The sequence below is a fragment of the Callospermophilus lateralis genome, chromosome 15, assembly GCF_048772815.1.
Source record: "Callospermophilus lateralis isolate mCalLat2 chromosome 15, mCalLat2.hap1, whole genome shotgun sequence".
Classification (NCBI taxonomy): Eukaryota; Metazoa; Chordata; class Mammalia; order Rodentia; family Sciuridae; genus Callospermophilus; species Callospermophilus lateralis.
Window position 1 is genome coordinate 40,414,218 of NC_135319.1, and position 121,896 is coordinate 40,536,113.

General features: G+C 36.3%; 1 protein-coding gene and 2 non-coding genes across 4 annotated transcripts; 2 read left to right on the forward strand and 1 right to left on the reverse strand.

The window, feature by feature from the left end:
• The first annotated feature begins 37,784 nt into the window (after positions 1-37,784).
• On the forward strand, positions 37,785-37,866 carry Trnas-uga (transfer RNA serine (anticodon UGA)). The gene has a single exon. It is a non-coding gene; the product is annotated as a tRNA-Ser (tRNA).
• An 11,442-nt stretch (positions 37,867-49,308) lies between these two features.
• Trnav-uac (transfer RNA valine (anticodon UAC)) lies at positions 49,309-49,381 on the forward strand. The gene has a single exon. It is a non-coding gene; the product is annotated as a tRNA-Val (tRNA).
• A 16,477-nt stretch (positions 49,382-65,858) lies between these two features.
• Positions 65,859-121,048, reverse strand: Dnajc12 (DnaJ heat shock protein family (Hsp40) member C12). Of its 2 annotated transcripts, XM_076834691.1 has the most exons (7): positions 121,021-121,048; positions 116,924-116,940; positions 116,346-116,400; positions 105,927-106,005; positions 84,135-84,274; positions 73,099-73,303; positions 65,859-66,648 (listed from the first exon to the last, which is right to left on the reverse strand). In XM_076834691.1, exons 2-7 carry the CDS (start codon positions 116,935-116,937, stop codon positions 66,554-66,556), a joined length of 588 nt encoding a protein of 195 aa, XP_076690806.1. In that variant the 5' UTR covers positions 116,938-116,940; positions 121,021-121,048; the 3' UTR covers positions 65,859-66,553. The 2 variants fall into 2 exon arrangements, with proteins under 2 accessions (XP_076690806.1, XP_076690805.1); XM_076834690.1 differs by lacking the exons at positions 116,924-116,940; positions 121,021-121,048 and having other exon boundaries at positions 116,346-116,540.
• Between the last annotated feature and the right edge of the window lie 848 nt (positions 121,049-121,896).

Genomic DNA, 121,896 nt, shown 5'->3' on the forward strand with positions numbered 1-121,896 from the left:
AGGTGCCAAATAAGCCAGAACAAATTTTGCCCAAAGGAACTTAAAGTCCCTTTCCATCCCTGAAGTTAGTAATTTAATGGGTAACAGATTACTGACTGAGTCCCAGACCCAATAATGTAGTGAAAAACAGTAATTAAGCATGTGAAAATCAGGTGCAGTGGCTAATAGTCTTGTTCACTTTCAAAATTTCTGCAGTCTCAATTTTCTATCACTTTTCATTAAATTTGCAACTTGGCTAAACTCAGGATTTATACCCCACACTAACATGTCACTTAAAATCTAGAATCCAAACAAGAAACAGAAAATCATGCTTTTTGAATCTCTGGACTAACATTCCCATGAGCCCATGATCCAGAAATAATCACTATTTTTAAGTCTTCATTACAAAGCACATAGTTTCTTTTCAGGCAATACTAGGCTGCCAACTTTCCTTCTTAAATCTTAATCCTTTCTATTTCAAAGGAAAAATAAAAACATGCAAACGTAAGTTTATAGGGAAGAGAAAATAGAACTCCCATCCATCCATAGTTATAGTGTTCCTCTAAATGTAACTGAAAAGAAAAACTGCACAGTTTATGAAAGTATTTTTAAATACTTTTTTTAAGAAATTCATTCTTTAAGAATCCACAACTCTATACCTCATCTCCCATAAATTATACTGATATCTCTAACCTCTTCACTTTGATATTTTTGGACCAAGCACCATCTCAAATAATAGGATTTATTAATCATTAATTCCTTAGCTTTTTCCCTTCATTATGTTCTATTTTTACAACATGGTTCCCAAATTTCAACAATAAAAAAAATTAAAACTCACCTTCCCTACCTCCTACCCTATCCATGTCTTAACTGTTGTCATGTTTCCCTAAGTAGAAAAAACAAATACTGAATTTATGCTCTTGCATATACCCTCTAGCCTTTTTCTTTCCATTCTGCAGCCTATAGATTTTCTCCAAATGCTTCTGATTTCCCCAGTTTTACCATAATTAAAGTATTTTATTTTCCTTTTTCTGCTATTTCTTTGTTTCAGCTGCATCATGAAATTCATTTAAATCAGAACTGTATATGTTCTTCCAGCAGAAGTTATTTACAAATTCTATTATTCTGAATCCAAAGTAACATAAGTAGTCAAACAACAATACTATCTGTTGTTTTCAGACAGAGTTGAAGCACTTTTGACTCTAATATGAAGCTTTGTTGATATCTGAAAATTTATAAATTGCAATGTTGTAAATAGAAGAGATATGTCCTTCCAAACACTTATTATTGCCATCTATATGCCTGATAAAAATGTTTTGCACATCATAGATACTCAATAAATATTGCATTTGGTAGACAAGAAATTTTATAATACTTTAAAAGAAACAGCAAAAGTACATCTTAAAAATCACAACCTTTCCTTCAGATGTAATGGTCTCTAATCCAACAACTCCACATTTAAGAACAGAGATTAAGGAAGTTATATTAAATATAAATACATACATACACATATACATAGGTAAATAAATACACAAGTGTGTTTATCATGGCACCTAGATATTAAGCAATGATTAATAAAATTACATCTTTTCACTTGAAAGAATGTTAACAGAAGTTTAAAATAACATCTTGTAGAATAGATAATATTATATGGAAAATATTTGGGTATAAGGTTAAATGAAAAAGTGAGTTTCCAAATATTACCTCAATATTATTACAATTATTTTTAAAGCAATCCAGAAAGAAAAAAAAGCAGTAGAATACATATCAATGAACTTACACACAATAATTTTTTTCTCTATGCTTTCAAAATCCTACAATGAGCACTTAATATTTTTATTTTATAGTAATAAAAAATGTTTTACTATAAAAATTCCAATCTTTTATTAAAATAATAAGAAAGGCTCAGCTATATGTAAGAGGAAACAAATGGAATAAGTTTGCTATACTCTCTGTATTTTTATTTCTCCACTTAATTAAATCATCCTTTGCTACTACTGAGGTAATTTTTTATACTGGGAAATGAAATTTTAACAGTACATTTATCTATACCATTCAAATGTGACTGGTAATAATCCACATCTTCAAATCACAGCTATTCTCAATATGCTAAACTTTCAGTCCATCTAAAAATGCTAGGCACAAACCCAGAACTAAAGCTAATTTAAATCCTGTTTTCCCCATTTATATTTTTTAAACAAATCATTGAATCACATGTATCTCCAGAGATGTTGCAAAGTATTAGTGGTATATATCAGTGACTCAGAACCTATACAATTCATGAACTTCCTGATGCCTATTCTCAATTTCTTCTTGTTTCTATTTGAACTCATTTCTTCCACTTCTGTCCTCAATGCAACTGGCAGCAGCTGCTCAGTCCTTCAGACCCCGTTAGATAACAACCTTCTCTTTACATGATTACATCCCATGTTCATTCCACACAGTGATTTTTATTTGGTTATAAATGGTGGTCCAAGAGTTCTGAGAGCATTCCACAATCTCCTAATATCACTGACAATTATATAACAAAAATAAGACAAATATTATATTCAGAAAATAATGTTTTTGGCTACTATCTCACTTGAAACATCTTCTATTTGCTGTAAATAGCTTCTGTTTGAAAGTAAAATCTCTTCAAATATTTTCCATCTTTGCTTCCTTTTCCTCAGCCCCATGCCAAAGCACAAAGCATCCAGGCCATATCTTATCTTTTCCTACACAGCATCCAATTGACTTTTTATAGCCAGAAACTCTGAATGCAAAGCACGACCTTGGCTACTAGCTTCCCCTGGCACTAGTTTGAAAGTTATTTATAACTTTAAAATTAGCATGGAAGCCCACATTTCTCATCATAACTAGTCAAAACATTTCTATTTTATGTAACAATGTGGGTTCTTCTTTCATTCAGAAGGAACCCCCACATTTTAAACCTACAGTATATAACTAAGACACAGCAATTCACGGGAGAAATGAGAATGCACTGAAGTCCAGCTCTTCTCTTTACAAACTTGACTCTTACCTTTCTGTTGCTTCCTATCAAGTAAATGTGCTTAAAAATTCAGCTCTTGTAGGTAATTTTCCAAAAAGAGCTTTGGGGGGTAGGAAAAAAAAACAAAGCTTCTTGATAGTCACAGAGTTATACAGTACCAAATGGAGAGTCAGTGACAGTGGGGCAGTCACTTCAGCTGAGCACTGTTCACCCAGGATAAGAAAGAAAGGGGAGGTTACAAGCCAGGGTGGGTGGTATCTAATCCTGAACCACTAGTCACTGACCTCACTGACAACTTGTTACTGAAAATACTTCTTTGAAAAAGGCCAGACACATATTTTGCCTAAAGACCTACATAGCTGTTAGGAAGCTCTGAATAAGTTAGATTTAAATTTCTATAGTTCCTTTCCAAAATAAGGACCTCTTATTTCTAATTAAAGCAGAAGGCAAGAATTATTGAAAGTGAAAAATTATAAAGCAGTGATAACTGGAGTCCAGGAAATCCTCACTTCAAAAGGTCAATTATATAAAATTCAGTGTATTTTGAAACATAGAGATGATAGCATCAACACCATGTGTCTAAGATAGTATTTTTCCTCTGAAATCTTACTTATCTCATACTCTTGTACCACATATCATATTCTTTGCTTTCAGTATTTATGGGGAACCACATAATTATCAGTAAAGAATTTAAACTGAAGATTTACCCAAAACTCCATAAATGGAACAATTATTACATTAAACCACCAAAAAGGACTTCTCCCCCAAAATTTTCTTTTTTCTCTCAATGATCATCCTTCTTTGTATTTCCTCTTTCTTTCCCCTGACTCTGTTTTTATTTCATATTCAATACTCATCAAAACAATGTCCTAACATTCCCCTGGACAATATTGCATAGCCTTGCTTTATTCTTTTCACAGTGTCAGTTCCTTGACCCACACTTGTAATTGTATGGCATTTCCTTGGACAATACCACTTTTCTGTCATCTACCAAGTTCTAAAACAAGAGGTGGTAACTAAAATATGAGCTATTCATTTAAGCAGTCCTATTCTTAAAGGGCTGAATCTAAAATAAAAGAAAGCATTTATTTATTAGCTCTACAGACACTCTTGGAACAAATATCAGGGAGCCAAGAGGAAAGACGGTGTCTGGGAATTGTCAAAGAGAATCAACTATGAAAGGGTTTTAATTTCATGATTTCCAGAGAAACCTAGTATATTTTTATGTAGCTTCCCTTAAAATGTGCATAATTGACATTGATCTAAAGATTCTTAGTTGGTAACATACCGTCCTCCTCAGATTTTTTTTTTTTAAACAGCTTTTCTCCCCTTGGAGAATCTAGGAATAGCCTCTTTTCACAGAGAAACAAAGAGTAAGTTTTATGTCTCTCAATCCATCTTTTCTTGAATAAAGAAATCACTTGACACTTAAAAAAATAGCAGGTTTTGTTTTAAAGCTTTAATAATGAATGCTTTCCAAACCAGGACTGTTGAATTGAGCCCAAGATAAGATATCCAAATTCTATTATGAGCCTAGCCTGCCTAGCTGTAAAATTGCAATAAGTTACCTACCTATTCTATACCTATCCTTTCCATCCTCAAAATGGACATAAAAACCCCTATTCATTCTATCTACTTTTCAGTGAATATGGGAATTAAATGGATAAAATCTGGAGTGCTTCAATTACATTGAACTCCTCAGAGAGGTAATGCAGATAAAACATTACAGTACTTGGTGACATCAAAAAAATTAAATATTATAAACATCTGGAATATAATTTTAAAGAGTTTTGTGGAATGTTTTGCTGTAGTTGTTGAATTCTCATAAAAATGTCTGCATCTTCCAGACAGGCTTTAACTGAAGTATTTCCTACTCTAGCCACAAGGAGTCCTCTCCTAGCAATTCCAATCACGCAGGGACCCCATGGTCCTTTGTATTTATATTTGTTTGCTGACAGAAAACACAGATCACCTATGTCAAATTTCCATAGCTAACTATAGGGGAGCAAACAAAACCAGAGAGATCTGGCTTTCTCTGTGTGATTGCTGAAGCATGCTGAACACTAAATAGTTCCTGTAAACTACACAGTGCTGCCTTTTGCATACTGGCCCCCTTCCAGATTTTCACAGTAATTCCTTTTTGTCACCTTGCCCAGTCTTGTTCAGTATTTATTCTCCTTCCCTATTTACTTGTTTCCTTTCTTTATACTTTTCAAACTTGAAATTTTTGGCTCACATCTTCTTCCAAGTAAACAAAGGTTAGAAGTAGAAAAAACAGAAAAGAGAGAAAAGTAGGAGGATAAATCAGAGTTATTTGTAGCAATCCTCCTGAGGTAATCAAAAGTGTTTTTGGTTTTGGATGTCAGGGCTGGTCCCAGACAAAGTCATTCAACTGGATATACTGAGAAGCCCTTGATATGGAGGCCTGTATTAGAAGCCAGCCAGAAGAATAGAGGCAGGGAAAGGTCTTTAAGAAAAAGACAATTCTATCCTATCATTAGCCCCTCTTGCAAAATAAGCTCTCTGGAATGCAATCGATTCTTTAATCAGAATGGGATACAGTTTCTTCTTATCATTAAAATCCCTTAAAAATGAAAACAGCTTTTGCATGAATCATGAGTTCATTTTATGGTAAACATGATACCTCAAAATGTTGGCAATTTCAGGTTGGGGCTTTAAAAAGTATTTAACTTTCTGAACAGCTATAATACCTTTTAAAATGAGACTCAAAGCTAAGAATAATTCCTGTCTATGATAATTAAAACTATTTTATTAGCTGGGCCTGGTGGTGCACTCCTGTTATCCCAGCTACCCAGTAGGCTAAGGCAGGAGGATCAAAAGTTCAAAGCCAGACTCAGCAACTTAGCAAAACCCTATCTCAAAATAAAATAAAAAGTGATGGGTGGTGTGTGTCTTATTGGTAGAGGGCCTCTGGGTACAATCCCCAGTACCATAAAATATATTTTTTATTCAAAAAAAGTATGATATATAGTTCTGGTACCTTCTAAGGTGCTTTAGATGAATTGAAATGAATTTTCTCCTGCTTCAAAAGTTTTATGTGCTATAACAGAAAGATGTTTCTCTCTCACTCTTCCCAATCTAATATTAGCTGATAACCAACTCTCCTGCCTCATTAAGAAAAATAGAAGCCATATGAAAACTGTCACATCTTCACATCATCAAATGTACAAGATCACAAGTACCAAACTTACTATTACAATGCAAAAAATACCCTTGTTCCTACCAAAAGCTAATCTCTCTTCTTCTGCTCTGGATCCTTTCTTGTCCCACCTTCCTCAAGGACTCTGCTCTTTCATTGTCACCTTAAATACTGTATTATCACTGCTTCTCAAATGATCAGGGAAAAACTATGCCACAGAACCTCTAGCTAAAAAATATCAAAGAGGGGTTGGAGGACAGCTCAGTGGTAGAGTGCATGCTTAGCATGTGTGAGACCTGAAATTAAAAGTATTTTTAGAAAATTAAACAAACAAACAAAAACATTGCCTTCACCCTAAAAAAACCCTCTAGTTTTAACTCCCTTCCACCATCTCCATATTTTCACCTCTCATTCATTCCATTACACATTGCATGTGATTTATGTTTCCTTCATCCCCATAAGGTTCATTTTTAAGTGGACCAACAATCTCCATGTGGTCAAATCTATAGTCGCCTTAGGGGATTTCATCTAATTCATATGTTTATATGAAAACTGTTATAGGATGTGGAGTGGACTTTTCCTGTTGCCCATAACTGGCAATTAGGGCTTAAAATAGGAGTGTAGGGGTAGTGAAGCCATCAACCTACATTAACATGCTAAAGAATTTCCAATATTTGAAGACAGACACATCACCAAGGGCTTACTAAAAGGCAGTTAACATGCTCTGCTCTCCATATTGTCTCCCCTAACCCTAACACTGCAGGAAAAGTTAGTAAGCCTGAAAAGTTAAAGGACCAAGGACTACTTCCCTCCTTCAAAGATAACAGAGCAGAAGTGATGAAAAATTTCATCATCTCCTTCCCCGTTATAAGTCTTTCAAAGGGACTGGTCAGAGCAAGAGGAAAAAGAAAAGAGATTTAAATTGGAATAATAGGGGCTGGGGATGTGGCTCAAGCGGTAGCGCGCTCACCTGGCATGCATGTGGCCCGGGTTCTATCCTCAGCACCACATACAAACAAAGATGTTGTGTCCGCCGATAACTAAAAAATAAATAATAAAATTCCCCCCCCTCTCTCTTTCTCTCTCTTTAAAAAATAAATAAATAAATTGGAATAATATATTAAATATTATAATATTATAATAATATAATATGTTAAAACTAGAGTTAGTAAACCTTTAGAGAACTGAAAACAGCAGGAGTCTACACAATATATCATTAAGGAATGAGAAAGAAGATGTAACAGAGCAAAGTGAAATAAGCAATTACAGAAAACACAATAGTTCATTCTACTGTCATATATAACTAAAAAGAACAGATTAAAAAAAGTTATTAAAAAAAGAAAATAGTTCCTTCAATAAATTAGTTGTGTAACTGATTGATGCTTATTCCCAAGTTTATATTCCAAACCAGACTTCTCTCATGAGCCCCAAAATCATACACCCAACTATCACCTCCATTTGGATAGCTAATATGTACAGTTGTTATGTATTGCTAATAGGTATTTCTAACAATATGCCATTAAAAAGAGTTCTTGATTTTGCATCTCAAACCGATTTCCTTCTGTCACTCATATTCCAGTATAGTAACTGGTACCATCGCCCAATTAATAAAACCCAGGAATCATTCTTCATTCATTCTTTTCCCTCATTACCATCAAGAATCCTCACTGATTCTACTCCTAAAATACATCATTTTTTAAAAAAGTATCATAATATGTTCATTTGTCTGTATATCCCCTGCCCCAACTATTCCAACATCTTCAATCCATTCTGTATACAACTTCAAGGTGATCTTTCAGAACATAGCTTACATCATATAATTCACCCAATGGCTTTCCATTACTCATAGCAAAAAAAAAAAAAAAAAAAAAAATCCAAATTCTTAAAAATCTGCAAAACCCTGCAAGACCTGGATTCTATCAGTCTCTCCCATCCTAATTTTTATTACTCTCCCTGCTAATTCACTGACTCCAGTTATACTTTCTGTTCATAAAATACTCAATTGTACTTCCCTATGGCAATTGCACTTGCTATTCCTCTGCATGAAACGTTTGTTCCCAACTACTTTCTGGTTCTTTCTCATTCTCAATATAATCTTTCACCTTCTCAGAATGGTACTTCCTGATTACTTTACCTCTTTGCCCCTAGACCTTTATCACAACATTTTATTTTATTTATTTATGTATTTATTTATTTATTTATGTATTCTGTCTTCACCATTGGAATAAAAACTAGGATTACTGCCAGTGGCCATAACTTCATGGTATATGCATATTAAAGCATGGGAATTCAAAGGAGGGAGACAGAGCTCTAGGATAAGTGGGTAATCAAAGAAAATTTTCTGTAGTAAGTTATGTTTACCTTGATGCAGAAATTAAAGATGTCAGCATCATAACAGAATGGTGTTCTATTAATTTTAATTCTTAAATATCTTTTAAATTCATAGCTTACCTCCATCATTACAGCTACTACCCTTGTTGTCTTTATGTATTATATTTATCACCTAACTTCTCCTCCTCCCTCTATCTCATTTTGTATAAACCAAAATGTAGCATTTAGATGCCTGTCACAGGCATCTAAATCTTGGCTGGAGTGGTAACTCACTGGTAGAGCACTTGCCTAGCACCCATGAGGCACTGGGTTCAATCCTCAGCATCGCATAAAAAATAAATAAAGGCATTTTGTACAGATACAACTTTTAAAAATATATTTCTCCAGGCGCAGTGATGCACGCCTGTAATCCCAAAAGCTCGGGAGGCTGAGACAGGAGGATCGTGAATTCAAAGCCAGTCTCAGCAACAGTGAGGTGCTAAGCAACTCAATAAGACCCTATCTCTAAATAAAATACAAAATAGGGCTAGGAATGTGATGGTGCCCCTGAGTTCAATCCCTGATACCACCACCACCACCCCAAAAAAAAAGACTTTAAAAATCTTTAAATTTCAATTTAACTATTTTAGAACAAACTACTAAAGTTGACACACTACATTTATTGTTCTAGTGATAACAGAAGGGCTAATGAATGTTTTCCTCATTGATTTTTTTAATTTAATTTTCTCAGGGGGATGCCTCAACTTTGGCAGGTCATCATACAATAATTTTAATGTAGCCCTTCGAAATTAAAAGCCTAAAATAGCTTTCTCCCCAACTTCCTGATTGTTATTTTCTCCATCTCAGTGGAAACTGAGAAACTGCTCCCAAAGCCCAGTAAGGGTTGAAAAACAGAAATCAAGGCACATTCTCTGGCTAGCACAGCCTGTCTAAATCTACATGTGCATGTTTCCTGCCTTTTGTTCCACTGTTACTTCTGTCCTCTTATAAAAGCTGTTTGAATCGCTGATCCTCCAGAATATAGAGATTTGAGACAGAAAGGTCTCCTCTATCTTCCTCAAGGATGACTTTGAATAAGACTGTTTTCCTTCACCAACCTCTGTCTCCCAAACTTCAGACAAGTGGTACAACTTTGGTCACTGGTAACATTAAGGGACACAGTAGTAACAATCAGTCACGTCTGCTTTAGTTCATTGATTATTTTGTTATTTCTTTTTCAACATGGGAATAAACATTCTCAGCACACACCTTCCAAGTGATTTTTTTTTATTAATTAACACACTATCAATACTTTGAATATATTAATAAACCAGGGCATCTTGTATTGGTGGTTCTAAAAACAACTTGCTCATGAAGCTTTGAAAATCACAATCATTTTCAGAAATATAGAACACCTAGGGTGAAATTATTACTGTCACTGAATCTTCCTATTTCAAATTATTTAAACAGGGATATGTTATATTGCTTCTAAAGGATTAACGTACACAATGTTTGATATAGCTTTTAAAATATTAAAGAAATTGTCCTGTCTTATGATTCTAATTTCAAGTCTTGTCCCTTTGTTCTGAAAAAAAAAAAAAAAATGAGGATAGCGGACTCTCCAGTTCTGCAAATGTAAAGCAAGTCTCATCCAGTGTAATGATGAAAATATAGAGAAATTTCACGAGCTATGCCTTGAGTTTTACTGTTTATCACAGAGAACTGTTTATGTTCCCTGTAGAAGTTCAATGGTCCCCAAAACAAGCAGAACTCACACTTAATAAAACAAATATTTTCCAGTGGCTCTTTATATCATCCTGAAATGAATAATTACTAACTATAAAGAAGGGCCTGGACACTGACCTAATCAACTCCATTTTGTCCCTTTCTGCCTCTTTTAACTTTTTCTCCCCTCCAAGCTACTTCTTTCAAACCTAATTAATAAACATCTTTACGACAAAGGATTGAAACTACCTCTAAGCAAAGGGAGCCTCACAGACAGCCCCACAATGAAATTGTCCTACTAAGCAGAAGCAATTACCCCATGATGGAAAAAAGACTTCCCCCCAAAACAGGGGCAAACATATCACAATGGGAAATGAATCACCCCTCAAAATATGATGACCTTCCCAGAGCATCACAGAATCAGTCCTGAGATAAACAATCAACCAGACCATGGCCTGACCAGGATGACTTTTTTAGCTTTACAAAACTCCCAGTCACACAGACCCCCAACCCTTTTCTATTAAAAGATCCTTGCTAAAGTCAATTTAACAACCCATTCCCTCAATATCTGATCATCCCCAATATCTGATCAAATCCTCATCCTTCACCATACCCCAGGTGATGTGAGATCACCCAGGCCTGTTTTCAGCAAGATTTCTGTTAGATTTCTTTAGCAGAATTTCCCTTTCCCCTGCTGTTCCCTCATCATAGTTTTCCATCCACTGACTACCCTCCTCCTTGGCTAAAAATTCCCACTTGCCTATGCTTCATTAGCAGATGAGCCCAATCTTTCTCTATACAACTGTAAGACCCCATTGTAGTTGTTCCTATACCTATCACAATAGTCCAAAATAAAGTCTTTTTTAGCATGTCTTAACAAATATCACTGAAAAAAAAAATTGTAACAAAAATCCTTAACCAATTAAATACCAGTAGTACCCTAGAACTACTTAACAACCAAAACTGCCCCAGGGTAGAAAGGGAGGAAGGGGACTAGAGAACTAGAGCTATTGGATGCTACATGCTTACAAGAGTCCTAAGGCTAAAGTCAAGAGGCAGAGGAAGAAAGGGAGAAAGAAAGGGGGGAGAGAAAGTGAGGATGAGAAAAGGAGGAAAGGAAGACAAAAGTAAAAGGCAGAGGGCGAGAAAAAAGAGGATGGATTCTTTAAAAAGCCCTAACTGAACTGACATATCACAATCTGTAATGAACTACTGAAGTCCCAAACACAGTGTTAAGAGAATAATTCAGATGCTAAGGAAATGCACTGCTGACAGCAATGTGACTGCCTGACAAAGAGGAGGTAGTGGGAAATACTCACAGTATCAGACCACATCCTATGAATGAGGGAGTGAGATTTCTCCTGAAGAGAATGGATATCCCCACTGTTATTTATTCTAAAGAACTGATTCTAGGAAAGGGAGAGAACTGGAAAAGTCAGGTTTTTAGCCAAAAAGAGAAGAATTTCCTTTTCTCTCTGAAATCCTGTGGTTTAGAAGTCTAGATTCCATGTAAAAAAGACAAGGTAGCAAGTATTCCACAGTAGAAAGGCAAGATGGCACATCCATAACAGTAGGAGATGGCAATAAGTTAGAGGAACACTTTTCAAGGATGGCTAGAAAATGGTCTAGAACTTGGGCCAGAAAATAGTGAGCATAGCCATAGTTACTTCTGACAACATCTATCTGTGTTGTCTTTTCTTTATCCTCCTCTTCCCGTAAACTCCAGTTAAAATGCTATGCTATGGAAATTCAAGGAAAGGGCAATGTCCTGGCTGGGATAGAATAGTGGCCTGGAGATCAGGAGCAAAAGCAATAGTGCATCAGCAGGACATAACAGAAGAACATGATGGATCTCTTCCTGAGCACAACTGAGAGAACTGAGGGGATGATTCAGAAATAGCCAAGAAATATTTTAAGGAGCTAGTTTCTGGCACTTAGTCAAGACCAAAACATTGGAATCCATCTATTTAAAAGAATATATGCCTTATTTTATAAACCAGATGCTGAGTCTCAGACATTTGAATTATGCATAGTTAAATCTTCAATAAATGGTAGCTATTTTTAATGTGTTAAATATTTAGTAAATGGCATGTAGTTCATATTGTATCTTAGGCAGGATCCCCATCAATTTTAGCAGCAAGCAGGTGCAAGAAAGGGAGGCAATAATAAGGGGCTAAACAAGAATAAGGTTAGGAAAACTCACCAAATGATGGGATTGAACTCCCAAGGGACCTGTATAGAATCCCAGTCAAGTGGTTTAGGATTCAGGAGATATAGCAAAACTGTATTTAATTAGGACCATTACAGTGTCCAAGAATCAACAATCTTGTGAGTGGGGCACTGCAGCAGAAATTTCCTCTCAGCAATGTTACTCTTTTTAAGGCTGTGGAGGTACCTATTTCAGGCGGCTCATATGGAAACTGGCAAGAATTAGCCATGGAATTAAAAGTCTTAGCCAAGTGCACTGGGCAGAAGCACAGCCACCCACACTGAACCATGATAGCGAGTTGGAAGGAAGGCTGTGATTCAAAGGACAAGAGTGCACAGTCTTCAGAAGACACACCAGATCTGGGATTAAAATTCCAGATTCCATTTAAAAAGTTTGGGCACTGGGTCTATACATTGCAAAGATTAGTATCTATGCAGGTTAAAAGGTTGGGGGTGAAATTCTTTATATAACATAGATTTTGTTCTTCTCAAGTAATATACACAAATACTTATAATATCTTGAGTCATAAAATTTCTTTTCAGGGCTGGGGATGTGGCTCAAGCGGTAGCGCGCTCGCCTGGCATGCATGCAGCCCGGGTTCAATCCTCAGCACCACATACAAACAAAGACGCTGTGTCTGCTGAAAACTAAAAAATAAATATTAAAAAAATCTCTCTCTCTCTCTCTCTCTCTCTCTCTCTCTCTCTCTCTCTCTCTCTTTAAATTTTTTTTTCTTTTCATATATTTCCAAGAATAAATAATTATAGCTAAATACCTGGAGAAGCAAAACCTTTACTACAAGTGCCTGGATATGAATGAACCTTTTTTGGATGTGCCAATAATTTACATAAGAGTTTAATGTTTTATTATTAAAGGCAACTCATATTATCAAATATAGGAATATTAATACTTACCACAGATGAGCCAGGAATTTATATCTCATAAATTATGCAATAAGAAGTAAGTATCAGAAATTTTAAGGTACACATAAAAAGGACCTAATTAATCAAAAAAAAGGAAAATATCAATAATTTAAAAATAAGACCATGAAAAAAATAAATAAATAAGACCATGACCCAAGACCCTTTCAAATTCTTATTGCTGATTATGGATTTGAATATGTTAAAACTTACATTAACAATCTTGATGGTTTTCTCTTATTCATATAAAATAGATACTTTACCTTAAAAGCTACTACAAACATTAAGAATCAAATTTTTCAAAATTTGAGTATCAGGGTTTACTTGTAGCAAAATCTCACATGATCTCAGACTACTCACCAGTTTGAGAATTCTAGACAAAAAGACTGAAAAGGAAGACAGTGGTAGATTAAAGGGTTTACAAAAGGTTTCTGTTCTAGTACAATTGGGCAAGCTATAGTTTTTGTTTGCTTTTTTTCTAAAGGTGAGGAAAAGCATGAATTATGTGTCATATAATTTTTGCCATCCTCCTTGCTCTCCTTAAACTTTTACAGATACCTAAAAGAAAATCATATACACAAAAAGTTCACAGTTAGCAACCTCAAAAAGGGGAAATAACATAAGGACAATATCCCAAAGGAGACTACCAATGATGAAAAGCTTTAATTAGAGATGAAGCTCAGACTCCAATGATATTTTCTATTTTTATTGAAAGAAATCATACTAAAGACATACAATTAAGTAGCAGAAACACTAATATCTCTAGAAATAGTATCTAAAAGACACAAAAAAGCACTAATGCCTAAATCTCATCAAAAGTGTTTTATGCAATCTCTTATCCCTTATAAAATCCCTTTGAAAGACTTTAAATAAGTTCATGTTTTCATAAATTAAGTTTATATTTTCAAACTCCCAATATTAAATATTCACTGAATAAATCAACATATTTGTTCTCATGTTTTAAATGTTAATGAACTTGATTTAAATCTCTTCTCTGGGTCTCTTAGGACCAAAAAAAAAAAAAAATGTTGCTTCACAGAGTTTCATTTGGAAAGAAAGGAGAAGGGATAATAAAAACCACATTTTTCCCCAAAATTTTTCTAGTTCTCTGATTGGCAACTTCATCCCACAAAGCCCATGATACTAAATAATAGTTTTATTATGAATAATCATCTTTTTAGTTAAATTTTTTTTTCCTTTGGCACTGAGGATTGAACCCAGGGGCATTTTACTGCAAAGCTACATACCCAGACCTTTTATAGGCAGGGTTTAAAAAAGGCAGGGTCTTGCTGAGTGACCGAGGGTCTAGTTAAGTGGCCAAACCTGGCCTCCAACTTGCAATTCTTCTTCTTCAGCATCCCAAATCACTGGGATTACAGGCATGCACTACCACACCCAGCTTTAGTTCATCTTTTAAAACATAATAAACCAAATTTCATCTGTATTAGATGTTCTGGTGTCCTGCCCACACCTGCTTAGCTTCACTCTGACAATTCCTGATATCACACTTCACATCTTCACTATGTATCATTCATATCTGCCATGAAACTTCTCCAAAGCCACAGATAGCACAGGGAGCCCACTCAGCATATGCATATGCATAGATGTTTCAAGGAAGTAATGCCCACAATTAAACCACAACCAATGGGGATAGATAGCTTGCAATTCCAGTCGTCCCTTTGGTAGAGAATTCTAAGGAACAGTCTACACAATCCTCAGAAGGTTCTAGATAGCATCAAGTCCCAGCTGCACTCATGAGTGACCTTCATAATACAAGTTAATCCTATATTTTAGGGGGCTGGAGTGGTGGCTCAGTGGTAGAGTGCACGCCTAGCATGAGCGAGACACTGGGTTCAAACCTCAGCACCACATAAAAACAAACTAATGTTTCCACCTAAAATTAAAGATACATAAATAAATACATATTTTTTTTAAAATCCTACATTTTCCTTTCCTCCTTTTCTTATTCTGTCCAAGTTCCCCACTGAGGCTCCCCTGGTATTACCACCCAGATAAACTACCTAGACACAAGTTATTATCTCAGATACCGGCTTTCTGGGAGAATCCAAGCTAAGACTAAGCCAGGAAAGCAAATAATTAAAAAAAAAAAAAAAAAAAAAAAAGAACCTTAGATGGTGCTTTTGACCTGTATCTTCATAGGCCAGATGGAAATGAAGACCCTTTTAGTTATAACCACTTGTATGTAATATCTAAGGTAGATTGGAATAAGTTATAGGTGAAACAGCTAATTGTGACCATCAATTTCCAACTATGCATTGAATGATATCACACAGATAATATGAAATTAACCATTGTAAACATATTTACACCACAGCAATAGCTAAGAACCACAAATCAGAGTTTTCCCACCTCCAACATTCTATTAGAAGCCAAGATGGTTGAAAAGAGGTTATCACAGTGACTCTTATACAATATTTCAACAACACCCCAGTATTCACCTTCTCTCTTCCTATGATTCAATTTTTAGAGGTACCTGTAATATTTTCTATATTCTATGTCACAAATCAGCTGCTTCTACTATGATCAATCCTTGTCTAAATGCTTTTTTAGCAATTAGAAAAGTCCTTCAACAGTGAGGTTTGGGAAAGTTACTAAATATGTTTATATTGCAGTTTTCCAGGTAAAAATGCCACAAACAGAACCTTAATTCTTCTTATATAAGGAGGTAATATATATTAGCATATACTATTTTTTATAAAAATATATCTATTTGTACTCTTACTGCAATTTATTTTCAACTTTTTACTTTCTTTACAGCATATACACTGATCAGACAATAGGTTTAAAGCCCCTGCATGCGTTATTATTCGCCTAAGAAATATATTAATTTATTATATTACTTTTACATAGCAAGAGCTACCAGTCTAATATTTATCCCAGAGTTATCATTTGTCACACATCAAATTCCCCTGCCTAAATAAAAAAAATAGTATTAATTAACATTGTAACATAACCAATATAACTGAGGTTGAAGAGAAAGAGGTGGAAAAGAGAGAGGCGGGAGGGGAGAGATCACTGTAGTAATAGTTAGGATAATGTTAACTATTACAACAAGAACAACAAAATTTCAGTGCTTAACAAGGTAAGCCTTATTTCTTGCTTATGTAATAGTCTGAAGCAGGTGTTTCTGGTAAGCAGATACCTTTCCTCTGTATGGTAGTACCGAGGGATTTGTCCAGGGTCACACAGAGAATTAGGAGTATAGCTAAAATTCAAATCTAAACTGTCTCATTCCAGAGTGTGCTCCTAATAACTCTGCTTATGCATGTCTCTTTATGGACATGTGTAAAAATTTCTAGTGCTATCTTTATCAAGATCTCATATTGTGCTAGATATTAAACTATTGTGTCTACAAAAGTACTTCTTTGCTTTATGATGCTGAAGCTGTAACTCAGCAAACTACTCTCCTTTGCCAGCTAGTTAGTTTTCCCTCTTATTTTTTTCTAAGGACTCTAGAAGGCAGAAAAGTGGATGGAATTTCTCCTTCCCATTTCCTTGCTATTCATATCAGCTCAACCCAGCAATGGCTCATCCCATCCCCAGCAGCTGTTCCAATGGCCAGCTCCTTTACACTCCAGAAGTGATCTCACTACTTATCCCAGTTGAACTCTCTAGTCAGACATCTGAGTCTCAGTTCCACAGTGCCCCTCCTCCATGCTTGAAGGTTTTAAGGACCCCTTCCTTTGTTCCTCCCTTTGTTCTCCCAAAGGTAATAGCTGTTCCCTATATTCCCTCTGGTTTCCTGTTTTTCAGCCCTCCAACACCCATTTAGCCAATTCCCAATATTGAATTATTTTTACTGAACTTTCAATTATAGTATCTGATTTCTTGACTAGACTCTGACTGATAGACATATTTAGTTGACTCACATTAGATATTCTATAGTTGCCACACTGAATTAGGAAATACTGAACCATTGCTCCTAGGGGACATGCATTGCCTGTGAACCTCTGGTCACAACATTTCCATCAACCTATTAATACATAATCTTGTTTAATGTGTGTTTCTGTTTAAAGATACCTTATTTAATATATATTGTTAATTCATTTACTTTGAATTCATGGCAAATAGTACTCCTGTCTGAACTAAGCTTATCTAACACAATAAGATCTACCACATCACAGCCTCCTTGTACTTAAGAGCACGAGAGAGCACTTCAGTACTATGCAGGGGGGGGGGTCATTTTAAACAGTGAAAGCTCTATCAAAAAGCACAAAAATACAAAACAACAGGGCAGTAAACAGACTGTGAGGGTCAGGTTTACAGGATAAGAGCTGAAAAAAAGGAGACAGTCTTATTCAACATGTTTGTTCAGCAACTCAAAAATTTTTCTCCACTACATGTCAGTGAATGACTTTGAAACAACTGCATGTATTCATTTTGGGTTTACAAATTTTAGCAAATGGGTAAATTTGCAAATAAAGAACCTGTTAAAAATGAGGAATAACAGTATTCATGACTTATCTTCAAATTCTCTAAACCGTTTAATTAGTCTATGTAATAGTAAGGATTGTCACTTCTTAAAATCTAGAGTAAGTTCCAGCACAGCAAAAAAATAAAAAATCTAGTGTAAGTCATTCCCCTTGTCTCTTCTTTTTAAAGGCTGACTTAGCTATTCTTGGACCTTAAATTAAATTGTAATTAATTTATAAATTAAGAAAATTAGACACATTTTCATTAAATTTTCCCAACCCAGATGGGATATCCCTCCATTTATTCAGCTAATCTTGTCAGAGTATCAAAGTTTCTGCCATAGTATTATGCCTCAATACTTAAGGATTATTGTTATATTATGAATAGAATTTTTGTTGTATTTTCTAATTGGTTATGATGGTTGTAGAAAAATGCTATTAATTTATGTAAACTGTTCTTATATCTGGCCATCTTGCAAAACTTGCCTTCATTTTACATTTCTCAGATGATTCTGATGTCATCCACAACAATGCTCCTTTCACAGCCCTCTCCCAGGTCTCTTCCCTCAGTCCCCCCCGCCCCCCCTGTAGTGCTGAGGATCAGAACTCAGGCCTCCTGCATGCTTGTCAAGCACTCTATCACTGTGTTCCCTAGGTCTCCACCAGCCTGGATCACCCACTGAATTTGTTTCTTTTCTTCAAAAGAAACATTACCTTGTTTGAAACATTACCTTCTTTGGAAGTCCCTCCTGGCTTCATAAACTACTGCCACTCTTCCTTGCTCTCCAACTAAGTTATATCCCAAGTTACATATGCCACCCACATTTATTAAAGTACCTTCTACATACCTCTATTATGTACATACCTCAGTTAATGGTACACTGATGCATGCTTTTCTTCCCAATTTTTTAGAAAATCTATATTTATTATGAAGATAGTGAAAATACACACACTGCATCAAAATTATTTGTTTAGAGCTGGGGATATAGCTCAGTTGGTAGAGTGCTTGCCTTGCATGCACAAGGCCCTGGGTTCAATCACCAGCACCAAAAAAAAAAAAAGAAGAAGAAGAAGAAAAGAAAAAGAAAGGAAAAAAAAGAAATTGCTTGTTTATATATTTCTTCACAATAAAAACTCCAGAATACTTTTGTGCTCAGTAGCACATGCCTGTAATCTCCACAGCTTGGGAAGTTGAGGAAGAAGATCACAAGTTCAAAGCCAGCGTCAGCAACTTAGCAAGACCCCAAGCAACTCAATGAGACCCTGTCTCAAAATTTAAAAGGGCTGAGGAGTGGCTCAGTGATAAAGCACTGCTAAGTTAATTCTTGGTACCAAAAAAAAAAAAAAAAAAAAAATCTACCATACCTTACTCATTTTTATGCTTCTAGTAGTTGTTCAGTAAATTAATAAATTGAACTAGCTAATATGTGAATGCACTCCTCAGCAAATGGACAGAAAGAATCAGTATGAATATAATCACACATGCAAATAAGTAACTCATGTTAAATAGGTTTCTTGAATTCAATAAATACATGCATAAAATTTGCCAAAAAATATATGCAAAATAAAAACAAAGGCCAGGAATCTTTCCTTATTTTCCAATTAGTATTTTAAGTTATGATGTCTAAGAATTTTTCACAGATTACAAAAAAATATGAAAGGAACTTACAGTTAATGGTACACTGATGCATGCTTTTCTTCCCAAATTATTGGAAAATCTGTATTTATTATGAAGATAGTGAAAATACAAGTATTCTACCAAAGATAACTTTGAGAATCATAATTTGAGTTTAAAAAAAGAAAAATAGAAATATGGAATAATGCCTTCTTAAAGCATGTTTTCCACACATACACACACAAAAAAAGTTTTAACTTTAAAGGTTAAATATAACTGTAGGATAAATAGTTTTCCAATAAGAAATATAAAAAATTTAAGCATTATTAGTCTCAAAACTAGAAGGCTAAAACCAGAATCTCAACAACTGCAGCAAAGGTGAATCTAGACTTAAACAAATACTAACGGTTCCTCTATTTGTATTAGTTAATAGTTACTGACGATTTATTATGTATCAGACACTATGCTAGCACTTTAGATTTAATGTATTGCTCGCATGTATAAATTACAATTTAGACATAATGTAATGTTCACATCTCTAAATTAGATACTATTCCCTCCCCAATATTTTACTGAGGAGAACATGTAAGGTCAAAGAGGTTATTTGCCAAATACTAATTCCAAAGACAAATTAGCTTTGTAATTTCAAATCTAATAAATGGAAGGGTGCTTTATCTGACTACTCCAAAGGCCCTCAATTAACCACTAAACTCAAGTATAGAAGTGCCTCTGTGCCAAGATTAAAAACAAAGAAAAACTAATCAGTGTCAAAATATCTTCTTCAATTGCATATCCTGCCTTTATAGGCTTCTAGATAAGACCTGAGAAGGAATGTGAAAACATTTGATGGGAAGAAGTATACAGAAAGAACTAGACCAGAGAATGAAATACTTGAGCAATAAAAGACCCCAAAATTGAGGAGACAGGAAGTACAAAAAGGAGGTGTCAGAAAGAATAGGCACAAAATGAAAAACAAAAATAATAATAAATTATATTTATTATGGATATATTAATAAATATTTAAATAATCACATTTAAATTGTCACATTTATATTATATAAATTAACTTTTTAAATAAGTTAACATTTTAAGCACCCACTATTATTTACTTTTCAGCTTTACAAAATTTGTCCATGTTTCTTTGACAAAGTAAGAATATATTAGTAAGTACACAAGGATAACATAGTATGCAAGGAACTGATCCTTCCTTCCTAATCTTGCCTACTAAAAAGACAACCAACCCCAGTACAAAATGTGAATGAGGAATGAAATTATAAACTATTCATCAATCTTTAATTATTACATTTACAGAGTTATCTTTAAGTAATCTTTAATAACATAGACAATTCTATCCATAATGCTAAATTCACAAAAGTCCAAAATTTTAAATTATATAGATCAAATTTTCTAAAATTTATATGGATATGCATAGAAAAGAAACAGGAAGGAAATATAGAGAGAAGATAACTTTTAAAAACACAACAAAAGAAACCTTTCATTTTCATCTTTATGTTAGGATTTCTAAACCAGGCCTAATTTTCAAATGCAATTTCAACAAAAACACAAGAAGCCACCCGTGTCCAACACAGTGATTCTCAAAGGAGAAAGTGTGGTTCCTACACCAGAACCACCTGGAAGACTTGTGAAAATAGATTGCTGAACTCCAGTTCCATCCATTTTCCTGAAAATGACATGATTTCATTCTTCATCATGTTAAGCAAAAATAAACCAGAGATAGAAAGACAAATATTGTGTGTTTTCTTTAAAAGAAAAAAAAATGAAAGTAGAAAAGGAGGCTGAGGCTAGCAAGGGAGAGTATTAGGAAGGGTAGATACAATTAAAACACAATATATAAGATGCAGGGGGCATCTGTATATGTAATGCCAGCAAATTATAGGCAGAAGAATCCCAAATTCAAGGCCAGCATGGGAGAGACCCTGTCTCAAAACAAAAAAATCAAAAGGGCTGGGCATCTAGCTCAGTGGTAGAGTGTCCCTGGTTTCTATCTGCAATACTATAAATAAATGAATAAGCAAACAAACCATAATATATGCTGCATGGAAATGTCACAGCAAAAACTATTAATTTGTACAATTATAATTGATATTTATAATAATAATAATAATCTTTAAAAGAGGCTGACCCAGAATGAAAGTGCTTTGCAGACTGTTGGACTCCACACCTGAGTTTCCAATTCAGTAGAATCTGCATGTTTAACAAGCTGCCACATGATGCTAATGAACCACACTGAGAATCACTTATCTAAAAATTACATTTAGGGACTGGGGTTGTGGCTCAGCGGTAGAGCGCTTGCCTAGCATATGCGAGGCCCCGTGTTTGATTCTCAGTACCACATAAAAATAAATAAATAAAATAAAGGTATAAAAAAAAAGTTTTTAATTACATCAAATTATTGTGTATTTACATGTATTTGTGCATATACATTTATTTAACATATGTAATTTAATTTGTTTTTATTTATCACTTCATTTTTAAACTAATTTATTTTCTAAAATTATTAAAAATTATAGCTGTGGGTTAATTTGTAAAACTTCATAATTAACTGATTGTTATGTGGTATTTTACCCCACACTAAAGAAAAAAAAATTAAGTCATCTATATATTTGATTGCTAGAATGATAAAATAAGACAAAAAAAAAATCTGGCTTTACCAAAGCTGGTGACAATCACCTTTCTAGAGGGTATGTTGCCTCCTCTGAAGCTTCCTTATTAATTTCTAAATCTCACATACCAAAAAAAGAGCTGTTAATAAGAAAAGCAGGAATTTGAAGACAATCTAATTCTTTAAATTAGAGTTTTAATATTTTAAATATTTAAAATTTAATTTTAGGAGGAAAAGCACTCTAAGATGCTTAAAAGCAGTCTGGCCCCTTTCCATTCCCTTTTCTTATCACCCCCAAAAAGGTACCAGAAAATACTCCATTGTAACTCCAGCCACTTTAAAGCCCTAACCACAGGAGAATCTTCATCACAGAATGACAATGATGATCATCATTCAGCATGTGACAAATGGCAACACAATGTGATGATGAAAAAAGAAACATTTACAGATCTATTTACTTATTTGTTAAATGAACCATTTCCTCATGTGATTTTTCTACTATCCAGCCTGCACTTTCAAAGTTCTGCAGCAATATGTTTCTAAATATCTCAAAACAAAAACAATAAAGAAAATGTTAATATAATTTTTTGAATACTATGCCAATTCTAATTTAATTTCTACATTGCTAGATTCAAGGACAGGAAGGACATTAATATCCCTTTGTGACTTTCTGATAAGAAAACATATACTGTGTGCAATGTAATTTTGAAAAAAAATTGCATGGTCAGAATATAATAAATCAGATATTTCCAGATTGCTGATAATATTAAGAACAAATTTTGAAATCAAGGCAAAGTTTATTTTCTAAGAATCAGTATCAAGGTTTAGCAATTCTTTCCAGGTGATGAAAATGTAGGTAGTAGAACAATGTTGCTAACATACTGAATGGTGTCAAATTGTCTACTTTAAAATGGTTAATTTTATGGTTTGTGATTATATTAGTTTCACCTTAGATTTTTAAAAAATGACAAAGTAATTTTCACAGCTTGCAAGTCATTTTGAGAGTCTTGCTCCAAACTTGTACAAGAGGAAAAATATCTAAGAGGAAAATGTTGAATTTCCTTTGCATAAACCAAAGGTCAACTAATCTGGAATGCCAAACATTTCATCTGACTGATAGCTCCACCTAATTGAATCTTCACTTACTCTCCCTTCTCTCCTGGACAGGCGGTCCTAGGCTGACATCAAACATGTATTTTGTGATTCTAGGAGAAATTTTTAGAATTTCCAAGTTAAGCTACATATATTAGGGCCTAAAAATCAGAGAGGTAAGTAAGTGACTTTTAAATCCATCAGATTTAGATGGCTTGGATCTTTCAAAATCAATACAAATTTAAGCCTTCATTGGACTTTTCCAGGAGTGGGATGATCTTCCTTCCTTCCTTCCTTCCTTCCTTCCTTCCTTCCTTCCTCCCTTCCTCCCTTCCTCCCTTCCTCCCTTCCTCCCTCCCTTCCTCCCTTCCTCCCTTCCTCCCTTCCTCCCTTCCTCCCTTCCTCCCTTCCTTCCTTCCTTCCAAGAATGTTAAGACCTACTGAGCAGATGTGGTGGCACAGATCTATAATTGCAGCAACCTTAGAGGCTGAGACAGGATTGCAAGTTTGAGGCCAGCCTCAGCAGCTTAGTAAGGCCCTAAGCAATTCAGTGAGATCCTGTCTCAAAATACAAATAAATAAGTAAATAAGGGGCCCTGGGTTTAATCCCCAGTACAAAAAAAAAAAAAAAAAAAATGTTAAGACCTCTGGGTTCTGATTAAATCAACATTTTTTTAAACTCAACCACACTACACTATCAAATATATGCAGGAATAAAGATATTTTTAAATGCACAAATTTTAAAAACAAAATTTTCCCTTGTGTACACCCTTTTCGAGGAAGCTATGCTTCCCTAAACTAAAGAAGCAAATCATGAAAGAGGAGAAATAACTCAGGAAACAATAGAAGACATTACAGGAGAGAATTGAAGGGTGATCTCAGGATCACAAGTGAGCAGTAGACTTAATAAAAACTAGACCAGACTGGAATACAAGCATGTAAGAAATGGATGAATAGAAAGAAGAAAAGAAGGGACAGAAGGAAGAAGGGAAAGGGGAAATATAAAGGCAAGGAGAGAGAGAGGAAACCCTAATAGATTAATTGGTATGTTTAAGTATAATGAGAACCAGACACACTGGCACATACCTATAATCTCAGACACTCAGGAGGCTGAAGCAGGAGGATTGCAAGTTTGAGGCCAGCCTCAGCAAATTAGTGAAGTTCTGAGCAACTTGTGAAACCCTATCTCAAAATAAAAAAATAAAAAAGAGCTAGGGATGTGGCTCAGTGGTAACACACCCCTAGGTTCAATACCCAGTACAAAAAAATAATAATAATATATATGTACAAATGTGTGTGTGTGTATGTGTGTGTGTGTGTGTGTGTATTGAGACTTATGGTTCTTTTAGATCACTTGAAGTAGTGATAATCGCATAGAAAATTAAGCAGACAAAAAGATATAACCACTAATACTTGGGAAAACAAAAGTTCTGACAAAAAAGAAATTTAATTATAATATATGACTTACCTGTGAATAACAATCCTATAATAATAATGTAAACATTGAATATTAATTTAACTAAATATGATCATATAACTTAAAAGATATGAGAGAGGAACAGTGTATTACAAGATAACAGCTTATATTTTAGTAGTAGAACGTCAAGATAAAATCTGAAACAAAAAATTCAAGAGGGGCTGGAATTGTGGCTGAGAGGTAGAGCACTCGCCTGGCACATGCAAGGCACTGGGTTTGATCCTCAGCACCTCATAAAAATGAATAAATAAAATAAAGGTATTGTGTCCAACTACAACTAAAAATATATACATTAAAAAATTCAAGAAATATCAGTAAGAATATTGTTTAGAAAAATGGAATATCAGAATAAACAAGAATAAGAGTTAAAATTGGTTATTGTATCCAGAGAGAAAGACAGAAGAGTGATTAACATAGTATAGGCAATGCTATTGTTTCATAAAAAGCTCAGTGATAGTGTTTCCCTAGCATGTGTGAGGCCCTGGGTTTGAATCCCAGCAATACCAAAAAAATTTTTTTTTCAAAATCTTGTGATATTATTTTGTTTTTAAACAAGTGTTTTTTGTCCATTTGTTTTTGTTTTGGGTTTTTTCTTTTGGGGGGGGGGTGTTGTTTTTGTTTGGGGTTGGTTTTATTCCCTTTTTTTTTTGAAACAGGGTCTTGCTAAATTGCCTGGGCTGGCCTGGAACTGGCAATTCTCCTGCCTCCAACTCCCACCTCTACCCCACCCAACTACCTGGAATTTCAGGCCTGCTTCACTGCACCTGAACAAAACAAGTGTTTTTATCATTAAATAAAAGGCAAAGCTTGGCTGGGCATGTAAACTAGTGGTAGAGTATTTGCCTAGCAGGATGAAGTCCTGGGTTTAATACCCAGCACTGCCAAAAAATAAAAAATAAACCTTAACTGAAAAACAACTTTGGATTGTATTTTAAGAATCAAATAAGAGTACTATGGTATGTGAAATAATTTAAATTACAACATGTTTATCAGTATATAGATATTTCTTCATTTAAGTTAAAATCATTTTAAGGCATTTGAATGAGATATAGTCTTAGGAAAAAAGGTGTCATAAAAATCCTAATTTTCATGACTATTATTGACTTTATCTTCTGGATCAGTAAAAACTTCATGTTACTAGCTGAGAAGTACAAGCTGAGAAGCCACTTTTAGGTGTTTTAGGTACCACTGTTTTTTTATATAACTTTTTAATTAAAAATACATTGTTTTAGGACATAAAAGCATAACCCTTCTTTTCAGAGCTTATCAGTAATAGAATGGTCTTAAATTTTACTATGTATTTACTTGGATAATGAGCCAACAATACATAACAGGCAGTGGTTTTATAATCAAGATATTATTCTAATAGGGTATGAAATTAGATGATATGTCTTAACTTACTATATCTCACAACATATTAGTTTCTCATTATTTTTTCATTTGTCATGCAACTCCACAAGAACTGATGTAACAAATGTACAACTTATCAAGAAAACATTAAGAATTAGGTTAAAAATGGCAAATTGCTACCTTTACATTCTCTTCTTCTCAAGACTCTACTAACATTGTAGAGTTAAGTATGCAAGTCAAGCTCCCAAATGAGAGCAAACACAGCAAACCTGAAACATTATTTGTGGGGCAATGCACAGAAATGAGAACTGTTACAGGTATACAGTCCCTGCTGCCTCTTATACAGCTAAAAATGCAAATGTTTAGCTATGTAAAATAAGTGCATGGTCAAAAGAAAATCAAATAATGTAGGAGAGATTATAATGAGTTAACCTTATACTTATATTACACAGCTAAAGATTTAAATTTTAAATTTAAAAAAAATAATGAAGTTCAGTTTTGGAAAAGCTGAGATCAAAAAATTGAGATAAAGCACATGAATTTTCTTTGAAAAGTTGCTAGTATACTTCCTCTTCATATTATTTATTTTTCCTCGAAACAGTACCAAAGTTAAATCATGATCAAACTATTTGAATATATCAAAGGTATTTCAAACAACATACATCTAATCTAGAATTCTAGATTCTTCAACCTACTCTCTTTCTCTAATCACATTGGCCCCACTCAGGGGCCCCACTCAGGCCCTTAAACCAACATTTGGGAAAGAGGCTGGTCTTTGCTTGGTGAATGGCCCACAAGGAAGACTGCTGGTGGTCTGCAATCTCTTCTATTTCCTAAAGCAATTCATTTCTGTCCCCAAACTTGTCCTCACCACTCAGAAAAGTAAGAGCTGGGCTCATCTTCTTTAGAAAATAATTTAGCAACATTTTCATTACTGGAGCATGTTTCTTGGAAAGTGTCACACATCTTCCCTACAAACACTCCCTCTGTCATTCCAGGTGTCTTATCCCTTCTTGCGATGTTTACTTCTTTTCCTGCAGGATATTTTGGAAAACATGACCTTTTCCATTACTTTATATTGCCATTGATGTTTTAGTAACACTTAAAAGGGGACATTTTGGGAATCAGACCCTAAATTTGATTCTGGAAAGAAAGAAAGAAAGAGTGGGGGGGAAGGAGGGAGGGAGGGAAGAAAAAAGGGAGGGAGGGAGGGAGGGAGAAAGAAAAGAAAAGAAGAAATCACAGTCCCTATAAATTTATAGTTTTCCTTTCCACAAAAAGGTTGCAGTTAAGCCATTGAGAGGCAGACAAACTTTCAGAAAACTTATCCTCCACCAGAGAATTTGTTTTAACATTTCATAACAACCACATCAGAAATTTTTTTATTGTGTCTAGCCTGAGTTATTTTAGGAACATTTTAAGTTCCTTTCTATCTTCTATGTAATATCCACTCACAGACCCCAAACCTTATTTTACATAATATTTCTCTTTTCTTGCTTTATGACCTATCAAGAAAACTCCCTTAACTTTTGTTCAAATATTAGCTCTACATTTTAATTAATTCAAATTCATTGCCCTAATTTAAAAAAAAAAAAAAGAATTTTGTGAAGATGAAGCTCCTGTGGTCAAAATCAGTGTGCAGATGGAACTAAAAGATCAACAATTATACTAAATGTTCTGAATCTGAAATTAAGAGCTAAAAAAATTTAGCCAGGTGCAGTGGTGCGTACCCAGAATCCCAGAGACTTGGGAGACTGAGGCAGCAGGATTTCAAGTTTAAGACCAGCCTCAGTGACTTAGTGAGACCCTGTCTCAAAATAAAAAATAAAAAGGGCTGGGATGCTACCGTTGTGGCTCAGTGGTAAAGTACCCCCTGGGTAAAATTCCCAGTAGCTTCCTGCCCTGCCCTCCAAAAACAAGAGTTAAGGAATTTGTTATTGAAAATTCAAATCAAATAGGTAAAAATTTATTTTGAGTGTCTATCAGGGCAAGGCTCCAGTAACCATAAATACAAAGGTTCGATGATGTATACGACACTGAGAAAGTAAATAATCTAACAGAAGAAAATAATATGAAGGGTTTAATCTATTAAATAAAAAGGCACTTAACACAGCATTAATCAGTTGAAACAAAAGAAGATACTATTTCTTGTTTAGTTAAAGACAAATGACTGAAAAGAGAATAAGCTTAAGAAAGTCAAGACTGAAGAAACAGATATAGAATACTCCTGAAATGAATATAAACTAGAACATGTCTGAAGGACAACAGGTACAAAAATCCTCTTTTAAAAACATATTTTTTGACCAAATATTAAAAAGCTTGTCCCAAAGAAATAATCAGGGAAGTATTACTTATAAGAATTTAAAGTATTTATAAGAAGCAAGTAACATAATTTATACAAATTAAAAATTAGAAATAATCTAAATATCCTAAAGCACATAATTGGGTTTTTTTAACTTATAAGTGGATATTGAAATGATCACTCAGCTGAGTAACCATTCATATATCAACATGGAATATCTTTGAGGTAGAGCAAATGGGAGGAAAAGCAATTTTTTAAAAAAGTATATAGTGTTTCTCCAAGTGACATGTATCACTTTTTTTTTTTTTAGTTGTAGATGGACACAATGCCTTTATTTTGTGTATTTATTTATATGTAGGTGCTGAGGATTGAACCCAGTGCCTCACACCACTTAATCCAAAACCCCAGCCCCATGTATCACTGTCTTTAAAGAGATAATGTCCCCAGATATTCTGATATAATAGGTCTAGAGCAAAGTCTAGAAATGTAAGCTTTTTAAAAATACAGTTACCTGGATGATTTTTTTTTTATATTCCAGGGATTTAACTCAGCTACTTCCCAAGCCCTTTTTCATTTTTTATTTTGAGACAGAGTCTTACTAAGTTGCTTAGGTGCTCCCTAAGTTGCTGAGATAACAGGCATGTACCACAACAACCAGCTTACCTGGTTGATCTTGATGAAAGTGTTCCACAAAGCATCCTTTGAGAAATGGTGCATTACAATATCTTGAATCTGAGAAACAGGATATGCATAAAATAGAAAGATGAGGAAATATAAATATACAGTTTGGAATAGATGCCAAAGTAGGAAGAATGGAAAATAATAGGAAAATGATATATAAAACATCCATTCAATAAACTATTATACACCCACTAAAATAATAACCACAATGACAGAAGGAAACAGAGGATGTGAGCCAACTTTAAGTTACCTTAATCAATGACACAAAAACAAAAAACCCAGCTCAAAAATGGGCAAAAAGACTTGAGTAGACATTTCTCCAAAGAAGATATACTAGTGGCCAATAAGCAAAAAGCTCAATATCATTAGACACTAGGGATATGCAAATCAAAACCACAATGACACTGATAAAAAAAATTTAGTTTTTAAAAAACACAATGAGATACAACTTCACATCTACTAAGATGGATGTAATTTTTAAAACTGTTGCTAGGTTGTGAAGAAATTGAAACCCTTATACATTGATGGTACAGCTTCTGAGGAAAACAGTTTGGCTGATTCTCAAAAAGACATAGAATTATCAAATGATTCAGCAATTCTACTCCTAGGTATATTCCCAAGTAAACATCTGAAAATAGATGTTCAAAGACTTGTACATGAATGTTCATAGTAGCATTATTCATAATATTCAAAAGGTGGAAATAATCCAATGCTGAATGAATAAACAAAATATGGTATGCCCATATAATGAAATATTATTCAGCCATGAAAAGAACATTGTATGCCAATGTTCAGAGTAGCATAATTTACCATAGCCAAATGCTAGAAGCAACCCAAAACTCCATCATCAGACAAATGGATAAATAAAACATAATATAAATTTAACAATAGAGTATTATTCAGCCAAAAAAGAAAAAAAAATTCTGATAGATGCTACAATGCAGATAAACCTTGAAAAAAATAAACCAGAAAAAAATGATAAATACGGTATGATTCTACTTATATTAGGTATCTATAGAGACAGAAAGTAGAACAGAGGTTACCAGGGGACAGGAGCTGGAAGGAATGTGGAGTCGTTTATTGAGAACAATTTTTGTTTGGGATTAAGAAAACTCTCTGGAAATAGACAGTGGTAATGGTTGTATAACACTGTAAGTATACTTAACACCTGTATATTGTCCAGTTGAAAATAGTTAAAATGGTACATTTCATGTTATACATGTCTTTACTATAATATTTTAAAAGGCAAGCAAGATAAAATATTGTCAAAACCCTAAGATAGATAGATAGATAGATAGATAAGTGATGTATGCTTTAACATGGATGAACACTGAAAACATTATGCTAAGAGAAAAAGCCCAGAAACAAAAAGTCACATATGATTCCAAGGAAATGAAATGTATAGAATAGGCAAATGTATAGAGACAGAAAGTGAATTATATTGCCAGGCACTAGTTAAGAGTGCATGAGTGCTGATTACTTGATGGTACAGGGTTTCTTCTTTGAGTGATGAAAATGTTCTGGAATATAGTGATGATGACTGTACAATACCATAAATGTGCTAAAATCACTGAATTGTATACTTTAATAGTTACAATTGTAAATTTTATGTTATGTGAATTTTACTTCAAAAAAATGAAGGCAAAAAAATTACCATGCACACAACTAAAACTTTGTAAAAAAAAATGTAAGTGTAGGGAGAAACACTAAAATGAATTTTTTTTAAAAAGGCATGAGTTTTTTTCAAATTTTTAACATTATTTATATTGTTTTAATAAGAAAAAGAATCATCATGTATCAACCATCTATTATATACTAAGCATTGTATTAGGCATGTTCATGAATCACAAGTGCTTTCAAGACTGCTAGGTGAACAGGAAATATTTTTTTTATTTTAATATCTTTTTTTATTAATTTATTTTTTTTGTGGTGCTGAGGATCAAACCCAGTGCCTCACACATGTGAGGCAAACACTCTACCACTGAGCTACAGCCCCAGGCCCACTGATCTACAGCCCCAGCCCCAACAGGAAATATTTGAAAGAAATATGGAAGTGAGCAAAGGAATCTAATTATTATCAGGGTTGGGCAGGCAGGGTACTAAATGCCTTAGTTATCTACTGCTGTGTAACAAACTACCCCTAAACATGGCAGCTTTAATAATATTTAGGAGATATCTCTGTATATTGAATAGCATAAGTATAGATATTATACTTAAACTTAATGTAATGTTTTTTGTTTGTTTTGTTTTTTCAGATGGGAGTCTTACAATGTTGCCCAGGCTGGTCTTGAACTCCTAGACTCAAGCCATCTTCGTGCCTCAGCCTCTTGGATGGTTAATTTTATATGTCAACTTAACTGGGTTAAAATGCCAAAATGGCTGGTAAAAAATTACTTATGGATGTGAGAGTATTTCTGGAAGAGACAAACATTTATGAGTAAAGAAAAACACCAACACCAATGTAGGTAAGTGCCATCCAATCCACTGAGGATCTGAATAGTATAAACAGAGAAAGGTTGAATTTTCTCTCTTTTCTGGAGGTGAGACATCCATTTTTCTCTCCTCTCAGAATCATACTCCTGGTTCTCAGGATTTTGGACTTGAAGTGAATTTCACCACTGGTTTTCCTGGTTCTCCAACTTGCAGACAGCAGATAGCTGAATTTCTCAATCTCTGTAAACTAATAAGACAATTCCTTAATAAATCTCTTCTTAAATATGTATCCTATTGGTGCCATTTCATTTGGAGAACCCTAATACAATCAAAGAAAAACATTTGGTTTTCCTTTACAGCTTAGCCCCAAAAGAAAAATCAAAATTAGTAAAAGAGGGGGCTGGGGATGTGGCTCAAGCAGTAGCACGCTTGCCTGGCATACGCATGGTGCTGGGTTCGATCCTCAACGCCACATAAAAATAAAGATATTGTGTCCACCTAAAACTAAAAAATAAACATTTTTTTAAAAATTAGTAAAAGAGATAGTATTATAAAGAAAGAGGGCAATGTTATAATTTCTTAAAGTTATAAGAAGGGCAGTCTGTGGATCTAGTTGTTTCCCAATTATACATCGATCATAGTTGTCTTTTAATATAATTCTTAAAATTCTTACTTCAATTGCCTTTATATCTCAGAAAAGGATATTCAATCAATAAATAAATATATGAAAATCTGCTCATCAACTCTAGCAATCAGAGAAATGCAAATCAAAACTACTCTAAGATATCATCTCATTCCAGTCAGAATGGCAACTATTATGAAGACAAATAAAAATAAGTGTTGGCAAGGATGGGGGAAAAATGTACACTCATACATTGCTGATGGAACTGCAAATTGGTGCAGCCAATTTGGAAAGCAGTATGGAGATTCCCTGGAAAACCGGGTATGGAACCACCATTTCACCCAGCTATTCCTCTCCTCGGACTATACCCAAAGGACAGCACACTCAAGGGACAGAGCCACATCAATGTTTATATTGATATAATTGTGGAGCAGCAGAATGCACAATAGCTAAACTGTGGAGCCAATCTAGATGTCCTTCAGTGAATGAATGGATTAAAAAATGTAGCATATATATACACAATGGGAATTTTATTCAGCATTCAAAAAGAACAAAACCATGGCATTTGCAGGTAAATGGATGGCATTGGAGAAGATAATGCTAAGTGAAGTCAGCCAATCCCCCAAAAAACAAATACCAAATGTTTTCTCTGATTTAAGGAGGTTGACTCATAGTGGGATTGGGAGAAATAGATGAATTCTGGATAGGGAAGAGGGGTGGGAGGGAAAAGGAGGGGGCAGGGATTAGCAAGGATGGTGGAATGTGATGGATATCATTATACAAAGTACATGTATGAAGACTTGAATTGGGTGTCAACATACTTTATATACAAACAGATACAAAAATTGTGGTTTATATGTGCATTAAGAATTGTAATGCAAAAAAAAAAAAAAGAATAGTGTTACCTTTGATTAGGTAAAGGGAAGTGAAAGGAGGGGAAGGCAGGGTACGTGGGGTTAAGAAAGATAGTAAAATGAAACAGACATTATTACTTTATGTATATATGTGACTGTATGACCAATGTGATTCTACAATATGTATAATCAGAAAAATGAGAAATTATATCCCATCTATGTATGATATATAAGTAATTATATCCCATCTATGTATGATATATTCTACTGTCATGTATAATTAATTAAAACAAATAAATTTTTTTTTAAAAAATGCCTTTATAAAAACTCCACTACCATTGATTCCATACACAGAGCTAGTTCAGAGGGTTTATATTGAACCAATTCAATTCTCATAAATAATTGAGTATAAGATTTCATTCTTAATAAACTATTCTGCCCTTTGGGATTTAATTTTGCTTAAAAATAGATTAAGATGTGTGGATAGGTCCAGATTTCTACTATCCCAAAGTCAAAGAGAATTTCTTCTTCTGAGAACTTGAGATTGAACTTTTCACTGGCATTGCTTACTTTAAGAAGAGAGTCTAACCTTCTTAATTCTATTTCTTACTTCTTAATTTTTCATGGCATCAGCAGACGGATTAGGTATGAAAATTCTGTAAGTTCCACTAGTGGTGACAAAGTTGTACTTTAATTCCTCTTCAAATATTTATGTATATGCACCATAGTGACTAAAATGCAATCCACAATTAATTGCTTTAGCCTTCAAAAGTCATTTGTAATGAAGCAATTCTTTGATAATTATTTTCGTCACTTTTCATAATTCCTATAATTTACTAACCAAATTTTCATAAGGGTTTTATTATCAACAATTTAGTAAATTTCTTTGTCCAGCTTGTACTAAGTCCTCTCATGTTTGGTATCCAAAATGTACTCCTAGAGTTATTCTCCAACTAATGTAAAAAAGTAAATTCAAGAATCCTGAATATTTTAGAAGTGGCTAATATTTAGAAAACATTAGCAGTCTCTCAAATTCTGCATTTGTCAACTCTATTCCTTTCAAGTGAAACTGAAAAGCACATAAGGCAACTAAGTCAAATTGACTAGATTCTGATCAGCACTCAGTGATTACTATGTATGTGAGTATACGTATGGGGTTTCCAAGATAATATAATTGTAAAAACAAGAGACCAGGGATTTTGAGTCTAGAGGTATATGGTAGGCAAGATTCTAAGATGGTCTCCATGATTCCCACTCCCACTGTTATCACCTATACAGTCCCCCTTACTTGGACAAGACTTGTGAATATGATGGAATAGTCATTTCCATGATTTTATATAAATTTCCACTGTAATATATTTCTTCACGGTCACCAGGAGAAATTCTCTAAAGTGCCATGTTGTGGAGAGGACCTTGTGACAAGGAACAGTGGTCAGCCTTTAGGTGCTGGGAATGCGCCCCCCACACACACACACACACACTCTCTCTCTCTCTCTCTCTCTCTCTCTCTCTCTCTCTCTCTCTCTCTTTCTCTGTCTCAAACACACACTACCAGCCAGCAAGTCTGACAACTGCAGAAATTAATTCTGCCAACTACTAGTTGTTTAGAAGAGGACCCAGAGTCTCAGATGAGATTGAAACCTCAGTCACCACCTTCAGACCTGGTGAGTCCTTGAACAGAAGACTCAGTCAACCCATGAGTACATAAAAACTGTAACCTACGAAAACTATGAGATAATAAATCTGTGTTGTTTTAAGTCACTAAATTTATGGTAATTTCTTATATAGCAAGAGAAAACTAATACAAGTCAGAAGTCTATTCCTTGGACAGAAGAAGCTGGGATACCTTGAATAATAGCTGAAGTGAGTTTTCATTCAATTGGAAGGGATGGTTCTCTTTAAATATAATTGAGGTGTCATTATCAGTTGGGAGGACCAAGCTGAATAAAGATGACTAAAAACTATCCATCATAATATATTCTCTGACATCTGATATGTCAACATTCAACTCATAACTCTCCCCTACTATTGCATTTGTCTACTGTTATATAGACACAGAAGTGTCTTTATAACAGTGATTTGTGTGACACTGCACCAGAGACTAACAACTTGTGTAGGCAAAAAAGTCTAATGAGAACATTAGGCTAATATTATATGTTGTAACTCTGAATCTGCCACTAATTAGCTCTGCTTGGGTAAACAACCCATGGGTCACAGTTTTTTGTCTATACATGAAAGAATTAAACTAGTTTTCAATGCATCAAACTTTTAGGCTTTTATAAAGTGCCCCCCAAAAGTCCAGCAAAATAATTCAAAATAAAGTACTGATTTGCTATAAAGGAACTGATTCCAATTACATATCCCATACTTCCTAGTTTCTACATCTGAAAGTGGCATCAAAAAAGCTTTTCTGAGAAAGTCACACAATATTGGCCTTCCATACCCTAAAGTCTAAAAATCACCACATAAAAGAATAGAAGGGGAGCCAGAAAGGAGTAAGCCATGCGCATCACCAGGGGACCTCTACAAACTGAAATTTACATAACTGCAAACCAATGTTTTACACTGATATTGCCATGAATTATATTTATATTATAACCATTTTGGAACATTTTTTTTTTTGTGCTTCTAATTCCCTAATTCTCTGTTTGTTGTATTAAATGACAATGCTAAAGACCAACATCAAATTTAAAAGAATTCATTTGGAAATTCATTCAAGGGTGGAGGTCTATAATAATTTTGATCCCTTGGGCCATTTAATATAATCAATCAGGAGGGATAAAGCAATCTCTTTATTTAAAGCCTACATTAACTCAAACAAACTGAAAATTAAATATTAAGTATAAATATTTCACTTTTGAATTGTTGCAAAGAAATTTCATTCAAGATTGTTCTCATTAAATACACACTAACTTTATAATCCTTTTCTCTTCAATCTTGCTTTCCTCAAAAAAAAAAAAAATCCCTCAGTAAAAGTTCTAATGGAAAAATTTTGAAACATAATTATTTCCTTTTAAACAAATGAAAGATGTTTTGTAGATCAATGGATAAAGAAACTGGTATATATACACAATGGAATATTATATTTTAATGCATTAAACAAAAATAAAATTATGGCATATGCAGGTAAATGGATGGAGTTTGAGAATATCATGGTAAGCCAAATAAGCCAATCCCAAAAAACTAAAGGCCGTATGTTTTCTCTGATTACTGGATGCTGATCCATGATGGTTGAGGGTAAGGGGGCAGGGGACATATGGGAAGAATGGGATTGGGCGAAGGGGAGGGTGGGGAGGAGTCCTGGAAGTAGGAAAGATGATGGAATGAGATGCACATCATTATCCTAGGTTCCTGTATGATTGCAGGAATGGTGTGTTTCTACATTGAGTACAACCAGAGAATTGAAATGTTGCGCTCCATTTGTGTATGATGAACTGAAATGCATTCTGCTGTCATGTACAACTAAGTAGAACAAATGAAAAAAAAAATAATACATTTTTTAAAAATAAAATTCCCAAAACAACAAAAAAAATATGTTTTAAAAGGGGAAGGGGAGGTTAAGGAACAAAAAGAGCTTTCAGTAAATACTATTATCTTTTAACTGCATAGAAAGAAAGCAAAAAAATAAATAAATAAGAGGAAAATTATCAAGATACAACTAATAAAATGATGAGATTACGTTCTAGATTATTTCAGAGCACACAGAGAATCTAAGAACATAAAAAGACAAAAATATTTTTCTTCTTGAGCAGTATCTATTGGGAAAAAAAAAAATGCCAGTGAATCTCATGGACAGGATAAATCTTATGCCTGGGAATGTTGGGAATGACTTTGCTCTCTTGCAGTACCCATGGAGAAAATGGGACCACTTGTGTAGCTCTTGCCAAATTAATCCCTAAAAGAATAATCTCAAATTAGATAAAATTAGCCCTTACCATTCTCAAGTTTAGTGCTCCCCTTGCACAATAAATGGGGTTTAGGCACTTCACCTTATTTAGTGAAGAGAAATGGTATCAAAAAATCTCAAGAAAAATAGATGTGAACACATATTAAGGGAGAGCACTTAAATCGGGGATTCCCGAGATCAAGGATTTGCCTAAGGTACCTTGAGGAGGAGGACGCTGACCTTTCCGGTAACATTGAAGCAGTTTTAAACTAGTAAGAGCCGCGGGCAGGAGCTGCGCATGCGCCCTGGGATCGGCGGCACCTCCTCCCGCGGCTCCCGGCTGCCCGGGTCCCCAGGAAGCGGGCGAGGAGAGTGCAGAACTCCTCCTTTCTGAGAGCTTTAACTAGATAACACAAATAAAGCACCCAGGGCAGTAGCCAAACTTAACGAGGGAGGAAACGAATGGCATTTAAAGGTAATGAATGCAGATCTAATGCGCGGAACTTGGTTCTCAAACTATTCCAAGGATATCTGTCTCCTGAGAGAGCGGAGGCCACACTCTCCCAGTTGTGGAGATGAAACCTTTAGAGAGATGAAAATGGGAGATGGGCTGCTTGAGCAGAAATCGGGGAGGGGCCAGCTTACGAGGAGAATTTTGAGTCCTCACGCTTCCCTCCCCAGATTGCAGGAACTAGAGTTCAGAAGGCGACCCTGCCTCCCGAGGAGAGAGCCGCCAAAAAGGCGCATTCCTCACAGAAAGGCAGACATTTTCGATAGCGCGGGCCCGCTACACGGAAGGCGAGTGATGTTTGTTTCACAGGAATCTCAGAGAGTCAACGAGGAAGCGGGAGGGCAAAAACCTAATCAGCGACCAGAAACCAGGTTAGGTTGAGATTTTCGGAACGCAGCTAAGGGAAGGGTTTTAAAGACCTGCGTATACCTCTACTGAAGGGTATTTCCATTATTTCTTCACATCTACACGGTCAAGGAGGCAACCCGAACCTTTTGCCCCAGTCGCCTCAGAGAGAAGTTTAGGGCGGTTGCAGGCTCCGCCCATTCCCGGGTCTGGCGCGAGCGCAGTGGTTGTTATACTAAAGTGTCTCCGCCTTTCTCTTGTCCCTGTGGCAGCGATGGCCGAGTGGTTAAGGCGTTGGACTTGAAATCCAATGGGGTCTCCCCGCGCAGGTTCGAACCCTGCTCGCTGCGGAAGCGGGTGCTTCTAGTTTTTAGCTTTTAATAGCACCTACCAAGGATCGGCCTTACCCTCCTTGCTGTGTGTCCTATACCTGCTTTTGCTGAGTGCTTTACCAAGCCGAAAGAAAAGCCAATAAATACTGCCGGAGAGTACTCTATTTTATCAAGGAAAGAAGTCTTTCTCTACCCTAAAAGGCAAGGGAGCAGTTTTAGAATCCTGATGCTCAGTATGAAGGGCAGGTTCACAAAATAGAAATAAAATGCATATAATCATTGGTTGAAGTTGCAGGCTTCCTCAGCCTGAAAAAACTATCATCTCACTAAAACTAAGGGCAAAGCTATGCTACCTATCCTTCCATCTCAGAATCATCACCTCCAGTGGTTCCCCAACCATATCTAAAAGTGATGCTAATTTTTAAAATTTAAACTTCTACTTACAAAACATGATAAACGCATCCACATAATGCAACACTACACACGTAGCCATTAAAATGATTTCATGATGTGGGAAGGCCTGCAGCATGCATTGCCAAATGCAAAAGTCGGACAGATTACAAAACAGAATATGACTACATTTTTGTTAAGCAATTCATTTTTATACTGGCATGGGGGAAATGGAAAAAAAAGTTAGCAAAAAAGAGAAAATGAATGGAGGCTGGGAAGAAACACACCAAAACGTTAGTAGGATTGTTATCTCTGAGTGGTAGGATTTGAGAGGATTTTAATTTTCTTAATAGATAGTTGTGCTTAAGTGAATTTTCTAAAATCTTCATATTAACCCGGTTGTGTTTTAAATAAAAAAGTTGAATCGTAAGGTCAGGCTTCCTCTTTTTTTTCCACCCCGCTTCACTGTTCAAGGTTTATTTGATGTTTCAGTTGGCATGACACTTTGGAAAAACATCAATTTCCTAAAGTTAGAAATAGGAATGGCTTATAAAACCCTGCAAATATCCTGATGCTGGGCCATACTTAACCTGCATAGTACTAAAATAGTATACAATAGTTTCACCATCTCTAAAATAATCCTGCCAGTGTTGCACAGGCTCCAGTTGCTCTTCCTCTTTTCTTTCACCCCCTTTCACCATGTTCATTATGCTTCCTAGATGTTCTTGTATTGTTCTCTGACGTCTCTAGGATAGAGATAGTTTTCTGTGATCTCTAAAGTGGATTCCACCCACTCAGCCTACAATATTTGGATAAGTGTCCCCCAAAGGTCCATGTGTTAAATGTTTGGTCCCAGGTGATCCTATTAGGAGGTGGTGGAACCTTTAGGAGAGAGAGACTTATGGAATGTTCTTAGGTCATTGGAGGTATACACTTCAAGGGAACTGTGAGACCCCAGCCCCTTCCTCTGTTTCTTTTGCTTCTTGGTTCATAAAGTGAGCAATTTGATCTGCCACATGCTGCCCACCTTTGCCATGTGGTACCCCTACCAGAGGCTCAAAGCTATGGATCCACCTGATCTTAGACTGGAACCTCCAAAACCTTGAGCCAAATAAACCTGTTCTTTTTTTTTAATTTTTTTAATTTTATTTTTGAGATGTAGTTGGACACAATACCTTTATTTTATTTTTATGTGGTGCTGAGGATTGAACCCAGGGCTTTGCATGTGCTAGGCGAGCACTCTGCCACTGAGCCACAAACCCAGTCCCCAAAATAAACCTTTTCATTTAGAAAATTATTTTGTTATAGTGACAGAAAGCTACTGTTGTACAGCTCCATTCCATTTAAGACTTGGCTGAGCATACACACTTACCACATTTTAAATCTTCAATCTATCCTCTCTTCGCATCCCCATCCCTTCTGCTTCCATTGATATCATTTATAGTAACTGCCATCATTTCCTAGCTGTCCTCCTTCCTTTTATCAGTAAGGATCAGCTGCATTACAGAAACCCAACTCTAGTATTTTAAACACATAGAGGTTTATCTCAAGAAATCTAAGAGACAAATACCATATCTGGATCCAACAGACTGAAATAATATATAACTTCTCATTTATTTCAGCATAAAACTTTTAAGGATTTTTAGCTGGTTGCGGTGGTGTACACTTATAATCCCAGCAGCTTCGAAGGCTGACACAGAAGGATCACAAGTTCAAAGCCAGTCTCAGCAATTTAGCAAGGCCCTAAGCAACTCAGTGAGACCCTGTCTCTAAATAAAATACTAAAAGGGCTGCGGATGTGGTTCAGTGATTAAGTAAGTGTTCCTGAGTTTAATCCCTGTACCAAAAAAAAAAAAAAAAAAAAAAAAACTTTAAGAATTTTTGACTGTCTTAGTCTGTCTTGAAATGTTAATGCAAAAAAGTGCCAAACATGCCATCAAAAAGGCAAATATAACCAGGTATTGTGGCACACACCTGTAATCCCAGAAGCTGAGGCAGGAGGTTTGCATGTTCAAGGCCAACCTCAGCAACTTAATGAGGCCCTATGCTACTTAGTGAGACCTTATCTAAAAATGAAAAAATAGGGCTGGGGCTGTAGCTCAGTTCCCCAGCACCACATAAAAACAAATAAAAGTAAAGATATTGTGTCCATCTACAACTAACAAAAAATACTTTTAAAAAAAAATGAAACAACATAAAGGGGACTGGGGTTGTAGGTCAGTGGTAGAGCACTTGCCTAGCACTGGGTTCAATCCTCAGCACCACATAAATATAAATAAATAAAATAAAGATATTGTGCCATCTACAACTACAGTATTATTTTAAATAAAATAAAAAGGGTTGTAGATGTAACTCAGTGGTCAAGTACCCCTGGGTTCAATCCCTGTTACAAAAAAAAAAGAAAGAAAGAAATCCAGGGATAGGATATTCTGATATGGAACAGAAAGTGCTCTCCATCTTTGTGCTTTGCCTTTTTAAATACGTAAATCCTGCCCCCTGCTTGTGCCTCACAGCTCCAATGTGGCTGCTTCATCTTCAGATAGAAGGATAAAGGCAAGAACCTTCATATTATGTCTCATCTACCCAAACTATGTAATAGGGTTACTTGTATCTACAAGAAATTCTGGGAGGTGTTTTTAGCTGGCTGTGTTGCTACTCAAATCAAAACTGAAATTCCATTTGTAAAGAAGAAAGGTAGATGTTACTGAGTGGCCTACTCCTGTAACGGGAAAATGAAAACTTTTATAAGCATAGGAACTTCAAAGACAGTCTGGGCCTGCCTTTCCAACCTTTCTTCCTCCCTTTTTTTTTTTCCTCTAAGTTATTGGCAGGCCTTCCCGCACTACTTGCCAGCTCTTGCCTTTCAACCTTTTCTACATATTCACATACAACTACCTATAATATCTTTCTTCTCTTGCCTTCACTCCTGTCTCTTCATTAACAGACAAGAGCTGCCCAGAATTGGAAACCCCTTCCTATTTAGGGGACTTGCTCTCCTTTTGAGTCTAGATATGAAACTGCAATCTATCCACACCCCAATCATACAAAATGAAAAACCACTTACTTGCTATCCCAGCCTCCCTCATCCCATTACTTATCCAACCCCAGTGCCACTGAGTCTATCCCAAAGGTGCTGCAAATTCACTTTATTCTGTATCTACCCTACCACTCAGTCTAAATCAATACTATCTCTCACCTCAACTATTTCTCAACCTCCTAATTGTCTCCTCCACCCACTCCCCTCCTACCTGCTCTTTAAAAATGTACATTTAGTCTGTTAACCCTCTTCTTGAAAACTTAGGAATTCTCATATGTTCTTCTAATAAATATTAAAATCATTAGCATGACCCTGCAGTGCTTTCATGGCACCCTTGCTGGGGCTCTCCTTGTCATTCTCTAGTCATATTTAGTTCCTTTCCCCTCCAAACCCCTGTACTGAAGATTTAACCCAGAGGCCCTCTCCCACCAACCTACACCCTCAGCCCTTATATTTTGACTCAGGGTCTTACTAAGTTGCCTAGAACTAGGAATCCTTCTGCCTCGGCCTCCTGAATCACTGGGATTGCAGGTGTGCACCACCACTGCCAATCCTTCTTTTAGTTCCTTGAAGACACCAAATTCTTTTCCACCTTAGAAATTTTATACATGTTCCAATGTCATCCTCCTTATCAAATTGGTCAGGCCCCCTTATGATGTGATTTCATAACATTTTATTCTTCATCTTAAAAACGTTCATCATACTTCATTAGACATTAATATGACTCTTGCTTTTCTCCATGTGTGCATAGGGGGAGGAGGTAACCTATAAATTCTATTATCCAATATTTAGTAGACCCTCAATAAATAATTTTGTTGAATGAATTTTGTAATTGTGAGAGTCAGAGAGCAAGAGGTATTGGAAAACCTAAAGAGGAGGGAGGTAAAGTCTCCAATGAGAGAGAGTAGACTACTCTATTTCCTTAAACATTGAGGGATGAAGCAAAACTGTGCCTGAACATATGTGTGCCCTGATTGCATAGATCAACAGGACTGTTGCACCAGAACCACCTGAAATATCCCAGCATGGTTTAGCATGATTTATGAGGCTACTATTTTAACATGTTCACTGAAAGGGAGCTTAATCTCTGGAGGTTTCATTAGTAGAGATCTTGTTGTGTAGTAAGGCTGTGGAAAAAGGAAATGAGAGACAAGGCTGGTCTATGACATATGTACAGCTTGTGTTTCAATTTCCCTCTGGAGGAAATTCTCACTTCTGGATGTCTTGTTCCCGGATGTGCCCAATTGTCCCTAATTGTCCCTGAGTATATCTGGTCTCAGACCCTCTCTGAATACTAGAGTGCAAACAATTAATGACATTACCTAAGTCTCTGCTCCTGAGGAGGTTGGAGAAATGGAAGTTCTGAGGCTGGAATTTTCAGGTAAAACAGATGACCTGTTCTAGCTGAAGCACGGATAGAGAAAACTGAGATCTCAGCTCTTGTTCCAATGTCTCGCTTCCTTCCCAACCTTCATGAAGTTGAATGGTCAAGCCCGCACAAGCTCCAGATGCTTCAGGAAATGAATTATTCCTACTTCCTTCTCACTCTCCCACACATCTACTTAGGACTAAGAATAATCTCTCAGGGTTCAAAGAACTCAGTGGTAGAGCACATGCCCAACATGGTGCAAGGCATTGGGTTAAATCTCCGGAAGTACAGTCCATCCATCAAGCAAACAATGTAAACCTGATGCACTTAGATTTACCTTTCCTGCTTTGTCTGGTAAACAAGGCTGGGGCTTTATTGGTATCTCAAGGCCATTTAGAAGTCTCTAGTGACAGTGAATGTGTCCCAGGGCTTGATGCCCTTGATGCTCTCTGCTCCCTGATGATAAGGATGGAGAAGTAACTGAACTTGGCAGGCTTCTCAGATGCTAAGATGGGGCCCAGCTCCAATCTGCTGGAGGGGATCTCAGAGCCCTGTCATTCTTTTAATTTTTACCATAATAAAACTTCCTGCGTCACATTTTTCTGCAAAGACTTTGGGAGAATATATTTCCTTCCAAAACATATTCATGTAAGACAAGATTCTTGGAGTATTTGTCCAGTGCAGGAACTTTAATACATTTTACTTGACACCACAAACCATTCAAAAAGATGAGTATAGACAGCATCCACCTAAAATTTGCTTGTCTTCTAGATGTTCAGACACATATATCAGAGGAGACAGAATGTGTTTTGAAATAATGTGTGTTTGGGTGTAGGAGAACAGAAAAATGGCACATATTTTGTATATGCCTCTGGTTCTTGGGTTACCCAAATTTTTCCATAAAGGGTCAGCAGTAAATATTTTACATTCTGGAGGCAATCTAGTTTCTGTGGCACCTACTGAATCGTGCCTATTTAGTGCAAGAACAGATAATCTGTAAACAAATAATGCATTCCAATAAAATTTTGTTTACAAAAACAGGCAATGGGCTAAATTTGGGTCACAGGCTATATTTTACAGATCTCTAAAGGACTCTTCCTGGTATGATTTAAAAAAAAAAAAAAGTCTTCCCAAGTTATCATTGTGAAAATAGGATTAACTGGGACACTGTATAATGTTAAGTGGCTAATTAATATTTCACTAGTTCTCAGTTTATACACATCTATGAAATCTTCAGATTCCCATTAACATGAATATATGAAGAAAGCACATCAATATCATAACAGTGTATCAACAATCAAGATCTTTTTATCTCAGTATATCAGAATGGCTCAGAACCTTCCAGAATTCTCTTCTGTACATTGTGCTTTTCTGTTCCATTCACCAGAGAGACTGGATGGATTCAGGTCTTAAAATGTTTGTTTCCTCTTTCTGCTTTCTAGAGCAGCTGTACTAGTCTGCAGTCCCATCAACAATGTACACGTGTACCTTTTTCCTCACAACCTTACCAGCATTTATTATTGCTCATAGTCTTGATCATTGCCATTCTGACTGGCAATGACTGAAAATTTAGTGTAATTTTGATTTGCATTCCCCTGATTTCTAGAGATGTTGAACATTTTTTTATATATTTCTTCGCCATTTGTGTTTCTTCTTTTGATTCTTTTAAGGCATTTCTGTTTAGTGCTTTTGTCCATTTATTGATTGGGTAATTTGGTGGAATTTTGTTTTGTTTTGTGGGGGTTTTTTGGTAGTAAGATTTTTTTAGTTCTTTGAATATTCAGAATACTAATCCTCTATCAGTGCAGTAGCTGGCCAAGATTTTCTCCCATTCTGTAGACTTTCTCTTCATGCTCTTAATCATTTCCTTTGCTGGGCAGAAGCTTTTTAGTTTCATAGCATTCCACTTATTGATTCTCAGTTTTATTTCATTTGCTTTGGGGAACTTGTTAAGGATGTCTGTGCCAGCACCTATATGATGAAGTGTTGACCCTATGTGTTCTTCTAGCAGTTGCAAGGTTTATGGTCTAATTCCTAAGTTTTTGATCCATTTTGATTTGAGTTTTGTGCAGAGTGAGAAATAGGGATCATTGTTCTGCATATAGCTATCCAGTTTTCCCAACACCATTTTTTTAAAAGAGAGAGAGAAAGAGAAGAGAGAGAGAGAGAATTTTGTAATATTTATTTTTCAGTTTTCAATGGACACAACATCTTTATTTTTATGTGGTGCTGAGGATCAAACCCAGCGCCCCACGCATGCTAGGTGAGCGCGTTACCGTTTGAGCCACATCCCCAGCACCAGCACCATTTTTTAAAAAGTTCTCTTCTCCAAAATATATTTTGGCATCTTTGTCAAGTGTCAGATGACTGTAAGTATTTGGGTTTGTCTCTGTGGCTTCTATTTTATTGCATTGGTTTTCATGTCAATTTTTATGCCCATACCATGCTTTTTTGTAAATATTGCTCTGTAGTAAGATTTCAGATCAGGTATTGTGGTGCCTCCTGCTTCACTTTTTTTTTTTTTTTTTTTTTTTTTTTTTTTTTTTGCTTATTATTGCTTTGGCTATTCTGGATCTCTTATTCTCAAATGAATTTAAGATTTTTTTTTATTCTGTGAAGAATGTCATTGATATTTTTGAGGATTTCATTGAATACTATATTGGTTGGGGTAGTATGGCCATTTTGACAACATTAATTTTGCCTATCCAATAACATAGAATGTTCTTCCATTTTCTTTCTTTTTTTTTTTAAGAAAGAGAATTTTTTTTAATATTTATTTTTTAGTTTTCGGCAGACACAACATCTTTGTTTGTATGTGGTACTGAGGATCAAACCCGGGCTGCACACATGCCAGGCAAGCCGCTACCGCTTGAGCCACATCCCCAGCCCCTCTTGAAGTCTTCAGGTGGGGTTTTCTGGGTTTTCTAGACATAGAATCATATCATCAGCAGAGATAGTTGGACTTCTTCTTTTGCTACTTGTATCCTTTTGATTTCCTTTTCTTGTGTGATTTCTCTGGCTAATGTTTAAGGACTATACTGAACAGGAGTGGAGGGAGTGGACAACATTGCCGTTTTCCTCATTTTAGAGGAAATGCTTTTAGTTTTTCTCCATTTAGTATGATGTTGGCTTTGGGTTGGTCATAAATGGCCTTTACTATATTGAGGTAAGTTTAAATTCCTTTGACCACTAGCTTCTCCAGTGTTTTTAACATGAATGGGTGCTAGATTTTATCGAAGGCCTTTTCTGCATCTATTGATTTCATTACATGATCCTTGTTCTTAATTCTGTTTAAGTGGTGAATTACATTTATTGATTTGAGTATGTTGAACCAACCTTGCATCCCTGGAATGAAACCCACTTGATCATTTGATGTGGCTTGCTATATTTTATTAAGAATTCTTCATCTGTGTTCATCATGGAAATCAGTCTATAGCTTTATTTCCTCAATTCATCTTTGTCTGGTTTTGGATCAAGGTTATACTGGCTTCATTAAATGTATTTGAGAGTATTCCCTCCCTTTCAATTTTATGGAACAATTTGTTTAAGAATATTGTTAGTTCTTCTGTGAAGTTCTGGTAAAACTCAGCTGAGAATCCATCTGGTCCTGGGCTTTTCTTTTTTGGTAGGTTTTTAATTGCCATTTTTTATTTTTTTAAAGAGGGAGAGAGAGAATTTTAATATTTTATTTTTTAGTTTACGGCGGACACAACATCTTTGTTTGTATGTGGTTCTGAGGATCAAACCCGGGCTGCACGCATGCCAGGCGAGCGTGCTACCAGTTGAGCCACATCCCCAGCCCGCCATTTCAATTTCATTACTTGCTATTGATTTATTTATGTTTTCTATATCTTCCTGATTCAACTTGGGCAGGTCATATGTATCTAGAAATTTGTCAGTGTCTTCAGATTTTCCAGTTTATTGGAGTATGAATTTTCAAAATTGGGTCTGATAGTTCTCTGGATTTCATAAGTGTCTGTGGTGATATCTCCTTTTTCATCTCTGATCTTGATTTGGGTCTTCTCATTGATTAGTTTGGCCAAGGGTTTGTCAATCTCATTTATCTTTTTAAAGACTCAACTCTTCATTACATTGATCCTGTGTATTGTTTTCTTGTTCTCAATTGCATTGAATTTGGCCTAATCTTAGTTATTTTCTGTCTGCTAGTGGTTTGGGGGTTACTTTGTTCTTCTTTTTAGGAAAAAAAAAAAAAAGAAGAAGGTCTTAGAAGACCTTGAGATGGAGCATAAGCATATTGATTTGGGACCTTTCTAATTTGCAACTTTTAAATTAAATATTTAATTTGATTATTTAATAGGCAACATATTATCATGGTTCAAATTACCATGGTTCTTTTTTACCCCGTCCTGCCACCAAGGTCCTTTCTGGAGGCCACCAGGTATCAGTTTCTCAGTTTGTCTCTATATATGCACACACACACACACACACACACACACACACACCAAAAAAAAAAAAAAAAAAAAACAACCACTCTACAGATATATCATTTCAAAACAAATCTGAACCTTGCTTTTGCTATTTAAAGATATATCCTATATTTCTATACAAAGAGTTTTCTCATTAAAAAATGACCTTTGCTGACTTGAAAGCCCTGGGCAGGTAGAGTTCACTGTGACAGAATGGATAGACCACAATTTATTTAACTAACTCCCTACTAATGACCATGAAAGTTGTTTCCAATCTTTTGATTTACCAAAAAAGAAAAAAATGTTTTTAAGAAAACTTGTAGGGCTGGGGATGTGGCTCAAGCGGTAGCGCGCTCACCTGGCATGCGTGCGACCCAGGTTCGATCCTCAGCACCACATACAAACAAAGATGTTGTGTCTGCCGAAAACTAAAAAAAAAAATAAATATTAAAATTCTCAAAAAAAAACAACAACAACAAAAAAGAAAACTTGTATATATGACATTTTCTGTTTTTATTAACAATTCAAAATGCTCTAGTAATAATTTCCATCACTGCAGCCTCTGGTAACTCAAATGCCCTCTGGATGTAGTATTCACTGCCTCTGGCTCATGAAAGGTATATAGCAAAAACTAATGCTACAAAAAATGTAGGTCCAGAGCCTTTCCTATAGATTGAAAAGTGTCATTTATAAAGCAAGGCACTAATAGAAAGTCCATGAGACCTACTCTATTATTGTTTCCATTTGCAGAATCTTTCAGGGGTGAAATGTATAACTATGAGATTTTTTTCAGCTTCCACATGTATATTAAGACACAATCTCAACTCCTTTGCAAGACTGACTTGAGGGTTCATTCACTTTAGAAACTAATTTACTTTTAAAATTCAGGCAAGGAGGTTTATACATGCTGTTATCTATTGCTTTTCCTGTTCCTGTTTTCGCTATGAAAATTAGCCAATATATCGTTCAGATCTACTTGTGACAATTTGATCTTGGTTTACATTCATCCAGACTTGAAAAATGACCACTGCTCAAGCAGATTGATGCTTCCTGAGCCACTCATTTCCAGCACGTATTAATATATCAGCACTACCTTCAAGTACTGTCTTTCTGAATTATTCTTTGTTTTCCCCCACTGCTTTTTAAGCTTCATTAAAAAAGTAACCCTCTAACCATTTTTCTCAAGAGATCTCTATAAAACATCCAGCCTGTTACTGACTAGGCTATATGCTCACAATTCAATTTTTTAGTTTTCTTTTTGATTGTCTATTATTATTAATCTAGCATTTGAGGATTTCTTTTCAACAGGGAGGGTTTGGCTATTTCATGGACAAGTAAATTCCACCCCCCCACACACACACACACACAAAGCTGTAACATTTTCTAGTCATGATTCTTTTCTAGCCTTCAGTATCACAAGATCTGATGGATGTTGTCCTTCTTTTGTTGTTGCTGTTTTGAGATGGGGAGTCTCACTATGTTGCCGAAGCTGGTCTTGAACTCATGGACTCAAAGGATCCTCTTGCCTCAACCTCCCCCTAGTAACTGGAATACAGGCACAAGCCACTGCACCTGCTGTCTGCTTTTTAAAATAGTAACAGTATCAGGCTGGGAGTGTAGCTCAGTGGTATAGTGTTTGCCTAGCATGTACAAGGTCCTACATTTGATCCCCAGCACCTCAAAAACAATTTTTATAAAAGTGATAAAAACTGCTTACATGATCAGGGATCCCAGCAGTAAACAAAAGATACAATTGGTTAGGACATTTCTGTACAGATTTAATAAAGAGACTATTTAGGGATGTATGGGAAAAGTACAGAGAAACCTCAAGGGACAGCTGAGCTGTCACCACCCCTGGGAGGGGAAGGACATCCAAGAAAGAGAAAGTTCTGAGTAGAGGGAGGTTCCAGAGGAAAAACAATTTCTTTCGGGGACACAACCAGGGCAAAAGTGATCCTGCAATGAGGGAACTGGGGTACTGATACACCCCCTCACTCACCTCCCTCCTTCTGCTCTCCAGCTGGGCCTCCAAAGGGACTACTCTGCCTCTGCAGTTACAAATAAGGCACAGAATGTGTCTGGAGGGACAATTATTTCATTTTGTCCTGTATTCATATAGTTTAATATGTATACTTACATTAACTGTGCCCTAATAATATTATAAAAAAAAAGAAGGACAACATCCATCAGACCTTGTGATACAATTATTGGGTCATTTTAAAATATTTTTTTAGGGCTGGGGCTGTAGCTCAGTGGTAGAGCGCTTGCCTTACACGCATGAGGCCCTGGGTTCGATCCTCAGCACCACATAAAAACAAACCAATAAAGGTAAAGATATTGTGTCCATCTACAACTAAAAAGTATAAATATATATATATATATATATATATATATATTTTTTTTTTTTTTTTAAGGTGAGCTGGGGATATAGCTGAGTGATAAACACTTGCCTACAATGTGCAAGGTCCTGGGTTCAATTCCTGAACATAACAAAAAATTATTTTTAATATATAGTTATATTAAAAATGAAATCATTGACTATTTCAAATATACAGAGATGTACAAAAAACAAGATCATGGGAACTCTAGTAATTGGTTAGCATATAGTACTTATAAGAATAAAATATTACATACTTTTTCATTAAAATTATTTTATGAGCTCTTTGTCTTTATAATCATAAGTTTAACAAATACATATATTATACACAATGTATATACATTCTTATATTAGACAATACAGTAGCTATATCAAACTTAAGGAATCAATTGTACTCTTAAGTTACTTTTCTTTTTTTCTGTGTAACATGGCATACATCTTTGTGATATAAGCTTTTTTCATTTTTGTGTTATTTCTTTACTATCTATATCCCCAATAACAGGGTATTGAAGCAAAGAATATGAGCATTTCCATGTCTCTTCTTAATAATAATTCTAAATTGCCTTTCTAAAGAGTTGTACCAATGTATAGTGCCACCCGGAATACAGGGATCATAAAGTCCTTATTTCCACTGCATATTATTATCACATGCAACACTGGTTCTGTTTTTGCTTTGCTAATTCATCAGGTAAGCATGTTTATTTTTATTTATTTTGTTTAATTTGTTTCTTTGACTTCTAGTAGAGTTTCTATGTTTCACCGTACGTTTGTTTACTAGTTGTATTTGCTGTTCAATTGATGACTTTCTACTGAATCAGCTAATGGTTTCCAAAGCTGCTGCTGAAATTGATCCTTGGGAAAATTCTTTCTGAAAATAACACAGCATCATGGTGATAAAAATAGCAATATCAAAGGAAAGAGGCTAATGAATTTCAAGCTGGGGGTTTGTGGTCTTCATATCTGGTTTTTTGGAAAGTTTATAACTCTATTAGATTACAAAATTTTCCACTCCTCCCCCATTGAATATCCTTCCTCATGTTTCAGTATTTAAAATAACTGTTACCTCCAAATATGGTGGCACACATCTGTAATCTCAGTGACTAGGGAGACTGAGGTAGGAGGATAGCAAGTTTGAGGCCAGCCTGGGCAACTTAATGAGACCCTGTTTCAAAATTAAAAATGCAAAAAACTGGGAATGTAGCTCAGTGGTAGCACACCCTGGATTCCATCCCCAACACAAAAACTAAAAAAGAAAAAGTAAATAATGATCCCTGGTGCAGAACTAAATGCAGCCTGGTTGGTACAGTGTCGCACACCTATAACCACAGCCACCCAGAAAACCGAGACAGGAAGATAACAAATTTTGAGGCTAATCTGGGCAATCTAGTGAGAACCTATCTCAAAATAAAAAATGAAAAGAATGAGGGATGTATTTCTGTAGTTGAGTGCTCCTGGATTCAATCCCCAGTTCTGCAACAAATAAATAAATAACCTAAATGCAGCCTAAATGACACAGCAGCTACTTTCCATTCCTAACTGGCAATGTGAGTTCAATTTCTGCTTTGGGGTAGCTGGGTTCCACTGACTGATTCTGAGATAATGTGGGACTAGTATGGTCTAAACTGTCACTCTTTCTTTCTTTCCCTACCTCACAGGCTATTTGAGGAAGTATCTTCTTTTTTTTTTTTTTAAGATTTCTTTTTTTTTTTTTTGAGAATTTTAATATTTATTTTTTACTTATTGGTAGACACACATCTTTGTTTGTATGTGGTGCCGAGGATCGAACCCTGGCCGCACGCATGCCAGGTGAGCGCGCTACCGCTTGAGCCACATCCCCAGCCCAGGAAGTATCTTCTTTGACCTACCCACCTCCAGGGTTGGGAGGTTCTTTTATGTCAGAGATTTTCGAACATTAAAAGAATCATAGGAGGGTCGCTAATAACACAATTCTGAACCCAGGAATCTACACTTTTTTAAATGACTGTGATGCAGGAGTGTCTATTGACTGCATTTTGGAAAACACTAATGTAGATCCTTGAAAGAATATCTATATTGAAAATCTTCAAGTCCAGGACAGAAATACTGCTTTAAGGGCAGTTTATTCCAGGAAATAGCTTCCTCTGAGCCCAGTCTCCAAAAGTGTCACTTTAGAGGAAATTGTCACAATAAGGCCATGATGCAATGAAAACGGTTGTCACCATGGGGCAATAGACATATCCTGAATATGTGTTGAAATCTAATGACAATTCATTATAACATCACTTAGTGATACTTAATAACACTTCCAACATTATAACACTTTCTTTCACCTAAAATGAACATCCAAACATACATCCTAAAATGAACGTATAAACTTCCTCATCAGTCCCATCTCTGACCACAAAGTTTCAAATATTAAAAAAGTTTCAGATTCTTAGACTCTTTTTGGGATCAAAGTATTTCTTTACACAACATTGACATCATCACTAGCCCAAACAATTTACAAAATTGTTAGATCATTTAAGATTTCTGCACAGTTTTATTCATGAAATATCTTCAATAGACAACAACCCCAGCAGACCATACTATTGTGGTATAGTGGCAGGAACCAATCACACAGCTACTAGCAAATGCTTTCTGGGTGCACCCTTCTGTTACTACTAACCCAATGCTACCATCTTGTGGCTATGGAAGGAAATGTGACCCCAATTTTTTTTTTTTCCTGACTCTGTGTGAATATATTACCAGAGAAAAAAATCTGTACAATTCCTTGTCATGTTCTCCATCAATTTTTGCCCTAGGTAGCACCTGCTTTGGAGAATTTTGAAAGTATAATAGAAAAATATTCACAGAGAAACATGAAAAGAAATTTAGATCTTAAAAATCACTTTTAAAAAAATGGTTGGGCTTTTTGTAAGAAATGTTCACCAAAATACTAAAATTGTGATGTATCACTTTGCTAAAAATCACTAAATATCAATTACACATTCTTCACATGGGAACTCTGCATCCTGAAATTCTTCCTGAAATGGAATCACTTAAGGAAGGATCTCATTTGATACCTAGCGGAAACCAGCCTACATTTGTTTGAAGTGCTTTCCCTGGCTTGTGTTTCTTCAGGGCTTCAACTATATATACATAACTAGAGTTCTGATGTCTTCTTTTCAATAGAGAAAAATCCTTCCAATGCCTTGTTAAACACCCAAAGTACTGATTTCCTTTCTTGCTCCTTCTCTGTTCCAGTTATAAATCTTAACCCTCATTACTAAAAAGCACAAAACTTTCACACATCCAAAAATATCTGTTTTGAACAAGAACTTGAGGTATCCTCAGCACAGTTTTAGGCATTGTACCAAATGCATAATAAATACCACAGAACATTGAGATGAAGCCCCCATCCTGTGAGTAGGGGAGATGGCCTTTCCGAGACTGATCCTCAAATAGGAATGAGGAATAGCAATACCCAGCACAGCCCAGGGCAAACAGTTAAAACAGATAAACACAAATGGCTTCTTATCTAGTTCACTGAAAAGAGAATTTTTACCATATGTTTGTATAGATTTATCATAAGTACAATATTGGTGTGACAGCATTCTTTCATTGAGCATCTGCTGTGTGCAAGATCATGTCTATGGCAAGTGTATCCAATGGTGAACAAAACTGCTCCTGCGTCAAGGAGCTCACATAATTCCTGTAACAATAGATGATTACCAGTGACAAGATAGTGTGATGCATGCTACAGTAGGTACAGGTTGGTTCATTGCTCAAGGACCACCTTTACTAGCAAGAAAGTAAGTCCTTCAAATTTAACAGCTTGCCCAACATCTCCAAGTTGACCATTCTCTAACCAAAAGTGTCATGACCCCCAAGAGGAACCAACAATGGCTCAGAGAAGCATGACTTATTCAGCACAATGCAAGAGACCTGGGTAAGCTGTGTTGATTTGTGAGTTTATTGAGAATTTGTCTAGTTTTCTGTGACTCCTTCATTCTTTACCTATGCCTCAACTTCCTGTTCTTGGATTTTCAGTTCTGTGTCATTCTCCTTATTCAAAGACACAGGGTATCAGACCCAAGTTGGACACATAGTGGAGGTAGTTTAGATTGTGATATGATAGAAAATGAAACAGAGGAAAAAATAGGAAAATAATTTAAGGGAGGGAAGTAGGTAGTATTTATAATTTTACCTTTTTATGTTGGAGTATATCCATTTTCTGGAGCTGCCATAATAAAGAACCACAAACTGCATAACTTAAACTGACAAAGATTTACTCACTGTCCTGGTGGCTAGAAATCAAGGTGTCAACAGAGTCATGGTCCCTCCAGGAGAGAGTCCTTCCTTAGCTCTTTCTAGCTTCTGGTGGTGGCCATCAATCCTTGAGATTCCTTGGATTGAGGTGGCATCACTCCACTTCCTTCCCCTCATTCACATGGCATTCCCTCTGCGCTCCATCCAGCTTTCCCCTTCTTACAAAGACACCAGTCATAAGGTTTAGAGCCTACCCTAATGACTTCATCTTAACTTGATTACATCTAAAAGACCTTATTTCTAAATAAGATCACCTTCAGAAATGAGGAATACTTTGGGGGTTAGATTTTCATTGTATCTTTTTGGGGGGACACAATTCAACCAATAACATATAGAAGTAGAATCTAATATAATGAAACCCTTATGTGCACCTCTCCCAGGTTTGTCAATCATCAGTTATCTGTCAATCTCATGTCATCTGTACCAACACCCAATTCCTGCTCCTCATATTATTTTGAAGCAAACTCATATCCTTAAATATCTGATGTATCTCTAAAGATAAAGACTTTGTTTTAATATAACTACAAAATATTATCACACCTTAAAATGTTGATCAGTAATATCTAGTCAATGTTTAAATTTCCAGTGGTTTCAGTTTTTTTGTTTGTTTGTTTGTTTTGTTTTGTTTTGTTTTAACAGTTTGTTTGAATCAGGATCCAAATAAGAACCTCAAGAGTTACTTATATTTAAACTACCTTTCTAGGAGGAAGCACTGAAATTGAGTGTAGGAAGAGAGGTTGGAGGATTGCTGAACTGCTCTGAATGACCATAATGTAAAGTAGATGGAGTGAGATCTTATCAGGAGGGAAAGAGTGAGGAAGTGAGATGACAGGGGGAGGTAAAGAGAGGAGCCAGGAGAATGGCTGCAGACTAGGGATCATACAGCCCTGGTGACAGGAGCTGGGGAGAGGAAGAGTGGTAGGGAGCATCTAACTGACCAATTTTTTCAGAATAGACAGGTCTAACTTTATATGCCTGATATATTAGCTACCCAGAAATTTCCTTTTTCTTTTCTTTTTCTTTTTTTCTACCAAGAATTGAACTCAGGGACACTTTATCACTGAGCCACATCCCCAGCCCTTTTTAAAAAATATTTTATTTAGAGACAGTGTCTCACTGAGTTGCTAAGGCTGACTTCAATCCTCCTGCCTCAACCTTCCAACTTGCTGGGATTACAGGCATAAGCCACAGCACCCAGCTACCCAAAAACATTCTATTTCTAAGCACACCAAGTACTTTCAAGTCTTTCCTACTCTGATCTGCTGCCCTTAATCCTGGAGAACTTCCATGCATCCTTCAAAACCTAGCTCAGATAACCACACCTCTGTGAAGATCTCTCTGACCTATTCCTTAAAAAGTTGGCTTAATCCTTTACTTACCATTCTATAAAACTTTGAACATATTTCTACTGAAGTACTCCTCAAGTTGCACTGTCATTGTCTACATTCATGCCTGAGTCCCCCAGTCTTTGAGGGAAGTGACAATGTTGATTTGGCAATGTTGGTTTAGTCCATGTTTTATTACTATAACTACATACTTAAAACTAGGGTAATTTATACAGAAAAGAGGTTTATTTCACTCATAGTTTGGAGTCTGAAATCTAAACAGCATGGCACCAGCTCCTGTGAGGGCTCCCCTGATTATGCCATATCATGGCAAAGGGCATCATGGTGGGAACATGTGGGATCAATCACATAGTGAGACATAAAGTCACTTACTTCATCTTAACCAGCACTTGTAAACATCAGAGTGTATCAGACTTGTTCCAGCAGTCTGCTCTATCCAGATACTCTATGACTATAAAAAAAAATGAGAGAGCTGGAGATGTAACGTTGTGGTAGAGGACTTACCTACTATGCACAAGGCCCAGGGTTTAATCCCCAGAACCGGAAAAAAAAAAATGATGATTATTCTAGAGCTGACTATACAATAGAACTTAATGAGATAATGGAAATGTTTTATAATCTGCACTGTTCAGTATAGTAACTACTAGCCCCATGTGACTACTGAGTACCTCAAATGTCACTAGTGTGAACGATGAACTGTATTTCTAATTTTAATTCAATTTCATAGTTACATATTGTTATTGGCTATCATTTTAGAGACTCGTTTCTAAGACAGTGATTCTTAGGATTAAACAAATTTAGAAATACCTAGGAATCTCGTTAAAACACAAATTACCATTTAGCAGATTGAGAGTGGGACCCAAGATGCTGAGTTTCCAGGTAATGCTGATATTTGAACCACATGTTGGGGAGGCAAGATTCTAGAATGGGCTCGGTGTAGTGACACACACAGGTAATTCCAGCAGCTGAGACAAGACTATCACAAGTTCAAAGCCAGCCTCAGAAATTTAGTGAGGCCCTAATCAATTTAGAAAGACCCTGTATCAAAATTAAAAATAGAAGGGCTGGGGATGTGGTTCACCCCTAGGTTCAGTCCCTGGTACACTCCCCCTCACAAAAAAAAAAAAAAAAAGATCTAGAACAATCCTGCTCAAATGTTAGTACAAATAAGAAACCCTTGGAGAGTCTATTAAAACAGATCCCAAAGCCAGGTGTGGAGGTGTATCTCTGTAATCCCAGCTACCTGGGAGGCTGAGACAGATGGATCCCAGGTTCAAGGACAGCCTGGCTGACTTAGTGAAACCCTGTCTCAAAATAAAAGATAAAGAGGGTTGGGGTTATAGCTCAGTGATAGAGCACTTATCTACCATGTACAAGGTCCTGGATTCAATTATCAGTACTGTATGTGTGCGCACACATACACATGCACACACACACACACAAACAGATCCTGGGTCTCCCTCACAGATTCTGATTCAGTTGGACTGGGGTGGTGTGCAAGAATTTGCATCTGTAACAAACTCCTAGATGATGCTGGAGCACCATCCTAGAGAATGGGAAGGTGATAGGAAACAAATAGTTTTAATTGCTCTAGTTTTCTTTCTCAGTTGCTACTTCTCTTAGTTTATTTGTGCTACTGTAGTAAAATGCTACAGACTAGGTAACATAAAAATAAAAATTTCTTTTTCACAGTTCTGGAGGCTGAAATATCCAGGATCAAGGCTTGGTATCTGGTGAGGACTCAGGGTCCACTTCTAAAATTGTGCCTTGTTGCATCCTCCTCAAATAGGAAAAGATACAGACCAAGAGAGTGACCTCTTTTTGACATCTCTAAGAAGCTCTCATATCATAAACACTTCTCAAAAGGCGCCACCTCTTAATACCAGCACTTAAATTTCACATGAATTTTGGAGGAGACCCCATATACAACCATAGCACTACTACTGTGGGCTGGGGTCTGAACTCAGGGGTGTTCTACCACTAAGCTACATTCCCAGACCATTTTTATTTTTTTTTTTTTTTAATTTTGAAATTAAAAAGTTGCTAAGTTGCTCATGCTGGCCTTGTACTTGTGATCCTCCTGCCTCAGCCTCAAGTGGTTGGGATTTACAGATGTGTGCCACCTCAGTGGGATACTTACAGTTAATGCTATATCCTAGATATAGTTGCTGTCCTAGTTTTCCAGAGGAAGAAACTGAGGCACAGAAAGGTTAATGAATTTACTCAAGGTCACAAGTATGTTCTGTCTGTGTAGTGTTCTTCTATGATATATAAATTCCCTGAGTCTTTGGGTTTAGAACTGAAGATAACTTTTTGTTGTTGTTGTTGTTGTTGTTGTACCAGTGATTGAATCTAGGAACCTTTAACTACTGAGCCACATCTCCAGCCCTTTTTACATTGAGACAAAGTCTCACTAAATTGCTAAATTGCTGAGGATGACTTCGAATTTGCAATCCTCCTGTCTCAGCTTCTGGGATTACAGGTATGAGCTACTATATGGGGCTTGAAGAAATTTTTTTTAATCAGTGTGGTTTTGAAAGCAGGCACAGAGAAGTAAAAGGACTTGCCTAAAGACACGCAGTTGTTTGGGGGTTTGTTTTTATTTATTTTTTGTTTGTTGGTTGGTTGGTTGGTTGGTACTGGGGATTAAACCCAGAGTCTACCATATAACCAGGTAATCACTATCATTGGACTATATCCCCAGCACTGTTCTATGTTGTTTTGTTTGTTTTAAATTTCTTTTGAGACAGGGTCTCACTAAGTTGCCCAGGCTGTCCTTGAACTTGGAATCATCCTGCCTAAGAATCCCACATATCCAGGATTACAGACATGCACAACCACACCCACTAGCTATTTCTTTATTTATTATCTGGTGAAAAACCCTCACATCAAGTGACTGGCAACTGTTATTTTCTAAAATTTTCCATGCCACATTTCTATTTTCTGAACATTGATGAAATTTCTAAAACTAGTAGCTATCTGCTACCAGTGGAGACATACCATCTTCCCTGCATGTCATATGAAGACATACACACACACACACACACACACACACACACACAAAATTGTTCTTCATCTGTCCATGTTCCATTCTTGCAGCAGGAAAAGGAAAGGTTTTGGATGGGTCTAAGGTGAGAGAGGAGAGAGATAGATCTATGCTACAGATCAAATCAGGCAAGTCAGGACCTGTGACCACAGGGGCAGTAGACCCAGACTTTAAGGAATATCAAGAGAAGAAGCCTGGTGAGAAAGAAGCTGCAGAGAGAAACCTCTTTTTCTTCCCGTACAGTAGCAGCAGCAGGGGGCGTTCCTTCTGGCCTGGTGGGCTGGAGATAAGGACAAAAGAGCTCAGATAGGGGCAGAGAGGTGGCTGCAGCTGTTAGATCTATTAGGGAACCTAAAGGGAGTGCCCTGGGGCCATGAGGACCCCTAGAAATAACTGGTGGTGTTGAAAGAAGAGAACCATCAACACCAAAGTCTTCAATATTAGGCTGCTCATTAGAATTCCCCAGGAGGAGTAATATTCTTGTCTAGAGTAGTGACACCAGAACCTCTGAGGTAAGTGGGGAGCTATTGATATATAGGAAAAAGAAAGCATTTTTCTGGTCCTCCTCTATTACACAGAATACTTGTCACCAAAATGTGTAAGAATTTCCTCCCATCAGTAGCCAATCAGTTCTCCAGCATGTTTTCCAGCATGGTGTTCTCTAATTCCATTTAATTCTGACATTATCTACCTGGAGATAGTGTCAGATCTCATAATACTGATCCTAAGGGATCAGTCCCACAAGACTGTCCTCCCTTCAGATGTCAATTGAAAACACGTTGAGCCCTGTGGTACTGATTGACCAGCTATAAATCAGGGTTCCTATAACACCTCCTCAGGATTAATTATTTTGCTAGACTTACAGAAATCAGGGAAACCTTTGTGTTTTCTTTTTTTTTTTTTTTTTTTTTTTTCGGTACCGAGGATTGAATTCAGGGGGACACTCAACCACTGAGCCACATCCCCAGCCCTCTTTTGTATTTTATGTAGAGACAGGTTGTCTGAGTTGCTTAGTGCCTTGCCATTGCTGACGCTGGCTTTGAACTTACAATCATCCTGTCTCAACCTCTGGAGCCACTGGTGTTACAGGTGTGAGCCACCACAACCAATTTAATAATTTCTTATAAAGATATTACAAAGGATACAGATTAATAGCCAGATGAAGAGATACATAGGAGGTAAGTGGAAAAAAAAAAAAAAAAAAAAAAAACAAGGAGCTTTCATGCCCTCTCTGGATGCACAACCCTCCAAAAACCTACCCAAGCATTGTTCTTTTGGGGTTTTATGGAGAATTTATTTATTATGTGTTATTGATTACATTGTTGGTCATTGTTAAGCAATTCAACCATTAGCCCTCAACTTTCCCCAGAGTTTGCTGGGTGGAACACAAAGTCCCAACCCTCTAATCATGCTTTGGTATGTCCAGTGACCTGGTCCCCATCCTGAAGCTACTCAGGGACCTTGGACCAATAGTTTTCTCATTAGCAAACAAAAGACACTCCAGAGATGGCAAGTGTTTCAGAAACTATATATCAGGGTACAAGGATGAAGACCAAACATGTATTTCACAATATTATAGGTGGGAACCAGGTTTTTCCATGTTCCCTTGGTGATTCCAAAGTTGAGACCTAATGATTTATTTTAAAAATAGGATTTTTTTAAAAACTTTCCATTCTATTGTGGTTTTTAGAATATAACAAAGGCTACAAATTCCTTGAGAAAATGATGTTATGAGGTTCAAACAAAATACACAAAGAATGCTTTGTAAACTGTTAAATGCAGAAGTTCCTGTTGGTATTATTATTAGACCCTGTTTTAGATCTTCTGATAATTATCTAATGAGCTGTAAAATATTTAATAGAGAAACTTTGCCATTGTCTTTGGAGGTGAGATGATATATTAAGAAAGGCATCAAACTCAGCTGAAGTTGAAAAGACGACTGAAGTGTTCCAGGTTCATGTTTATAGTATATGCCTATTTAATTGTAATCTTTTTATTTCTGCCTCATTGTTTAAAAGAACAGTAAGATAGGAAGAGTTATCAGAAAGGAATGATAGAAAAGACATCCTCTCTAAGACTTCTTTGTCCTTGACAATTTTCAACTTCTACCTGTGGCTTACACACCCCTCATCAGTTTGCCACACTGTTCTGATTCCCACCTGAAGTACTGAACTAGTCAACTCTGGGCCTGGTCCTCAGCATAAGTAGGCCAAAGTCAGGGAAGGATCCAATTCTCTACAAACCTAACCTAAATTCCACAATTAATACAAGAAATAATCAAAGCAAAAACATTGGAAGAAACAAAAGGACCCAGGGAGGAGGAGAAAAAATGAGAATAAACTTCCTGATGCAGAATATTCCTCGACAATAAGGGTGGATGACTCAGAGAGCTGAGAAGTAATAATACTGAAGACAGAGCCACACTGATGGATATCACAAAACCTGAAATTGAAGGGAACTAAAGCCTTTCATTGTGAGGCATTTCATATTTTCTTCGTAATTGCATCAGTTTTATAATTTCTTCCATCACTGACTCTCCAGAAGTCCTGGCATCTTCTGTCTATGATGTAGAGGTGGAGGGTAATGGTCTTTGCCTTCCAGGATATTAAAGACCCCCTCTCAATAACTGTATTAGTCATCAACAATTGCGGCTGTGACTGATCTTGTAACCACATCAGATCTGGGCAGTGAAAGGATATGAAAATTCATAAATAGGGAAACAGTCTTATCTTCTCCTTATCTAGCTTTCACTTTACAAGAAATATCTGCAGTCTTTTTAGCATTTCTAACGTGCTCATCAAGGAGCATATTTTTGACAGTCTGGGAATATGTCCAGGGGGTCCTTGAAACTATTTGAATTCATAGGAAATTGCAAACTCTGCCTAGGCTTTCCAGAGTTGCTTTGTTGAGTTGCCCTTTACTTAGAAGAACAAAAATGTTTCAGAATTATATTTTAGCACTTCAGGACACCCAGAAGGCAAGAAACCATAGCACCTATTTGCCTCCTCTCTCTATGGAATGTGCCAAGAGAAATGTGAGCTCTGGTTTTATTATTGCTTTATATTTTAGACACTCTGGTATTCAGTGTTAGGGGAGATGCTGTGTAAATTGTTCCATAAGCATAGTGCTTCAGACTGAGTCATGAAACAAAATCTAGCCTAGAGAGAAAAAAGCTGGAGGCAAGAATCCCAATGAAAAGCACTACTTCCTCTGTTTTTCATCTAATGGCCCTGAGATCTTTGAAACCTGTCAAATTGCATTTGAAGTGTGCTTAAGACTATGATAATCAAATTCTCAATGCATATACATATACCCTTTGATCCAGAAAGTCCAGGGCTAGGTATTTACCTCACAGGTATAGTTTATATGTAAGGAATATTTTGTATGAAACTATTCATTACAGTGATATTTGTGATTGCAAGAAAGAAAAGATAAATAGTCTGAAGTGGTATATAGGACATGCTAAATAAAGTATGGTTCATCCACACAATTGAATTTGATGCAGCAGGTAAAAAGAATAAAATAAAATAAAATAATCCCAGTGGCTCAAGAGGCTGAGGCAGGAGGATCATGAGTTCAAAGCCAGCCTCAGAAAAAGCAAAGCACTAAGCAACTCAGTGAGACCCTGTCTCCAAATAAAAGTATAAAATAGGGCTGAGGATGTGGCTCAGTGGCTGAGTGCCCCTGAATTCAATCCCCGGTATCCCTCTCCCCCAAAAAAAGTGCTTTTACACTGAAATAGGAAAATCTCCAAAATGTATTAACTAAATAAATGAAAACTATACAACTATAGAAATAATATGCTCTAATTGATGTCAGAAACAGAAGCACATGTACAGGATATCTAAATGAAGATGTGTAAGAAATAGTGCCTCTGAGATGGAGGAGTGGAGGAAAGGAGTTGAAAGAGGCCAAAATTCTGTTAATTGATTCACATGAGACTTAACAAATAACAATATACTAAGGATAGTAACTAATACACATAGTTCTTACTTGTCATGTTCTAAGCACACTACATACTTAAACTATAGATATTCAATTAGCTCTCTTCACTAAAATCATCAACTGTCCTTGAGAATATAAACATGACTTAATCATTTTTATATTCTATACAAATGCTAGCACAACATTTAGCACATAACACTAGATTCTAAGAAGTCTGTGCCTCTTTCATTCGTTCAGTATCAAATACAAGGGAAACCAATTATCTTCACCATTTAGAACTGATTTAGGAGCTTAATAATCTTTATGGAAAATTATCTTTTCATAATCAATTTGCTATAATGTGAAGCTGAGCCACAATGCAAAAATAAGTGGCTTTCCAAGGGTGCAATTACACATACACATGATTGTGGCTGTGGTAGATATGCTGATGAATTCAAACAAATTATGAAGGAAAAGTTGTCCAGTTTTTCTCTTATTTTCCACTCAAAGAACTGCATTATCAGAGCACAGTCCTTTTCCTTTATAAATCTTGAGTTTGTTCCAGTATTCAAGTGTTTACATGTAAAAAGTCTCCTACTAAGTTAAATGGAATCAAGTATATAAAGTGCTTAGCACAAGTCTGACTGGTCATAGACTGCCATTAAAGTGTAGCTATTTCTCATTTCTTGTTTGGAGGCTTCAGGCATCATGCAAAAGGAAAGTAAACAAGAGGGAGTGCTTCGATCTTGTCAACAATTGGGAAATGAGTCTGTTACAAAAATAGAGGGGCACACAAAGTGGGAATGTTTTTCCTTTAGACAAGTTATTAAAAGTCATCAGTGCTATGAATCAGACAGTCTTGGGAGAAAATAAAACTCTGATTCTCAGATTCAAAATTCACTTATTCAGGGCTGGGGTTGTGGCTCAGTGGTAGAGCGCTTGCCTAGCATGTGTGAGGCACTGGGTTTGATCCTCAGCACCACATAAACAAATAAAACAAAGGCATTGTGTCCATCAACAACTCAAAAAAGTATTTTTTAAAAAACTAATTTATTAAATATAGTGTTTATTTGAATGCATACCTGAGGTAGGTAGGAATTATGACTAGCAATTATTGTCCAAAAGCTTCTTTCATTAACTTAACATGCTATATTTTTTGCATGTGTTTTCTATTTTTGAAGTAAAATCTGCAAATATGGTGATAATGCCAAACCACATTTTATTAAAATAGTAAAATATTGATAGAAATACTTCTCTAAACTATGACTTTTGGATTTCACAAAACAACTAAAAATTAAAATAAAATTAAAGAAACCAATACAAGGTTGTACTAGTTTTTTAAAACACAAATTTTTTTGCTGAGCACAGCGGCACACACCTAAATCCCAGTCTCTTGAAGGATCACAAGCTCCAGACCAGCCTGGGAATCTCAGCAAGACCCTACCTTAAAACAAAAGATCAAGGCTTGGGGATATAGCTCAGTTGGTAGAGTGTTTGCCTTGTATGCATAAGGTTGTGGGTTCAATTACCAGCACCACAAAAAATAACAAGGAACATCTTTACCTCTTCTATGAATTTAATTGTATTCTCCTAAAATTGAGGTTGATGTTCCAACCCCCAGTTCCTCCAAATGAAATTTTATTTGGAGATAACTTCTTTAAAGATGTAAATAAGTTAAAATGAGATCATGAGGTTGGATCATTATCCCGTATGATTGGTGTCTATATAAGAGAAGAGGAAGACACCAGGAACGTGCACGCATGGAGAAAAGGCCATGTGAGTGTGCCACTCTGTTTTTGTTACAGATTCATTTCCCAACTGTTGACAAGATTAAGCACAGCCTTGTTTACTTTTCTCTCTCAAGAAAGTAGCCATCTGCAAGCCAAGAGTAGCCTCAGAAAAATAACGAACGTGCCAATATCTTGATCCTGGACATCTACTCTCCCAAACTGTGAGAAATGTTTTAAGTCATCTAGTCTGTGGTTTTTATTATGACAGGCCTTGCAAACTAATACAATATACTCTTGACACCATTTCATAAAAGTACACATTTTAAACCACAGTAGTAGGAAAGATATCATTTCTGAAAAGCAGACAGCCTGAAACCAGGAAAAACTTAAAGGAAATTTCTAGCTTCACTTATTTTTAGTTCCTTACTTTGAGTTGACTTTAAAAATCACCAACTTATGGGCTGTGGTTGTAGCTCAGTGGTAGAGAACTTGCCTTGCAAGTGTCAGGCACTGGATTCGATCCTCAGCACCACATAAAAATAAAATAAATAAAATAAAGTTTTGTATTCACCTACAACTAAAAATCACCGATTTTGGAGGTCATGCTGCTGAGCAATATATTATTAATCTCCCACTAGTTTTGTGATGATAATAGTTACCTAGATTACTTCTCAGGGACTTAAAGGCCACTTTTGTTGAAACCACTGACTGACTCTTCACTTGGTCCTGTGCAAGTGTCTGATGGATCATCTTTTGACCTTAGGAAATCAAAAACTATAGTCAGATGAGGCTAACGTCTCCATTTTCTGAACGTGCATCCCATGAAGAGCCATGAAATTTTATTATGCATGAACAAACCACTTATCACCTCCAATCACTTTCCCCTACACCCTGTTTCTTTAGCCCCAAAATACCCCTAAACCCTATCCTCAGAGAAGCAGATTTGAGACTTGGATCTCTCAACTCAGTGCTTGGTTGCCTTGGGAATAAATTCTCTTTTGCAAAACTCATTGTTTCAGTGATTGGCATACTGTGCAGCAGCCAAAAGGGGCCTTCACTGGTAACAAGCCTTTTGTATTGAACATATTTAGCTCTTTGAAACAGTTGCTGTCAAGGTGCCATAATAAAAAGCATAATATGGGTAATGTATAAACAACAGAAACCTATTTCTCACAGTTCTAGAGGCTGGAAGTCTAAGATCAATGCTGATTAAGTGTTTGGTAATGACCCATTTTTTGGTTCATAGGTGGTGCTTTCTGGCTATACTTGAAGGGACTCACGGAATCTGTCTAGCTGTCTCTGTTTTCTCTCCTCTTTTATAAGAGCACTAATCTCATTTGTGAAAGCTCTGCCTCCAAGACCTAATGAACTTCCAAAGTCCCCACCTCCTAAAACCATCACAGAGTTGAGGGGTAGTTTTTCAACATATGAATTTGGGGGGAAAAGAGGACATAAACATACAGACCATAGCACTTGCTATGTTCTTATTTTTTCTTATTTGCTGTATATCAGTGAAAACTCTGTCATTAACGAAGGAAACCCGACTCTAAAATCTTTTTCTTCTGAATTTTTCATTCACTTGTTCAAAAAGTAAAGAACATAGATTACATCTAACTTAATAAGATCCTGCTACCTGACAGACCTATTTTCATAGTTAGAACATAATTTATAAATTTGTCACTCACTTATATAACACAAGAAACCTTGTAAAAATAACATTTCTTCAAATCATAACCTTTCAAATTCAGAATTATTCAAGTAAAAATAACTATTCAAATTTTTTTGAACTATCCCTTTGCTAATTTTTGTTTTCCATATTTTTACTGGTATAATTATGCATAATAGTGGGATTTGTTATTACATATTCACACAATATAACAGTGTAATTTGGCTAATACCATTCTCCAGAATGCCCCCTTTACCTCCCTTCCTCTCTTCTCCTGGTCCCTTTCCTCTACTCTGCTAGTTTCCCTTTTATTAAATTATTTTTAAAATAGAGATGAATGGTGAATGCATCTAGGAACTTTGGGGAAATTATTTATTTCACTCCATGGAGTTTAGACAAGTAATTTCACATTTCATTTTTTTAAGTCAAGAGTCAGAAAATAGGCGGGCACAGTGATGCATGCCTGTAATCCCATTGACTCAGGAGGCTGAGACAGGAGAATCACGAGTTCAAAGTCAGCCTCAGCAAAAAGCAAGGCACTGAACAATTCAGTGAGACCCTGTCTCTAAATAAATACAAAAGAGGTCTGGGGATATGGCTCAGTGGTCGAGTGCTCCTGAGTTAAATCCCTGGTACACCCCCCAAAAAAGAGAAAACATTTTTTGTACATCCAGCACTAATAGAGATCATGGTATATCAATGAAATACTTAAATACTGAGATTGATTTTCAAATAGAATTCTATAAATAGTATTAAAAGAAAACACATAATAATACAACCTACTTGGATCTAAGAGCCTTAATTTATTCAAATTTTGAAATAAATTAGTCTTCTAAAAATTTCTCACTGAACACATTTTGTATCTGGGGATATAGCACAGTGGTAAAGAGTGGGTTCAGTCCCCTAGACCATGGGTTCAATCACCTGCACCAAAAAACACAAACAACAACAATAACAAAACACATTGTGAGAATGGGTTCAAAGATGGAGGAATCAGTCAGTCATAAGTGATTCATAAACATGATATTGTTAAGATGTGAATGAAGACTGCATGTTGGCAATACAGGCAACATCCTGCTCTCCCTCTTCTATGGAGCAAGGGCATTTCATATTTCATAGTTTCTGAACTTCCTCAGGAGTTCTGAAGGAGCATCCCCCGACCAGCGGAAACGAAGGTGCCAAGAGTTCACATCTGAAAAACCTTTAGAAGAGAGAAAAGCAATAGTTAAAATCAGAGTGAGGTGGGAAAAGAAAAAGGTAAAGACCATTTATCTATAATGGTAAACAGCTTGGAGATAAGATTTCACTGCAACATATGTAGGGTAAGTAGTCAGTATGAGTCATTAATATTTTACAGAAGCAGATTAACTTAAGCAGACTTTGAAATTCTTATGAACAGGAATTACAACATACATGTCTGAGGACCTCACATGTTTAAATGATTAATAATTATCCTCTCCAGTAATGGGAATTTAAACAAGTCAATTACAAAGATGAAACAAATTTCACACAACTTTCAAAAACTTTTCAAAAAGTGAAAGGTCAATGGTAAAGTATCCCTGGAAATATAAGCAATTGAATTCCAGGGTAATGAGATTTTTTTTAATTTCAATAAACAACATTGTTGAAAACTGAAGAAAAGGTCATTGTCCTTCTCTACTGGAAGAAGTATAAATTGATAAAAGTCCTCGGGAAGGCCAGGCATGGTGGTGCACACCTGTAATCCCAGCGGCTCCGGAGGCTGAGACAGGAGAATCATGAATCGCGAGTTCTAAACCAGCCTCAGCAACAGTGAGGTGCTAAGCAACTCAGTGAGACCCTGTCTCTAAATAAAATACAAAAAAGGGCTGGGAATGTGGCTCAGTAGTCAAGTACCTCTGAGTTCAATTCCTGGTACCAACAAACAAAAATCTTCAGGAAGGCAATTTGTCATTATTTATCAGACTTGTTAAGATGTATAAACTATTTGCCCAATAATTCTATTTCTAAAAATTCTACATCCTAAGGAAATAATAATGGATATCCCCAAGGGCTAAAATATAAGAATATTTATGATGACACCATTTATATTTTTTTTCCTGTACTAGCATTTGAACCCAGGGCCTACACATGCTAGGCAAGTGTTATACCACTGAGCTACATTCCAGCCCTATAATTTTTTTTTAATTCAAGAAGCATTCAAAATCTTCAGCAATAGAAAGTTGATTAAAAGGCTTTAATCAACTTGCTAGGCAAGTGTTATACCACTGAGCTACATTCCAGCCCTATAATTTTTTTTTAATTCAAGAAGCATTCAAAATCTTCAGCAATAGAAAGTTGATTAAAAGGCTTTAATGTAGTCATTAACAATTTTTTTGAACCCAGGGTCTTACACTCGACCACTGAGCCATATCCCCTACCAATGAGCTATAACCCAACCCTGACAATTGTTTAAAATATTTATTATCATAAACAAATTCTCGTGGAATATTTGTAAGTGACAGATAATTAGAAAACAGTTTATATGGGTTGATCTCATTTTCAAATTCATTATTTACATAGGTATTAATGTAAAATTTTTTAAAACTCTAAAAGGGAAATGTTAACACCAAATATTAACAGTATTTCTCCCTGAATAGTTAGAATAGATATAATTTTCATTTTTATAATATCTAAATTTATCTGGACTTTCTTATTTTTCTTCAATAAAAAGTATGCTTTTGTGCCTTTTTTATGTTTATTGCTAATTTTAAAAAAAAATCAGTTTCCAAGCCAGGCATTCGTGGCACACCTGTAATCCCAGTGACTCAGGAGGCTAAGCAAGAGGATCACAAGTTCGCATCCAAGTTGAACAACCTAGTGAGATCCTGTTTCAAAATTTTAAAAATAGGGCTTGCAGTGAGGTTTGATTGTAGAACACTTGCCTAGCATGCATGAGGCCCTGGGTTCCATAGTACCAATTAAAAAAAAAAAGCAGTTTACAGAATAATGTGTCAAATATGGTTCTGTTGATATTTTAAAATATTGAGTCAGGAAAAAAATATACACAGAATAGTTTACAGTCTTTATATCAGGAAAATAGGATTTGTGTGTACTTTTAAAACAATTATCTTACAAAATAAACCCAGATATCATTATCCTAAGTACTTGTATGAAGACATGAATGGTGTGAATATACAACCAGAGATGTGAAAAATTGTGCTCTATATATGTAATATGAATTGTAATGCATTCTGCTGTCATATATAACAAATTAGAATCAAAGACTTTTCAAAAATCCAAAGACTTTCCATTTGAGAAAAAAGCAAAAAGGAAATTATTTCTGACAACCTATAACTCACAAAAAACTCACAAAATATACACAGCATTATCTTATTAGTTTTAGGTATACAAATATAAATGAAAATAAAGCAAACTATTATAGATATTTTCTGGGTGATAAGATTACAAGTTACTATTTTTTTCTCTTTGCTTGACCATATTTTCTTCTACGGTAAACAAGTGTCATTTTTGTAGTTTTAGAAAGACATAGTTTCAAGTTTAGGTTCCCCTAGAAATGACACGCAGGCAAGAATTCAAACCAAAGTTAATAATCTGGGAATTGATTCCAGGACACCCTGGTAAGGAAATGGGAAAGGGAACCAAAACTGTAAACATTATCAAACAAGTTATTGCCCTAAATGACCAGAGCTGATCCCACTGGGGAATCCCGGGAAACAATATAAAAACCCTTAGAGTTATTCCAAATGAAGGGTAAAGGAGCTGAGGAACTCAGCCTCCCACTCCCATCCATTGCCTGATGGCTACATCCAAAGGGTGTTGATTCCCTGGCACTTATTACTTGCTCATTTGCTGCCAGACAGGCTCCATTGCTAGGGGAAAGTCCTCTGGTGGTGTCAGTATTTGTGGTAGAGAGCATAGTGTTGGCAATGCCTGAGCAGGTAGGTACCCAGGAATATGGTGACATGCGAACAGCATCTGCATTGAATTTTTTTGTTATCATTCCAGAATGTTACACGAAACTATTTGATTTTAGAATTGTAATTATCAAAAAACATATGCATGGCAAATTTTAAAAGAAAAAGTGAAATTGTCTTATACAACTTATACATGGTCTAATGCATGAAGAGTCAGAATGCAATGGCTGTTCATCATGGAATAAGCATCATAAGGAAAACTTAAAGGTAAATATCAAGCACTGCTTGCAGATATTAACATGCTGAAAAGTAATATATGAGAAGCCACTTAAGGTTTGATAAAGGTGACATAATAATTTCTTAAATGCTGATATTATAAAAATTTACACTGTAGCATAATGAAATTATAAATAATCATACATCTGCACTTTTATACATAAAATTCCAACTCCAAGGCTCTGAAGAACCAATAATCTCTTAAACCAATAAGAGATTAAGAAAATACTGGGGCTGGGGATGTGGCTCAAGCGGTAGTGCGCTCGCCTGGCATGCATGCAGCCCGGGTTCGATCCTCAGCACCACGTACAAACAAAGATGTTGTGTCCACTGAAAACTAAAAAAATAAATATTTAAAAATTCTCTAAAAAATTTTTTTTTAAAAAAAAGAAAATACTGATAGGGCTGGGGTTGTGGCTCAGTGTAGAGCACTTGCCTAGCATGTGTGAGGCACTGGGTTCAAGTCTCAGCATCACATATAAGTAAATAAATGAAATAAAGGTCTATCAACAACTAAAAGAAATTAAGAAAATACTGATAAATGCAGCCTTTGGCAGAATTTCATCATTCTTCTCCAACAACAACTTCTCAGAACAATGATCCTTATCCCCTCCATTTTGTTCTTCAACCACAGTAAGAATATATACTTCACAATATGAGGACATCAAAACTGTCCTCATAATTTGTTATGAGTAAATTATGATATATCTACACCATGGAATATTATCAGCTGTTAAGAAGAGCAAATCCATTAGGGACATAAGGATCTAAGAAAAAGTCCCATAATGATAAGAGCTAACACTAATAATGGCACTTACCAAGTGCTTGGCACTATTCTAAATACTTTACATATATTAAATTTGTCACTCCTCAAGAAAACCTTACAAGGTAAACACTAATATTTCAACCATTATATTGATAAGAAAACTCAGACAGTGAGGGGGTTAACCAGTTTCCCCAAGGTCATACAACTCATCAGTGGGAAACTGGGATCTAGTTCTAAAGTCTGCACTTCTGAACACTGTGCAATATAAACACTCATACAAAGTATGACACCTTCTTTATTTTTAAAAATTTTATAAAAGTGCATGTACTTACTACACTTGTATTAGAGAGAACAGTGTAGGAGACATGCCTGAGCATCCACATCAGTTACTTCAGGATGTAGAAGCGGAGGAAGTCAGCAGAGTGGGGGAAACTCGAAGTTATTGCTTATCGGTGATTCTTTGAACTTTTTATAATAGGTTTATATTACTTGATTTTTTTAAAAAAGAAAATTTCCTAGAATTCTTGAGAGAGACTCAAGTGGTTCCTCAACATCATGCTTGAGTTTCCTGAAATGTCCAACCTCCTCAACCCATTCTGGTGGGTAAATGCAGTCTAAGTCTGAATCTGAAATGGAAAGATCCAGGGCTTCTGGATGCACAAAATTGAACATTACAGGTCTGAAAGAAGAAATATTTGCTCATTTGTTTCTCTATGCGGGAAGGTGGTATGTTTGTATACATGTGCTTGCTTAAAACACAGGTTTGTGGGCTGGGGTTGTGGCTTAGTGGTAGAGTACTCACCTAGCATGTGAGGCCCTGGGTTCCATCCTCAGCACCACATAAGAATAAATAAATAAAATAAAGGTATTGTGTCCATCTACAACTAAAAAAATTTTTTTAAAACACAGGTTTATGAAATTCAGGTTCTTCTTTGATCAAGTTTGTTATAACTATTTCTAATTGTGAGGTTGATGCAATCAACATGTCTACTTTACAGAGATCTCTTGATAACAAGCTGAGACACCTGAATCAAACTCAAAGAATCCTCATTTCAGCAAGTACAGAGAATGTAAAAGTTCTCCCAAAGAAAAATTTAAAGTAACTATTTCTGGAAATATTATCATTTACCACAAGCTATTTAATTATTTCTTTTTATACCAGTCAGTATTCAAAGATTCAAGAGTGTTTAAGAATCTTCTGCTTAAAGGCTTTTTTTTTGGTACCGGGTTAAACTCAGGGGTACTTGACCACTGAGCCACATCCCCAGCCCCATTTTGAATTTTATTTAGAGACAGGATCTCACTGAGTTGCTTAGCACCTCTCTTTTGCTGAGGCTGGCTTTGAACTCTCAGTCCTCCTGCCTCAGCCTCCCAAGCCACTGGCATTACAGACATGTGCCTTCGCACCTGGCTTAAAGGCCAAATTTTAATGGGATATTGCATCATAACCCTGAGAATCAACATATAATTATTTGAGATAATTACAGTGTGTGTATATAACACACCTAAAATAGTTAATACAGTTAGTTGGATGGCTAGATAGACAAAGACACAATGATAGTTAACATTTACTCAAAGCCTGTTATAGGAAAATCACTGTGCATGGATCTCCCCATTTAATCTCCATGGTAACTTCATGAGAAGGTATTTTTTTAATTGATTTTATTTTTTAAATACATGACAGTGGAATGCATTACAATTCTTATTACACATATAGAGCACAATTTTTCATATCTCTGTATATAAAGTATGTTCACACCAATTCATTTATTCATACATAGATAGTGATGTCTATCACATTCACCATCCTTGCTAACCCCCTGCCCTCTCCCTTCCCCTCCCACCCTTCTGCCCTATCTAGAGTTTGTCTATTCCTCCCATGCTCCCCCTCCCTACCCCATTATGGGTCAGTCAACTTATATCAGAGAACATTCAGCGTTTGTTTTTGGGGGCTTGGCTAACTTCACCTAGCATTATTTCATGAAAAGGTATTATTATAATTCCTTTTTATAGATGAGGAAACTGAGGTCTAGGGAAATTAAATTTCTTTTGCCAGGAAATACAGTTAATAAGTAGTAGAGTTAGACTGTGAGCTCAGATACCACAGCTTGGGAGCCAACAGTTGAACTTCTGCAATACCTTGCTTCAGTGGCTCTATAAGTGATTTGTACTGGTTATAGGGCTACTTAGAGATGAGGTATCATCTCAGAATAGTGCAGTCCCTTGGAATACAGACTCTGAAGCCAATCTACCTTAGTTCAAACTCCTTCACATACAAGCTGTATAGTCTTGAGCAAATTACTCAACCTCTCTGGGCTTGTTCTCTCATAGAAATGAAACACTAATAATAGCACAAGGCTCCCAAATTTGTAGTGAGGATTAATAAGTTAATACATGCAAACTAAAATTAAATGAGATGATAATATAAAGTAATATATATAAAGAATGTTCCTGCACATAGTAAACATGCAATAAATGTTAGCTAGTGTTATTTCATTAAAGCAAAAGACACTATGAGAAATGTCTCCTTTGGAGGAATTTATGTACTTTCCACTTTATGTATCAATGCTAAGTATCTTTTGAGATACTAAACCAATCCTTAAGTTTGGAACTACTGTACAGATTGGAAATGGTTTAGAATAAATGCAATGTAAACCAAGCTCTCCAGTTTCAGACCTACTATGTTCTGCAAAGGTATAATGATAGGACTTACTTGGAGACTCTGGATTTTGTGGAGAGTTCGACTTCTCCAGGGACTCGGGTGCTTTTTGCTTCATTTTCTCTGTGGTTGAACCCAGTTCCTCTTTCTTTATTTCTCTTTGCTCACTCCATTCTTCATTTTTAGTCTTGCTGATCTGAGTCTGCTCAGATTCTTCCAGCATCAGGTCTTTTTTACTTTTGACAGCCCAATGCATTGACTAAATTAATTAAAAGCAGACACATAAATAATAAGTCAATATGGCTTTCTATATTTAAAGTTCAATATGGATAACACCTGACCTACTATTATAGTACCAATTAACAGAACAAAATGGCTTGACCAATAAACCAGATATTCATAATTAATCCAGATATTAATTAATCCCCAAATAATAATTGAGTGATTCCTGCTAGTTTGAAGAGTAACAATACAAGAAGTCATATCATGATACACAGCAAAGCCACCAACACTAGAGAGATTTAATCAACAATTCAATACAACAATTGTGTACACACAATTGTAATCCCAGCTACTGGGAAGGCTGAGACAGAGGATCACAAGTTCAGGTCAGCCTGGTCAACTTAGTTAGACACTATCTCAAAATCAAAATAAAAAGGGCTAAGGATGTAGCTCAGTAGTAGATACTCCTGGGTTCAATTCCCAGCATCATAAAACAATTATAATGAAGTGTCCCTCAGAAAATTAAACACAGAATTACTATATGACCCAGCAATTCCATTCATAGGTATATACCCAAAATAATTGAAAACAGATGTTCAAAAAAAAACTTGTACACAAATGTGCATAGGAGCACTATTCACAGTAGGCAAAAGATAGAGACAACCCAAATGTTCATCAACTGAAAAGTGGATAAACAAAAATGTGGTATACACACAAAATAAAATATTAGTCATAAAATGGAATGAAGTACTAATATGTGCTATAATGTGGATGAGCTCTGAGAACATACTAAGTGAAAGCCAGATCAAAAAAGGTCACATATCGTATGATTCTATTTATATGAAATATTCAGAATAGACAAACTTATAGAGACAGAAAGTACATTAGTAGTTACCCGGGGCTGGAAGGAAAGGGAAATAGGAAGCTAATAGATTTCCTTTTGGGGTAATGAAAAAGTTTTGTTAACTAGAAAGTGGCAATGGATGAACGACATTGTAGACATAGTTAATGCACTGGAATTGTATACTTTAAAATGATTAAAATGGTGAATTTTATGTTATGTATATTTTACTAAAAAAATAAAAAGAGAGAGAATAGAGCCAAGACAGAGATTCAATTAACTACTATTGTAACTACTACTATTGCACCTACTTGCTAGGGTTTAATGTGTCCTCCAAATTTCATATGTTGGAAACTTTTTTTTTTTTTGTACCAGGGATTGAACTCAGAGGTGCTTAACCACTGAGCCCTATCCCCAGCCCTTTTTTATATTTTATTTAGAGACAGAGTCTCGCTGAGTTGCTTAGGGCCTCTCTATATTGCTGAGTCTGGATTTGAACTCAGGATCCTCCTACTGCAGACTCCCAAACTGCTGGGATTATAGGCATGTGCCACTGCGCCTGGCAATATGTTGTAACTTAATCCCCAGTGCAATGGTGTTAAGAGGTGGGACCAGTAAGAGGTAATTAGGCAAAGCCTTCATGAATGGATTAACATTGTTATCTCAAGAGTAGGTTTGTTATGAAAGCAAGGGGTCTCCCTCTTGCATTCTCATTCTCTCTTGCCTACTTCTGCCATGGGATAATACACCAAGCAGACCCTCTCCAGGGTAAGCCCCAAGACCTTGAACTTCCTAGCCTTCAGAACTGCACAAAATAAAAATTCATTCTGAATAAATGACCCAATCTCAGATATTCTACTAAGAAGCATCATGAAATGTACTAAGAGACACTGCTATTGCCACATGTACTATTGTGATCCTCCCACCTAGCCATGCATCAATGCAGATTTGGCAAATATTAAAATTCTGGATTATACATCTCTTTTTAATAAAATTCATGACAGAGCAGGATTTCAATCAATGTTAACTATGAACAGTGATCCTAATTTTAAGTGGGTTTACTTTAGGTGAAATTTTTTTCAAGTCCAGTTATCCTCAGATAACAAGAACTTCTTAAATACATTTTCATTTGTTTTCTTAAAAGGATGATATAAAAGTGTTTATGTACATTACATGGAAGATTTCTGAAAGGAAGCACAAGGAATTACAAGGGGGGCTATTTCTGGGAGAGGGGAGTAGAACTGGGCCTGGAATAAGAGAGGACTCATTTTTTTAATTAAATATCTTATTATATTATTCTGACTTTTTAACAATGGCATGTTAATTTTATTATATTTTAAATTTATAAATTAAAAAATCAGGATCTATATATCAGCAGTGTTGGGCATTGTCCATTGGCTTCCAGTATAACTTTTATACTTTTAGACAGAAGGAAACAAACCCTAGAAAACTGTCCCTAGAAACTTGATATCCTACCATCGTATTCAATATACTTGGTGGTGGTTCTTTGCTCAGTGATTTAATTATGTAATTGTATCTACATAGCTCTGGCTGCTTTTGGTGAGTTGTTGAGGAAGAGAAATCAAAAATGAGTCTTTTGGTGAGTTGTTGAGGAAGAGAAATCAAAAATGAGTCTTCTGATAGAAAATTTTGTTAGGTCATGTACTAAGAAATGAAAGTATGAGACAGAGGAATTTTATATATGTCCTTTTGTACCTTTTACATTTTTTTTGCCCTACATGTGCATTTCCTATTAAAATATTTTAAATTTGGGGAATTGGAGTGTAGCTCAGTGATAAAGTATTTACCTAATATGTATAAGGATTGATCCTTGGCACTGAAAAAAATTGAAAAATTACAAGTTTCTTATTTTAAGAATATGTCAAGTAAAATAATTAGCCCTAGCATATACCAAAATAATGAGCTTTGTTGATTCTTGAAAAATTATTTGAATATAACAGGAAGCTATTCCTGGCCTAGCAAGCTACCTTTGTTTACTACTGGAGCGGCTGGGATTACAGGCGTGCACCACCGCGCACCTCCAATACTTATTGAATGAACTCAAAAGTTGTAACATTTAAAAACTGTGCCACAGGGCTGGGGATGTGGCTCAAGCGGTAGCGTGCTCGCCTGGCATGCGTGCGGCCCAGGTTCAATCCTCAGCACCACGTACAAACAAAAATGTTGTGTCCGCCGAAAACTAAAAAATAAATAAATAAATATTAAAAAATTTCTCTCTCTCTCTCAAATAAATAAATAAAAACTGTGCCACAGACCACAGAAGGAGCTGTCTCCTCTAATGTCCCCTGACATGAGGGGCATCTTGCTTTTCATCTTGGTGTACTTATTTCCTGGAAAGAATGAGCCACCTTTTAATAAGGGCTTGACAGATACCACAATTTCTTATCACCTGTCTCAGGAGGACTAGTAGGAGCCATAATGACCTCATCAAAAAGAAAGGGTAAGTGCAAAAGGGTAAAATGCCTTCTTGGAGTCTCTTAATTCTGTTTTTATAAATTTGGAGTTTATGATGTGATAATGATGTGATATTAATGAAACAGGATAAAATCATCATAAATAGCATGATCTCAACAACTTTACAAGATAGATGAAGGGCAAGGGATGTTAGTTCAGTGGTAGAGCACTTGCCTAGCATGTGTGGGGCCCTGGGTCCAATCCCCAGCACTACATACACACACACACATTCACACACACACACACACACACACACACACACACACAATAGATGAATATATTCAAATATAGACAGAAATAGATATGCAGATACATATGCATATAATATGAATATAGATAAAATATATAGATAGATTAAATAACAATATATCATTCCATACAACTTCAAACCATAAGTATATTCAAACCTTCTGTCCTAATCCAGTCAAATAAGTCATTTATTCACTTTCAGCTTATCTCTTCTTAACTCTAAGGAAGAATCACCCTGAATTCTTTTCCCCATATAAATTCAATCCAAGACTAATCAATGCCAAGATCCAAGATCCAAGAACCACTTATAAAACAATTATTGCCATTATTCAGTGTAATCAACTCTCACACTCATAGGGGGGAAAAATGGAAGAAAATGCACCAAAAGGTTAACTGGTGGGGGGAGGTTAGGGCTCAGTGGCAGAGCAGTTGCCTTGCATGTGTGAAGCACTGGGTTCAATTCTCAGCACCGCATATAAATAAATGAACAAAATAAAGGTCAATCAACATCTAAAAAAAAATTTTTTTAAAGGTTAGTTGGGAGGCAGGGGCTGTGACTCAGTGGCAGAGCACTTGTCTGGCATGTGTGAGGCACTGGGTTCAATCCTTAGCACCGCATAAAAATAAACAAATAAAATAAAGGCATTCTGATCATTCACCAAAAAAAAAAAAAAAAATCAAAATTAAAAAAATAAAATGTTGGGGCTGGGATTGTGGCTCAGTGGTAGAGCACTCGCCTAGCACGGGTGGGACCCGGGTTCGATCTTCAGCATCACATAAAAATAAAGGCATTGTGTTGTGTCCATCTACACCTAAAAATATAATAAATATTTATTTAAAAAATAATAAAAATAAAATGTTAACTGGGGTTATGCCTGCATAGCAGGATTGTAAGCTTATTTATTTTATTTTAGCATTTTCCAAACTTTATGTGAGAATAATATATACATATATAAATATACGAACATATACATATATATAATTAGAAGAAAGCTAGACTTGAAAATTAAGATGTAATTATAATTGTAAAAAGGAGGAAGCCACTAGATGCCAACAGTATGGATTGGGATGGTTACCAAGTAAACACTTCACAACCAGTGCTAACTTGTAAATGCAGGTATTATGCATTTCTCTGTAGGTTTGATTTCAAAAACAAAGTTTATTTTAAAAAAATAATGGCCTCAACCAATGTAAAAAAAAAAAAAAAAAAAAAAAAAAGAGTCACTTGGCTTTGGTTGTTTTGGATTTGTTATTGGGTTGCTTTGGTTTTTTTTCATGTGCATAGAATAGAAAAGGCCGGCCAGTGGCTTCCTCTGAAAGAGGGGAAAGGATATTAGACAGGTTATTGAAAAACAAAGAGTAAGAAATGGAAGCACTCAGGGCACAGACAGCTGGAAATGTGATCTGTAAGTATCATAAGTTGGCCAAGTGACCTGTACATGATGTTTCTCTCTTAAAATCAAAATGCCTATGGTCTTTAATGACTCAGTTATAATAAATGATTTGAAAGTCCTCAGTAAAAAGGTATTATGAGACTTGTCTTCTTCCCTTTCCGAGTAAGATAGATTAAAATATTTTATCATCAGATCCCTGTGTCTGCTAATCCCAATTATAGAAATATGTGGAAAAAAGATCCAAACTATATCTAACCTCATTTACAAGTGCTTCTGGTGCTTTTTGTACAATCAGGGATGAATGCAAGAATGATGCTAAGCAGCCTAGGCTATGGAACAGATAGCCTGCAAATCACTCATTTCTGCATTTACAGTGTATTTCTCAGCTCCACTAGGGTATTGGATAGACAGAACAACATTGTGGTGGGATGTGCATACTGGGGATTAAACCCAGAGGTGCTTCACCACTGAGCTACATCCCCAGCTTTTTTTTTTTTTTTTTTTTTTTTTAAGATAGGGTCTCACTGTGTTGCTTAGGGCCTTGCTAAATTGCTGAGGCTGGCCTCAAACTTCTGATCCTCCTGTCTCAGTCTCCCAAGATGCTAGGATTATAGGTGTGTGCCACTGCACCCAGCTAGAATGATTCATTTAAATAGAATGAGCATCAATAAAAATATTAAATGAAAGCAATTGATAGAGACTTAAAAAAAGTAAAAGAAGAAGAGTCTGTACAACAAAATAATTAAATGGACAAGATTGAGAGTCAGTGTATGCATGGAATGAATTAACATAAAACAGAAACCAAGCCTATGTGCAAAGGTCACCAGTCCTAAGATATGAAAAACTGGTCTGATATGTTATTATTCTGCCTTCAAAATTAACTGTTCACCGGTTTTCCTTAATGAAACTATGTATCTCCCCCCCCTCCCCTTTCTTTCCCCCTCCCTCCCTCTCATTTTCTCACACTCTAGACCTTGGTCAACAATGGCAAATAAAATTTTAACCTACATGCCATTAAACACTGGGACAAATAGAAAAAAGAAAAAATTGACTCAGATATGTCATAGCTCAGCTGAATAACTGTATAAAATTGGTTATATTTTTTTTCCTGGATCACTTTGAGTGAATTTTTTACTTGCTTGGTGATTCCTGACCTGCTTTTGGAAACCATCCAATTAGGACAGATTGCCTGTTGAACAGGCCCAGAAGGTGTTGAATTGCACACTGTTTCCCATCTGGCTGGAGAAACTGTAGCCATGTGGACCTAGTAGGAAGCTTCCCTGGTAGTCTGTGGCCAACGGGACTCATCCCAAAGACACCTCACCTAGCTGAGAACCCAGAAACAATCAATAGACAAGTAGGTCCGTGTGAAGGTGACAGGAAGCCCCAAAAAGCCCTCCCAGAAGCAATCAATTTGTCAAATGATCAGTTCACCAAAATGTGTTTCTAATAGCTTCTATAAATTTTATAGTAATTGATGTGGCATGGAACAATTTTAACATCTTATGAGAATTTTTCTCAGAGCTTTATTTTGATTGTGGCTTCACTACAGTCATTCGCCAGCAGCCTTCCTAAAGCCAATCTGCCATCTATTTTGGAGCAAGAGAGAAAAAGAGCTATCCATATCCTGAATGACAAAGATGAAATTCTCTAAATTTCTGAGCTATGAAAACTGTTTTCAAGTTCCCAGGGTCCCAAAGGCCTAGATTACTAAAACTCTCACCCTCAACCCTGTTTAAAACCAACTCCATATATCTCCATTTAAATTTCAAACATATTAATTGATCTAGGTGAATTCTTAAAATATTTTTTACAAATGAAATTATCAGGAGGAACTTCTAGAAAAGGAAAAGAGAAATAAATGGCTAGTGAAGAGACAGAGACTTGGTATATAGGAGGGATAGCAGTTACAGTTTTATCACTTGTGAGTAATGGAAGTTCGTCACACCTATGGCTCATTTGAGGCATTCTCCCAAAGGAGAGAACTGAGACATGATCCTATGTGTTATGCTGCAAAAAATACCTTGGAATTTTTCTTACATTGTAGGTGTGAGGACAAATATTGCTCTCAACCAATGCTTTTCCTTCCACAGTGATTATCCTACGTAAATAAAAGGCAGTTAACACAAGATTGACCACTAGAGGAAAGACATTTTATGACATTTAACAATCTATAATATGTGCAGGGCAAGTCATCTGAAATTCAAATCCTAAAGTTATAACTATTTTATTGTCAGAATGGCATAAGTAAAGCCTATAACCTAAAAACCTAATGATAATGTTTATCTACAAAAGGATAGACAAAGTTCTATTAGGTGATGAACAATTGATAATCATTATTTATTAATTTCTCCAGAGTATGAATGTAAAAGGATAAACAAATGAAACACACACAGAGAAAAAGCAACAATTAAAATGTTACAGAGATTCTAGCGAGCTGGGGGTGTAGCTCAGTGGTAGCATGTTTGCCTAACATGTACAAAGCCCTGAGTTTGATCCTCAGCATCAGAGAGAGAGACCATATTTATAATTCCAGTACTAAGGATGCAGAGGTAGGAGAATCATTTCAGCCTGAGTGTACAAGACCAGTCTCAACAACAACAAAAAACTTACAGAAAGAGATGAGGCTCTCCATGTATCAATCACTCCTAACCTTTTAGGGTTAGAACAAAAAGAAAATTACAGAAAGCCTACTGAGTGACGTACAGATAGTTGAATTAATGAAGTTTTTTAAAGTGGTTGTAGCCATTTGCATGTGTTTTGGTTAGATATTAAGTGACCCCCTGCAAAGCTCGTGTGTGAACGATTCAAGAAAGTTTAGAGGTGAAATGATTGGACTATGAGAGCTTTAATCCAATCAGTGAATTAATCTCCTCATGGGGATTAGAATTACAGGAGGTGGTATGTTCCTGGAGGAGGTGGGCCATCAGGGGCATGCCTTTGGGAATTATATTTTGTCCTGGTGAGGAGAGCTCTTTCTGCTTCCTGATCATCATGTTCTGAGCCACTCTACTCCACCATAAACTTTTGCCATGATGTTCTGCCTGACCTCAAACCCCCCAAAATGGAGCCAGCCTTCTATGGACTAAGATCTCTGAAACTGTGAACCCCAGATAAACTTTTCCTTCCTAAAATTTATTAATTAATTAATGGACATAAATATCCATACATAAGTATAATATATATGTAACTAGCCATATATATTTAGCTATTAACATTTATTCATCTAGTGTTAATACATGTATATACACTATGTATGTATGTATATACATATGGATATAAACATATTATATAATTTTTTTAGCTTTTTAAAATTATTTTGAGACAGGTCTTTTTTTACATATAACACCAAGATTTCATTTTATTATTTTATTTTATTTATTTTTTTAAAATTTGTTCTTTTAGATATACATGACAATAGTGTATTTTGACATATTATACATACATGGAGTATAACTTACACTAATTAGGATCCCATTCTTAATGGTTGTACTTCACTATTGGTATATTCATATATGAACATAGGAAAGTTATGTCCAATTCATTCTACTGTCTTTTCCTATGTTCATATATGAATACAACAACAGTGAAACTCCACATCAGGTAAAATTGAGTATAGGAATTCCAAGTCCACTAAGGTAAAGAACAAAAGGAATTCAGAAACAACCCCCAACCAAACAAAAAAGATCATAAGAGAAAAAAAAATCACTGCTGATTTAAAAGCAGAGAGATACGCATCTCATCATTTTGTACCATCAATAAAAATAAATCTGAAACCAAAGGCCAGCCTAGCATTCTACTTCATCTTTGCAGAGAAGATAAATGACATAGCCAGTAACATCTAAAATTTAATTACTGAAAGATCTCCAACAGTTCATGGTTAATCCAAACTCAAAGCAGAAATAATGCACTTGGAGACAAGAAATTAGTATTAAATAGAAAGACTTTGGCAACATAATTAAAGTGGAAATTTAGAGAAGAGTTTTGAAAAATCCACAGCTAAGTTGATATCAGCTGTTAAAAATTAAGTGACAGTTGAATGGATTATCAATAAAAATGATCTATAGGTCAGAAGGGTTTAGAATAGCAAGGGAGACTAATTCAGTTGCAGTTAAGAGTTTCATACTTAAGAGACTGAAAATAATCAGAGTTAGTAGAATAATGTTTACTTAGCTAGCGTTAATAAGGAACCTTGGATATAAATAGTGAAAAAGAGAAGAACCTTAGTTCTGAATAAGTGAAGTTAAGCCACTCTTTTTTGAAAGGTTCCCCTGGTTATTTTATGTATATATACAATAAGCATATGTTAGTTTCTCATAATAATTAACCCACCTTAAACAAATTCATAGGTCTATACATTTCATTCCAAGATGAAAAAAAAGTTAACATTTTATATAGAGTGGTTTTAACTAAATACTTTGAGAGTTTTGCATTAATTTCTCCGAGTTATTTGAAAGACCTTGCCTTAGTCTTACAAGCCTTTTATATAAAAAATATTTTCTTCAATCGTCTTAAAATTAAATAAAAATAAAAAAATAAAGAAAAACTATAAAGAAAAAATAAAAACTATAAAGAAAATCTAAATATAACCCTAAAGGGCTATAATTTAAGAGGTATGAATCACTTTATAGACTAATTCTAACAAATGTCTCTAAAAACTTGCCTGTAAAGTAATTTCTATATTTAAAGTCTCAAGTCAGAGGAGTATTCCAATTAGAAGAACCTGGATAATAATTGATGCCTAAAATAATGCAATTTTTTAATTACATTTCTTTATAATATAAAGATCAATGTAAACAAAATAAGTACATAAGAGTAATTACAGTGATTTATTTAATTATTTATTTAATTCTTTAATTATTAATAACTAAATGTACTGGGGATTGAACTCAGGGCTTTGCACATGCTAAGCATGAGCTCTACCACTGAGTTACACCCCCAGCCCTTCTTATTCTATAATGTGATTATTTTGATATGTAGTGTTTTTTTAATGGTATAAAGAAAAGTAACACAATGGTTTAATAAGTCCAATAATTCACCAGAATGCAATAAGAATAACTTACAGTTCTCTCTGACTAAAGGGATCCTGTTTTTTTTTCTTTTTTAATGGATTATAAGCCTTAAAAAAAAGAACAAGCTTATATGAACAAAAAAAATGGTAGAAATGAATTTGCAATGGTTCAAAATTCAATATATGAGCAACTTTAGAAGCACATTTATTAGAACTCATAAAATGAAGTGTAAATGATAACAGGAAGTTTATATACTGAAACAAACAGCCAAAGAGACTGAAAAATGTAGTCACAGGCTCTTCTGGCTCTGATTCATTGCCTCTGTTCTGAATTTCCTCTCACAGGATTTTGTAAGCACTGAGTTAAACACAGATCCTACCAACTTTTTGTTCTTCTCCATCCTATTGCCTATTGAGTCTTGTGTTAACAAACTCTTCATCATTATGACCAAAATACCTGATATAAACAACTTAAAGGAGGAAGGCTTTATTTTAGCTCACAGTTTCAGAGGTTTCAGCCCTTGCTTAGCTGGCTCTAAGGCAGTTCTGCTGGGAAGCAGACAGAGAGACAGAAAGGAAGGAATCAGGAATGAGATATATACATCCCCAGTGACCTACCTCCTCCAACAGTTCCCCACCTACCTTCAGTTTCCACAACTTCCCAGGTGTCCATTCAGCATTCAACAGATTAATGCCCTGATAAGTGGTTGATCTCATGATTCAACCACTTTCCAAAAGCCCTGAACATTGCTGCAATGAGGACCGAATCTTCAGCACATGAGTCCTTGGGGAACATTTCATATCCAAACCATAACAACTCTTTAAGATAACTCATGAGTTTAATTCATGAGTAGCCTGAGCCTCACAGATCTACATCACCCCCCAGAGAGAAACCCACCATTTTCACCGAGTCAGTCAAAGTTTCCCACTGATGGAATGGCATCGATATCTGGCTCCTTCTCCAATGGTCATAGCGGGCTCGACTCTCTTCATTGGTCAGAATCTCTTTTGCCTTCTGCAGTTTCTGAAAAGTCTCCACTGGAAAACAAATCAAGAAATGAGAATTTCTTTCTTGGAGGGGCTAAAATTCAAACCATCAGAAGATCTTTCTAGAATCATTGCTTTGCCATTTACCAGTTATATGATCTAAGGCTAGTTTACATAGTTCAGCTTTAGTTTCCTCATTTATAAAGTATATCATAAAGACAAGGGTGATCATGTATATAAATTGCCTGACATATAGCTTATCCACTCCCTTTACATGTTCCAGGTACTGTCTGAGGTGAGGACAACAAGTTGTGAATAACAGAAAGTATTAGCAAAAGAGACAGAAATTCACAAACATTGGGAAAATAGAATTTTCTCTACTAGGGAGTTAGTGGGAAGTAGTGACCAAGCAACAGGGACAGTATGAATTAAGGTTTAAGGCAGGAAGAAACACGGTAATGATAATTTAGAGAAAGCTGAAATTGTCAATGAGGCTAAAGGACACAGGGCCAGGAAAAGAACAGTGAGGGATGGGGTCGTTGTGCACTGAACAAAAGCCTAGTCATCCTGAGCCTTCAGGGTCATGCTAAGGATTCTAGTTTTGTGTTTGTTTGTTTTTTGTGTTTTATTTTGTTTTGTCATCAGAGCAATGGAAAACTATTGGGAAGCTTTGAGTACAGTAAATAATGTTGTAGGTGCTCAGTAAGTAGTAGCTTTGTCACTGACCTGTTTGACTAGATGGCATGCAAGAGAAACGTTTCATGGCCCTATTGGAAATACTTCCAAAGTCTCTATTGCCCCCACCACCGCTACCCTATCCCCCGTAAAGTTAAAACTTCACATAGAGCAGGACACAAAACAAGCTTGATATACAAAAATCAACTGTTTCTACACATGAGCAATAAACAATCTGAAAACAAATTAAGGAAACAATTCCATTTTATAACAGCATTGAAAAGAATAAAAACACTCAGGAAATTTTTTAACAAAAGAAATGCAAGAAACATTCTAAAAACAATACAATCTTGTTTAAAGAAATTAAAAAAGATCCAAATAAATGGAAAGATACCCCATGTTACTGAATTGAAAGATTTGATATTGCCAAAGTGGTAATATTCCCCAAATTGATCTACAGATTCAACAACTTCTACTGAAATCCCATTTACTTTTTGTGCAGAAATTGACAAACTGGTTCTAAAATCTTAAAATATGTAAATATAAGGGACTCAGAACAGCCCCAACAATCTTGAAAAATAAGAACAAAGTTGGAGAACTCATACTTCTTAATTTCAAAATTTCCTCAAAGTACAGTAATGAGAACAGACTTGTTGTGACCTGAGGATAGATGTATAGATAAATGGAATAGAATTGAGAATCCAGAAATAAACCCTAACATACAGTCAACTGATTTTTTTTAAATATTTATTTTTTAGTTGTAGTTGGACAGAATGCCTTTATTTTATTTATTTATCTTTATGTGGTGCTGAGGATCGAACCCAGGCCCTCAAATGTGCTAGGCAAGCACCCTACCACTGAACCACAATCCCAGCCCCCAGTCAATTGATTTTTGACAAGAGTACCAAGATAATTCAGTTGGGAAAGAACAGTCTTCTCAGCAAATGGTTCTGAACAACTAGATATCCACATATAAAAGAATGAATTTGCATCCTTATTTAAACCATTTATAAATTTTTTAAACTTAAAATGGATCACAGATTGAAAAGTAAGAGTTAACACTATACAACTCTTAAGAAAATACTAGGAGTAAATTTTGTGACCTTAGATTAGGCACGGCTTCTTACAAATGACACCAAAAGTATAAGCAACAATAAAAACAACAATGACAAAAATAAATTAAGTGAACTACATCAAAATTAAAACTTGTATGCTTCAAAGAGTACCATCAATGCTGGATGTGGGGGTACATGCCTGCAATCCTAGCTACTAGAGAGGCTAGGTAGGATCCCAAGTTCAAAGCCACCCTGGGCAACTTAGTGAAACCTTGTCTCAAAAAAAAAAAAAAAAAAAAAATGAATGAGGATAGCACAGTGATAGAGCATTTGCCTAGCATGTATAATAACCCAGGTTCAAATGGTACAGAATAGAGGACACAGAGACCAATCCACAAAATTATAAATCTTATATTTGACAAAGGTGCTAAAAGCATGCAATGGAGAAAGGATAGCATCTTCAACAAATGGTGCTGGGAAAACTAGAAATCCATATGCAACAAAATGAATCTGAATCCCTTTCTCTTGCCATGCACAAAAGTTAACTCAAACTGGATCAAGGAGCTTGATATCAAAACAGAGACTCTGCGTCTGATAGAAGACAAAGTTGGCTCTAATCTACATATTGTGGGGTCAGGCTCCAAATTCCTTAATAGGACACCCATAGCACAAGAGTTAAAAACAAGAATCAACAAATGGGACTTACTCAAACTAAAAAGTTTTTTCTCAACAAGAGAAACAATAAGAGAGGTAAATAGGGAGCCTACATCCTGGGAACAAATTTTTACTCCTCACACTTCAGATAGAGCCCTAATATCCAGAGTATACAAAGAACTCAAAAAATTAAACAATAAGGAAACAAATAACTCAATCAACAAATGGCCAAGGACCTGAACAGACACTTCTCAGAGGAAGACATGCAATCAATCAACAAGTATACAAAAAAATGCTCACCATCTCTAGCAGCCAGAGAAATGCAAATTAAAACCACCCTAAGATACTATCTCACTCCAGTAAGAATGGCAGCCATTACGAAGTCAAACAACAAGTGCTGATGAGGATGTGGGGAAAAGGGTACACTTGTACATTGCTGGTGGAACTGCAAATTGGTGCGGCCAATTTGGAAAGCAGTATAGAGATTCCTCGAAACCTGGGAATAGAACCACCATTTGACCCAGCTATTCCCCTTCTCGGACTATTCCCCAAAGACCTTAAAAGAGCATATTATAGTGATACAGCTAACATCGATGTTCATAGCAGCACAATTCACAACAGCTAGACTGTGGAACCAACCTAGATGCCCTTCAATAGATGAATGGATAAAAAAAAATGTGGCATTTATACACAATGGAGTATTACTCAGCATTAAAAAATGACAAAATCATGGCATTTACAGGGAAATGGATGGCATTAGAGCAGATTATGCTAAGTGAAGCTAGCCAATCCCTAAAAAACAAATGCCAAATGTCTTCTTTGATATAAGGAGGGCAATTAAGAACAGAACAGGGAGGAAGAGCATGAGAAGAACATTACCATTAAACAGGGACGAGAGAGGTAGGAGGGAAAGGGAGAGAGAAGGGAAATTGCATGGAAATGGAAGGATATACTCATTGTTATACAAAATTACATATAAGAGGAAGTGAGGGGAAAGGGAGAAAAAACAAGAGAGAGAAATGAATTCCAATAGATGGGATAGAGAGAGAAGATGGGAGGGGAGGAGAGGGGGGATAGTAGAGGATAGAAAGGGCAGCAGAATACAACATACACTAGTATGGCAGTATGTAAAAACATGGCTGTGTAACCGACGTGATTCTGCAATCTGTATACGGGGTAAAAATGGGAGTTCACAATCCACTTGAATCAAATGTATGGAATATGAAATGTCAAGAGCTTTGTAATGTTTTGAACAACTAATAATAAAATAAAAATAATAAAAAGAAAAAAGAAAAAAAATAACCCAGGTTCAATCCCAGCACAAAGAAAAAGAGTATCATCAATAAAGTGAAAAGACAACCCATAGAATGGGGAAAAAAAATTAGCAAATCATAGATCTTATATGGTACTTATATCTAAAATTTGTAAAGAACTCTTACAACTCATTAATAAGATGACTCAATCACAAAATGGGTAAAAGGTTTAGACATTTCTTCAAATAAGATACACAAATAGCCAATAAACATATGAAAAGACACTCAGCATCAATAGTCTTCAAGAAGATAGAAATAGGGCTGGGGATGTGGCTCAAGCAGTAGCGCGCTCGCCTGGCATGCGTGCGGCCTGGGTTCAATCCTCAGCACCACATACAAACAAAGATGTTGTGTCTGCCAAATACTAAAAAATAAATTTTAAAAAAATTCTCTCTCTCTCTCTCTCTCTCTCTCTCTCTCTCTCTCTCTCACTCTCTCTTAAAAAAAAAAGATAGAAATAAAAACCACAGTAGAATAGCACTTTACACCTATCAGGATGGCTAAAATAGAATGATGGTAACAACTGGTGGATAGAATATAAAGAAGTAGGAACCCTCATACATGGCAGACTGGAATTCAAAATGGTATAGCAACTTCTTAATACCTCAAAATGTTAAGCAGAGTCACCATATGACCCAACAATTTAAATCCTAGGTATATATGGTGAGAAGTTAAAGCATACATCCATGCATATACTGGTATATGATAGCAGCATTATTCATAATGGCCAAAAAGTGAAACAACCCAAATGTCTATTAACTGACAAATCGATAAGCAAAATGTGGTGTATCTGGTCTGGGACTATAGCTCAGTTGGTAGAGTGCTTGCCTCACATGCACAAGGCCAAGGGTTCAATCCCCAGCCCCCCCCCACACACACACACACAAAAAGTGGTATATCTACATAAATAATATTAAGGAATTATCATTCATCAATTAAAAAAAAGAACTGAAATAATTGATATGTGCTACAACATGGATAAATAAATATAGGAAACCAGTCACAAAAGACTACATATTGTATGATTCTTATTTATATGAAATATTCAAAATTAAGTGGATTAGTAGCTACTCGGAATGGGAAGTGATTGCTTCCCTCCAAGTATGAGGTTTCCTCTTGTGATGAAATGTTCTGAAATTAGACAGTAGCAATGGTTGCATAACACTGAATATGCTAAAAACCACTGAAGTGTACCTTAAAAGGTGAATTTATAGTATGTGAATTATATCTGTTGTGTACAATTATTTGTGTTGCTTAAAATACACACACACACACACACACACACACACACACACACATATATATACACACAAAGGATCTCACAAAAATAGAAGGGAGACCTAGGATTGAGAAGGAGGGAAAAGGGGAGGGCATGGGGAATTACTGGAGAATGAAATCTACCAAATTATGCTGAGTCTATGTATGAATATACCACAATAAATCCCACTTACATATATTATTATAATGTACTGATTAAAATAATAATAAACAGAAAGGAGATAAGTAAAGTAGAGCAAACAGATTAAGGGTAGGGAGGAAGGGAGGAGAAGGGAAGACACTGCGAAATATGACTGATCAAATTATGTTATGTGCAGAGACAAATACAGCAGCATGAATCTCATTGTATTCAATTATATACACCAATAAAAATAATAATTAAAAACTATCTGTAGAGGTGATGAAAGTTTTGTATCTTGATTATGATGCTGATTACATGATTCTATACAGATGTTAAAACTGTGTGCCAAAAAGTCAATTTTACTGTATGAAATTTTTTTAAATGAAATTATTCTAAAACTACCTGAAACCATACAAGACAATTTGCAAAAGGGCCAAACATAATATTATAAATAGAAAGTATTGTCATGACCACAATTATCATTTATAAGCTCCTACTCTGTGTGAGACCCTGTGCTGGGCCTGGCATGGTCACAGTTTTCCTTTAAAAAAAAACTTTATGAGGTGGATATTATTATTATTATCCCCATCTTACAGAATCTAAGGCTACAGGAAATTAAGGTAACTTGTTCCAAGTCCCAAAGTTTCAAACAATGGAGCCATGGTTCAAACCCAAGCCTGCCAGGCTTCTAGCCTGTGCTCCAGGCCACACTTGACCACCTTTCTGCTCCTTCCATTTTCCTGGAATATTTTTTGTCCTCTGATCCCCAAATTCTTCTTCAATCCCATCATTCATTAATAATACCGAGGGGGATCCAACATGGCGGCCGGCGAGGAAGCTGCACTTTCAATATCTCCACATTAACGGGATCAGAAACACCAATTAAAACAGCTACATTCTACCTACTGAGGATCTTCTAGCAAAATTCCGTTGAAAGGAGACCTGCCGAGAATTAGTAAGTTTATTAGACGTGACAGTTTGCCCCAGACAAGTGAAACTTGACTGGCAGCGCGGGCTCAGAGTCCAATCCCGCGGCCACCCGCCGCTTCTGCAAGCGGCAGGCGGCCCAGAGCAGCGCGGCAGAAGGGTCCCCGCCCAGCCAGCAGACAGCGCCCGCCATCCCGGCTACCCTGGCGGCCCTGCTTTCGCTCGGCGAAAAGCCACCCCACCCGGCTGGTTCTTAGCCACGCCGCTGCAGCCACCCGGCTTTACAAGCACCCCCGGCGGCCCTGCTCGGCGAGAAGGGTCCCCGCCCTGCCGGCAGACAGCTCCCGCCATTCCGCTCTTGTTCTGCAAGCAGCCACCCCGCCCGCTTGGTTCTTAGCCACAAGGCTGCAGCCGCCCGGCTTTACAAGCGCCCCCGGCGACCCTGCTCGGCGAGAAGGGTCCCCGCCCTGCCGGCAGACAGCTCCCGCCATTCCGCTCTTGTTCGGCAAGCAGCCACCCCGCCCGCTTGGTTCTTAGCCACGAGGCTGCAGCCGCCCGGCTTTACAAGCGCCCCCGGCGACCCTGCTCGGCGAGAAGGGTCCCTGCCCGGCCAACAGACAGTTTCCGCCATCCCGGCTACCCTGCTGGTCCCGCTCTTGCCCTGCAAACAGCCACCCCGCCTGCCTGGGTCTTAGACACGCGGCGGCAGCCACCCGGCTTTACAAGCGCCCCCGGCGACCCTGCTTGGCGAGAAGGGTCCCCGCCCTGCCGGCAGACAGCTCTCGCCATTCCGCTCTTGTTCTGCAAACAGCCACCCCGCCCGCTTGGTTCTTAGCCACGAGGCTGCAGCCGCCCGGCTTTACAAGCGCCCCCGGCGACCCTGCTCGGCGAGAAGGGTCCCCGCCCAGCCGGCAGACAGCTCCCGCCATTCCGCTCTTGTTCTGCAAACAGCCACCCCGCCCGCTTGGTTCTTAGCCACGAGGCTGCAGCCGCCCGGCTTTACAAGCGCCCCCGGCGACCCTGCTCGGCGAGAAGGGTCCCTGCCCGGCCAACAGACAGTTTCCGCCATCCCGGCTACCCTGCCGGTCCCGCTCTTGCCCTGCAAACAGCCACCCCGCCCGCCTGGGTCTTAGACACGCGGCGGCAGCCGCCCGGCTTTACAAGCGCCCCCAGCGGCCCTACTCGTCGAGAAGGGTCCCTGCCCGGCCGGCAGACAGCTCCCACCATCCCGGCACTCCTGGCGGCCCGCCCGCTCTGCGAAGGGTTACCCCACCCGGCTCTTAGCCACGCGGGCGCCATCTGCCTGGCGCTGAGGGAGCCCCCGGCGGCCCAGCGCAGCCAGAAGGGTCCCCGCCTGGCCCGACAGAAGGCACGTGCCCTTCCGGCTCTGCTAACGGCCCTGCCCACCCAGGAAAGGGCTCCCCACCTTGAGAGGATGGGAAGGAAATCTAACCAAGCCTCTATGAATTAGCGAACTGGGATCTAAAACCAGAGATTATATCAGACCAGAGACAAGCCAGTTCCACCTCTCCCTTCGGTCACTCCTGCAAGGAGCCAGGGGCCCGCCATAGCAGAGAGGGGAAGTCACCAAAGATCGGCCAAAGAGATTCCTTCCCAGCGGACTCTAAATTAGCAGGAGCGGCGAGGGAGCCGGACGGAGCTGGCGGGAACCGTGGCAGCGGCACGGGAACCGGCGGGAGCTGAGGCGGCGCTGACGCAGGAGCCGGCGGGAGCCGCGCGGCGCGGGTCTCCCAGCTACAGCACCCACCAGTGCTGACGACTGAGGTCTCTTGCACCAGATACGGGGGCGTGGCTACCAGAAGAAAGAAACGCGATCAGTATGAAAAGACAAGGAAAGAAAGGACCACAAGCAATGCAGGTCAACTCAACTTTAGAAGAGGTAATATCTGCAGCAGATGGAATGTCAGATAAAGAATTCAGGATATACATGCTTCAGATGATCTGGAGTCTCAAAGAAGACATTAGACAGCAAAATCAGACAATGAAAGACCACTTCGACCACTTCGACAATAAATTACACAAACAAATCCAAGAAGCAAAAGATCAATTATACAGGGAGATAGAGGTTATAAAAAACAAACAAACAGAAATCCTGGAAATGCAGGAAACAATAAACCAACTTAAAAACTCAATTGAGAATACTACCAGCAGAGTAGAACACTTAGAAGATAGAACATCAGACAATGAAGACAAAGTATTTCAACTGGAGAAGAACATAGACAGCTCAGCAAAGCTGTTAAGAAACCATGAGCAGAACATTCAAGAAATATGGGATAATATAAAGAGACCCAACTTAAGGGTCATGGGGATACAGGAAGGTATTGAGGTCCAAACCAAAGGAATGACCAATCTATTCAACGAAATAATACGAGAAAACTTCCCAGACTTGAAGAATGAGACAGAATCCCAAATCCTAGAAGCCTACAGGACGCCGAATGTGCAAAATCATAAGAGAGCCACACCTAGACACATTATAATGAAGATGCCCAACATACAGAATAAGGAGAGAATTTTAAAAGCTACAAGAGAAAGGAAGCAGATTACATTTAGGGGTAAACCAATCAGGATAACAGCTGATCTTTCAACACAGACTCTGAAAGCTAGAAGATCCTGGAATAACATATTTCAAACGTTGAAAGAAAAGGGGTTCCAACCAAGAATTGTGTATCCCGCGAAATTAAGCTTCAGGATGGAAGATGAAATTAAAACCTTTCATGATAAACAAAAGTTAAAAGAATTTGCAGCTAGAAAACCAGCTCTTCAAAACATCCTCGGCAAAATATTACAGGAAGAGGAAATGGAAAATATCAATGAAAACCAACAGCGGGAGGTAGTACAGTAAAGGTGGGGGGGAATAATCAAAGAGGAAAACAAACCATGTTTAGTAACATAAATAAACAAATATGGCTGGAAGAACAAACCATATCTCAATAATAACTCTAAATGTTAATGGCTTAAACTCACCAATTAAGAGACACAGGCTAGCAGAATGGATCACTAAACAAGACCCAACAATATGCTGCCTTCAGGAGACACATCTGAAAGGAAAAGACATACATAGACTGAAGGTGAAAGGTTGGGAAAAATCATATCACTCATATGGACTTCGCAAACAAGCAGGAGTGTCCATACTCATTTCAAATAAAATAGATTTCAAGCCAAAGTTAATCAAAAGGGATGAAGAGGGACACTACATACTTCTCAAGGGAACCATACACCAACAAGACATAACAATCATAAATATATATGCCCCAAACAATGGTGCAGCTATGTTCATCAAACAAACTCTTCTCAAGTTCAAGAGTCTAATAGACCACCATACAATAATCATGGGAGACTTCAACACACCTCTCTCACCACTGGACAGATCTTCCAAACAAAAGTTGAATAAGGAAACTATAGAGCTCAATAACACAATTAATAACCTAGACTTAATTGACATATATAGAATATACCACCCAACATCAAGCAGTTACACTTTTTTCTCAGCAGCACATGGATCCTTCTCAAAAATAGATCATATATTATGTCACAGGGCAACTATTAGACAATATAAAGGAGTAGAGATAATACCATGCATATTATCTGATCATAATGGAATGAAATTGAAAATCAACAATAAAAGAAGTAAGGAAAAATCATGCATCACTTGGAGAATGAACAATAGGTTACTGAATGATCAATGGGTTATAGAAGACATCAAGGAGGAAATTAAAAAATTCTTAGAGATAAATGAAAACACAGACACAACATATCGGAATCTATGGGACACATTGAAAGCAGTTCTAAGAGGAAAATTTATTGCTTGGAGTTCATTCCTTAAAAAAAGAAAAAACCAACAAATAAATGATCTAATACTTCAACTCAAAATCCTAGAAAAAGAAGAGCAAAACAACAGCAAAAGAAGTAGAAGACAAGAAATAATTAAAATCAGAGCTGAAATTAATGAAATCGAAACAAAAGAAACAATTGAAAAAATTGACAAAACTAAAAGTTGGTTCTTTGAAAAAATAAATAAAATCGACAGACCCTTAGCCACGCTAACAAAGAGAAGAAGAGAGAGAACTCAAATTACCAGCATACGGGATGAAAAAGGCAATATCACAACAGACACTTCAGAAATACAGAAGATTATCAGAAATTATTTTGAATCCTTATACTCCAATAAAATAGAAGATAGTGAAGGCATCGATAAATTTCTTAAGTCATATGATTTGCCCAGATTGAGCCAGGAGGATATTGACAACCTAAACAGACCAATATCAATTGAGGAAATAGAAGATACCATCAAAAGACTACCAACTAAGAAAAGCCCAGGACCGGATGGGTATACAGCAGAGTTTTTCAAAACCTTTAAAGAGGAATTAACACCAATACTTTTCAAGCTATTTAAGGAAATAGAAAAAGAGGGAGAACTTCCAAATTCATTCTATGAGGCCAACATCACCCTGATTCCTAAACCAGACAAAGACACTTCAAAGAAAGAAAACTACAGACCAATATCTCTAATGAACCTAGATGCAAAAATCCTCAATAAACTTCTGGCGAACCGGATACAAAAACATATCAAAAAAATTGTGCACCATGATCAGGTAGGATTTATCCCTGGGATGCAAGGTTGGTTCAATATACGGAAATCAATAAATGTTATTCACCACATCAACAGGCTTAAAAATAAGAACCATATGGTCATCTCGATAGATGCGGAAAAAGCATTCGACAAAGTACAGCATCCCTTTATGTTCAAAACTCTAGAAAAACTAGGGATAACAGGAACATACCTCAACATTGTAAAAGCAATCTATGCTAAGCCTCAGGCTAGCATCATTCTGAATGGAGAAAAACTGAAGGCGTTCCCTCTAAAATCTGGAACAAGACAGGGATGCCCTCTCTCACCACTTCTGTTCAACATAGTTCTCGAATCACTGGCCAGAGCAATTAGACAGACGAAAGAAATTAAAGGCATAAAAATAGGAAAAGAAGAACTCAAATTATCACTATTTGCAGATGACATGATTCTATACCTAGCAGACCCAAAAGGGTCTACAAAGAAACTATTAGAGCTAATAAATGAATTCAGCAAAGTGGCAGGCTATAAGATCAACACGCATAAATCAAAGGCATTCCTGTATATCAACAACAAATCCTCTGAAATGGAAATGAGGACAACCACCCCATTCACAATATCCTCAAAGAAAATAAAATACTTGGGAATCAACCTAACAAAAGAGGTGAAAGACTTATACAATGAAAACTACAGAACCCTAAAGAGAGAAATAGAAGAAGATCTTAGAAGATGGAAAAATATACCCTGTTCATGGATAGGTAGAAGTAACATCATCAAAATGGCGATATTACCAAAAGTTCTCTATAGGTTTAATGCAATGCCAATCAAAATCCCAACGGCATTTCTTGTAGAAATAGAGAAAGCAATCATGAAATTCATATGGAAAAATAAAAGACCCAGAATAGCAAAAACAATTCTAAGCAGGAAATGTGAATCAGGCGGTATAGCTATACCAGACTTCAAACTATACTACAGAGCAATAGTAACAAAAACAGCATGGTACTGGTACCAAAACAGGCAGGTGGACCAATGGTACAGAATAGAGGACACAGAAACCAATCCACAAAACTACAACTATCTTATATTTGATAAAGGGGCTAAAAGCATGAAATGGAAGAAGGATAGCATCTTCAACAAATGGTGTTGGGAAAACTGGAAATCCATATGCAACAAAATGAAACTGAATCCCTTTCTCTCGCCATGCACAAAAGTTAACTCAAAGTGGATCAAGGAACTTAATATCAAATCAGAGACATGGCGTCTGATAGAAGAAAAAGTTGGCTATGATCTACATACTGTGGGGTCGGGCTCCAAATTCCTCAATAGGACACCCATAGCACAACAGTTAATAACTAGAATCAACAAATGGGACTTACTAAAACTAAAAAGTTTTTTCTCAGCAAAAGAAACAATAAGAGAGGTGAATAGGGAGCCTACGTCCTGGGAACAAATCTTTACTCCTCACACTTCAGACAGAGCCCTAATATCCAGAATATACAAAGAACTAAAAAAATTAGACAATGAGATAACGAATAACCCAATCAACAAATGGGCCAAGGACCTGAACAGAAATTTCTCAGAGGAGGACATACAATCAATCAACAAGTATATGAAAAAATGCTCACCATCTCTAGCAGTCAGAGAAATGCAAATCAAAACCACCCTAAGATACCATCTCACTCCAGTAAGATTGGCAGCCATTAGGAAGTCAAACAGCAACAAGTGCTGGCGAGGATGTGGAGAAAAGGGTACTCTTGTACATTGCTGGTGGGACTGCAAATTGGTGCGGCCAATTTGGAAAGCAGTATGGAGATTTCTTGGAAAGCTCGGAATGGAACCACCATTTGATCCAGCTATTCCACTACTCGGTCTATTCCCTAAAGACCTAAAAAGAGCACACTATAGGGACACTGCTACATCCATGTTCATAGCAGCACAATTCACAATAGCAAGACTGTGGAACCAACCTAGATGCCCTTCAATAGACGAATGGATAAAAAAAATGTGGCATTTATACACAATGGAGTATTACTCTGCATTAAGAAATGACAAAATCATAGAATTTGGAGGGAAATGGATGGCATTAGAGCAGATTATGCTAAGTGAAGCTAGCCAATCCCTTAAAAACAAATGCCAAATGTCTTCTTTGATATAAGGAGAGTTACTAAGAACAGAGTAGGGAAGAAGAGCATGAGAAGAAGATTAACATTAAACAGGGATGAGAGGTGGGAGGGAAAGGGAGAGAGAAGGGAAATTGCATGTAAATGGAAGGAGACCCTCAGGGGTATACAAAATTACATACAAGAGGAAGTGAGGGGAAAGGAGGGAAAATATAAGGGGGAGAAATGAATTACAGTAGAGGGGGTAGAGAAAGAAGAGGGGAGGGGAGGGGGGAGGGGGGATAGCGGAGGATGGGAAAGGCAGCAGAATACAACAGACTCCAGAATGGCAATATGTAAATCAATGTGCAACTGATGTGATTCTGCAATCTGTATATGGGGTAAAAATGGGAGTTCATATCCCACTTGAATCAAAGTGTGAATTATGATATATCAAAAACTATGTAATGTTTTGAACAACCTACAATAAAAATCAATTAAAAAAAAAAAAAAAAAAAGAAAAAGTATTGAGATACATACGCCTGCAAACACCTACTAGAATGTCTGAAACACAAGAATATAATAAATTCAAAATATTATTTGTAGTTTCTTATTTATTATTGTTCCTAAAAGCACGTGATGGCTATGAACAGATGATATTATATAAAATGATTGATATTATATAAAATGTGGTTGAGATGGGATTCTTAGATATTTTTGTTATTGCTATTGTTATTGTTAATCTTTAAAATGGAAAGACTATGATTTTAATTTTCTGTTTATCAGGAAGCAGAAGCACATCTATAATGGAGATATCTCCCATAGCTTTATGTTGACTGGGATAACAATGGAATAGATTTGATGAGAGTCATGCTGTATCTCTGTGGACTGTTTTCTTTGCAGAATTCATTATTTGCTATAAATGTCATTACATAGTCCCATGTCTTCCTTTTTTGTTGTTTTTTTGTTTTTGCTATTCACAAGGAAATGTATATGTATGTACAGGTCTGAGAGTTTTTTTGTCTCACATCCCTGTTCTTGGCTTTACTGAATAACAATGATCTTTGTCTTAATTAAAATTGTTAATGCCTTGTAAAAAAAAAAATAAAAAATAAAAAAAAAAAAAATAATACCGAGACTGTGGAGCTGGAGATGTAATTTAGTGGTAGGGCGTATGTTAGCATGCGTAAGCACCTGCACTCTATCCCTAGCACCATGGGGAAACTGGTTTTGTATATGTGGAAGAATAAGATTAGATCCCTACCCCTCATCTTGCACAAAAGTCAACTCAAAATGGGTGAAAGACCTAGGAATTAAACCAGAAATTTTGCATCTCTTAGAAGGAAATATGCAGACAACACTCCAACATACAGTTTCATGCAATGGCTTCCTCAATGGGACTACTAAAGCTCAGAAAAAATACTAAGAATTGACAAATGGGATGGCATCAAATTAAAAAGCTTCTGCACAGCAAAGGAAACAATTAAGAATATGCAGGAAGTGGGGCATGGTGGTGCACGCCTGTAATCCCAGCAGCTCCGGAGGCTGAGATAGGAGCATCACAAGTTCAAAGCCAGCACTGAGATGCTAAGCAACTCAGTGAGACTCTGTCTGTAAATAAAATACAAAAATAGGACTGGTCAAGTGCCTCTGAGTTCAATCCCTGGTATCAAAAAAAAAAAAAAAGAAAAGAAAAGAAAAGAAAAAAGAATATGAAGATATGAAGAGATAACCTACAGATTGCAAGAAAATTTTGCTACCTACTCTACTGAGAGAGGATTAATATCTGGAATATATAAATAACTCAAAAAATTTACCACCAAAAAAACCCCTCGGGGCTAGGGATGTGGCTCAAGCGGTAGCCCGCTCGCCTGGCGAGCGTGCGGCCCGGTTCGATCCTCAGCACCACATACAAACAAAGATGTTGTGTCCGCCGAAAACTGAAAAATAAATATTAAAAAAAAAAATTCTCTCTCTCTCTCTCTCTCTCTCAAAAAAAAAAAAAAAAACCTCCTAATTAATAAATGGATAAATGAACCCAAACAGATACTTCTCAAAAGAAGAAATACAATGGCAAAAAAGTATTTTTTAAAAGTTCAACTTCATCTCCATGTGTGGTGGCTCACACCTGTAAGCCCAGCAGCTCAGGAAGCTGAGGCAGAAGGATCACAAGTTCAAGGCCAGCCTCAGCAAAAGCAAGGTGCTAAGCAACTCAGTGAGACCCTGTCTCTAATTAAAATACAAAATAGTGCTGACGATGTGACTCAGTGGTACTCGACTCAGTGTTGAGTGCCTCTGAGTTCAATCCCCGGTACCCCACAAAAAGTTCAACTTCTTTTGCAATTAGGGAAATGCAAATCAAAACTACATTGAGATTTCATCTCATTCTTCTTAGAATGGCAGCCACCAAGAACATTAACAATAATAAATGCTGGAGAAGATGGAAAAAAGGAACATTTTTTAAACAATTTTGGGGGATTATAAATTAATTCAAACATTATGAAAATCAGTATGGAGGTTCCTCAAAAGACTAGAAATGGAACCACCATTTGACCCAGCTATACCATTCCTTGGTATTTATCCTAAAGAATTAAATAAAGTCAGCATACTATAGTGATACATGCATACCCATATTTATAGCAGCTCAATTCACAAGAACTAAATTATAGAACCAGCCTAGGTGTCCATCAATGGATGAATGAATAAAGAAAATGTAGCATATATACACAATGGAGTTTTGTTCAGCCATAAAGAAAAATAAAACTACATCATTTGTGGGAAAATAGTTAGAACTCAAGAGCATTATGGTAAGTGAAATAAGCCAAACTCAGAAAGTTGTATGTCTTTTCTTACATGGGGAAGATAGAGAGCAAAAGAAGGGTCAGGGAGGGGGGGTCTCATGAAAATCAAAGGGAGATCAGTAAAGTCGAGAGAAAGGGACCACAGGGAGAGAAGAGGGTAGAGAAAGGGAAAATACTGAGGAATGATTTTGACCAAATTATATTGTTATATTGTGTTCATATACAAATATGTCACAATGAATTATGTATAGTTATAACACATCCATGGGGGCTGGGGTTGTGGCTCAGCAGTAGAATGCTCACCTAGCACATGTGAGGCCTTGAGTTTGATCCTCAGCATCACATAAAAACAAATAAATAAAATAAAAGTATTGTGTCCAACTTCAACTAAAAAATAAATATTTTTTTAAAATGCATCCATTAAAAAAAAAAAAAAAGTAGAAACAGAGAAAAAACTGTTCAGCACCACACTCCTTTTTCTCCCCTGGTCTACACTTTTCTTCACACTTACTCCCAATATTATTTGCTTATGATTTCTCTTTTCTACCATAATATAAACTTCATTAAGGCAAAGACTTGTCTGTTTTGTTCTCTGTTGCATCCCTTCTACTAGAGCAGTATAGTAGGTGCTCAGAAAGGATCAGCTGAATGAACAAATGAACACGTGCTTCCTATCTTCAGCATGCATATGAAAATGGTCTTACAATGCTATTATCTGAGCTCCAAGCACCAAAGAAATAACATAAATTTTCAAAATATTTCATGAATTAGGAATATTTTAATAGTATCATACAATTAAAGTTATTTTGAAAGTGCTTAAAAATCCCTCATGAAAAGTAGCCAAGATCCTCTGAACCAGAAAAATATTGGGGCAAATATAGAGTTAATGCCTACAACACCTCCACATCAATTGTGAAAACTCTGATCTATTTCTGTACTCTAGTTAGTAAAAAAAAAAAAAAAACTGTTTTCCTAAGCCCCCACCATGCTGACAAACTACTCCAAGTGTCTGCTATCATCCTAAGCTATAGCCTGACACAGAAGGACGCCTCCAGGATGCTGCTCAGAAGCTGGTCAGCACAGGCTGTTTCCAAGCACTAACCATTTTATCAGAATAGTTAATATTACCCCTGGAGGCATCAGCAATTAATAGATTAAAGGAAATACCCTAAAGATGGGGGCAATTGAAAACTATAGGAAAACAAACTAATAAAAAGCATCCTCAGTGAGCAATCCTTCCTGTTGCTAATGGAAATGTAAATGTTCCCATGTATGAATCTGATGTCACTTTTTCCAACAGGAATAAAAAGTCTATTAAATTATCACCAAGGATACACATGCCAGCTACTACTAGTGCAGTAGTTGTAAACATTTACATTTTTAACTGTGAGTCACTTTGTCTTTGTACATTACCGTCAGCCTCACTTACCAGATATCCCAGAACAAAAGAAGTCCACTTAAAATTATTCTGATGTCAATCCCTCAGCAACAGTGAATAAGCAGAAAACAAAAGGGACCTTATCTTTTCTGTTATGTGGCCTTTTTCATGTCCCATCCTCTTTACTACATTTAATAAAAATGACTTTGGGTTTATATTTGTCCTTGAATGTATCAGCTAATTGAATGAATGACATAATATAAACATTTGCCAGTTCTGGGAAGTGAGATTTCATTTTATGAGTTTAGTGTGGCAAATAATGCTGGAACCCTTTGATAGACATTCTGATTTAACTAGTGGGCCTACTTTGAAAATATAGAGATTCTTTTCAATACATATTTCATGAAAGAATTTGCATTACTATAATCACATTTTAACTGTATTCTATTTATAATTACATGAGAAATAATAATATGTTGTCAGAATTACTTTGAAAAAAATCTATGAAAAAATATTTCTATTGTTAATAATGGTTCTCTGAGAGACCGAATAGGAATAGACTTTCCCTTTCAACATTATTTATAACATATAAACAAAAAAATGCTTATTTCAACTCAGTTTTTTTAATATTTATTTTTTAGTTGTAGTTGGACGCAATACCTTTATTTATTTATTTATTTATTTATTTTTATGTGGTGCTGAGGATCGAACCCAGGGCCTTTCACATGGGAGGCAAGCACACTACCACTGAGCCACAATCCCAGCCCCTCAATTCACAGTTTTGAAGGTTAGAACTCATGATCAATTGACCCCATTACTTTGGACCTATGGCAAAACAGCATATCAAGGTGGGAATACACAGTGGATCAAATCCACTTGCCTCATGGCCAAGATACAAAAAGAAAATGAAGGGGTCAGGGTCCCACATTCAGGAACGTGTTTTCAATGACCTAAAGTTCTCCCACTAGGCCCCACCTCTAAAGGTTCCGTCAGCTCCCAATAGCACAACACTAGAGACCAAGCCTTTAACATATGGGCCTTTGGGTAACATTCAACATCCAAGCTGTAACAGGGGAGAAAGCAATAAAAAGGATAACACTGTAGGAAAACACTGAGATATTAAAAGATAGCAGTTAGCAACAGACAAATTTCTGTCAAGCTAAAATTCATTATCTGGGTGAATTTTTTTAACATTTTAAAATATTTTTTTATCAGCAACCTTATTCTTTCTCCAAGTTTGCAAAGAATCACTTTAATTTTCAGAGAGTTGTATTAATCCAAATTGAAAAAAAAAAAAAAGAATGCTTAAACAGGTTTAAAAAACAATCTCAAAGATTGAATCATACATCATCTGTAGGCCCAACAAGAGAAGATATTGATGTCTGTGTACCTTTTCATTTTAAACAATATTTACACAGTTCAGTGTTTTTGAACAAGAAGCCTCAGGCAGCCCATACATGAAAATCCCCGTCACTATGGCAACTAGAAACAGTGATATTGAACAGTGATTTGTCACATATTGTTTGTCAGGCACAGAAAAACAACTCAAGAGTCATGCTTCACTGGAAAAGAACCCAGTTAAAAAATAACCTGGAGTAGTGGTTGTTTTAAAATGTTTATCAAGTTTTTGTGATTTCATGCCAGAACATCTTAACATTAACTCCAGTTCAAAGGGATAGTTAATGTCTCCTAGAGAAGTGTTCATGCATTCATTCATTCATTCACTCAGTCAAGAAATTATGCTGAGTAGGTGCCCTCTGCTGCAGGAACTATGCTAGGTAGAGGATATACCACTGTGAAGGAGACAAGCAGGGGGTCTGCCTCACTGAGCTTTCAGAATAACTAATAAGCAAACATATGGGGTGCTCCAGGTAGCCAGGGCACACAGGACTTTCCAGAGGAAGTGATGGCTAAGCTGAGACCTAACACAAGAGCATGACCTAATCAAGCAACTCTGGGGCAGGGGAGGGTACAGGCCTTGTGGATGTTCCAGGGAGAAGCCAGCAGGCATGGTGATCTGAAGAGTAGAAATAATAGGGCATATTAAGAATCCAATGTAGTTACGAATGGCTGAAACAGAGCTCTAGGCATGGTGGTGGAGAGAAAAAGAGGATAGAGAAATGGGGTGCATGGCATGAAGGGGCTTGTTCCTAAAGGCCCAGAAAAAGACATGCTATATATGAAATATGGGTTAGCAAAAAGAGCCACACCAAAAAAGAGTACATGCCGTATGATTTCATTTATATGACAGACAAAACTAGGCAAAGCTAATCAATGGTGATAAGAGATTAAAATATGGGAGAGGTGCGAACTCTGAACAGGACATGAAAAATGATTTCTAAGGGTGCTAAAAACGTTCTACATCTTTCACTGAACTACAGTTAAATTGTTTATACATATTTATAAATTTATCCAATTTACACTTCTGTTTGCTCATGTTATCTTAAACTAGTTGTACCTTAATAAAAAGGGAAAATCACATGAGTAAAATGGTTAAATATTTAATATATTCTTTCATATGTAAGAAATTACCTGTTTATATAAACCAAACAAAGGGAACAATGATTTCTAGAGAAAATAAACAGTTTTAAGTCAAGGAAATATTTTGCTAAATAAAGAAGATTTGGGGTTTATGCAACTTGGAGTTACAGACAGGTCTTAGCATATATTTTTATTATAGAAAAATTACACACACACACACACACATATGAACATATAGCAAACATAATCATCAAATTTAAGATCTAAATATATGACTATGGTGCAAGGCCCTTGGTTTGAACCCCATAAAACACACACACACAAAAAAAAAAAAAAAAAAAAAAAAATTTTAACTTTAAAATTGAACAAATTAAAAATAAAAATCAGAGTAGGGGGGCAGGGGATGTGGCTCAAGCGGTAGCGCGTTCGCCTGGCATGCGTGCGGCCCGGGTTCGATCCTCAGCACCACATACAAACAAAGATGTTGTGTCCGCCGAAAACTGAAAAATAAATATTGAAATTCTCTTTTCTCTCTCTCTCTCTCTCTCTCTCTCTCTCTCTCTCTCTCTCTAAAAAAAAATCAGAGTAGGAATACACAGAGACATCAAGTGCAATGATAAAGTTTTAAGCTGGGTGGTACATACATGGGCATCTGTTATACTCCATTCCTTTTTGCACATATTAAATCCATTATTTTTCCATAGTTGAAGAGAAAAATCACTATCTGCAGAATGAAGTAGTTAAAGGAATGCCTAGAGGGATCCAGGCATGAAATGAGAGTGGCTTGTCCCCATATCAAATGGTAATGGCATGAGGATGAAGGGAGGAGGACACAGGGAGAGAGACATGAAAGAGAAATCAACAGCATTTGGTAATCAACCATATATGGATGTGAAGGAAAAGAAGGAGACGAGGGTTTTTTGTTGTTGTTATTGTTTTGCTTTGTTTCAGGTACTGGGAATCAAATCCATTCTACCACACTCCCAGCCCAAAAGATGTCATTTCTGCTTGGCCAAATGAATGGATGGTGGTTTCATTCATTGAGATGAAGAAACAGAAAAATAAGCAAGAATTCTGAGGGAATAAGAGGAGAATAATGAGTTCAGATTTTGACAAGATAACTTTGAAATTGAAATTTCCAAGAAATCACTACAGTCTGAAGAGAGGAGCAAGAACAGGGTTAAGGACAAATTTGGGAGCCATGACAACGCTCAAGTCAGGAGTAAGCTGAGCAGAGAAGGAATCATAAAAGAAACAGGAAAAATCAGCCCAAAAAACTGGAAGAAAACTACAAGTACGTGTCATCCTGGTAGTTGAGGGAAAAGAGTGTTTCAGGAAGGAAGTATAGGCTGGGGACGTAGGTTAGAGGCAGAGTGCTTGCCTAGCATGCCCAGGGTGCCATGTTCAGTACCCAGGCCCTTAAAAGAAAGGAGAAGAAAAAAGGTATGGTCAACAGTGTCAAGTTCTGATCCAGGCTCAGAAAAGATACAAACTAAAAATAACTTAAATTTGGCAAATAGGAAGACCCTGATCCATTTCTGAGAAAGACAGGGAGAAAATCAGAGTGGGGTAAATGGGAAATTAATAATCCATATTACCACTGAGCATTCGATCGAAGAAGATGACCTTCCCCAATAGGGAAAGACTCTTCTTTGGTCAAGGATATACGAGTAGCTGCGTTCCCCTGCTAGAACCTCCAAACAAGCTCTCAAAGTCCATATTACTGTTGAATAGGAGCTTTTATTGCTGTTCTCTGAATTTTATCATTGAAAAAATTATTTCTTACAGTTAAAAAGTAATACTAGAAATGCAAAGATCAAAATTAAAAGTTTGGCTCTGAAGAGAAGAAGAAAGATAGGGAAGCAGTAAGGAGACAGGCTATATAGAAGGATCATTGGTTTGTTGTATTTTTTCAATCTATAATAGTATATTTAAATGATATTAACATGCTGGCAATAAAGGGAAAAATTAAAAAAAGAATATATGAACATATTCAGGTCCCCCCAAATGAAGAAAGCACAAAGGGTTCTTGTCAAGACAACCACCTGGTGACAAACATGCTCAAGTCCTGTTAACACTCCTTACCTGGTGAAATACAGCATGAACTGGACAATTATTAAACTACAAAGCAGTACATCATAGCAGAAAGAAGAATGGATGTTAAGCAACTGCTATTAGGAAAGATCTTTCACAGTCCTCTCCTTCCTACCATTCCACAGCAAAAACAACCTTTGGCATTGAACAAAAGAATAACTTTGAGCATAATAGATAAAAGAAAATTAAGTTATTATGCTATTAATTTTCTTCAGAAACAGCTGTTAGTGAATACTTACCAGCTTTGGAGTTTTCAGGATGCTTGTCGGGGTGACATTCGAGAGCCCTGACCTTAAATTCTGCCAGGATTTGTTCAACCTAAAACAAAAATCAGTGGTAAAAATAAGCAGAACAATTTACATGGCATGAAGGAAGCCATGGGCATCAGTCCTCAAACAGCCAACTATTTGTACTTATTTACTTACAGTACTGGGGATTGAACCCAGAGACTTGTGCATGCTAGGCAAGCAACTAAGCAACTATGATCCATCCCTTTTTAAAACTTTACTTCAAGACAGGGTTTTGTAACTCCTTGAGCTTGCAATCCTCCTGCCCCAGCCTCCCAAGTAGCTGGTGTTATAAATGTGCACTGCCAAGCCCACTCTGCCTGGCTCAACTTTTTATTTTGATCCTTACATTTCTAATTTGACTTTTTTTAAGTATAAGAAATAATTTCTTCAATAACAAAATTCGGAGAACATCAATAAAATCTCCCATTCAAATAGAAATACGTATTATTATATATTGTGGTAGCAGAAATTTAACTTGATTCTGTTTTTAAATGATGGCCCAAAACACTTATGAACTCAATATATTTAAATGTCCAAAGTAGTCAGTTAAGTTTCTTTGAAGAAGATATAATTGCCACCATTTTTTTTTTTTTTTCTGCCATGCTAGGTATCAAACTCAGGGCCTTGTACTTGCTAGGCAAAGTTTTTATCACTAAGTTACATCCCCAACCCACCCCTTTTCCTTTTTACAAAGAATTTCACAATTTGCAATGTCATGGGGTTCAATCCCCAGCAACCCACTTCCAAGAAAAAGAGAATTTCACAACAGAAAGAAAAAGGACATAATCTAAAACTGATAATTTTGTTGCCAATTAGCAGATTGGTTAATGATTGGGAAAATAAAAATTCTAGCCCAAGCTAAAATGAGGGTCCTCCATGATTTGATTCTATTTTACTTTTCTGTCTAATCCCTATTGTGAATTATTAAGACTTGCATTTATTAATCATAACTGCAATAACAGCAGCAGGAGACAACAGTAGTTATGCAGCTCTGGAATCTGATTGCTTTGTTTTAAATCCCAGTTCTAATAAGAGATTTTAGGCAAGTTATACAACTTCCATGTATCTAGGTCTCCTTCTCTTTACATCAGATTGATAATATAAAAGTATATGACTTTTGTATACTTTTGAGTATATAACATAAAACCTGATCATTAAGAACTTAATAAAATACCATTATTAAATATCAGTGATTAAGTAACTTGTCTAAAGTCTAATTTCTTTTACAACTGAGTTATTAGCCAGGCACAGTGACATATGCCTGTAATCCCAGCAGCTGAGGAGGCTGAGGCAGGAGGATCAAGAGTTCAAAGCCACCCTTAGCAACTTAGCAAGGCTCTAAGCAACTCAGTAAAATCTGTCTCTAAATAAAAAAAATACACAAAAAATGGGGGGGGGGAATAAGTGATCGAGTGCCCCTGAGTTCAATCCCTAGTACAAAAAAAAAAAAAAAGAAAGAAAGAAAGAAAGAAAGAGGAAAAAAACTGAGTTATTTTGTTAACAAAGCATTTGGACTTTAAATCCTATCATTTAAAACATCATTTTATATGCCTGAAATCTTCAGGCTTAGGAAACTATGATTTGGTTCAATATTTATTAGCCACTATTAATCAAATTAACCTCTTAAGAAATAAATTCATGAGCAACTCAGCTCAAAATTGTCATAAGATTCAAAGGAGAAACACATTCTTTCTAATCAGCTCTATGTCATCCTTAATCAATTTTTATAAAATATACCTTTACTTGTACAGTCAAAGTCACACTCTATTAGATAGACATATGTAGAAAGCCCTGACTAATCTTGTTCTTTTCCTTGTTAAGCTTCTACTGAGAACCCCTTGGAATAGCAGAAAAGGATTAGTCTTCCTGTTAAGAACTTTAATTAATTGTGAGTTTCTTCTTTTTACGTGCTCCCTTTAACCATCAGAAACCATAACCTGTTTATATAAAAAAATAAAATTGAAAATTAGGTTTATTTTTAAATTTTAAAATATTAAATATTCTGGGTAGGGATGTAGTTCAGTGGTAGATTACAAACTTAACATGTGCAAGCCTCTGGGTTCAATCAGCACAAGGAAAGAAAGTAGGCAGGCAGGCAGGGAGGGAGGGGAAGGATTGAGGAAGGAATGGGAAGGGAAAGGAAGGGAAGAAAAAGAAAGGATTCTAAAGAGCATAGTAGTAAGCATGTTTAAATTACTAAGTAATTTATAAATAAAAATTCTCTCTGAAAAAATTTCTGTCAATACAGAATAGAAAGTAAAAGTTCTTATACCCCTCTTCCCCCCAAGACTATAGATTATATTCTTCAAAATATACATTTTACACATATTTATGTACATATTTTGGAGGGGTTTTTTAGATATTTTTGTAGTTGTAGACAGACAGAATGTCTTTATTTTATTTGTTAATTTTTATGTGGTGCTGAGGATCGAACCCAGTGCCTCATGCATGCTAGGCAAGCACTCTGCCAGTGAGCTATAGCCCCAGCCCTCTTGAAGTTTTTAAATAACATAAATAGATAAAATGACACCCATCAAAAGTAGAAAGTTTGGTTTTTGTGGCTGTTGTTTTATTTTTTTAATTCATAACCCATTAGAAAACATTCTAGTATGAATCAGTAGAAGCAAATGGTAAATTCTCAGCAATACTAACATGTGTAACTGTTATTTTTTTTTTCTTTATCTTTTCTGGATTTTGTCAACTTTTTTTTTAATTAAGTACAGCCCATGGGTCTGTACTTAATTAAATTGCCTAGTATGTGTGAGGCACTGAGTTCCATTCTCAGCACCACATATAAATAAATAAAAGTCCATCAACAACTAATAAAATATTTTTTTAAAAAAACAGCCTATATCTTTAATTACTTCATTATTTTAACCACAGACCTTCTATAGGGCTAACTCTGGGTAAACTGAATAGTAGGATAGTTTGTTTTGTACACCCTTTATTTATCTCCTGGCCTCCACACCTCATGTGCCCAGTGCCAAATGCAGGCTACAGACAGCTGATGCACTCTATGTCAAGGTCCACTGATTCCTGCTTTCCTGATCCAACGTCCAATGATCTGGAAAATTGCCTATTCTGTTGGCCAGTAAACATAGGAAAAAATGTTCAACTTCACTCGTAATCAAATAAATCAAAGCCGATAAAGGGAGATAATGACCACTGTTACTGAAGGTACAAATAAATGAACACTCCTGCTGTCCTGGTGAGGACATAGTAGGTACAAACTCTCTGGAAAGCAATTGGGATAATACTACACACACACACACATACATATGTGGAAAGCCTTTAGTTTATTCCTATTCTTTGATCCAACAATTCTAACTCTAGGAATTCATCTAAAGAGATTATCAGAAGTGGAAAAGAATTTACAAGAAGGTTCAAGAAATAAAATATAATTTTAAACAACCTATATGTCTGATAATAGGATATTTGTTAAAAATTAATTGTAACCTAACTATAGGCTCTGGAATACTTTGCAGACATAAAAATATCATCTTGGGGGCCAGATGTAGTGACACATGCCTTAATCCTAACAACTCAGGAGGTTAAGGCATGAGCAGTGCAAGTTCAAGGTCAATCTCAAACAATTTAGAAAGACCCTGTCTCAAATTTAAAAATAAACAAATAAATAACTGGGAATGTAGCTCAATGGTAAAGCTCAACTCAATTCCCAGCACTGCAAAAAAAAAAAAAAAAATATATATATATATATATATATATATATATATATATATATATATATATCTTGTAGTAGTAGAGTTTTAACAACTTGAAAAAAATTGTATGATTTTATAAGAAAATGGAAGCTACAGGCTGAGGTTGTAGTTCAGTGGTCAAGCACTTGACTAGCACATGTGAGGCACTGGGTTCAATCCTCAGCACCACATAAAATTAATAAGTAAATAAAATATATGTTTCCAAAAAATGGAAGCTACAGGCATTATGTGCAGTACAAATCCAGAAAAGTTATATTTAATAAGATTATTATATATGTATATAAAACAATTATACTAAGATTTATTGAAATTTACTATGTGCTAAGCATTGTTCTAAACACTTTACATATAGTGTTTCATTTAATTCTCACAACTATATGAAGTGAATACTATTATTATTCCCATTTTTCAGATTCAGAAACAGACATAGTGTTATGGTGTCGATGTGGTGTCCCCCAAAAGCTCATTTGTGAGACAATGCAAGAAGGTTTGAAAGAGAAATGATTGGGTTACAGCCTTAACCTAATAAGTGAATTAACCCCTGATGAGATTAACTGAGTGGTAACTGGAGGAAGGTGGGGTGTGGCTGGAGTAGCTAATTTGGGGCATGGCCATGGGGTATATATTTTATCTGGCAAGTGAAGACCTCTCTCTCTGCTCTCTGATCACCATGTGAGCCTGTTCCCTCTGCCACCCCCTCCTGCCACGATGTGCTGCCTCACCTGAGCCCTAAGGAATGCAGTCAGCTGCCTATGAACTAAAACCCTTGAAACTGTGAGCCCTCAAATAAGCTATCTCTTCCCTAAAATTGGTCAGATCCTTTAGTCGCAGAAGTGAAAAAACTGACTAAAATACATAGATAAAATAATTTTCCCAAGGTCACAAAGCTAGTAAGTAGCAGATCCAGAAATCAAAACACATATAAAAATACTCATATAAATACAAATATGCATGTATTTGCATACATGCATAGACATAACAATGTACAGTGCTTCAGCTGTCTGTGGACTGTATTTGGCACTAGGCACATGGGGTGTGGAGGCCAGGAGATAAATAAAGAGTGTCCAAAACAAACTATCCTACTATATCAGTTTACCCAGAGTTAACATGCATAAATCTTACTCCAAAATGTTAAACATTTAGGTTAACGTTTTCTTTGTGATTTTTTTGTACTCCACATATCCTTAGTGAGCATATATCAACTTTAGAACTTAAATTTCTAAACTTAGAAGCTTATTTCCACATCCTGTTATCAAAATGTTTTGGTTTATCCAAGGAAATACTCTAGTATGCAATGGAGACTAATTTGATTCCTACTTGATGAATCCAAATTTCTCTAGTGCCTTTTGTCTCTCTGTGCACCTAAATTATGGCCTTCTAGGACTATTTTGGCCCCAGCTCTTCTCTGAAATCTTTATTTAATTCTTGTTGTGCTTATGGATGGTATCACACAGCTCAGTCCTTAATTGTTCATAATTTTTTTTCCTGTGCATTAGCTTTAGTTCCTCAACTAGATTGACAACTTCTTTACACTCTGGCACCGTATCTCATTTTTTAGTTTTATTTTGTTCTAAGTTATTTCCCACCTACCACCACCCCTTTGCTATCACTTCTAGTACCAGCCCAATAAAAAGTGTTCAATTGGTAAGAAAGAATGAAGGAACTTTGGATTGTGCAGAAGAGAGTGAGAGGAAGGGTGGGGCAGCGAGAATGGGAAGGATGGTAGAATGAGACAGACATTATTACCCTATATACATGTACATGTATGATTACACTACTGGTGTGACTCAGCTCCATGTACAGCCAGAGGAATGAGACGTTATGCTCTATTTGTATGCAATGTGTCAATATGCATTCTACTGTCATGTATAACTAATTAGAACAGAAAAATTAAATAAAAAAGTGTTCAATGATTACCTGATTATAGACTGACAGATGTTCTTTAAGTAACATCATTATAGTAGAAAAGCTTTCTTAAAAGGATGAACTGATTCTAGTGATGGAAATCCGTTTGCTACAGAATGTGCTATAGAATGGAGGACTCGTTTTAATAAGTGAGTTAATTAGTATTATTTCAATTCACTCATTTTGAAACTGAATTTTACTCACAAAACTCCAGATGTTAGCAATATCCCTGAAACAAATGAAAGACCCTCTTATACATTCCAATCAAATGGAAATTAATTAAAACATGAACCATAGAAACAATTTGAACCACAAAATAAATAATGTTAGTCATTTGGGTTATTGCCCTTAAAATATAATAACAACCCATTAAATAAATTGAATAAATGGAGAAGAAAAAAATTAACCTTACCAATAGGAAAGAATAGTAGAATGAATCAGACATAAATTTCCCATGTTCGTGTATGAATACATGACCAGAGTAACTCCATATCATGTACAGAAGAATGAGAAGTTATACTCCAAGTATGTATAATATGTCAATATACACTCTATTGTCATGTATATCTAAAAATAATAAATTAAAAAAAATAATTTGGCCTTACAGAAGAATTCCAACTAATAAATGTAAATGAAATGAGGGAAATAGAAAGTCACCATTAGGCAAATGACATAGTCATTAGTATCATGATCAAAATCCACCAGAAGATATCAACTCAGGGTGAAAGTTTGAGGGGAAAGAGTACAGTCTCAAATCATCTAACCCCAAGATAACTGATAATTACAAAAGGAAAAATTATAACCCTACCATAGAAACCTAGCAGAAGAGATCTGACACCATATTAACCAAATGATCACAGTCAATAAACAGCAAAGATACAACATCACTGCCATGGTATGGCTTCCAAAAAAATGCATAATCTCAATCTAATCCTCAAAAGTTATCAGATAAAACTAAATTGAAGTATATTCTACAAAATAACTAATAAGTACTCTTCAAAATGTCCAGGTTATAAAAGATAAAGTAAGAAAAATTTCAAATTGGAGGAAGCTAAGGAAACAGGACAACTTAGCGTTGTAAGGGATCTTGGCTTAGATCCTGGACCAGAAAATAAACATTAATAGGAAAATTTATGAAATTAGGTAAGACATAATTTAGATCAAGGATTGACTGACAGTAGCTCTTAAGCTAAATCTGCCTGCTAGGTTTTTATTTTGTTTTGTTTTGTTTTTGTTTTCTTTGTACCAGGGATTGAACCCGGTAGTGCTTAACCAGTGAGCCACATCCCCAGCCCTATTTTGTATTTTATTTAGAGACAGTGTCTCACTGAGTTGCTAATTGCCTGGCTGTTGCTGAGGCTGGCTTTGAACTCTCGATCCTCCTGCCTTGGCCTCCCCAGCCCCTGGGATTACAGACGTATGCCACCATGCTCAGCTACAGATACATATCTAAATGCAGATTCCCAGGCTCTCACCCATACCTAATAAGAAATCTGAAGAAAAAAAAAAGACATTTTAAAAATAATGCAGCCCCTAGAATATCATTCACAATATCCCTATGAGTTCAAAACAATGGCCACAACCACACCTACAACAACCTACTACTCTGTATCAGGCACTGTACCAAGCATTTTGTATGAATCATATCTCAATCTCCACAACTCTATAAAGTGGGTACTATTGATGCCCATTTTCAAATTAGGAAACTGAGGCATAGAAAAGTAAGTTTCTCCAGGTCACACAGTTATAAGTGGGAGAGGTCAAAATTCAAACCAAGGAAGCATGAAGGCAATAAGAAAAACAAATAGATGTTTCAATTTATCAGATTTTTACTCAATTTTCAAGTCCATGAAATCTTGGAGTCATGAAGTCTTTTTAACATTACTGCCCAAATAGTGACCAAATATATAAGAACAAGTAAGAACTAAATAAGATCCTTATCAGGAAAGATACTTTGTACCTAGTGTGGTACAAAGTATGTATGTATCAATACTTCAGAGGGTTTTATACCATGTATCTTTCCTGTCAAATCCCACATACAGAGAAAAGGCTGGCTGATCTGAGATCAGACTTCAGAATATTATTTTAACATTGGAAAGATGTTTTTTTCAACACAACAGCATGGAAATTTCCCCTGATTTATATATAATCATACATAAGGTAAAGTAGGAAATTAGTCTCATTGCTTATTATCAAGATTATATTTTTAATTTGTAAAGGATGATTTTTAAAAGTATCCAAGGGAGGGCTGTTGTAGCCTCACACATGTGAGGCATTGGGTTAAAAGATTCATAATTACTGTTCTAGAACCATTGGAAAATAGGCAAACTTAACTTTGGATATAATTAATTTTCAACACAAGTTTTAAATAGTAAGAACTATAAATCAAATCAAAACATTATTTAGACCATTATGGTGGCGCACACCTGTAATCCCAGTGGCTCCAGAGGCTGAGACAGGAGGATAGTGAGTTCAAAGCCAGCTTCAGCAATTTAGTTCAGGTGCTAAGCAACTCAGTGAGACCCTGTCTCTAAATAAAATACAAAATAGGGCTGGAGATGAGGCTCAGTGGTCAAATGCCCCTGAGTTCAATCCCCAGTGCAAAAAAAAAAAAAAAAAAAACATTATGTTGGAGGGACTGGGTATATAGCTCAGTTGGTACAGTGCTTGTCTTGCTTGCACAAAGTCCTGGGTTCAATCCTCAGCACAACACAACAAACCAAAAAGGAAAAAAAAAATTATGTGGGTATATCAATTTAATTATTAAAAGTAAAATCAAAATATCAATTTTCTTTGAAATCATTTTGGTATGAAGCGTTCTGATTAATTTTAGAGCGCTAAATCAAGTAATATTTTAAGTGAAGGAAATTCATCCAGTACAAATCAAGTTAAGGAAATGTCACATTAAATTAAAAATGGCATAAAACTTTTTAATGGGAAGGACATCCATTGAAAATAAAAAGTGAGGGAGAAGCTACTAGAAAGCTGAGCAGGAGGATTAAAAGTTTGAGGCCATCCTGGGCAACTTAGCAAGACTCTGTCTCAAAATAAAAAATAAAAATGGCTGGGCAATTTGGTGGTAAAGTGACCCTAGGTTCAATCCCAGGACCCTCCCCCGCCAAAAAAAAAAAAAAAAAAAAAAAGTGGAGTATAGAGGAAATCATGCATACACAAAGAAGACACAAAGAAGTAAGGAAATTGTAACAGGTCATGTCATTAAAAGTAAATGAGCCAGGGTATGATGGTGCACCCCTGAAATCCTAGCTACTCAAGAGGCTAAGGCAGGATGCAAGTTTGAGGCCAGCCTGAGCAACTTAACAAGGCCTATTTCACAATAAAATTAAAAAAAAAAAAAAAAAAAAAAAAACAGGTCTGGGAATGGGGAATGTAGCTAGGCAGGGTGCTTGCATAAGATCTAATACCAAAAAAAAAAAAAAAAAAAAAAAAAAAAGTTACCTAGAAATGCTACACCATTGACAGATCAGTAAAATATATCCAGAAAAGAAATAATGCTTTTATTTTCCTTTTAATACATGTCATGGTACATAGAAAGAAGTATGAATTTAACTGGAAATCATGAAGTGAAACTGTTATAAATTCTATAAATAAATCATGGAATCATTTCTTGTGAGTCTAAAACTAATACTCCTCAGGAAAGACAAGAGCCTAGCTACCAAAGATTGACTGACCATATCAAGAGATTCATTGTGAGACTATAATGACTTTGACTTTATAATCTGTCACATATTTTTAAAAATCCAAATTATAAAACTTCTCAAGTTAAATTATGTTACTTTAATTTTAGAAAATTCCTTCAAAATTTATTTTCTAACAGTATAAACCAAACTGTGAATGAGAAAGATGATAAAATTAGTAATAAACTTTATCAATTGCGATAAGCAAACTGCCACCAACATAAACAAGAATAGCATATTACTCTTCAAGAAAAATATGTAACTAAAAGAGCATTATAATTTGTTTTCTCCCTGTGTTTTCTAATTTTACATTACTTAAGATAACTTCCTCACTGTGGCAAGAAAAGAGATTTTAGTTCTTTATGTCTAATATTGCACTTTATTCTCAAATCAAAACTCTTGATTTTATGAAACAAGAATATCAAAATATTTGCTTTTATATTTAAATTTAAAATATTTTTCTTTAATAAAGAAGTGCTGAAACACTCCTTAACATGCTTTAACAAACATAGAGTTTTTCATGCATGTTTCATGCATACATGTTTTGTTTCAGAAACCATGCTTTCCAAAAGTAATTTCTGTCACACAATTTGAGATATTAATATAAAACAATGATTCCTGATTTATAATTTAAATGGTCATAAAAATACATGTTTTTAAAAAATAACTGATTAACCAGAAAATTACATTTCATTTTAATTATAACATGACATACTACAATAAAGGTATAGCTAAGTGTATACTCTAAAACATCAGCAATTACATCAAATTTTTAATATGTATTTTTAGCACATTGTAAAGTAGAATGTATGACCATTAGCCAGAAAATATACAAACAGAATTTGATCAGAGGTTTCCAATATAATTGCCATGAAATACTATACAAAACCCAACATACAGTTAAATCTTTAACATTCTTTAAGTTAAAGTGCTTTAAGGCGATACATGATTAGGATTTCAGATAATGTAGCTAAAAGTTCAAAATTAACATCTTAAATAAAAACTTGAAATACTGTGAGAAACAGCAGCATTATTCATAGTCTTACCGAAGAGAGTTCATCACATCCCAGTAATGTGTAGTAATCTTCACTTTCTTCCAACCTGTAATTCAGTATTGCATCCATTTAGATCAGTAAATCAGCTTCTCTCAGAAACAAGAGACACGATGAGCTTCAAATTAATAGGAAAACCCTCTTTAAATCTGAATGACGAAGGCACGTTCCAAACAGCAAAAGCTAGCTTTAAGACTGATCTCAGTCAATACGCCAGATGTCAGTCTAGACCTTTGTAAACACTACCTCTCATTGGCCATTTGCTGAGGAAAAAAAGAATAGACCACACGCTTGGCGCTGCAGTGCTGCCTGGGATCTGTAGTTTCTGAAGTGGTGAGATCAACTATTCATCTTATGTGTTAGTAAAGCCTTTTTACGAATTCCACAAATTGGTCATCTTGTCTTTTTCTATATATTTTTATCTTTTCTTCTTCTTTTTTAAGAAACAGAAGAAAATTTGAAACAATGTAGCAAAATTTTAGGATTTATTAGATGAGAAATGAGTATTTTGAATATTTAGAACATTTTGTAATGGGGTGGGGAGGGGCGGCTAGAAAGTGTATAACGCTTACCCAGTATGCTCCATGTCCTGGATTCAATCCCCGGAACAAAAACAAACAAACAAAAAAGGTAATTTTTACAATAATCTTAGAGTGGAAGAAAATAAAAACTAGGATAGCAAGCTCTCATTTGTTTAATAATACTCATTCAATAAATATTTATTGAGGACCTATTTTATGCTCACAAAAATTCTTGATTTCTGTAGAATTTTTGGGGGGGTGGGTGGAAAAGGGGCTGCTGGGGGTGGGACTCATGACATGTGAATGCTAGGTAAGGGCTTTTCCACTGAGATACACCCCCAGCCTCTAGAGGTTTCCTTCTGATAGAGAAAGAGAAATGATAAACTAAGCAGAAACAGGGTTATTTAAAATAGTGCTTTGTTCTACACAGGAAATAGGTCAGTAAGAAGGAAAATTATATGACAACCTGAGTCAGATTATTGCACCATTTGTCCTGGCTGGCTTTCTCCAGGCTCGGGTGTATAGAGTGGATCTAGAAAACTTGTATTTCAATTCATTTTGTCCATTGGAAAGGCAGCCTCGCCCTGGGATTCAGAGGTGAGTAGTCAGGCATAGATCCACTGTGTACAGGCTTATCCTTACTTAGTTGCTAAGGCTGGCCTTGAATTTACAATCCTTCTGCCTCAACCTCCCCAGTAGTTAGGATTATAGGTATGTGCCACTGCACCCAGCTTGCCTTAATGCTTCAAATCACCCCATAAGTTATAACTTTGGAATAAAAAATACTGTTTCATCTAGCCCACCTCTACAAATCTTATTTAAGGTTTATTTCTGAAGAGAAGCGGGAATAAGAACTGAAAGCACCATTGTTACTAATCTTTCATTATCTATGCTCTCTTCCCAAAAGTTCTGTATGAGATTTTTAAACAAACTACAATTCTTGTTTTGGAAATTTTCCCACATCCCTTGAGGTGTCTGGATTTCTGTTTGGGTATCACGAAATCTTAATCAGAATCACTGATGGCTGTCCTTTACATGATGTGAAATTGCTGCTTTGAAAAACAACATAGTGGTCTCCCCAGAATTAAACATAGAACTACCACATGCTGCAGCCATTTCACTTCTGAGTATATACACACAACTCACGGCATTATTCATAATAGGTAAAAGGTGAAGGCAACCTATATGTTCCTCAAGAGATGAGTAAATAAAATATGGAGGGGATGGAGATGTAGCTCAGTGGTACAGTGCTTTGCCTAGCACGCATGGAACCCTGGGTTCAACTCCAGCAGTGGCACCACCACCACCACCAGCAACAACAGCAAACATAAACACACACATATAGAGGTATACATATATGTGGGATATATATATGGAATATTAATCAACCTTGAAAGGCTTAAAAAGAATTTCTGAAACTTAAAGACATTATGCCTCATAGTGAAAGCAAAATGACAAATACTGCCTTGTTCCATTTATTTGAGGTATCTATAGTAACTGAATTCATGGAGACTGAAGTAGATGTCACTAGGGGGTAGGGAGAGAGGTGAATGGGGTCATTTTTTTAAGTGGGCACAGAGTTTCAGTATGGGAGGATGAGAAAAGTTCTGAAGATGGATGATATTAATAGCTTCACAACAATGTAAATGTAAATGTATTTAATGCCACTGAACTGCACACTTAAAAATGGTCAAATGAAGCCAGGTACAGTGGCAATGACCTCAGCCACTTGGAAGGCTAAGGCAGGAGGATCACAAACCCAAGGCCAGCCTCAGCAATTCAGTGAGACCCTCAGCAACTTAGTGAGGAGTGTTTCAATAGAAATTTAAAAAAAAAAAAAAAAAACAGCTGGGGATGAAGCTCACTGGTAGAGCGCCCTTGGATTCAGTTCCCAGTACCAAAACAAATGAACAAACAAAGGTTGAAAGGATGGTGTGGTGGCACACATTTGTAATCCCAGTGACTCAGGAAGCAAGAGGATTGCAAGTTCAAGGCAAGCCTGAGCCAATCCAGTAAAACTCTGTCTCAAAATAAAAAAATAAAAAATTTTAAAGGGGTGGGAATGTAACTCAGGGATAAAGTCCCCCTGGGTCCAATTCCCTATACCTCAAAAAGAAAGTTAAATGACAATTTTGGCATGGTATGTATCTTACTGCAATTAAAAATAAATAAATAAAAGAGGGCTTAGTGGTAAAGTACTTCTCTAGTATGAGTGAGGCCCTGGATTTGATCCCTAGCAGTCCCCCACGGCCCTACCCCCCACCCCCTGCACACACCAAAAAAGATGATGTGAAATACCTCAAAGACAAAACTCTGACCAGAAAGGAAAGAAATAAGTGTTGTTCTTTTTTTTGTTTTGTTTTGTTTTTGTTTTTAATTTAATTTAATTTAATTTTGTACTGTGGGATAAAACCAGGGGTACTCTACCACTGTGCTACATCCCAGGCCTTTTTATGTTGAGAAAGGATCTGGTGAAGTTGCTGAAACTGGCCTAGAACTTGTGATCCTCCTGCCTCCTTCTTCAAGTTGCTGAGATTACAGGCCTGCCATGAAACAGTCTGTGCCTGGCAAAAGTGTTGTTCTTGAGAATAGTCAGGACAATGCTTTAATGTTGTTCTGAAGAACAGGAACAATAAAAGATATTTATGAAAGGAATTTTGGTAAAGCAGATGTTATTAACTCATGGACTGTTTTTCCTAGACCATCATGTTCTCATTCTGAACACTGAAGTTAGTAGATTTACAAAGGTGCTCAACAACTGCAGAAGAAATTTGTACATTCTTTCTGAAATGGAAATTGGTATGTCATAAATTAAAGAGTTTTAGGTAGTGCATGTCTATAATCCAAGCAACTCAGGAGGCTGAAGCAGGAAGATTGTAAATTTCAGGCCAGTCTGGACAATTTAGTCTCAAAATAAATATAATGGTCTGGGATGTAGTTCAGTGGTTAAGTACCCCGGGGTTCAATTCCCAGTCACAAAAAAAAAAAAAAAAAAAAAAAAAAGTTAAAAGAGCTTTGCATGATCTTTGTTAAGAAATTCCATACCCAGGAATTTATTTAAAGATTATAATCAAGAAGATGTGCAGATATAGCAATAATAATGGTTGTCTTAACCAAGATACAGTTACCACAGTAAAAGTTTTTGAGAGAAAAAATGAAATGTCCAACAATCATATAAATAACGTCACATATAGCAACATACTATGAAACAATACAATTTCTAGAAAATGTTCACACTCTGTTTTTAAGAGAGAAAAAAAAATCACGAAACAGTCTGTACTATGTAAAGTTCACTGAGCACTGAGACTTATTTACCTTATTAAGTATAAATTATACCTTGATTAAAAGTATAAAAAAGAAACAAACTATGTTTATTTTCATTTTTTGTTGATGGGAATTGAACCCTGGGCCTTCCATGTGCAAAGCACACACTCTTCCATGGATCTACACGCTCAGGCTCTTTTAAATTTTAATTTAAGCCAAGTACACTGGTGTACATCTGTAATCCCAGTGAATCAGCAGGCTGAAGCAGGAGGATCACAAGTTCCAGGCCAGTCTCAGCAATTTAGCAAGACCTTAACAATTCAGAGACCCTGTTTCTAAATAAAATATAAAAAAGGGCTGGGGATGTGGCTCAGTGGTTAAGTGCCCCTGTTTTCAATCCCTAGTAACACAAATAAATAAGTAAACTTTAAAAGAACATATAGTATGGTTCCAGTGTTACGAATATACACTGTGTGCATATTTATAAAATATGAGAAAGTGTATACTCCAAAATATGATGTGTTATAACTAGAGATTGTAACTCACTCTGGGGTCATCGATAATTTACAGTTTATTATTTTTATTTATCTACATTTGCTAAGATGAACATATATTATTCATCTAGTAAGAAAAAAAAAATAAGAAGCAATCAGTAAAAGCTACAAATTGCCAAAGGTCACATAGCAATTTACTTACTTAGTAGAGATGACCATTCAGAAGCCTGTTTCAAGGACTTCTTTGGTCTGCTTTGATTTTATAGCGCATTTTGCGTTGGCTACGTCGTTGGCCAATTAACTCACCCTTTGAGGCTCACAGTACACTGTGCAGTTGACAAAGAAGAATGAAATGGGGGCTGTTGGTTAGCTCAGTGGTAGAGGACTTACCTGGCATAAGTTGGATACTCAGCACCACCAAGAACAGAATAAAAAAAAATTTTAAATAAACCCTCCCATTATTGCCTGGAATTATACAGAGTGATGAAACAACCCTGAACTCTACTCCATATTCTTTGAATAGGGTTTATCTTAAATATCAGATTCTTATTTCATTAAATTAATTGAGAGCACAAGATTGATCCTGATGAAACTTTAGCACATCACATAACGAAACGCCAAATCATGCAGCTTTGCGTGAAAGTTTAATTGTAATTCATAAAAAATATTCACAAAGTACATGGAAAAAAAAACGACGAGGGGACAGGAAGCATCGCCCGGCCTAGGACTACAACTCCCACGAGGCCCAGCGGGAACGGCGCCGAAGGGGTGACGGGGGAACGTGCCATTGCTTAGGTCTCCAGGGCGCCACCCCTCGGCAAGTTCTGTACTTACTTGAAATTCGTAGTCAGGAGATGGTAAGAGAAACATACCTGAAACATCTCAAACGAAAGAGAGAAAGGCTGGGAACTAAGAGGCTGCAAGGCCCGGAATCTCTGAGCGAGGACGGAATATTAGCCAACCCCTAGGGGGCCTTGCGCCGCCCCCAGAGTCCATTCACCCAGACAGCGCCCTCTGCGGGCCCCGCGTTTCTCTCCAGCCTCGCGCTGGGTCTCTGTCGTGCAGAATGGCACTGACGCCTTCTCTTTGCCGTTCTGACACATTCTAGTTTCCAAGGCGCAAACCCAAATTCCAGAGACGGTACCTGCAACCATTCGTCCTGGTTTCCCACAACACAGCGCCCCCACCCCCTCACAGCCTGGAATGCTGGAGACCCCTGGGCGCTGGTACCAGGGCTGGATCGATTTAGCGCCCAGCCCTCAGCCT

Coding starts and splice junctions, on each gene's coding strand:
- Dnajc12 (XM_076834690.1), bottom strand. CDS start 116,423: ATGGATGCAATACTGAATTACAGGTTGGAAGAAAGTGAAGATTACTAC. Junction 73,304..84,134: donor TGACTGACTCGGTGAAAATG/GTGGGTTTCTCT, acceptor TAATTAATTTAG/TCAATGCATTGGGCTGTCAA. Junction 66,649..73,098: donor ACAAAATCCAGAGTCTCCAA/GTAAGTCCTATC, acceptor TCTCTTCTAAAG/GTTTTTCAGATGTGAACTCT.